General features: G+C 45.7%; 1 protein-coding gene across 4 annotated transcripts; it reads right to left on the reverse strand.

The window, feature by feature from the left end:
- Positions 1-13708: 13708 nt before the first annotated feature.
- On the reverse strand, positions 13709-115852 carry TP63 (tumor protein p63). Of its 4 annotated transcripts, XM_051626697.1 has the most exons (14): positions 115638-115852; positions 95728-95856; positions 94879-95011; positions 61993-62247; positions 34001-34187; positions 32172-32287; positions 31742-31851; positions 31364-31500; positions 30312-30394; positions 29255-29391; positions 17886-18043; positions 16795-16939; positions 15813-15906; positions 13709-14549 (listed from the first exon to the last, which is right to left on the reverse strand). In XM_051626697.1, exons 1-14 carry the CDS (start codon positions 115697-115699, stop codon positions 14253-14255), a joined length of 2043 nt encoding a protein of 680 aa, XP_051482657.1. In that variant the 5' UTR covers positions 115700-115852; the 3' UTR covers positions 13709-14252. The 4 variants fall into 4 exon arrangements, with proteins under 4 accessions (XP_051482657.1, XP_051482658.1, XP_051482659.1 ...); XM_051626698.1 differs by lacking the exons at positions 94879-95011; positions 95728-95856; positions 115638-115852 and adding an exon at positions 80091-80266 and having other exon boundaries at positions 13734-14549; XM_051626699.1 differs by lacking the exons at positions 94879-95011; positions 95728-95856; positions 115638-115852 and adding an exon at positions 80091-80132 and having other exon boundaries at positions 13964-14549; positions 31376-31500.
- Positions 115853-144179: the final 28327 nt, after the last annotated feature.

Here is a 144179-nt window from a genome sequence, read left to right on the forward strand (position 1 = left end):
TCTTTTGTTTCTGCAAGTGCTCCTATGCCCACAGCCCACCAGAAAAGACCCCTTTTCCTGCAGGAAATTTTGCTGCTTGTCTGTGCATCAAGGTGTGACCCTGCCTGGGTCTCACAATGTTGTGCTCTTCCCCAGCTGTGGATAGGCATATATATATATATATATATATGTGTGTGTGTGCTTTTCCTCCCACCATCCCATTTACACAATGGGCACCCAAACCCAGCATATAAGGTGACTTGGTGCCAGCAGCAGCACCAGCATCCCAGAACCAATGGAGTACAGCTATGCACGAGGCCAGATCCTGCACTGTTGTTCACCCCAGGCATGCCCTGCCTTCACTTTGGGCCTGGAGGGCCCACATAAACAGGTGCAATAGATGCCACTAAGAACTGCAGGGCCCCCCCATATCCTCCAAGAGCACAGCGTAGTGTGTGTGGGTCACATGCCCATGCCCCAAGCACACACTGCACCAGCAAACTGCCACCTCCCCAGGTCTAGTAGATGCCACAGCCAGCCCAGCCCTTTTCTCTTGTTTTAAATACATGGCACCAAGTTTGTTTCCTTCTCATTTAGCAAAACATTGTCATGTAAAAAAAAAAAAAAAGCAAAAACCAACCCCCCCCTGCACACACAAAAAACATATATCAACATGTCCCAACCCTTTGGCCACCATCCAACCCTGCCAAAAATAAGTCCAGCACACAATAGGAACTTGAGAAAGCAAAACAGATGATGCAGAGAGCTGCCTGGCCACCCTCACCTTGCTTCTGGGGCAAGGAACAGAGCTGGTGAGCTGCAGGGGAGTGGGGCCCAGTCCAGCTGGGCAACAGCAGCCAGGGAGCATTGGTGCTGACAACCACAGTGTGTGCCATGGCAGGAGCAGGCAACACCAGGGCCCTGTGGGCAAATGGAGCGGGGCTGGCGAGTGGACACACTTGGCAAAGGAGCAAGTCAGTTAATGATAATTTCCAGGGGTGGTTTGGATAATGAGGATGGCAGCTCTAGTAGATATTTCTTGAGCAGGGCAGGGCTGAAGGAATTAATATGAGCTCAGTTGAGCTTCTACTCCTCCTTTATTTGTAATGAGATTATCAGCAGATGTGGCAGTGGCACCACCTGGCTGCTGCCATGATGGGGTGAGATGATAAGCAGCTCTGGCGCTGCCTCACACAGCGAGCCCAAAGGCTCTGGGACATGGGGAAAAACACGGGAAAAAAAACACCCCTTTTATCACACATGGCTTTTTGTTAATAGCCTGAGGGTCCCCAGTCTCAGGGAAACGTGTGGTGGTGGACTAGCATCACCATCCCCTCCTTGCAGTGCTCCTGCACCCAATGCTGGCTGAAACTGCCAGGGCTAAAGGCTGGTCCCTGCCTTGTCAGAGAAATTAGGCCACTGATTCTCACCAGTGTTCTTTGGGCAGCTCCAGTGCAAGAAATGAAAACAGTTGGCTTAACTGCAATGAGGCAGAAGCTGGAAAGAAGTGTGAATGTCCTGCACAGCACCTCCCAGCTGCTCAGTGCTTTAAATGGACCATAGCAAAAGTGGAGAAGAGACTCTCTTATGATCCCTCTCACAGAGGGGAGAATGTGAACTCCCCTGGCAAATTTTTCAAAGATCTTTGTCATGCCTGTGAAGAGCTTGTTCATGGCAAACCTAGAGTCACCTCTACATGTACTTAGCTCTAACAGGGGAGGTTTGGCTAGAAAACCGCTAAAAAAAAATACATAAAAAATATATTTAAAAAAAGCCTTGCTATTTTAAAAGCCTCATATTAGTCACAGTAACTGGACACATATGGGCCAAGCATGCCCATCCAGAGCAGGGGTCCCAGCTGCTGTGGGGCATCTTGGCACCAGGCTCATCCCTGCAGATGTCCCTTCACCAGCTGGGCACAGCCGAGGTGATGCTTGAGCCTGATAATGACTTCACATTGTTGGTCACTGCCCACATCACCCCACACCAGGATACCTACACAAACCATCTGCAGCGATGAGCATTTCTGCATGAAGTCCTTCTCATGGAACGCCATCGTGTGTCCATGGTCCAGGGATGGCCAAGCACCACGGGGGGCAACTGCTCAGTCACAGAGGAATCGCACTGGTCTGGTCCCACAACTGCACAGGAAAAAAAACAAACAACCCACCAGCATCTTAAAACCAGTTTGCTGCCCCCAGGCACCTGGGGGTTGTTTGTTCATCTTTCACTTCGACACCTCGTGTGAGAGGCTGGGAGCTGGCATTCACTGCTCTGGTGCTGCCAGCTCAAGATTATTTTATTTGATTTGCTGGCCAAATTGGGTGGATGGGTGGAGACTGAATTTTCCCTTTTATTTTTGTTTTCAGAAAACCCTTCTGGCCCTGGGTGAGGCAGAAGGATCTGAGTAGTTTCATGTCTATCTTCTCTGTGACAGCTACCTGCCTGCAGCTGCAGAGCCACAGCCCAGCACCTCCAAGCACAAGAATTGGGTGGAGGGGGACAGGCTGGCCAGGTGGGGAAAGCACTCAGACACCTCACACAAAATTTCTGTCATTTCCTCCCCCAGATCTAACACACCAGAAGAAACTCTAGTGTAAGCCCATCCTTCCTTGCCCTGCACAATGGGTCAAATTAAAATGACCCCTTTAATATGGGCAGCCAGTGGCACTGGGAGAGGATGGCACAGGCTGTGAGCTCCTTGGCAGCCCAGAGGTGATCACTGAAAACCCCAGCCTCATTGCCTGGCCTCATTTCACACAGCTGCAGGGAAGGGTTTTGTCATCAAAGGTTCCCAGGGAAAGCCCTGATCCATGTGCGGTTGACACCCTGAGGTGCTCTGAACAAACACTTTCTGACTAAGTGTCCCCACGCCAAAACATGGCCCCGATGGCGACTCTTACAGATGGGGCAAAGTACATGCGGACTTTCTACCAAGTCTAACTGTGCCCTCTGCTTCCCTAGGTGACTGACCCAGCCCTCCACACACCTCTGCAAGCAAAGCAGCTCAGGAGGGTTTTTCCCATCTCACTCATGGCTGTGAAGAGATGGGTGTTCGCATGCAGCTTCCAAAAGTTCAGCCATGAGCTACCAATGTGCCATGCTCTTCCACAACCAGCAAACTTCCAGGTCCACCCTGCCAGTCACAAGCCCACAGTGCTGCCACGAGGCTTTTCTGGCAGCATGGATTTGCCTATCCCTCTGGACCCACCCCAGACACCAGGGGGGGAAAGTAAATATATTCACACCAAAACCACGGAGTGAGAAACCCTGGCTGATGAGCACAGACCCTGCTCTCTCAACCATCACCATGCAGGTTCTTCCCTATTTGCTTGAACATCTGCTCCAGGAGCTGCAGGGCTGACCCTGCTCCCTGTCATTGCCCTGAGAGCAGCCTGACCACAGGGTCTGCATGGTCAAGAGCTGCTTGACCTCCTGCCCTTGGCCGCTGGGACCCATCATGGTGGCTGGAACTGCCGGCATTGCAGCTGAAGAGGAATCAGGCCAAACCCATGAACTGTGTTTGCCTTCAGGACATAACGAATCTCTAGTGGTTCCCCTTGAGGTGGAAGATGCTACATCCTTTTTCCTCTTTCAATATAATTACACTGAAACAAAAGGTGAGATACACCATAACAGGAATGTTACCAAGCCTGCGGGTCCTCCACCCAGTGGGATTAGGTGGGAGCTCCAGATGGCACAAATACAGATGCCGGCAGCTGGCCTCCTGCTCCTCCTGTTCAACTGCTGGCACCACCAGACAAAAGATAACAAACATCTCTCCTGCTCTCTTGATGGACGTAGCAGCAAAAGAAAATTTCCAGGTCAGAAGCTTCTGCTGAGTAGCCCCTGCTCTAGGCTATGAGGAAGATCTCCCACCCCTTAGCACCTCTATGCTCCAGCTGTGAACACCTTGTAGTACTTGCACAGAGGGGAGACCCAAGTGCTGCAAACCCCAGGCACTGCCTTGGGTTCTCTCCTGCTGCCTTCAAACTACACGTCATTTCCAGCACTTCCACTCTTCCCAAAGGATGACATGGCTGCTGCTGATTCTTCCTAAGTATCTTCATATTTTCAGGAACATCCAACAGGAGTCTTTACTTTCCCCTCCTCAGCAACTCTGCAAATCACTAGTCACCATGCTGCCAGGCCTTGATAGTCTGAAGGCAGCTCTGTCTTGCAGACACACTTGGTATAAACAGGGATAAATGCACCAGAGTGGTCCTCCTGTTTTGGGAGGGAAAAAAGTGCAGGGTGCTGCCTGGGAACAGCTTGGGGAGCATCACCCAGAACTTCTCCCTCCCTGTCAAACCTGGCCATCCCAGTCAGCGTTACTTTTCTCCCATCTGCAATAGGGATGCTCACAATGGGCTATAGCCACATGAATAGGAAGAAAATCAGGCTTAGGAAATGTGCCTGTATTAGCATAGATGTCCATCTTGGGCACCCTTTTCTGCAGCCTCACTGGGTTTGATTTGGTTATCTCAACTAGCTGAGAGCCTTCTCAAAGACATTCCAGGTCCCCTGGCCTAACCAGGCATGCAAAGGTTAGCCAGCATGCTCCTTGGACCCAGCATCACTTACCTTCAAATGAAGCAGAAGGAAGGCTCTGCTCTATTCCTCTTGAAGATGCGGAAAAGAGTCAAGCATTACAGTTTGTGCTCCATGTCCTCCCAGCAAGACTCTCTGGCTAGGCTTCATTTCCTGTGAAATACCATAGCAGCTCTGTGCTGCTTCCTGGTCATCAGGGCACCACTACAAAAACAACAGCATAAAAACTTAAAATCAAATTTCAGTCAGCTCCCTCTGCTCCTGAGGCTTCTCCAGACAGCAGCCAGTGACAGCCTGCATGGGATGCAGAGTGCTTTTACCTTCACCTCCTCAGCTGCCCCTCTTCAGCTGCCTGCTGGCATCCCTGGCAGGGCTTTCAGTCATGTCCAACTTCCTCACCTCCAAGGCAAAGCTGAAATGATCTTGAGACAGCTGCTGCCCATGGCCTGACAGTAATGTACTTGCCTTCCTGGTTATTTGCTAATATTTTACCCTTGGGTTAAATGATAATGTTCAGGGCCAAGTGGAACACGTTCAGCCATCCCTTCTTTGGGGCAAGGTGAGTCACTGCCATTAGAGTTGTGCAAAAGGAGTTTGTGTGTGGTTTTGTTGCATGTGTTTTTACCATGAGCCCTTAGCCTTCCATGCACAGCAAAATCCCACCTGCTGATAGCTCCTAAACACTGGCTTCCTTCTGTTCAGGCCACTAACCAAGCAGCAATAAAGATCAGTATATAAACTATAATAGAAGTAACTGTCTTGCTTCCCATAGCACTTAAAACAGGAGGAAAAATAACCTATCAGGAGAGCAAACAGTGGGGTCAGTGTTCTCCAGGTATCACCCTCAGTGGCAGGCAAGTACTACCACAGGCTGCTCCTCTAGAAAAGGGAAGCCTTGCTCAGGACTTTCCAAGGATGCTTTGAGATTGGGGCTCAGGCTAACATGTGCCGGCACTGGGAGCTGAATATTTGCTGAGCACACAGGGCTCTGCATCAGCCTTCAGAGGGCCAAATACTGCCCTGGGGGAAGGTGCTGGGCTCTGCTCTGGGGCCATGAGCATTGCAGCACCTTCCAGGCACCTTGCCTTGTGCTGGAGGTGACCCATTATCTCTTGTTTCTGTGGAAAACACCATCAGGATAACACTTATGTTCAGCTTCATGTTGGCAACTCTCCCCAGGCTTGACTGTGTCCTTGGAACAGGAAATCCATGCATTTATCTTGCATTTCGCTCTGGCACATGGATAATTTTATGCAATTGTGTAGCCACCCATGCCTTTAATTAATCAAAGAGTTCTTCATGCAGCCCTGTGCAATATTTTGTTTCCTAATATCCCTGCTATGGACTGCAAGGATCTGTTGTAATATTTCTTACCCAATTCCAGCACCAAGGGCTACACAGTCAAGAAGAAGATGGATTACATGTGTAGAAATCTTCAGCATTGTCTCCAGAGGCAATTTCCAAGGAATCAGAAGCTGAATTAATCAGAGGCTCACCGAGGGATTTGGGAAAACAAAACTAAAAATGAACCAGCCAATGAACAAAAACAAGCTCAGAAAGAAAATAGAAAAAAGTCAGCAGATTCCCTGGGGTGGAAGCTCAGGAAAACCTGAAAGATATCAGAGGCTCTCCTAGAAAACTAGGAAGCACCTTGCCAGAGTTCACTGCTCCAGGACAGAGATGAAAAATCCCTTCCAAGGGATTCCTTCTTTTAGACCTTTTTTTAGACCTGTTATTCCTTCTTTTAGACCTGTTCCTTCTTTTAGACCTAATATAGTTCCTTCCTTCTTCCTTCTTTTAGACCTGTTCCTGCCCCGCTTCACGTTGCAGCTGTTCATGGCAGGAAGGAAAGTGCAGGAAAAGACTGGAGATGGGAGCAAGAGGCCAGGGCAGAGGTGAGCAATGTGGGCACTTGGGTGCTGAGCCAAGATGCTGGATGGGCAGAGTATGGCTCTGGAGCTTGCACAAGTGCTGCCCAGGACTGTCAGCATGGCATACACCTACCTGCCAGCCAAGGTGGGTACCATCCTCTCCAGTTTCCCCGCTTTCCTTGGGAGCTGCAACCTGCCTCCGTGGCGCTGCCGTGCTCTGCGGTGGATGCCTGCCCAATGCTGGGCGGGGGCTGCTCTCACGTTTGGCCTCCCCTGGAGCAGAACTGCACTTTGGCTAAATGAGCAGGGTGAGCTTTTACAGCGAACCAAGCCTGAGCCAGCTCCCAGCCTCCAGGCAAGCCAACAGCCCGGGGCAGAGCCCCCCTCTGCGTGCAGCACCCCGCAGAGCTGCGCAGGTGCACACTGGGGTGCTGGCTGCCCCAGGCAGGTCAGCCCTGGCCAGGTGCCGGGATCCCCACCCAGACTGGCTGAGCTGGCTGCCGCTGCGGCGTGGGAGCCTGGAACCGGCCGCCGGTGCTCCAGCCAGGTGCTGCTGTGGGAGTTCCTGGCTGTGGAGTGTGCTCCCTGCAAAACACCTGGTGGTATTTTCTCAGCTGGAAGAAGAGATGTGTATCGCTCTGGCAGGGAGGACTTGTGTAGCCAAGGTGCTGTGTGTGTGCATTGAGGGAAGGTGAAACACCTCTCATGCCCTTGGGTAGGGCACGCATGGTGCTGGGAGCTTTGGGTGCTGCTGCAATGCTGGCCATGGCTGCAGGGTGTTGCAGCAAGGGAGTAACAATGCAGAGATGCTTACCTTCAGTCAGCCTCCTTGGGTGGGTAAGGTCCTGGCTCTGGAGACATTGCTGGGCAGAGGTTCACCAGCTGAGGGCATGGCTTCAGGCTTTTTGCCCCCAAGAGGTACTGTGTTGAGAGCAGCCATCTCTCCTGGTTTGGCAGGTGATGTATTTTGGTCTTCATCTTCGGAATTTCTCCTTTGTGCTGATGTTGGTTGCCATGGACAAAACACTGAGCATTCCCTTGGTGCACAGCAAAGGGCAGAAGAACAGTAGCTTTCCCAAGCGGCAGCTACAGCAGAAGTTGCTCTGAAACACCAATAGCTCACTTGCTTATTCCATCCATAAACAAATGAGTTGCTTCTGCAGCTCTTGCATGTGGGATGGAAGGGGAGAGGTGTTGAAAAAGGGAGTTTTATAAAACTTATGGCCGTGCTGTGAGCACAGGAGCCATGTGGGGGGCCGAGGGGAACACCCACAAGCTCAACGATTTGCATTGCACCCACCTGTGCTGGGGAACTCGGGACCACAACAGCAGCAGCAGGAGGGTTGGCATCACGAGCCTTCATCCGCTCCGGCTCCACCAGCCCAGCCACAGCCACCTGGAGCTGCAGCAATCCCTGCACCGCGATTTCATGCTGCGGAGCAGCCCCCGAGCGGGGCCGGGACCCGCTAGAGGGCAGTGGCTCCCCGGGCAGCGCGCTCGGCGCTGCGGGGCTGCCATCGCCTCTGCCCGCCTTGCTTGCATACTTACTATTTTATGGAGACATCATTACAAATCCTCTCGACAGAGAAACCAGTGAGGGTGGGAGATGATGCAATTGGAAGCGCCTTAGCTTATTTTGTTTCAGTTTTTCCCTTTTCTGCACCAGCCTCTTTGCCACACGCAGAGCCCTGCAGGCAGTTACCTGCCGCTGGATTGCACGTGGCTCTGCCATGAGAATGTCTCTCACAGTGCAGCCACAAGCCTTAGCAAAGCTGATTGCTAAGTCAGAACTGTCCTGCTCAATATTAACAAATAAACTTAGTCTTCCCTTGGCCTTGATGCAGGCAATAATGAGACCACATCTTCCTGGGCATGATTCAGAATGGGAAGCTAGTATGCGCTGAATGGCTCCCCAGGGACTTTCTTGCCACTGATGATGCAGGGAGCCTAATCTCCCACCCTAGGCAGTTGGGAGAGACAATGTAAGCATCTCCCTTGCATGCTGTAATGGTTGGTATGAGCCCAGATGCCTGTGAGTAATTGCTGAGCATGCCAGAAGGCACCTACCTCCTGTTGGAGCACGTATCCCCAGTGTCTGGGAAGTGGCACAGCCAGAGAAGCCACTGGCCACCATGCTCATGTTTTCACTGCACTGCAACATCTGTTAAGACACGCCACAGAAAGGTGCACAGAGACCCTCACCAAACACAAATCTTAGATTGAAATCCAGTTGCCCATGGGCCTGTCTGATGTTGCTGTGAGAGCACAGTGAGGTATGCTATGGCTGTGACTGCAGCCACCAAGGCAGAAACACACTGGACACAAGCTGAGGTTACAACCTTCAGCCTTTGGCTTCAGTGCTGCAGGCACAGTCACTGCACTGTCCCCAGAGACAACCCGCGGTACTCGCTCGTTCCCCAGGGCTGCAGCTACAGCCCCTCCATCCCCCTCAAATCCTGCATCTCCCACTGCCCCACTCCCTCATAGCCTTTCCTTTACTCACCAGTGGTCCCAGGCATCTGGCTTGCTTCATGAAGGCAGAGCTGATGAGCAACACATGTGACACTATAGGAGTGTTTACAAAGAAATCAAAGCATTTTAACAAAATTAGCCCATTCCCTCCCTTTCCATCCCAGAAAGGACAGAGGCCAGTTTGAGCCAAGGAAGCACACAGCAACACTCACCTGGCAGCAGGTCACAGCTGCGATGGACAGCTCTGCAAGATCCACAGGCAGAGGGGGCTGAGAGGGGGCTCCATCTCCTCACTGATTGAAAGGCACCTACTAATAGAAATATACACACACACACACACAAACCCCAAACCACCTGTTTCCACAGTGCTGATGGGATGGTATATACAGTTGGAAGGAAATGGGCATTTAAGGAAAAGGGAGCTATCCATGGGAGCCAGATCAGGAGAGCAATTGTTTTATACCTCTGAGTAAAATTTTGGCTCCTTAATCTTAGGGAAGCAAGCTGGGATAAAGCTGCAGCCAGTCCTTGCCAACAGAGCATAAAGTTTAGATTCTTTCCAGTTTATTTGACCTTGACGACCAGCATATGAAACATTAAGATCCAAAACTCCAGCCTCTACCCTTTGCAAGATGCTCCGGAAAAGGATTTACTGCCAAATCTGCCTTGTGAAGGCTCAGCACCAGCACAGCCTACGCCCAGGTGGTCACAAGCCATGCCTGGGTAGGGGCCATGCACTGCCAACCAACAAAAAACAATAACGCAGGGAAACTTTCAAAGCTAAAGCACCAGCCTGTTGGAGTTTCTCCAACTAACCTTCACACAGCAGTTTGTACGAGCTACACGTTCATAGCTCAGCAAATTAGAGGGGCAAATGGCCTAAGTTCCCACTTGGTGCTGGGGCTGGGTTGCCCACACAGTTTTCCTACTAAGGAAAACCTCACTAAGAGACTGAGTTGGAGGCCAGGTCCTGCAATCCTCCTGTTGCAGTGCAGGCGACCACTTTGTTGTCAGGAAGGCAGGGGTTTCTGCAAAGCCACACAGAACAAGAAGAACATGATCAGCAAGACACCCTTGACAGGCTCCACTCAGATGCTTGCCAAGTTTTGTTGTGTCCGGATAAGTTTCATTCCAGGGGACTGCTAGCTTCAGCACACTTAGAAGAGAGCATAGAAGGACATGCACGTTCTCAGAGGTCTACCCAGCCTTGCAAAATACAGCTGGAAGCCAGTGATGGATCCCTGCCCTGAAAACTTCATGCCTGCATATGAAGCATCCCAATATCCAAAGCCAAAATTCCTATGGGTACAGATGGAGGGCAAAAGGGAGAGTGCCAGCTTAGGATTCCTCAGCACTGAAACCCTTGCTGTAACATATGAAACGCAGAAGTTCCTACTCCAGCAGGAGATCACAGCAGTCAGCAATTGCAACCATCAGCAAACGTATTTCAAGCTGACCTGGTTAATGGAAACTGAAATCTTATTTTACCTGATCCAATTTGCTCATCTACAGGCAAGGAGTCCCATCAGCTGAAACAGCAAGTTCTCACAGTCCTTGCAGTAGCACTTCTCTCTTTTAAAAGCAACACACACTAGTTTTTAACACCACATTCCAGCAATCCCTGACTGCCAGAGTGCAAGCAGGGGACTCATGCCTCTGGCTATTTTGAGAGACAACTGCTTTTCCCAATACTTCAGTAAAAGGGAAAAGGAACAGTGACCAGAATCAAAGAAATCAGGCAGGTCTTCCCTACCCTAATGGTAAACATAAAACTAACTCCCAAGGGAAGCCACAGCCTTTTCTTTTTCTGAGATCTTTGCAAGGTTTTTTTTTTTGGACTCTGCCAGTTCCCAAGCATCCTGTCAACTATAACCCAGGAAAACTGTTAGAGACAGATGGACATGAGGCATCACCAGAAACCACTCACAAAGCTGGGCTGTTAATGTGGAGATCCATGGACAGACTGAAGCCACCAGCTGATGAAGGCCACTCCATCACTTTTAGGACAGCCACTCCACTGGCTCCAGGCTGCTGCTCTTCCAAGTCTTTGGAAGAGGAACAGGGATGCAAAGGATGCTTTGGTAAGAGAGAGAATGCATCGGGTGATGCACAAAGCATTTAGGGTAAGTTAAATAAGGAGGACAAACCTCTCCAAGCTCTGAGAAGGATGCTGGAGAAAGCAGTTGCACAAGGCTATTCTGCAAGTGTGGAGGTTGGAAAGGGCAGCTCTGACCCTGCCTGCTCAAAGTGCACGTCCCCTCCCCTTGGCCAGGGCACACAACAGCAATGGCTCCATCGTGTTTGAGCAGGATGTTGAACACAGGTCCTTCCTAGTGCTCTGCTCAGAAAAAGAATTTAAAAAAACTGATGAAAGGGTAAAGAAGAGCTATGCAAATAATGCAAGAGCCAGATGAGTTCACAATTTAGCAAGAGGCTTGCAGGGGATGATCGATCTGATCTGCCAGGAAGGCAGCAGATGGGGGTGTGATGGCAACTTAACAACACACCCTTGTGCCATGGGTGGCATGGGGATTAGAAACCTGCACACAGGGGCAAAAGTGACACTATGCCCTGGCTGCTCAGATGGGGAAGCAGCAACAAAATCTCTGCTCATTTCCAAGAAGGCGCACAGGCAAGAAAAGAAGCTGTTTGGGAATTCGGTGTCATTTTCAGTTTGGCTTTTATTTTCATTGACTTCAACAACAAGGTGTTCCAAAACACACACATGACTTGGTGCAGGCAACACTGTCATTGCTACAAGCATTGGCAGATTCGCAGCCCAATTAACCCATATGCTTTGATGTATCAAAACAAAACAAAAAAATAAAAATCACAGCTCTACAGGGGAGGGTAAAAGCTACAGCAGTTCAAACTCACTTGAGGATTCCAGCTAATAGTGACGTAGGCTCCATAGTGGTGCACAGTAGAAAGAAGGTTTTCACAGCATATATTTTAATCAATAGTGACACAGCAGAAAAGCTCCATCTCACTGCTGAGTTGAAAAGCAGATACTGAAGCTCTTGCACCCAGACGCTGGGCACAGCATTACTGCAGTAACCTTTACAGTCAGAAGCTTCCTAGTTCCTAAAATTAAGGTATTTTTGCATCAATCTTTGTACAATACTGAAGCAGCTCAGAAGGATTATACAATGGAGATGCAACACCTTGGAGGTGAGGACACAACCTAATTCACCTCCAGGAATTTGCAAAGTACCCGCACTAACACTGCCCCCCTGAATTAATTAATGCATCAAGTCAAGAGCAGGATGACTCAATTCCTTTGTGGCATATAGAAAAAAAAAAAAAAACACCAAAACAAAACCAACAAAAAACAACACCAAAAATAGTAAGCTTTCACACTGAGCATTGTTAAATACTTTGAAATCTAGGACGCTGCTCTTTGAAGTGTTACAAAATAAAATGATAAAACAGGCTTTCAGTACCTGCCTCCTCCCTCTTCAAGGCAAAGTAACACAGGAATCTCAGTATGCAAAATACAAACTCAGTTGTCTAGTGTCGAGTCATTCATTACAAGGTACAGTGTAAGCGTGCTGCATAAAAATAATAATTAAAAAAAAACAAACAGAAAAACAAACAACATCTTACTGTGGTTCTGTCAAACCCGATATAGCCCAGGAAGAAATAAAAATTGGCATGTTATGCAGTAGGAAACAAAAATTACACATACAAAAAATATTTATATACACACTTTACAGAGTAACCCTCTCATATTCCTATGTAGAGCTAGTCAAAACAGGGTGCACAGTTACTGAAAGGCAGTCTTTGAATTCGACACAGACCTGGCTACAACAGACAGATGGAGGAGGATTCTAACGATACCAGACTTACATGAAATAGATGGCACATAGCAGGGACCACAGAACAGTCCCTGCCTTGAAACAAGATCATTTGGTTGTAGCAAGGTATGATGACAAGTCATTTAAGCTGCTTTTTTCATTTTTCCCCAAACAAGTGTCAGGCTTACTGTTAAAAAGAGCTAGTCAACTTGGAAGGGGCTGCGCTGAGCCAAGTGGCTCAGTTTAGGTTTGTTCTGTATACTTTAGAGCCTCACTACCTCGACCAATATAAACGTGAAACCATGCACTGTTCAGTTACTTGTCCACAGGGTCCCTGTGGACAGTAAAACGCCAGAGGAAATGCCTCAGAGCACAGCTGCTGTAGAACCAATAAAGATAAAACAGAGAAAAATCAATTTCCCGTGTAAACATGACATTTTGCGGTAGCAACACTCATATCATGAGGAACTGGTCCTTGTTCCCAAGGCAGTTGGAAATTTCTCTTTTCTTACTCTCTGCTTAGTCTATATGCACCAGCAACAAACCACAACAGGCTCCAGCCTACTGTAGATATATCTGAAGCCAGTTCTACTTGTCAGGAAACCAATCTAGCATGGTCTGCCTGTGTTTAGGATAGCTCAAACCCTACAAATCAGTATGCAGCTCTCATTTGGTCCTCTGTGCAACTGGCAGCTAGGCAGGCAAATCCTTATGCTAAACTAACCAGGCTGCATACGTGGCAAAGCCTAATTCACTAGCTTAAATGTCAGTAGTGGTACAGAGTGGCTAAAGGTTGGGTGGACTGGTGGCTGCATTTGCATTTATTCCTGAAAACAAGCAAATGAGGACATACAGAGAAATGTAAATTGAAAACAAGAGACAGCAGGTTTGGTTTTTCCCAGAGAAGGCAAGGGAAAAGGAAAAAGTGGCTTGCAGGTGGCCATAAGCACTGGCCTGCCCAGCAAAGTGCATGTGCTGTCTCCGCTGGAGAATATTACACATGAACAGAGCACTCAGCTCCGTGGGATGAGGCTGTTTAAGTGCAACGTTCAGCAGGCTTATTCCCATTTCTTTTTCAGATGAGCAGCCAGTTCAGGCTTTGGTGGCTTTAGGCTTTTTGCATTTTGTCTTGGGGTTGGGTGGTTTGTTTTTTGGGGTATTTTTTGGCTTTTAAAGAAGTTATTTTAAGCCTGTTTTTCAACGTGGGATCGCTGGATGAGAGAGAGACAAAGTTTGCGGATCAGGACACCCATGAGGCGTATTAGGATTGAGAAGTCAAGAAAAGAAGCCCTCTCCCCAAAGGAAAACATGAAACAAGAACATGCCTTCTCAAGAAGGTCACCAACTTTTAAGGAAATACCACCCGCCTTCCCCCTTCGCTCAGCTCTTCCCCTTGCAAGAGCCGGGGTGGAGGTCACAGTCCAGGAGCATGACCTAGACAGCATCAAGGGCATAACTAGCATAAGTGAACAAGAAGGCTCCCTCCGCCCTTTGTCCAGGGGTGCAGTACCAAGCAGAAGGAAGACAAATGAAGGGCTGAGCAGTTTGTGGCCGAGGCGGGGTGGAGTGGGGTCCACGGAGTTCACTCCCCTTCCTCCTTGATGCGCTGCTGTTTGTTGCGCCGGGCATCCATGTCAAAGTTGAAGTCGTTCCACTCGTCACGGGGCGGGAAGGAAATGGTCTGCCGGAGCGTGAAGCGGACCGCGTCGATCACCCGCTCCCCCCGGGTCTCGCTGGAGCCCACGCTGACGGTGGAGGCGCCGCTGGGGGTGCGCAGGAGGTGGGGAGGGGAGGAGAAGTCATGGAGCTGCCGGTGGTCCAGGATGCCCTTCCAGATGGCATGGCGGAACTGCTCTGGGATCTTGAGGCTCACCAGATCCTGCAAGGAAATGTAGAGGGCTTAACTGGGCAATCCCTGGGCAAGCTGGGCTCTGGGAGTAGAAGCAGCCTCTGGGCCACCCTGTGAATGCCTATGAACCAACAAAGCTGCTAAAATCCAGGTGGCCATGACGCACTGTAGAAGAAAAATCACTAATCCTGAAAGTGGTGGTTTGGTTCTAAACAAGCACACGTAGCCATGAGGCAGCAAGAACTAGTGACACAATGTCTGTTTTGAAGTTACACAAAAACACACATTCATGCGTAAGGTATAGTGACCTAAAGCTAGATGTGTAACTGGACTGCAAGGCCTCCAGGACAAACTCAGGGAGATCTGCTAGTTGTCTGTGATGAGGGATGCTGAGCTGTAGATCAATGGCTTTGAAAACTTCTGTGTTTCTTTCAAAGCCTGCAAAAGGATTTTAAAATCCAGGTCTGATCTCCAGAATGTGAAGCTCTGGAGGAGCTGCCTTAATTACTTAACATAAGCAAAATTTAAGAACAGACACACACAACCTTAGAGAACTTGGACTTTCAGGCCCCATCATCTCTGTTGCAGTACCTGAGGGTAGCATTACCTAAACTCTGGGAAATGTGATAGCGGTTTCTGAAAAAAAAAAAAATAGCAACTAGCTTTGGTTAATTTGGGTCAGATTTTCTAATTAGAGCAACAGCAGAAGGAACACAGCCCACACTAGGAAGCAAAAGCACCACAGCCTTGCAAAGTCTTGGGGCAAAAAAATGGGACAGGCAGCTCTAAAGACAGCAGTGGCACAAGAGAGGAAGCAGCAACCCTGCGGCAAAAGCCATGCAAGATGGAAACAAACCCAGCCAACAGCTGGGCTGAGATGCCAGGGGCAAGGGAAGATTATTAAGGTAAGGCCAGAAAACAGAAGCAGGGAGGGGAAAAATGCGGACCACTTTTGGACAGCCTGCTTGTCTGCAGGCGAGTAAGGTGTTTCAGAGCAGTGTAAACTGAAACCAAGCCTTGCAGAATTAACAGACACATGGGCTGGGGCCACTCAGGGGGCTAAAATGCACAGTGGTGGGGAGAGGGAAACAGTCTTTCTCTGTGCCAGGCAAGGCAGCTACATTGCTGGCCCTGAGTCTAGCCTCTCTTCACCTCACAGTAAGTCTTCTCTGTGTGCAACAGCCTGAAGTCAGACTAATAATATAAAAATAGAAGTCTAGAGTCTGGATTTCTGACCCATTCCTACAGCAGGGCCAAGAGTGCAAACAAAGGAAATGGTGAGGAGTTACTTACATCCATGGAGTAATGCTCAATCTGATAGATGGTGGTCAGCCCCTGGGTCGTGAAATAATCCACACAGGATGAGCAGCCCAACCTCGCTAAGAAGCTGCAGAGGAGGAAGGAAGGAAGGAGAGAGAAAAAAGGATCACCCTGGCTGCAACAGCCCAAACCACAGGAAAACCAAACACTCAGCCAACCTGCAGCAACAGGAAACAAAGCTTTCACCCCTGGCCTGACCTTCTCCAAGACATCCCAGGCCAGCAAGCCACATCAAACAAATGAGGGAATCTATCAGCTTGGCTCCTAGCAGACAACCCTCATGGCAGCACTTTGCCTTAGTCAATAGCCAGTGCTGCACAGCCTGAATCTTGGGGCAGGAAGGCTCCCGTGAACCCTCCTGCCAGGTCACTTCACCCAGAAGGTGTCTGAGCCTGTGGCAGCCTCCTGCACAGCTAGAGGGCTTCAGCAAGGCAGTGGGTCTGGGGCTCAGACATATGTACACAAAGTACTTAAAATCACCACATTCCTCCCTAAGCATAAAGCTGTCCTTTAGGGGCAGCATCTTTCAACCTGCTTGATCTCATGGAGGACAGACGGTCTTCTGACCCCAGGCCATGCCTTTTTGAGTGCAAATGGATGAGTAAAAAAAAACAACCAAACAACAAAAAGAAAAACAAAACAAACAACGACAAAAAAAAGAAAAAAAAAAGGAAAAGGAAACGTTTGCAAGACTGCCTGGTGCCCTCAGCTCCATCAGTCCAACAGATGCTGCATCCCTCAGCTTTCTTGCAGTCCTAATGTCCCTATTTCTCTCAGCTGCTCAGAGGAGGGAGGTTGAGGCTTGGTGCCCAGAGGCTGCTAGCCCCAGGATGGCCAAGACCCACTGGGATCCTATGTTCCAAGAGAACGGGGAGAGGGACCTGGCAGGACCCTGACACATGGCCTCTGATCCCCATGGTGGGAAACGTGTGCTGGGCAGCCTGCTCCTGCTCACCTGACGATGCTGCAGTCTGTGGGGTACGGAGGAGGGGGGGTGCAGTGGGATGTTGAAGGCATGGAGAGGGGAGGAGGCAGCGCCTGCGTAGGGCTGAGGCCATTCATGTCGCTGGTCATGGCCATGTGGGTGCCCATCATGGGAACTGGAGGAGAGAAGGAGGAGCACATGGTTACCCAGACGTCCCTGAACCCCCGCTTCACCCCAGCATGGCTTCAAGGGACAGCACCTGTAGCTGGAGCAGCCTGAAATCCCCTGCAAAGCACCACACAGAGCAAGCTCACAGGGAATTTTCAGCAGGGTCACAATGCCCACACAAGGGCCAGATGACAGACAGTCCTCCAGGAGCTCACCCCTCACCAGAGCAACTGCCGGCAGCACTGCCACCGTGTCACTTTCCCTTGCAAACAGGCTGGGTAGAAACCTGAGCAAACCATGGACCCTCTTGGCTGCTTCTGCTGCAGGACAGGAGCAGGACAGAGCCAGCAGAGTAACCCAATACAGAAGGCAAACAGCTTTGTTTTCAGACACTGAGAGAACCCGAAGGGGATCAGCAACAGGTGTGGGCAAGAGCCCAGTGCTTCTGAAAAAAAACAACCAACCAACAAAACTCAGCCCCCAGAACCATGTCTGTCATCGTGGATTTACAAGGCTGCTGGGCACTCTTCAGCAGCCAGAAGGAAGCAGGTTACAGAGCTGTGAGGTGCAAGCATTTCCTTTGAAACTAAGAGGTGTCTTAATTGAACCCAGGGGGGAAAGTTTGCTAACATTTGCATCTCTTCTGCTGGGAAAGGAAGAGATAAGAAGTCTTGAAAGATAGATGACAGCGCAGCCAGCAAGATCTGCAGCAAGAAGTAGCTCTGTTCACCCCTGTAAAGCTCAGAGCAAGATGCTGAAGCTTGGAGAAAGCAGGTGACTTGCCCCATGGCACAGTAGCCAAGAAATACTTGGCTCTGCAGATTCCAAGCGCTGCTACCACGAATGACTCCAAGCACTCTGGACTAACAGCAGCCACTTGGAGATGCAAAATCTCCTTCCTTATATTAGTGGGACGGGCACACAGAGCAGAAGAAGAAGCAAAGGTTTCTTACTGTTGGTTCCCATGCCGTCAGGGATGGTGGTTGGGGTCAGGGCATTGCGCTGCTGGGGGTTGATGAGCTGGCTGACCGAGGGCAGCTTGTTCATGCTGTTCATTTTGCTGAGTGGTGGAGAGTTGGAGCCATAGGAAGACTGTGACTGCATGGAGGTCCTGCAAACCAAGGAGGTGTTAGGACAGGAATCACAGAAGTTGGTTGCTAAGGGTGCCCATCCAAGGAGCTATGGTTTTTGTCTGAGGCAGCAGTGAGCTACTTCTAGTGAAACAATGGGAGTATTCCAGATAAAGATCACTGGAGACAGAGTCCACAGGAAATAAGTAGTTTCCCAGATATTCTGGGCAATTAAAAAACAAATGGTGAAATACTGACAAAGGGAAACTTTCCAAGGGAACTACCAGTTCAAATTTTTTAATTTAATGAAAAGTTTCTATGCAAGTTTTTCAGTCGAAGAGAACCAAAGCCAGCAAACAGCTGCCAAAACTTGAAAACAGTATTTTTAAGGGAAACACTTATTGTGGTCAAAGGCTTTTTCATAGGAACAAGAACTGATAAAGCTATCTCAAACCATCCTAATCTGACGGCTGAAAGAATTTTCAGGTCAGGTTACACTTATCACCTTGGTTTCTCCAAAATTCCTAGTTATTAATCTAATCAGGTGTATATAGAATAGCTAGAGGCTCTTTGCTCAAGACAGACTCCATACACCTTAGGAACCACTGGTGAGATGGTCAGAGCTGCCTGGAACACTGGCACGCAACTTTTGCTGGTGTAAAGGAGAACCTGGTATCCAGACGCTGCAGGCGGCTTGCAGAGTATCAGATTCCTACTACTATTGGATAACATCAAACCTCCCTCAAGTCCAGACAGTCCTAAACTCCATCTAGCACATCCATGAGCTGGGCCAGAGAAGCTTGCTGGCAAGCTCCCCCTCCCCAGCCCCGAGGGTCCCAGCTGCAATCCTGCCTCGTAAGTGATCTGGAGTGTGAAGACCAGACTGCTTCTGAACAGCAGCCCAGTTCCCAGATCGAGTTACGGCTGTGGCATCCCATCTGGAGTGGGGTCTTAGCTGGGATATGCAGAAAATGATCATTAAAGCAGGCCCAACAGCACAATTGGCACAGCATTGCCATGCCACAGGGGAGCAGGTTTTTCTTTCTCCAACACCAGGGGTGTTTGCAAGAGCAGGCAGAGATGCTGGGGAAGCAGACACTTCCCAAACACGAGGTACCCTGGCAAGCCGTGCTCACCCAGCAGATCAGGTTGCCCAGCTCGCCAGAGCCCGGCACTCCTTTGGCCACATCACGGTGACCCCGTGGTGAACGCGCAAAGGCACATTCCCATCTTACTTCCCTTTGGGAAAACTTGTTTTTCTGGGTATAACTGGTTACACCAATTCCTGGGAACTGGCTTTCCTTCTATGCAAAGAGAAGAGCTATTACTTCAAATAATAAAGAAAAGGCTTATTCCTAGTTAAATTATTAAAACCTTCAGCACTCAAGGTCAAGTTTCATACAATTACACTGTCTCCAGCTTCCTGCACTTTTATGATTTGCAGCACTGGGTGGAGAAAACATCTATGCTAACCTGCTGGAGTATCTAAGGCCCTGAAGAAATGTTACCTAATTACACAATTACAGGAGGTACAGAAGGGTGTGAACTGTCCTTTGGCAGTGAAGATGCAGGACAAGATCCAGCAAACTTCATAGACTCAAGGAAGTGGAAAGCACAAGAAGCTTCACAAATTAATATTAACGATGGCAGCAACTCCCAAGGGGAAGTGAAACCAAGCCATGAAGCTCAGACCCAACTTTTCAGGGAATGATTCAGATCTGAGGTTTCAATTCACCAATTATAAAAGTTGAGGCCAGCCATGAAATTCAAGTCAGGTTGACACCACCCTTAACCTTAGAGCTTTCTGGATTTAGGACCAGAATGAATATTTCTACGTAACAGGTTCAGGCACCTATCCTAACTGAGCTTCAGCTGAAATTAATACACATCCGAGTAGTCTCTTAGTGTAAAATCTGCATGATATGCAAGTGAGGAGGCGACCACACACACAGTGAAATTTCAAATTAAATCAACAAAGACTTTCCAAAAAGGATTTAGTTGCATTGCTTAAGGTTAGGACAGATTTTATTCAGAGAACTCATGACTAGAAGCTTTTTGTTATTGCTATTTTTAAAAGGATGCCTGTTGCTACAAAACCAAGATTCTCCAAGGAGGTCAGTAGTGAGCCTAACTCTGCCCTTTCCACCACCAACAGTGGTCTCAGCAAAGACAGCTAGGAGACTAGAAAATACTTTGAGGATTAAAAAAAAAAAGAAAAAAAGCAAACGCAAGCCAACCCGAAGAACCCTACACGATAGAAAACAAATGCATACTTTAACATATAGCTCAAGGACTCCATTCTTGCCTCATTCATACTCCTAAGAATCAAGATTAAGAAAATCAAGATCAAGTGAATAAAACAACAAAAGCATTTATCTTCATACCCATACTTGTTTCAACTAAACTATTCCATCACGTGAGCAAACATATAAAAGGTCTAGAGAAAGCCAACTAGCCAAAGAAAAGTCCCAAGATAAACCAAGATGCAAAATTTTATTGAAAATTAGTGTCACACATCAATATAGCAACAGCCTCAGAAACACAAGAAAATGTTTTTTGGTATTAAACACACAGACTACATGGTGTTTCAAGATTCATCTAAAATATATTGCTTTTTTCTCATTTTTTTAAACAGGTATTATACGAATGTCATGCACAGTGATTTTCATTAAAATTAGACTGTCTCAAGATAGATTAGAAGTAGGAGCATTAACATCTCTTTGATATCAATGCCAATGAAATGCATTTTAATATCAAGGTATAAGGACTTCAATTAAGAGACTATTATACTTCTTGGAACAGTCTGATACAAAAGGCACTGAGTCGCATTCCGCAACTGATTTTTCTCTCTTCAAGAGGCTACATTATTATTTAGCCAATAGTATTTCAGTTATGCAAGCTCATATGAGGGCAATCGCCTCTCCTGCTTCAAGGCATATACTGATCATCTCAAGAGGTCAGGAAGGAACTTCCTACTTCTCCCACATACAAAGCACAGTTCCGTTCACAAGTTATCTTGTCTAATTCTATGCTTTCCCAGCTCCCTCGTTATCAGCCCTTCACCAGATGTAGGAAACTGCTTGGATAGAACAATTACCTGATTCAGTAGACAAGTCCTAGAGTACTCACTCACATTAGATGAGCACACCGCCATGTAAGCAACCTTAATGCAAATGACATCAAAGGCTCATTAAGTGCAAGAATAGGGCAGCCCAGGCTCAATAAATTTAAGATTTCACCCAAGGCCCTGTGCCCAGTTTGCTATCCCAGGGAGATCCAAGTGGAACCGAAGCTGTCCAGTTCTGGGCCTGCCTTTCCTTACAGTAGCCACAGCAAGTACAAAAAGGATTACATCCCAAGTTCACACACTGGCAGCATGCCCATTAGCAATGTTTTCTTCAGATAAGGTTTCCCAGTAAGGGCTGTGTAACACTGGCTTGTCAGTGATGTAGTCTAGTAAAGGCACACAAGTGACACAGATGCTGCTCAGTAGCACTCATCCACTCTGAAGATCCATGAAGCAGAACACTAAAAAGCACATCTCAACTAGATGCTATTCCAGAGAAAGCAATAGTGCATTTTTTCAACCACACAAGTGGTTTGTAGGCTTGGTAACTAAATGGGATCATGGAAAGGAGAAGTCCTGGTGGTCACTAGGCAGACAGCAACTACAGCACAGGGACAAGGGTGGCAATAATGACTCTCCTTAGATTTCAGATATGGGAATTTCCCAAGGCAGGCAGTGGATGCAATCTCTCCAGGGAATGGAGCTGTAATACAGGGAGTGGATACATATCAACTAGTTGACACAGACTGATAGGACCTGACTGATAAGGCCTAATTATTCTACTTGGTTATTCCTTGGAAGGAAAAGCTTTTTTTCTTCTGAAGCCATCTGAAGATGGCAAAGAAGCAAGGACAGCTGGGAAAAACTTTTCTTTTATCTGCAGAAGACAGACTATGAAGCAACTCCAATTGCTTCCAGTTTCAGGTTATTATCCTAGTATCTGGAGAGAAAATCAAGTCACCATTAATGCCATCTGTATAATCATCATCCTCTTATATGTAAGGAGAACAAATTGGAAAGCCTTTCCAGGGGATAGTGGGATCCAAATAATTTACATTCTGATTTGGTGAAGTCCCAGGTGCTGTATTGCCTATCATGCTACAAGATATTTCCTACAGGTCAGACCAGATGATGAACTGGAGCAGATGATGAACTGGAGCAGGAGTTGGAATCTCCTGTTGCAAGGTGCGTATCATGGAATCATAATAGATCAGTTTGGGTCGGAAGGGATTTTAAAGATCATCTAGTTCCACCCCCCTTGCCATTGGCAAGGACATCTTCCATGTGCCTTCTATCTTCTGGTGGTCTGCCTCCTCAAACATACTGGTGGGCAGGCCCTGGAGCAGAGCTCTAGATACAGGTTAGTGTGTCCTTGTTGCCGTATTTCTGTAGTGCCAGCCACAAGCAGACAAGACCAAGTTACAGGAATAAACCTTCACTGGAAAGACCCACTGACAGTGCCAAGCATAATCCTGCATGTGGGCTGCATTTGCAGTTTAGATTCCTACCTCTCACAGGGACAGTAATGGTATTGCCTTTCTTCTCCCCCAAAAAAGGTACAGAGCAATATTTATCTGCTTTGTGATCTCAAAGTACTTCCTAGAGTTACCAAGCAAAGTAAAGAGGCACTTGATTGTGAACTTTATACAAGGAGTGATGGTAGAGCTGAAACTGAATGAAAGAGTCACTACTAATATTTAATTCATTATTATTTATACTTAATCACAATTTTTCTGACTCCTATTGATCAGCCCTCCCCCACACTGCTATAGCAGAACAAGTCTTGCTAAGACAATGAAGGAGATATCCAGAGATGGGATATGGCTCTCAAAGGAGATGTTAGTACGAGTCATCACCTGCTCAGATCACAGCTCTGCTGCCTGGAAGCAGATAATGTGATGTTCTGATAAGAGTCTTCTCTCACTGCATCAGGCTTTTTTCCTTGGTGGGTGGCCAGGAGGCCCACTCTGCATCTGGGAGGCACTTTCTCTTCCAGCTGTGACTAACCACAAGCGTGTCAGAGCTGGGTAGGCACCTGCTCCAATTAAATCCAGCATGGACTGGACTGAAGGCACACAGGTCCCCACCTGTGTTGATCTAACCCCATGTTTCTCAGGGTCTTGCTGACCACTGGCACTGCAACTGAGCTCTGTTCCTCAGCTGCTCCCTCAGCCCACAGTGAGCACCATTCCTAGTGTACCTTCAGTAACTTCTTCACATCTCTCCTGCAGCTGTCAACATTGGAAGGCTCCTCAGAAGAGATGTCACTTCTTGAGAACATGGGTTGAAGGACGTTTCTTTACCAGCATCAGTGGTTGTTCTTTATGCGAGGATGCTTGGGTACCTCCTCACTGCAGGCATTATGCCCACCCTCAACCTGCTCCTCCCTCATCATCATCATCTGCACCTATGCCACACTCAGCAATGCCAGGTTAATTCTATGGTGTGTTACTTGCCTGTTGGTCGTTCCTCCTTTGTGCTGGTCTGGGCTTGACACTTCATCAACAGATGAAGTTCCAAAGTGTTCAAATTCAGCTTGTCAAGCCCCATACAAATGACCTTCAGAGGTAGAGTTAGATACAAGCAGTGGGAGGATTTCAAGTCGTGGCTAAGAAATGGTCTCCTGCATAGGAATTAAGTCAGGATGCACTTCACAGACATAATAAGCTAAAGCCACTGGTTGCAGGACAAGGTGGGCATTGCCTGAGGCCACTTGGGTGAGTCAGCTGCAAAATATGCTGGCACTGCTTTCTTTTCATCTGTGAGGTTTGTAGTGATGGAGTAAAACACAGTAGGGTTGATTAATACCCTAAAGAAACATCTAACAACTGCTGAACATCTGCAAGGAAAAAGGCAAGCTCCAACCCCCTTTCACAGGGACACTGGACACACACAGATGTCATTACGCAGAAAGACTCCAAACTCGCATTCATCTTGTGCATTTCAGCCCACCAGATGGACTGAACCCACAGAGTCAGAAGGGACTTTTCCAAGTCCAGCTAAGCTGGATTAATGCCAGCAGTGCTGGTGCAAAGTCAAAGTAACCCACTCTTCCCTACAGTTTTTATCTATTTTAGATCAGACCCTTTATGATTACAAGTAAGAGGAAACAATTTGTGATGCCAAAGTAGTGGGCATTTCTACAAGAAAAAAAAAATTCTTACCAGTGCCAATTCATATAATTATTACCTCCCTCTGTCCAGCAGTGTAAATACTTTCTCTAATTCCACCACTACTGCATGACCAGCATTAAAACAAGCCAAATCGATTATCACAGACTGTTTAAGCACACCCAACACTCTTCCATCCCCCCAGCCCACAAACACATTTTTAATTTAAACAAGACAAGAGGCATTTTAGAATTGAGACCTGCTCAGAGAAACCCTGCCGAGTTTCACAAATACAGAAATACCAGGAAAGAGTATCAACAGGTTACAAAACCAGGAAAAAAAAACGTTACACCGAGACAGACGACATTGTGGTTCCTGACCTCCCAATGCTATGAGCTACAGCTAAGAGGTCTGTAGAAGTCTCTGTCATTTCTGCAAAGTTTGAGTCCCTTCAGGAGATTACTCTCACTATTTACTCTGTTGCTATCAGGCTGTGTTTGCCCCACTGTTCCTAGTCCCACCAGCTGGGCAAAGTGACCCCACCAGTTCAGTTATGGATATACTGATGGGTTTGGGGGGCTGGAATGTTTTAGGATGGCATCGGTCTGTTTGGGAGGGTCTCTCCTTGAGTCCGTGAGTTCACTCCTGAAGCAGGCCGAAAGGAGACTGTAGAGAAGGAACCAGAGAAAAGAAAAAGATAAATGTACAGGACCCTTCACCAGCCACCACAAGAGAAACAGTCACTTTCCACCTTCATGATCACAGTATGAGCTCTGAAGGAGGCAAAAGCAGATGTCTTAGCACCGACAGTGAAGGTATGAGACAGGGAGATTTAGAAAGCTGGAAAGTCCCAGGTGCAAGTGAGTGATTGGCAAGGAAAACAACTAGTTGGTAGGGAAATCTGATTTTTGTGTGCCAGTATCATGGGTGCAAATGGTGCTCTGATACTGTTCCCAGTGACAAATATAGGAGAAAAAAAAGCACTTAGCCAAACAGGAAAAGGAGAGAAGCAGCTTACATTGATCCCACTTCAAACTTCAATTACTTAAAAAACAGAAGCTGGCGCTAGGGAGAGACAACGTTGCCTGCTGGGAAAGGGCCATATTAATTACATCTCAAAAAAGCCACGGGACCCTCTGCAACAAAGCTGAGGGGTCCCTGAGGCTGGCAGCTGATGTGGAAGGCACTGCTCTTTCAGAGCCAGCAAACTAAATGCAGCACATCTTCATATACCTAATCCCACGCTTTTTCTTGCTTACTTGCATCTTGGTAATTCTTTAGTGAGAATGCTATCCAAGAGCCTGGAATTCACCACACGTGCAAGCACAGCACTACAAAACCAAACCAAATCCAAGCCATGTGAAAATCTATTAGTTTCCACATCAAATATGAGAAAAAACTTAGGGGAGATATTAAGAATACCTTCCCCACGAGCCCCCTCCCCATCACAGCAAGCGCTGGGATCCTTGCAACTCCCACCTCAGATGGAGCACTCCAGGCACTGGATAGCTCAGCTGTCATATACCTCATTTGCGAGGTTAATTCCCTCTCATCAGGATAACGAGCTGTGCTGCTCACTAGAGTGAAAGACAGGCAGTGGGCTGGTAACTGCAGCCTTGCTGACATGACAAACATTGGCAGGGATATAAGAGCCTGCTGGGACACAGAGCTGTCTTCTTGGTAGCCCCTAGATTTGCTGAAATCTGTTCAATCATGTTATGGCCAATTTGAATAGAGACTGTTCTGAAAACAGTGCTCAACAGGATGAAACCCACCACAGGAGATTTTGTTCAATATGAAAAAGTGTTTTCCAGTGAAATCCTTGGAGACTATGCAGATACTCACTGGGAATTTTGATGGTAAATTTATCTCACGGTACAGTATTGAAGAAACCATGTTTTAAAGAACGGTGACAGACCATGAAAAGGAAGTCTTCTAAACAAACATGTGTGCTGCTGTTCAAATATGGGCCCCAGATTTGGCAGTAAAAAAGGACGAACAAGAACTGTAGCTGAAAAGAACTTCTCACCTATGATCATGAAGGTATTTGGCATAACAGTAAATATAAGAAAAACATGCACAGAGGAACAAACAGAGAGAGGAGATGAGACAGAGAAAGATTGAGGTCTGGCACAATGTGGGACACTGTAGTATTTCTGGTCATCTTGTGGGACACAAAGCTTTCTGCTTGTCACCAGACTTGTCCTGTTATTTGGGAACAGTAAAACAGTTGCATCCGCTGGCCTGCCAAATGCAATGCTGGTCAGTATATGCACAAGAGCAATTATACAGTTGTTTTCCAAAATGACAGATGTACTTTTTTAAAGCTACTTTTCCTCATGATAATCTCATCCTTGCTTTTCCTACTCTTCAAAAATTATGAAGGTTTCTGTGTTGTAGGAAACTTATTCCCCCACACCTAGCTAACTTTCTGTGTTAACCATTGCTCAGAAAAGTAAACTGAAAAACCAAGCAATTCCTCCATCAGGGCTTGACTAAGGAGCACATATGGATGCAGCTCCATTTTGAGAATAAAGAGCCAAAAGCAACTCAAACATTCCAGCCCTGCAAAGCCCTGCTGTGACCTCCAGCTTCCTACATATTTGAACCTGATCACTGCACACGGACTTTTCCAGCTCCCAGTTTTAACATAGACTTTGAATCAAAGCAAGCCAAGACTGACTTTTGAAAGTAGATCCCTACTTAAAAAGTGAAAGGCATCTTCTTTTAAAGACAGAAAGGACCAACAAAGGAGTCCTCATGCTGCTGAGTTTGGCCAAGCTGGAAAGGAAGCAGTGGCAGAACACCTCCTAGCAGTTTGCCGAACTTGCTCACATGCAAGGCTGTTTTCCCCCAAACCAGTTTCTACAAAGTGTCTTCTCTCCCCATTCTCACATTATGACCTGCAGTTCCTTTACAATTCTTTTTTGGGGTGCAATTGTGTCTATTAATCTTATCAGCCTAAATGCTCCCTAGCCCTGAAAACATTCCTTCAAAAATCAAGTCATACCCTGTACTATCAAGTAAAAAGCGCCAGAATCCAAATACACCTAAGCAGCTGTTACTTCAACATATATTTCAGCAGAGAGGACCCTGCTTGATGGCAGGCAGTCAACAGAGACAACTGCAGCAGCTCTGGACAAACCCTGAAAGTTATTTTTCTCCCCACTCCTGGCATCTTTAAAAGCTCTTAATCTTTCTCCCCAGCATCTGAGCACACTCAGCAGCTGAGAAAAATGAGTATATAACTGGACAAGTGCCAGGAGACACGCCAAAAGAAGTTTCATTAAATTAAATGGCTGGACTCATATGCACTGGTCTTAAAGGTAACACAAATACCAACCTCAGTTGCCAGGAACCCATCCTATTGATACAGGAAGAATGAAAACAGTAATTACGGCAAAGCAACTGTCAGCACCAAGTGAAAGCTGTCATCTGCTGCTGTCAATTTCTGCTTACAAAACCATTTCTCAGCTGAAATGGCTATACATCAGATGGAGCTTTGAAGACAGGTGATTGAGCGCACAGAGGCCACAATGCCCAGTGGCTAGTAAATACAAGCTTTAGTATACATAAACAGTGCAGATGACTGATAAAACTCTCATTATTATTATTATTAAATGCCTCAAAAATAAAAGAGTACAGAGTCCCTGGATGCTCCAGCCATTTTGACACCAGGCTTTGCTCACACCTCCACAAGACTCCAGCTGACACTAAAACCACACAGGTCACAATGTGAACATATGCAGAGCTCTGGCAGAAAGCTGGGGTATTGCAGAAGTCCAAAGACAAGGCCAAGGCACTGAAATAAATCCCCACAGGCTCAAGTGGGACTTATGTGGTGCCTTGGCCTCGTGCTAACCTCTGCAGAGGAATGAGTTTTACCCACAGCCTCTTGACGTGTAAGCTTAACCAGCAGGAATGCCTGAGATCCTAAGCACTACCGCCAGTGGCTACCTACAGCCCGGGTGCCTGTTTTCTGTCACCTGATACAGCAGGTGAAGCAATGCCCATGGATGACACTGCTTACAGTCTGTCTGGGAAGTCATTCTCTGACCCAGTCTCTGTAACTGCAGAGCTTCGGGAACAGAGGACAAAATGGAAACCAGACACTTATGTGGCCTTTCCTCTCCACCATCCTCCTGCCACTTAAACCAAAGTAATCCTGATACAGCCCTGCCAGCCAAGGTCAGATAGGGACTATGTCTGCCTGGGTGGAAGGTGTCTCATGAGCAACATGGAGAGCCCATGACAAAGGATGGTTCTTAAAAATATTTTAAAAGTGCACTGCTAGAGTTTCTTTGACGTGCCCAGTGGTCACAAAGCAAACCCACCGTGTTCTATCCTCATCCCCAGATTTCGACCTTCCCTTTCTATAGCTGAGGAACCTTAATACTCCACTGAGACACCAGCCCTCCAACAGCACCAGATACGCACAGCAGAGGTGTCCGACTGCTTAGTCGAGCCAGTGCTCACAGTCCCAGCTCCAAGAGCTCTTGGCAAGATGTTCAGGTGGACACCCTGGAGAAGTTGCAGAGATGGCTCCATGTTCACTGCTGTTCCCAAAGAACAGCCAAAAGAAAAGCACACCCACCCTGTGCTCCACAGCTTGGGCACACACACACAGGATTTCTACCTGCAGGCTGTTACCCAGCACTGCCGTGCTGTGCCTTGAGCTCTAGCTTGAAGTCAGAAATGGGACACCAAGCCTGTTCTCATTCACCCTCCAAAACCAAAAGGTGAATTGTGTGGGATGGGAGACTAGAAAGGGACCTCACAAGCAGTCAGGATATGTGCTTGGTGAAGAAGGACTGCTTTGTACCATTGTGCAGGTCTTGAAATCTGAATCTCAAACTCCTGGCATTAATTTCTACCAGCTCTGACCAGGGGGTTAACAAGAAGCTATACTACTGTTGGAAAGAACTATGCCAATGCAGCACTTTACAAGTGCTTGGTCCTCAGCTGAGCACCATATCCCTACAAACAAGTGTGCAGAAGCTTTCTGTGTCTCTCTCCTCTCTCGCCCTTCACACCACCCTCGCTGCACAGATCACTGCATGCACACTCATACTCACTGCTTCTGGAGCAAGTGCTGGTGCTGCTGCTGCTGTTGCTGCCGGTAGGTCTCAATTGTGTGCTGGGGAAGGTACTGCATAAGTTCCAGGGATTCTTTGATCTTCAGTAGCATTTCATAAGTCTCCCGTCCCCTCACCTGGACCATGGGGAAAAAAAGAGGAAAAGAAAAGTCTTAAAGGACTGCATCTAGAGTGACAGTCACGTTGGCGAATTTTAGATAAAGTACAAGTAAATAACCAGACCAGGATGCAAATACTCTGATCATGCATACACAATAAAACCACTTAGCCTTGTGCTAGAGGTACAGCAGATAATGTTGAAGAGTGATAATCTGACACTGCAGGCTAACGTACATCTTAGGGTTGTCATCTGGGTGGATGTAAATGTATGCCAACCAAAAGCAATATTCTGATCCAATCTGTTAGACAGAAAATGTTGTTACCTGCCTCAGATGTAAGTAGATCTGGTGCTGAATCTTACATGCCTTGAGGAAACAAGAGTACTTGAATTTGGGTGTTGGGTTTGGATTGCCCTTCTCTTCTAAGCACAACTTGGTATGTGATTTATCCAACTAAATGGGCTCAAGGGGAAGCAGTTAAATGGCCAATTACAGATACTTGTTACCCTTTCTGACTGTACACTTAACACAATTTACCTTCTATCACTCCACAACTACTGTAATATATATAAAAGCCAAAGAAACATCCATCTTTGTCAGCAAGACAACACCCATTATCCGTAGAGAAAGCTCAAGCACCACATGCCCAGAAATGACAAAGGAAGAAATCCAGTTAGGTCTCCAAGACAATGTTTTCACCATAAAGACAGATCCCTTGGGATATTCTCATACATCTTGCACAAGCAACTCACAGCAGCTCATGGTATTTTTTAAAATACCATATATTTAAAGTATGTAGCTTTGGGGGGGAAAAAATAAAGTCACATCCCATGCCCGTCCTCAAGTTCTCTCTGAGGACTAGATGAACATCTTACTTGCCTCAAGTCTTTAAGGAAGATATCAAACAAAGGGTAAATCTAAAGATAGAGAGAACTCACCGGCAAGTATAAGAGCTCATCATCTGGGGAACGTCTTTTTTTGATAGATGTCATTTGTATTCCATGAGTTCCTTGTCGAAATGCTAGAAAAGAAATCCAAGAGCATCCCATTAAAAAAACAGGGAAGGAAACAAAGAGACATACAAAAAGGAAACATGAAGTGCATGGCTCGCTCAAATCTGCAGTGCTCTGAAAGGGTCTCTGCCTGAGCTACTCCAGAACTCTGCTTGCAGCTCCTGACTCCATAAGGGAGACATAGGTTTGCAGATGCTGGGAGGCCAGCCTGCCTGGGGAAAACAGCAGTCAAGGAGCACTGGGTTTATGGCAAAACCTCAGCAAGCTGTACCTAGAACAAGCATTGGCTCTTTGCAGGAAGGAGTGCGAGCTTTGGTATTACAGTGCTCAAGAGCTGCTGCTCAATCGGTGAGTCACAAAGGTGAAATGACAGGCAGGAAGCACACACAATCCGCTGTTGAAATGAAGCCCCTCTCCAACTTGCCTCCTGTTAAAACCCACTGCCTTGCTGTGCTGCCTTGTGCCATCACCAAGCATATGTAAGAAACCAAAGGATTAGTACATTGCACTCTCTGGAGCACAGACAGAGGCCACTTGCCAGAGCACCTCCAGTGTAGAGCAGAGTTTATGTGCAGTATTAATCTAGATCCCTGTGGCTGGAAGACACATGCCACAACATGAGACACTGGCTACAAGGAGCCAGGAACAGCAGCCTAGTCCCAAACAAGCCATCAAGGTTCAAAAAGTGGTTACAGAGTCCCAACCATGTACCTTGAGGGTGGCCCCACTGCTGGTGGGGCTAACATAACACAGGCAGCACTGCAAGGGAGCCTGCAAACCAAGATTGTCAAATGCTGTTTTGTGAACTCCAGCTCATTTTTCCGGCTGATTCAGCCTAGGAGAACAGACATCTAATGCCCTCCTGCCTCCAAGCCCGTGCACAGCACCACTCTGTCCCCGCAGCACAAGCACTGGAGTCACCCCTGCACCTGGTGACAGCACGACCTGCAATCTGCCCAGCTCTGCCAGCTACTTACGGCGCTTCGTACCATCACCATTCTTTGTGCTGTCGGAGACTTGCTGCTTGCGGATACTGTCCTCGTCTGCTTTGCGATCTCTGCCCGGGCAAGCGCAAATACGGGCTTCGAAACAGCGGCGGCCCAAGACCTGCCCACTGGGAAGAGAGGTGAAAGAGGACACATCAGCTGGGCAGGTCAGCAGCATCCCCCAACTTCACACAAAGACAGACCTAAACCTCCCATCTCCTAAATGTCAGGCAACTCAAAGATTTCTAAATATCCTCTGGCCCCTTGCATCAAATTGTCCCTAAGGACCTTGCAATGCTGTTCTGAACAGAAGAGGAGACAGAAGGCCACCTCACCAGCAAAGGGCTACACTCGTGATGCACTACTTACTCTCTCGTTTCCAGTGTCACAATAATGAGGATGGGGCGACGGTTCATCCCTCCCACACAGCTACTGTTGCACATGAAGTTGTACAAGACTGTTGTGAACTCTGTACCGACCTGGATGAGACAAAGAGGATAAACAGGAGAGATGGTGGGTGCAAAGCTCTGCTTTTTCCAGACTCTCCTTTTGTACTCCCACAGCTGTGCTCCAGACCAGCATGAAATAGGCTGGACCACAAGGCTTCCTTAAAAGAAATTAAGAAGTCTGTCTCTCAAGGGATAAAGAGCGTATTTAAAAGCTCATTTCTGACAAAGAGGAAGAAGGGATTCATTGTGATGAAGATGGGGAAAGCACAAGATCCCAACTCCTTTGGCTAGAGTTGCAACCCCCACCCCTTTGTGTGCTGGGATGCCACCACCCTGAGCTCAGAACATACCTGGGGCGGCTCATAGGGGACCAGCACACTCTGCCTCCCAGTGATGGGGTCTTCTACATACTGGGCATGGCTGTTCCCTTCCACCCTGATGAGGTGGCTGGGAGGTGCAATCTGCCCTGCAAAGGCAAAACGGCAAAAAACAAGAGACTGTTCAGTGAAACAAGCTCAAAAGCAGGACAGGAACATCTTCCACCAAGGGAAACCCTTGCACCTGGCCCTAGAGGTCTATGAGAGCACACAAGAGCCTCCCAGCCCTTGGAGCATCCCTTCTGCCCACTGCCAGACATGAAAGGCAACGTTCTCAAGTTCACCCTGGACACATGTGAGCGAACTTGAACACAGGCTTCCAAGATCTCAGACTACGCATGCCCCAAGATCAACTGAATGGTAGCTCGCAGCAACTCTTCAAGCAGACAACTCCATGTAGATTTTCACAGCAGCTGGAAGCCTCTCTTTTCCTCCCCCTAATGTGTACATAAAACAAATTAATCAAAGTCTCAATCTCTACTCTTTTCTCCATCAACTGCTAGTCCTCTCCTGTTCTCTCCCATCAGTCTTGATCCTAAGGTGCTAAAAAGGATTCAAGCAGCAGGAAAAATATGCATTTCATTAACAACCTACTTGAAAAATGACACTTGCTTACAGCAGCAGCAGAAGAGAACATGATCCTCTTTGTTTATAGGCCCCCTTCCATTAATATAAAATACAGATTCTTTCCTGCAAATTTTCTTCAGTGTTTCTACAACATACAACTAAACTCTGAGGAGAGAAGCCTGTTCTGGGTTCATCCAAAGATTTTGTTTTGCATTTGAACTGTTCATTTCTTACTTGAAATACAGCATATTCCTAGAAAATAGTTACTTTGAAAGAAGTATTTATAGTTTTAACTTTTTTATTTCTTAAAACTCCCATCACTGAACAGTTATCAAATCTCAAAAATCCAGTTCTGTCAGACAAGTGCTTCTAATATGAAAAATCTATTTCAAAGAACTGTCTCACTCCACTCTGATTTGACACTCCCAAGTCCTTGCTTATTTTTGGGCTTGTCTAGCTGGCTGCATTGTAATGAGCAAAGGGATCCAGGCTCCTAAGACATCCTGCTAACTGACACCAACTGTTTGGGTTTTTTTACAGTAGGAGATAAATAATGCATGTAGAATAAAACAGATGCTCATCTGAACTTGTGTGAACTTAAGCAGCCAAGGCAAAACAGAGCCCAGCCCATGAGTCTGCAAAAAACCCTAGGACATTTTTAAAACAGCTGCTACTTCACTAACATGAGGAGAAGCAAGTAAAAGATTAAAACATTAATAATGAACTGATAGCTTTAAATGTACAGGAAGGTTGCCTCCAGTTGATGCTGGCACTTAGTGTTATCCTGCTAGAGATAAACAGCCCCTCTGTCTTTGAGGTGGGGATTAAGGGCTGGGGATGATATTGCATCCTGTTACTAGATCCCTGTCCCAGCGACGTGGAAACTCATTCCTGAGCAGAAGAACAGCTGCTTCTCGTCACGGGAGCAAAAGCAGAGCAGAGAAAGACTGCCAGAAGGGCAGTGCCCTGCCATGGGGACAGACATCCATCCAACCTGGGCAGGCGTGAGGTTTATTTCAGCACTTTCTCCCCAAGGACGTGCTTGCACGGGGACAGCTAAAGTAGAGTATGAAGCTTCCTGCTAAGCAAGGAAAATAAAATGCTGCACAAGACATGGCAGGGAGGTCTGCTTCCCGTGGGTTTGCTGTGAAGCTGCTGCCAAATCCCAGCACTGGCCACTCATCTGCCAAGCAGCTTTGGAGAGGGACTGTCAGCAAAGCCCTTGTCCTCCTTACCCTCGTTGAATTCCCGGCTCAGCTCATGGTTCGGGCAGCGTTTGACCACTTCGGTGACATGTTCAGCTTTCTTGTAGACTGGCATAGCCCTGATGACAGCTCCCTGAGGTGGCGGGGTCATCACTTTGATCTGGATGGGACATGTCTTGGCGATCTGGCAGTACAGCTTTTTCAGTTCAGTGGAATACTGGATGGAGGAAAAGAGCAAGAGAGAGTCAGGACATTCAGCTAGAGGCGGAGCCATGCCAGAAGGATGGAGATGGGTTTGCACATGCAGCTGAATGCACCAGCTACTGCAACTGCATTGCACTTGTTCATACAACAGCCACACTTCTGGAAAAGTGACAAAAACTCTAGACCTTTCCCTGTTTTAGAACAGCAGAGTACAGATCTAGTTCTTAGCTTTCCCAAAGGCAAAAATCTTAGAAGCATGGAATGGTGTGGGTTCAGTTAAAAAGCACTGCTTTTACACAAACAGTCTTTATTCCTCTTGGGCACACACCCTCTCTTCCAAGGGACACACATTATCCACCTAACAAAACAGACACTATTCTTTTCACAACACCCTGTAATCCTGGAATCACTGGAAACCACACAAGCAAAGCATTTCATCCTGTTTTGTAAGAAGCCCTCCTGCTTTTGCAGAGGGATTAAATAAAAACATGAACCTTGGAAGTGAATGGTACTTGAAAGTAAGTCACTGACCTATTTGGGAGTTGTACCAAATCTGACATTTCAGACATCTTTTCAAGGCATCTCACACCTCTACTGACCACCTCTATACACTCTACACTTCTAGACTCAAAGTGTTATGTTCACAAAAGAGTTTAAAAAATAAAATATTTATTTTTAAAATAATCAAAGGTCAGAAGAGTTGAACAGCCCAAAGACCAGGTTCATGGCAAGATGTAGAGCACAATCCAGCAGCTGGTTCCAAAACAGTGGCTGTGACCATGCAATTAACTCCTGGAGCAGAACAAGATGCTCTTATTCACTGTGCTAATCTGGAGCATATTAGATTCCCTCTTTTAACATGTTTCCCACTAACACTGGTGCAGAGCATTTTCCTGAAGCATGGTCACATTTCAAAACCTATGCTCAGCAAAATATTGAGGCATGGGCTGAAGTTGTTGGTTTCTTTTCAAAAACCCTCACGGAAATCAGGGCATGTGCTAAGCAGGAACTGCTACAAGGAAACTCTTACATGGTTCAGTACAGTGTAACCTGAACGTGTTTTTTCTGGATATCCTCCATGAAGGAGACTCTCCAGGCTCTTCTGCTGTACAAAGTTCTTTCAAAATACAGCAGTTTTCATCAGTATCCCACTCCAGAGGCATTCAGGTTTCTCCTGGTGCTCAGACGTTTGCAAGCACTGGGCTTTCCCAGTGACTCTAACCACCTAACCCACAGGAATTGCTGGCATTTCCCCACTTCCATCTCTTTGGTTCTTGCAGAGAAAGAAAAGTGAAAGCCCCAAGGTGGTTGTTTTCTCAAAAAAAAAACATCTCTAGCAGCCATGGCCAATACAGCCCAGGCCCCAACTGTTCAAACAGAGCACCAACAGGTTCATACAGGTTGACAGCACAACTTAGCCATCCATCCTGCTGGAAGAGCCGGTGCATGCAGGAGTGGGTGGCGGGCAATGTGGCAGCAGAAGGATTAGCTAGTGATATTCAGGGATTATTTGCATTTCGAAGTGTACACATTGCTAACACAGGAAAAACCAAAGCTGGAAGAGAGACACCGGGAAGGAGAGGGGGATTAAAGCTAAGCCAAGCCGGTCCCTTCCCTCCACACACAGTGCTACCCTGCCATGTGGCAGAGAAGATGCTACAGGTATTTAAACTAAAGAAAAAAAAATAAAAAATCTTTAAAATGCAAAGGCCACATTGTGCAATGCATTTTATGTGCCTGCAGGCTAGAGATTAAACCCACAAAGGATTTATCCAGCCCGCGGAAATGGGGAACATGCCAAACAATTACAAAAAAAAGAAGTTGCGAAACAGATCTAGATGGTGATTTATATCATACATCTTTTTAACCTGAAATTCCTTATTGTTTTTTAATTAAAAAGCAATTCCTTACTGAAGGTAAGAGTGAGCTCATTATGTTGTCTTTTCATCTCAAGAATCACTTACATTTGAAAGAGGAAGAAAATTTAGAAAGCATTGTTTCCATCAACAGTTTGCTAATAGCATTGTGAAGGTTTCAAGGACAGAAAGCCTCAAAAATCTCAAAAAGCCAACTAATCGCTTGGATGCCTTAACATCATTGAAGTGTAAAGAAATTGGGCACCCAAAGGCAATGGGCCGAAATGAAAGCATAAATATGGCAGTGAGATGAGGCAGGGAGGGCACAGCACACGCCAGGAGCCAACGTGTCCAGTGTCTGCAGGCATTCAGAGAACTGAAAAATGGAAGGAGATACACGCCCCTCGGTCAGGGATCAGAAGTGTTGGTGTTGACTGTAATTGTGTGTGTAGTATCTTCAAAGCCAGAATGCTGAGGTTACAAGAGGGGAGGCAGGGGGGAAAACTCACTGCTTTCAGGACAGGAGAGGAGCCCAACACCAACAAGAATACCGAGGTTCCACATCAACCAGTGTGTCACCTCTGCCAGCAAAAGAAGGGATCTGCTCCTCAGCCACCCCTCAGCACCCTAACTGCCAGACCCCTTTGGCTACAGCCAGCATGGAAGACATCAGACCTGCAGCTTAAATTCACAGAAAGGAAACATCCAAGGACTAATGGGTTAGGGATGAACAAGCCTGTTCAACAAAGAAATACATGTGTGTGTGTCCTCAAAACACAGGGCAGACTCAATAACTCCAAGCTCTGGCCAACACCTTGAACTTGGCATGTCAGAGAAGGAGGGTGACCAGGAGCCCACCTCTGCTTCAGGACCCAGTCAGGGCACGGGGAGGCAAGCAGCAGCACCCAGCAGGAGGGCTCCCCAGCCTCTGTGTCACCTGATTGCAAGAGTAGGTCAAACCTCATGGGCACTACACAGGGCTTGGGGCCGTGGTGCAGTGCTATGATTTCACATCTACCTCACGCACAGGCACCTGTGTGTGTGCAATCACTGAGTGGCCAGTCATCTAACACCGGTGTAAATCTGTCCACGAGGTACTTGCTGTCAGACAAGCTTGAGTTTCCCACCCTGCCAACTTCGCTGCCATCATGGGTAACCTGATGCCCAGCCATCTACTGGCATAAACAGACACGAACATCTAGGTCACAGTGACTTCGTACTGGATTGGTGATACTCGCCATATCCACAGAGCAAGACAGGATATTATATGTAGATTTCATAGCAAGTAAGCATCAGAAAAAAAGCTGAAGCAGAACCTGGGAGCGTATTAAGAGAGTGCCTGCAAGCAAGCATCGCCTCTCTCAGCACAGGGTCCTCAAATTGCCCCATTTTGCAGAAAATGAGAGCCCTGTTTTGCTATGGGAACTGAGAGACACTCACTGCATGAGGGGTAAGAACGTGAGACCAGCAATTTCCAGAAATCTAGAGCAGGACTACTAATTAACACACTTCCATGCTAGTGTAGGAAAATTAAATTAATTAGGAGGAAAAAACAAAAAATGAGCCTGACCAATCAACAAACCTTGTTGATTTGCTCTTTAGGGAGATGACAGTAGTCATGATCTAGCAGCAGGAACAAAAGCTGAGGCAACTGCCTGAGGAGCGTGAACACCACTTCTACCAGACGTATGGACCAGAAAGTTAAGTAAAACAAAAGAGTGGAGCCTGGCGACGTGTCATCCATTGGAGAGGGAGAGGAAAGAGCTTTGGCTCAGACTTTTCTTTGGGGTTCAAGTGCTGCAAGTCATGCCCAAATAAGCAGATTTCAAGAGATTGCTAAGAACAACAGTGAATTTAGCTTTTTGCTTAATATGTTTTAAAAGGAAAGAAGGAAACATTCCAGTGCCTGCAAGCCCTACTCTCCCCACCTGCCTGTGCAGACATACTGTATTACCCACTCTTGGCACCCTGGCTGGTAATTCAGTATCACAATACACACACGCCAGCTACCATCAGGCAACACCTGTCTGATTTCTCAGCAAACCCCTTCCCTGGAAGGTGTGTCAACAAAGGGTTTAAAAGAGGAAAAAAAACCCACAACCCACCACTTTTCACCTCTTAAATGGAGAATTTTTGCTAGAAAGGACAGAAGTCTTCTGGAAGTAAGTGCTGGCTGCAATACAAGGTGCAACGGCTTTTCATTGAGCATTTAATTCCCCTGCAAAATTCTGATGCAGCAAAATCCCTCAAGCACCACTTTGGAAATGTACCTCCAGTATCAGTCTTACCATATGATCTACCTGAGGGATTATGGCCCCTAAGTCTTTAAAAGGAGCCAGGTTCAGCCAGCTCTGCAAATGCTGATGGATGTCAACTTGAAGGTGATCCCAGAGGCTGGCTTAAGTCGTGACAGCTCCATGAACCCTTTCTGTTCAGATCAACGGGTCTTTAACATCTTTTGCAAACTGTTTTCAAGAAGTCACATTTTAGTTCAACTCAGATAAACACCAGATTCCTTTTACTTGATGTTTTCTAAGCTGTCAGTCAGCTATGCCATTTCCCCAACCAAACTAACTCCAAAAGCGGGAAAAATAATAGGTTAGAAGAGTGCGACAGCAACGTTTTGCTTGTACCAGAGAATTTGCAGATGAGAACAAGGCGTTGAGAAGAAACAGAAAACCATGTGCATGAGGTTTATTAATTTAGGAGAAAAAAAGGCAGTGGGAAGAAAAGAAGTTACCTAAGATTAAAAAATGAGATTTATGCATGCACCTTAAATGTTTTAACTTTTCAATCACACAAAACCGTTGGGGGCACAAGGAGGGCGGCAGATACACGTGTGTGCACATGCACACATGCCCTTAGGGACTGACTTGGACCCAGAGGATGGCCAGTGGAGAAGCCCAAGAAGAGCTTTACCATGAGTGCTGCAGACATGGACATCTCCTGCCAAATTTAACCTTCAGCTCAGCATAATCTTAACCCCTCTGCTTACTGGCTGACTTGTTGCAGCTCCAGTTTGAGGTCCTCTGTCTCAGCAGGCTCCAGAGAAAAGCAGACCACTTGCTGCTAGTGGATGTAGCAGACACCCAAACCACAGGTGCAACAGATGCATCTCAATGTGCCTGCAGATCCACCACGCTTGACAACAACCCCCAGACCCACAGCCCACCGCACCAGCGAGAATCCCCCACCTGCAGGGGAAACCACCAATCGACAGCCAGCGAAGACAGGAGCCGCAGGGGATGCTGATGCAGCCCCACAAGCACTTGCCCGGGGGCAAAGGAAAAAACCGTGTCACCTTCTTTCTCCCCCTTGGGGAAGGGCAGTGATTCACCCAAGGGCGTCCACTGCGGCAAAGACTTCAACTTCGTTTTCCCCTTGAGTTCCTCTGCCCCCTCCCCGTCCCTGTCGCCGGGCGGCCCTTGCCTCGCCAGGCACACACGAGGGGTGCTGATGAGCTGTTAAAATCCTTCCTCCGAGCGCTTCTCCCCAGGAGCCGCAGCCAAAGGCCGCCTGTTGCCACCTGTCAGTCGCAGGGATTAATTACCTGCGCGGGGCTGGGAGCGGCACATTCCTCCCCGGCCTCACCCTCCGAGATGTTGACATCAGGCAGGTGGGCCCCGCGTCCCCCCGGCCGGCAGCGCGGCGGGCACGGCGGAGGGGGGGGACGTGACCCACGAGCTTCGTGGGGACAGGCAGTGCCAGCACCGCGAAAACCACAAGAGAAACGGGAGAAGCGTGGAGGAGCGTGTCGGTGCAGCTCCACGCTGCCCCGGGGCTGGCGACGCTCCCACTGCCGGACCGGAGGCAGCTGGTGCTGAGCCTTGGATACCGCAGTGAAATAAAGGAAAAGGAAAAAAGAAAAAAAAAAAAAAAGTATGTTGACCTGCTTAGGTAAACGGGGAAGGGGAGGGGTGACAGGGAGGAGAATGGAGAAACATAGCCTGCGGACAAGGATTCGGCGCCTGGTGTGCTGGATCCCCTTTCCTCGCATGCAGCCCCCCCTCTCCCCCCGACCGTGGCAAACCGCGGGGCTCAGCCCCCCGCAGGGATTTGGGAGGAGCAGTGCTGCCCCCCCCAAACCGCTGCAAAGGGACCCTCGTGCTGGGCTGAACTGGTGAGGCTCCTGCATTGTGCTGTTGCCTGATGCAAAAGGACACAAAAAGCATTTTTTTTTCCTTCTATTAGACGTGGTGTCCACAACTATATGGTCGCCTTGGAGGGGGGAGCCAGCTCTGTGTGCCCCCTCCACGTACAAACCCCTGTGGTTTCCTCTGCACCGTGCTCCCCACCCAGTCCCTGGCCGCCACCCGCAAATGCCCATGCTCAGCCACGCACCCCACTGCAGAGAACAGTGGAGAAGAGTGTGCAGGGGGACATGCACACATGATGATGGTGTAGGAGACCCCCTAAAATTGCCCAAAATATCGAATTCAAACCAACCACCAGATTGTCATCTTTACAAAAATAAGATTAATTCATTCATGCAACGAGCCATCGCACTTGAGGCTCCCTACAGATTTTTAATTTGAAATTACCTTGATGACAATGCATTATTATCTGCTTTCAGAATAGTCCCTCCTAATATTCCCAGGAAAGCCACAGTGATAGCAGAAGTAATACCGATGCTTTCCCATAACAACTTTTGCACCATGAAACAGATATAAATCTGAAAACTTCGCGTTTGAGAGCTTTTACATTTCAGTTTCGTACCTACAGACTTAGTTCATCAACAAATAAAGACTGCTCAAGGTTTGGCTTGAAGACACTTCTTAAAATTAATAAGAACAACAACAAAAAATTAACTGAAAAGTATCCTGTTTCAAGAGGAAAAAAACCCCACAAACAACCATGACAGAAAACTTCAGAGGCAAGCTGGAAATTATTTTACTCATGCTTTTTGATATAAAGTGATGGCTGCAAAGGAAGGCTTTACTATTTGATTTTCCAAGTTAAATTCTCCTCCTTTGGTAGTCTACTTTAACTTTTCAAAATATTTTTGAAATTAGTGTCCTGCAAAACCAAATTAATAAGACCCCTGTGGTTCAATGACCTCACCTCATGTACACAAGCTCTGCTTGTGTATCATACCCAGTTTCTCTGCTAGTTTCTAGACTGAAATTTTAGCAGTACCAAAATAAGTCTCAGCTGCTAACAACCTCTAGAAATTTGCATTTCTGATAGGCTAGTTCACACAGGAAATGTTGCAAGTGAGGTGAAGATACAAAAAGAGAGTGAACGTGCTGAAAGCCAAAGCTGAGCCAGTGCTGAATGATATGGTGGGTCACAGTAAGCACCCACTGACAGTGGGATCCCATGTTATAAAAGAATGCAGGAATTTTCACTGAATGAAGTAGCTTCTACATGGAATGTTTATTTTATGTTACTGCCCAAGATATGAGGTATGCTCTTTGGTACCTTCTTACAAACACAGCTTTACACATATATACAAAACACTCAAGAATTATCTGGATCGTAGCATGACTCCCTCTGATGCAAAGCAACTGTAACTGGCCAAAGCACATGCATTTTGCAAACATGCTAGAGGCTGGAGTTCAGAAAGGTCTGATTCAACTTATATTTTAAAGGGAACCAGAATTTTCTTATAAAGGAGTCCAGAAATGAACTGCAAAGAACATATTCAGGGTCCTGATAGCAAAACCATCCTACCACATACTGCTCCTGACTCATGTGCCTCAGGTTTTGAGCACCAGAACTTCTCGGGCTCATGGACTGCTTTAAATAAAGTCCAGGTTGACCATTTCAAACCTCCTCCTAGCCTGCCGTGGGCTATTAAACCTTCTTATCATCATCTTACACAGGTTCAGCCAAAAAGGCAGGCTGCTGTTTGCTCCCTATTAGCCTCCCAGACCTCACTTATTTCAAGTCCACATGTTGCAGCATGCTCCATCTCACCAGCCAAACTCCAAAAACTCTTAACCAGCCAGAGAAAACACTGTCTGATGTCATCAGACACCAACTTTTAGTGCATCTCTCAGTCACTTTTGTCCCCTGCAGAAAGTCAAAGGGTGATGAACTCACTCATAAGGAGGGAAGAACCACAGCAGCACACAGAGATTGTCCCTATCAACTATTTCTGTGCATGCTCAATTAAGATAAGTGAATGACAACGCAAAAAACCCTAAAGCTCTCCCAAGTAAGCCTGCTCCCACCAATCCCCTGGTTTCATCAACATGCATCAGCTGTAGGAGTCCAGACAAGCAGATCAAGATTTGCAGCCTGCTACAGGACAGACACAGGCTTTGAGTCCTCAACAATTAGAAATACTGTCAGGTTCAGATAGCTCCACATCAGCTGAAGATCAAGGGGAGAAAGCAGGATACAACGAAATACCAGACCTAAAACCTAAGTCCAAAATGCTTTTTAGTTCCCTCATCTGCAAATAAAGGGATTTTATGGATATCTCAGAGGACAGTAAATCAGTCGTTTGCACAGTACCTGTTACAGCAGATAGCCAAGCTGGACAAGAAAAACAAAACAAAACAAAACAGAACAGAACACAATGAAGTTGTTCTGGCAATGTAGCCTTTTCAATCAGCAACATCTTAAGCCTGCAATTCAGGGGCAGAGTCAGACCTGGAGGTATCAGGCATTCTGCCACAGACTGCACCAGCCATTCAACACCTTGGAAAGTAGAACACTTTGCTAAATGGTGACAGATTTCCACCCAATTTCTGGCTCATGCAAAGAGCTGACCCACTTGCAAAATGCTACAGGGTCAGCATACTGCTGGTAAGAGTACATATAAAATATGGGCCATTTTCCTAGTTGGATCACTGATGGGCTCAAAGGAGATGCAAGCTGGTCATCTTTGCATGCTCTCATTCTAATGGGGATCTACCAGAAAGAAAATTGACATGATTCATAGCTAAAAGGTTAAATGCCTTCTGACCTTTCCCACATAATGCCTTTGTCCAAATACATTTTCTTTCCTGTTCCCTCTTTCTTTACTAACGGTTTACAATCCATGAACTCCACTTAAAGGACAAATAAGCCCTGGAAAAGTTCACATAGCTATTATTTGTTTTTTCCTTGCTTTCCTAAAGTGATACTGAAGACTTAGTTGGACTTCTATTACCTATGAAAGCCTTGTCAGATCTGGCTGTCACAGATCCCTCTTTCATCCCACTGTAACCCATATGGAGGATCAGCTTCCCTATTTGTTGCAGATGGCCCAGCAACAACTCTTCTGCCAGTGACTGTATTACTGACACAAATTACAAGACACCTCCAGACAATGTAGTTCAATGCAAACAAGCAATGCTAGATCTATTTCAAAGGGAACAGTTTTCAGCAACATTCACCCAGAGGGAAAGCTGGCAGGTCTGGTTGAGCATACAGGTCTCCTTAAATGGTGGAACAGATACTTAAGGTCCTGAACATGCGACAGCTCAGATCTCTCTGGCAGCAGCCCTCTCTAGCTCTGTTTAATCCAAAGCTTCCATCCAAAGACACAGGTCAGACAGAACCAGTGTGAAAATTCTGGGACACCACAGCCCAGGTTGGAAAAGAGCAAAACATCTGAGGTCACCCCCTGTGAAACATGGTTTTTATTACCTACACTAAAATCCACCACCAAAGCACATTAGGTCTTTCCTGAACAGAGAACAAGACACTCTGCCTCAACAATGGACTAAGCAGTTTGAGCAGGCTGATGACTGTGTGGGTGCTTTCTCAGCTGGGCACGCCTACTTCCATGTCGTGCTGTGACCAAGTGCAGGACTGCTCCCTCACTGGCCCTTGAGCAGAGAACTGGCCACTGCACCCCATGGAGCAGAGCTGGCAGCTAATTGGGAGGCCAAGGGTCTCAGCTGTGAACTTGAACACTGACAGACTAAGGAGCCACCAGCCAAGCCAGTCAATGAGGGCTCTTCTTTTTTTGTGCTCTCAAAGACTGAATGGTTCTGATGGGAACAGGCAATCCCCTTTCTTTCCTATTCACCTCCCTTACTTGCCCCTCTCCCACCCCAATCATTCCACCTGACGGAATGTACAGACACCTCTCCACTTTCTCAATCTAATAAAGTATTAATCACACCTATGGGAGGTGATGGGAGAAAAGACAAACTATTAAATCTGACAGCCTCTCAATGTGGCAGTGCCAGTGAAATGCATCATTGAGGTGAGTAATTTTCCTGTTTATTTCATAGGCTCTGAGTCCCCTTCTCTTCCTCCCCACCTAAGATGTGGGCACGACCCATCAAGGCAAAGCTTTGGAAGCGAGCAGCAGCGTCCTCAATTTCTACATAAACGCTGCAGGCCAAAGAGCAAAGGCAAGTTCCAACTGAGCCCTTGACAGTAATCAAGCACTGCGGCGCCTCTGGTCTTGTCTTGTGCATACCTTGCAAGTAGCATCATGTCTTCCTGCTGAGATTTCATTGGCAGTGCACACAAGTGCCTTGTTCCTTGGCTTCTATCTCACAAAAAGAAAGTCCTGAACACAAATACACGCACACACCTGCCTTTCTGCTCCGAGGGAGACCATTTCTCTCTAAATCTTCAGCATACTGTGGGCAGCCCTTTCAGAACAGATTCACGAATTTGCAAGAAATCTCTTTTGTTCTGGTGCAAAAAGGTTAGTCCAAATCCCTTGCCAAAAGGGCACTGAGTTTTTTCTATTAACGTCCAGGAAACTTTCCTGAGTCAGATCTTATTACATTTGAAACAACATGCAGGTACCAGCAAGTCTCTTCCATGATAACAGCCAGGGCCTGTCCCATTTCCTGATCACATTACGCTCAATTTCCAGAATTACATCTATGCAAATATTGTTCTCCTGCTTGCAGAGCATTTCATTGATAATTAAAGTGAAATGCCAGCAAAGCTCTTCTGGCCACCACAGACTAGCTGGTGAGAGAGGCAACAAACTAACACCGAGACACTGAGCAGGGACATTCCTTCGTATGAAGACCATCCGATAAGGGCCCTCTCCTCCTCCTCCTCGAGGACAGGGAATCCAAACCAAACAAAACCACTTCTGCAAACATCCCTCTGTTTTCTGCATTTACTGACCCCATAAGGCCATATTCTAGTTCTGAGTCATAGAGAACACATAGGAATTAGGAAAGATAAAAATCACATCTAAATGAGCAAGTGATAGTTTTACCAAGAACGTAAAGATGTAGTAACCCAGACTCAAGCCAGATCAATAAAGCCTGACAGCAGCTCCAGCATACTTAAGATGAATAGTGACTAAGTCAAATCTTTAAACTCTTGAGACAACTAAGCCTTGGGAATGAATGGAGAGAAAGTCAGACACGAACGCTGCCACTATCAGTATTTGCAAGGTTCTGGGATCTGTATTCTACCCAGAACATCCTCTCTCTTCCAGCTCTCTTCTTCCGTCCTCACTGACCTAGCTAAGCACAGTCCTTGAGTCAACTGATGCGGTTTCTCCAGAGCCTCCTTTCAAAGTCAAGACATGATTCAGCAAGGTGTTTAAACAGATGCCTACCTTTGAGGATGGGAACAGCCTTGCTGACTCCAACAGAACCCAATAGATTTCACAGGGAATATTCACGTGCTAGAGGTTATGCACTCGCTGAAGTGCCTTACTGAACTGGGACCTTGATTTTCCTACATCCCGTGGGAAACAGCTTGTCAAGAACTACGCTGAGGAAAGCAGCAGTGTTGGTGCTGCACCCATCAGGCCATCGAGATGTCCCCAGGTCCAGAACACAGCACTTCACCCCCAGGCACCTAGTGAGGTCAATGCTGTGCCATCTTCCCTGCTAGGATAAGAAACAAGCCCAGTCCAGGCTTAGGGTATTGCTCTGTTTTTTCTCAGGCTTGCCAGCAGCCCTGAAGCTACACAACTGTGGTGACTAAGGGAAGCCAGCCATTCTGCAGAGCAACATGTAGAAAAGGAAGAAGGTTTACAGTGTGTTTAGGAAATGTTAGCAGCAGTCCTTCCTATCTCTTTTCTAGAAATCAGAATATTTTGGATTGCATCTCTAACCCCCCCCCCAAAGAGAAGAATGGAAAACCACATCCCAGTGGACATGAAAGCCAAAGGAAGATGTGCAGTAACACCTTGCATGAGAAATGGAAGGCTTGAACACAGCACAGTCCACACCTGGTTTAGCCAATTCTTAGGTTGCTTTATAATTTCAGCAAGAATGCACAAGTGCCTAAAGCAAGCTTGCACAGACCTGGATGCACCATGCAGGCCAATCTACAAGCCTGCTACGTAAACTTATTGGGAATAATTGCCCAAACGCTCCATGACCTAGTTACAGTTCTATAAATTATTGGAAAATGATTACAGGAAGTCTCTCAATACCTAGCAATTGATTTATTTCACTTGGTAACTGAAAGATAATCATGTCATCTGCATGACCTAACTGGAAAAGGAACAGGAATGAAGGTGGATTTAGAGACAAATCCACACAACCACAACCTGAAGATGGCTTTCCAAGAAAAACACCAAATAGCTCTTTCTCTCTGCAGACCTCGCTACATCTGCACCGCTCCATATGCAGACTCCAAGCTCTGAAGACCCCAAGTCATGGATGCTTTGTGAGATCTATGCCAGTCAAAACAAGACTGCTTTTCCAAACGAAAAGCAGTCTTTGTTACTGGATAACAATGAGAACCAGAATAGTTCCTTGGGAAACATAATTCTGAAGTATGATTTCCCAACTAACCACACCCTATTAGTAAGTAATGCCATGTTTTTAAGATATTTCAGAATCCCAGCAGATTTTCCACCAGTATTGAATGTTCTGATTTCCTCAATCTTCCCAACAAAAAAAGTCAGCAAAAAACCCTTTCATAATTTGATGTAGGTTGAAGGTAACCAGAGGCAAGCACCTTCCTTCCTAAAAAGAAATAAAGCAAAATGGAGCAAAATAAGACAGAGTTGCAACATCAGAAGTAGTTATTGGCTCACACTGTCCTGCACTCCTGTCCTCCTTACAGCTCATACATGATGTATCAGAGAAAGGCACAAAGTCTCCATGAACAAAATGTGCCGTTGCCATGCATGACAGCGTGCAGATGAATTCCTGCCCTTGCAAGAAAGCAAGCTCTGTGCTGAGATAACTAGCATGAATCTCATGAGCTTGCAGAACTGCAAGTGCTATCAAGAGTAAGACTTAAAAACAGCCCCTTCGCAGCTCTAAATTTAATATTATCCAAACAGGAACCCAAAGGGGAGGCTGGAGGTGCAGCACTGGGACCAACACTGGCAAGCCATTTGCAAGTGTAGCCTGTTGGAGACAATCAACTGTAGCAAAGCAGGGACTCCAAACCTGCAGAAGCAGATCACTGACAGCTAACCATCCCTCCAGGATTTTATCACTCACCACCATTAAACTATCAGTATAACCCAAAAGACTTTTTCCATCCACAACCTTCATAACTGAACAACAGAAAAGAATCCAAAGGAAACAAATATTTGCAGTTGCTGACTGCAAAGTGCCGGGATGCAGAAAAACCCTGAACAGGATCAGAGATATGACAAAACACAGCACAAGGATGGGATCATGCTACTGCTATGATGGGCAGTGGGCTCATCACCAGGTAAGGCAGCATGCCAGGCTCTACTGTACAAAGCAAGGAGTGAAAGGAAAGAACTACAAAGATTGAAACAATTCAGAGGGAGACACTTGGAAAGCAACAAGCTGGTAAGGGAGGAGAAACCCTAGTCACCAGCTACCTGACCGTGGAGGACAGCAAATGATAGAGGCCCAGGCAGACTGTAACTGTTGCCACATATTTCTTATTTAAATGCAATTTGTTTAATCTCAAGTTGGATTCAACCATCAAAGGCTCTCTTCTGTAGCACACTGACAGTTCACTCTAAATCTCTGCACCTTTAATCCTTTAATTAGCTAAGAAAAATGCAATCTCAACTCTTCCACCAACCTAAGCTAATTTTCTGCATGGAGCTTCCAACTCCTGTAGGTTACAGGTTTTAGCTGCTCATGTAGCCAAGGGGAAAAAACCAAAACAAACCAACACCTCCACCCCATTCCCACACAGGCTGATGTATGCTTCTCCATGCACTACCTCTCCAAAGAGAGAGCTTCTAGAGAAATCCTTGCAAAAGCAAGAGGGACCCATTTTCACATTGCAGTAGCAGACTGGGAGGCACAATAACATCACACAATTGTGAGAAAGAACGAGCAGAGGTTTCAATGTGTGGTACAGGGGTGGCTGGAGGAATCTGGGGACAAGACAATGTTTGCACAAGAGAAGGATCAAAGCAGAGAGTTAAGCCAGTGTTTGAGTGTCATACCCCCCTGTGTAGCTTTGGCCACCCTCCTCGATAATTTTGGGGTACCAGTTTCAAAGCAAGCAAACAAAACCCTGGATAGCCAAAAATGTTGGAAGCTCCCTCCAAAAGATGACTTGTCCAGAGATGAGCTCTGCTATTGCTCAAGAGTGTCACAGCAACACAGCTCTGAAAGCAGGAAAAGATGATGACATGGTCACCAGCACATCAGGACAGAGACCCATTCAGGCAATTTGAATTATACACAGAGCTTTTCACACACTCCAGCACAGCAAACTCGAGGATGGACAGGAGGACAGCCCTCTTGTCTAAAGCCCTAAGCACAGGGAGTGAGGTACAATCTGCACCTGAAGGCAGCCTTGACTGCCTCTCTAGGTCAGGATACTCCTTGCAGGGCAAGGCAAAAGCAACACCTGCTCTTGCTCAAGGCCAGCTAAAGGCATGCCCCCAATACAGATGGAGGGACAGTAGGCTTGCCACATGCTAACCCAGCATGTGACATGCAGGAGAAAGGAGTTCAGACACGGCCAAGCCACGCACAGCCCCTCAGACTGTCATGCTGAAGTTGCAACATGCCAGAGCTAAAGAACCTGACCCATTGCTGCAGCATCGTGCAGACACAGCAGTTCTCTTTCTAGGAGCAGCCTAGCAAGTTCATGCAGTGTGGCATGGGGCCTAAGGCCATCCCTGTCCCTGGCAGGGGTGTCCACCAGCCAAGCACGGACAAGCTGTAGGAGGCCTTCCTGGTAGCTGGCCAGGGATCAGGTGAACAGCACTGAGAGCCACTGGGGCTTTGACAAAAGTATGCAAACACAGGAGGAAGAGTAAACCTCACTCTTACGAGCAAATGCCCACTGGAAGAGCCCTGTCTACATCAAAGGCAGAGGACAGGCATTTATGCATCTTGTAGTTCTTTAATTCGCTTGTGCATTGGGGCCTTGAAGAACATTAGCACATGACCAGGGCTGCCTTGTTTAAGCAAGCACTTTTAGAAATGTCACAGCAGTATTTGGTGCGAGGCAACATAAAATTAAAAAAAAAAAAAAGGTATTATAAATTGTAGCTTGCTGGTTTTAAGTGTGGCAAGATACTACCCAGGTAGTATTGTAACACCATCCACATAGAGCAAGGCACTTTGAATGCATGCTCCTTTCTCCAGCAGGATTTTAGAGGAACTGTGATCACATTTTCTGCCTTATTCAGCTCAAATCAGTTCTCCCCAGCTCCTCAGCAAGGAATCCAGCCCATAAGACAAGGAAAAAGATCTGAACAACATTTACTACACACCACTGACAAAAGATCCCAATCACACAGTCTGTGCATTCAAAAATTACATGTGTTATATGCGCAAACCAAAACCAGAGCTGTATGTGCATCTTGGGGGTCAACTTAAAGAAAAGTAAAACCTGAGTTCAGAATGATGGTAAGAACCATCAGTATGATGATATGAGAAGCTCAGTGTGAGAACCTCTATTACCACTTCACCTGCTCCTGAGTCATAACTGTTCTTCACTGCCACAGGCCTTGAGAAAGGGCAGGCAAACGAGCTCTGCAAACTGCAGTTGCTAGATGTTCATTCTACATTTAGTTCATACAGAATGAAGAGGACGAGAGAAGCTGGCAAGGAGCATTTGACTAGGAAGCTGCATTCTGGTCTTCAGGCAGCCTGGTAACTGAATCGCTGCACAGTCTTTGATCAGTGTATTACAGAACATCCTTCCGCTGACAGTCCTCAGGGTGGGTAAGCAAAGGTAGCAAACGGTTACCAGATTTGCTCCAGGCCAGAAAGCAAGCAAGCTTTGAGTAGAGTTTTTTTTCCCCTCATTTCTCTTAAGGAAAAAAAAAAAAAAAATAAAAAATCTACAGTGCTCTGAAAGCAGCTAATCAAATTATTAAAGTGCTTAAAAGTTTAATGAAGAAATCAAAGCTATTAAGCAAACATTCAGCTTGATGTCTCTTTTCCTTCTTACCCACCCTTCCTCAATACATTCAAAACCTCTCTTTGCTGTGCTACAACATGTTTGAACAGGTACTGAGATACAAACAAGTCTTGGCCCCATCTCATACAGAATGGATTGGTTGCAGATGTTCTCCTGCAAGCTACATCTTGCCTCCTGCAAGAGCATTCATCTCCAAAACACATCATTTCACCTACTTTGCCTGAAGCCAAAACTCAAAGGTTATTTAATTTTTAATTTTTTTTTTTTTTTATTAACTCTAACATACCTACAGCTGTGCAAGCTAAACCCCATCTGGTTTTTCAAGGCTCAAAGAAGTGAACAACTACGTTTAGATAAATGTAACCAAGTTGGGGCACTCATCTTTCTGTTCACCTCTGCAGCAGCCAACAGCAATGTCAGGGGTGCAATAAAACAAAAAGCCTGCTATATTTCAGAGAAGCCTGACATATTTCACTATCTTCCTAGGACAAGTCAGACATGAGCTCATACAGTGGCAGGTGAGTCAGTGACGAGTCAGACAAGAGCTCCTTAATTAAACTTTAGGGGCAGATGATGCCTCGAAGGTGTAATCAGATTGGTATGGCCAGTGGAAAAAAATAAAATACATATATAAATATATTTACACACACACATATATATATATAAAGAAGCTGAGTGAACTGTTACACCCTTGCCAAGCCATGTCAGGCAGGCTGAAGGCAGCATGCTGCACAGAGCCAGAGAGCCTGCTTGCTTAGCCCTGCTTCTCCTGGGAGCAGGGAACTGCTGACTTCCCCAGCCAGCAGGTCATGCTGGGGTCAACACTGCAGATGTGGCGATCTGAGGAGTCCAGGGTAAGGTGCAGCCCAAGAGCTTGACTTTCAGAGGCAAAGGGGTGGTTGGCAACAACTCAGACCTGCATGGCATAGAGAGGGAAGAGCTTACGAGTCAGTCACTCCCAATCACTAACCAACAGAGTCAATCATGTCCACGTGCTTTTTCAACCCTTAAAAGGGTTGAAGAGAAAAGAGAGAAAGACCCCATGAGTTCTGTGTTTTGGAAGCTTCCCTGAAATAAGCTGCAAAACACACATCAGAATATCAGTGTATTGAAACAAAAGAGCCCCATTCCACAGACTGATCAGCAGGGTGACTAACAGCATCAGGGCGCTTTTGTGCTCACAAAGTCCAATGTGCAGCATGGAAATGGTTTCCTTCCAGCATGTGTCCCTGCAAACTCCACCTGAAACTTGGTTCATCCACGGAGCTGCTCTTCCCATTGGCCAGAGCTCCCTCTGCATGCCAGCAGCACCAGAGCAACAACACTGGTCTCCCCAGTCCTGTCTTGCAAAAAGAAGCCAGAAATACAGACTCCAACTTCCGTAGCACTTTAGAGAGGCATGGCAAAGAAAACTGGGAAAAATGATTCAGAGAAGTCAGCGCACAAATGGGATAACAAATCAAGGTCAAATGTATTAATTCCATATAGAAACTACTGCAAAGCAATCAGTCCATGTGCTCTTTGTCTAACTTCAGAGAATTCAGGGCAGCTCTTCTGAAGATTTTTCCTAGGGGCCTCACCACTTCCTTTTTGGGTACCAGGACTGTAAAAGATCGAAGCAGGATATTTAGAAACACACAGATTGTTTTTTGCTGAAGTCCCCTTTGCTCATACACCTACAAGAAAATATTTGCAACAGAAGAAATGGGAGACCAGGAACTCATCACAAAATCAGACACCACCTTGCTGATTAATGAATAGGTGTCACCCACTGCTCAGCCACCCAGCAAACATCTTGCTGGAAGACTTTTCCTCTCTCACCCATGGAGATGCTGACGTTCAAATGCAAAGGGAGCGGGTGTGCTGCCTGCCCTGTGAACACCCTCCAGGCTGGGCACCAAGCCCAGCATCTCTGCTCCCACCCCTTCCCCACGGGAATCCCTTCCAGCCCTGTATTTTCAGGGGAGGGTCCCAGAAGCTCTGCGTGCAGGTTTGATAGCAAACCTGGGCTCACTTGCCTCTCATTGCAAGGTCAGGAGCAAGTCAGCTCCCAGACACAGCTCATGGGGTTGAGCTAATAAGCCCCAACACATGGCCAGACGAGTTTGCCCAGGCTCAGCACTGCAGCCAACCCAGCACCACTGGTGCAGCATCGGGGTCAGGCTACATAACAGCAAGAGGCTTTCCCCTGTGCCCTCAAACAGCCTCTGCATCAGTAATTTTCATACCTGGTGGGCCTGATACTGGTAAAGCTCAAGATCTCAAGCAGGAGAAGCAATAACCCAACCAGCACTCTCAGGCGGTTTCAAGCTCTAGCCTGGAGATATGCTTTGGTTCCTTCAAAAGTTAGTTTGTAAAAAGCCTTTAGTGTCCTGTAAATAAGTAAAAATAAGAGGCCTGAAAGCTAGAGCTAGTGATAGGGGATGCACAGCAAGCAACAGTCCCCAGCTGTCCCCTCAGGCATTTCACATCAGAGGTATAAATGCTTTACAACACGGGATCACAGTGACACAGTCCCAAATTTGAGGGTGGGTGTATGGAAAGGCGGGAAGAGGGGGAATGGAGACAGAGGGAATGACTTGCACAACCTTACCCAGATTACATCTAAACCACAGGGCAGCAGCAGCTCTAGGGTTGGGCACATAGCCAAATCTGCTGCTCCTTGATGCTGCTCCCTAGCAGGGCATCCCTAGGCAGCATAGCTCCTGTCCCCAGGAGGAAAGTGTGGGGCTCCCCAGGGCACACCACAGAGAGGGAGGAGAGCCCTGAGTGGTGGCCCCTGCAGGGATGTTCCTCTCTCTGCCTCTTTCAAAAGGTGCTGTGAGGCACCATGACCATCACAGGGAAAATGACAGAGCCAAAAAATTTACACCCAAGTCCCACCTCATTCATTCAGGAAAGACAGGTCAGCCTTTGAGTGCTGCTTTCCTGTATTTCCTCTAGCACATTTCTCAGCTTTCTGTAAAGCAGAATGTAGATTCATTTCAGCACCTACCATGTGTCAGCAGATCATAAAATACTCTTTTGTTTTTTCTGTCCTTAAAAAAAACATTCTCACAGAATACATCTGAATAAACGAGGGAGAAGTAGCACTCTCCTCCTGCAGCTCCACCAAGTTTTGCTCCAATGTTTTAGTGTTAACTTTAGCAACTGAAAATTATAAAGTTTGCATCAATACTCAGGTCTATATGGGTAGCTGTCCTATTGTGTTTACAATAACAAATATGACACACCTTCACACAGCAAATCCTCATGAAAAGTTTTCCAATGCATAATAAAGTTCATGCTCCTGTACTGAAGCCATCCCTACCCAGGACATTTTTTTTTCTAAACAAAGTAGGACATTTCTTCATATAATAGCATCTGCCAAGCACTGGAGCTGAACCCTCAGCACACAGAGCACCACCAAAGCAGCACACAAAAAATCCTGCTTGCTTCAGCACACAGCTGAACTGCTGCTTGTTCTGTACCAAGTTGGCAGGGAAATAACATGACAACTGAGATACTTCAACTGACCTAAAGAAAGGAACGATCATCCCCAAGGGCAGTCTTTGTCTGCAAGGTGAGTAATACCTCTTGCACCAGCCTACCTGAGAACACTCACTCAAAAGTAACTTATTAAACAGATGCACACAGACACATATATACTTAACACAAACTTCTTTGTGGGATTGAAATAGCTTCTAACAATGCTCAGCTGATGCAGTTTAAGTTATGCAGCTCAATGGTATGGGGAAAACTAGCAACTTTTAGGAAACCCCCCCTGCCCTGGAGCGGGCTGCCTCCCTTCTGGGACAGCTTGCCATGACCTCTGGAAGGGGAAGGATGCCACTTGGCCGATGCCTTGTTTGAGCTCTGCCAGGCTGATTTGCATGCTTAGCACTTGGGAAATTCAGGAGAGCTCAGCAGCTTTCACAAGCCAGCCTAGAGGCAGTCCCCACACTGAACATGACCAAAAAAGTATAAAAAACCCCACTCCAAAAAAACTGCTAGTTGGGAAATTTTTGGCACTTCTGGCACTTCGGTTTCCCTCTCTAAAATGGCGACTACACTCCTGATTTGCCTACCCAGTAAAGGTGTTTGCTGATTAGGGAAGTAATGTTTGTGCAGCACTTTGAAGATTTAAAGTACTACATTAATCCTACATGTTGTTCTTAGTAGAAGCCAATTTTTAACTAAGAGGAGGAAAAAAAAAAAGTTGATTTAAATAGTGACTCTCCCCTACTTCAAGATGTTCACTCATCTCCTAACATCAGCTATTCTTATCTGTAAATGTTTTTTTAACCCTTCCTTCTCATAGTTCTCAGAAACCACAAGTCTCATTCAGCTTTTATTTGAAAAATGGCTTCTTTCCAGGCTGTGGCTGTTTCTTGTAAAGTTAATTCCTTTGGTAATAGTGCTGGAGGCACATTGGTATGTTTGGTGTGTGTGTATATACATATATATTTTCCCCCTTTTCACACGGTGTTGTTTTTATATATGTGTAGTGAAAGATACCTAATCCAGGATTATGATTCTCTTTCTTCCTTTCTCATGAAAGTAGGTGGGGCTTTTCTTGTGCAAGTTGCATTGATGAAAATTATGTTTAATTAACACTTTTTCCTCTCCACATAGCCAAAAAAACTTCTTATTAAGAACCCAAAAGAGTTCCTTGCACTTAATTTTCTCCCTCTGAATTTTTCTCCAAAACCTGCAGACATTTTTTTCTGAAGGGGAACAAAAACAAACAAACAAACAAAAAAAACACCAACCAAAAAAAGGTGTGATGCCAGTACAACTAGAAACTGTGCAAAACAGCAGAGGGATCTTCTGTCCCCATGGAGGACACAACCCCTCATTACTACTTCCTCCAGCTTCTTATGTCTGACACTAGTGTCTCAAGTGTTCTTTACTTGCAGATCCTGGAAAATCTGTAGCGAGCTCTAACTGGTCTCCTGGTGCACTGGGAGGGAATCGACCTCAAACATACTGACCAAGACACGAAATCCTTGTTGAAAGACAAGGATATTCACACCATCTGAAGCCCACTTTCTCCCAGCAGGTTGGGCTTGCTGGGTGCCCAACCCTAACTGTGCTGTTTGGAGAGCAGAGCACATACCACTGCAAGGCATGAGACCCAAATTTCAGACACCAACTCGTATAATCAGGAAATGACTTCCCTTCTCATCCTTCCCAGGCAACACTGGCTGCACAGGGCACAGACTGCTCCTTACAGCATGGTCATCATGGAAAGTGCTGGTCTACTAGAGACCATATAGCATAACTCCTCACTACAAGGACAGCAGTTCACATGGGAAGGCTATATTGCTTTGGTGGGATTTCCAAAACAATAAGGGATACAAAAAGGAAAAGAAAACAAACCAAGATGGCTCATATCGTAAGACAATTTCTGGAAACTATTGCACAGATCTGTACAGCTGCTTGTAAGGAGTAACAGAAGAAGATAACTGCTAATAAAAACAAAATATACATGACAAAGAGATTAGGGAGAAAAAGCACAATCAAATTCTAATGGGAACCTAATGCAGTCAGATCTCATTTTACTCAAGCATAAAAACCCAAACAGAAGCCAGCAGGCCCCTCCTGGCTGGTTCTCACAGGTGAACTGGTTCTTCCCAGCTTTGCTAGCTTGAGAACGCCTCACTGCCGTGAGAAAGGCACCTCCTTCAAAGGCAACAAGCCCGGCTCTTCTCTTTCCAGGTAGATGGCCTAGGACAAGTTGCATATGCCTCAGCAGCCTTAGCATTATGTCCTGTAATATCACACAGAGGGAAGTGCACTTCACAAGATCTTCGAGCAGGGAAGTGTGTACACAACCTCTTCATGCACGGCAACGATGGTGGCAATCAACGCCTGCCCTGCCTCCCCTGTGCCAAGAAGCAGAGCCCACTGGAAGCAGCCTCTTCAGGCAGGCACAGCTGCAGGGAGCTGAAAGAAGCCCATTCTTACCACTTCTCACCTGAGACAAATGCCCAAACATGGAAGCACTCCTGCTCAGCTGAGATCAGTGAAGAGCCAAGCCCTTAGCTCACACCATTGCATCAGCTCTCCCAGCCTCCAGCATCTGCATCTGAAGACTGCAACCCCATCTTGTCCTCCTCTGCCTTCTCCTTCCAGATCACTTCTCTCCCTTTGGATCACAGGCATTGTTTCCCCGTCCTCACTCCTGCTGTAACAAGGGTGGTTATCACCAACAAAATCAAACAGCTGGGCTGAAGCAAAAGCCTACACCAGGAGCCATGAAAGGATTAGCAAACTGGCCGGTGGGTGACCCATTTCAGTAGCTCACAAAGTCTGCAGACTCTCTCCACAAGTAAGTCTCTCTTCTCAACTGCCACATGCAAACAGCTAAAGCCAACACTATTGCCGACTAGGAGCCTCTGAGGACGAGGAAATTAAAAACCCTGTAACAAGACCACTTCCACTCCTGTTTTCCTGGCAGCTTTAAAAGTAATATTAAAAGGTAAAAGTGGAAAGCTCAAATTGCACTGACTAACACATGACAAAGGAATAACAGAGCTAAGTTCTCACATGAACACTTCCCACAGCATCACATGTACGTTCACTGGGAGAGTCACTGACTTTAACAAAAGTTTTCATGTATGATGCAGAGAGATAATCAGCAGCCAGGACAAAACTGGACATTCCCAGTGTTAGTAAAACAACATACTGTTTGAACAGATTATTTAGGAGAACAATGAACACATAATTAAGGACTGTTGAGTCAAAGCTATGTGCACATCTAATTGCCCTCTCACTGCTCCACTCTGCTTGTGCACAGTCCTCCAATTCACTCTATAGAAACTGGGGAAAAAAGTCCCAGTTTTATCAGGTGGTCCAGGACACAGAGTATATCTAAAATGAAAAAGGAATGGAACAATCTGACATAAAGAGACTCAGATAGCCCAGCCAAGGAATCTGTACTCTCAACCACAGAAACCTGTTATTGCTCGTGTGGACTAAGTGCATTCTTTCCACCTTCCTTAAAACACAGCTTTCCCAAATCTACTAACCCCAGCCAGCACAATCCACTTACTTGCTTTCATGCATGTTGCAGAGGCTGTTATGCAGCTTTGCTAGCAAAGAAAGTCTGAAATCTGAACATGCTCTTTCACAGCTGAGTTTATTGAGAACAGGAGAACCAGTGAGCCTGACTGGATCACAGATCGCAGCTTTGCAGAGCTCCATGTTTCATAACAAAGCCCTGCAAGGACCAACCCAGCTCAGCTCCAGCCTACTGCAGGGCATGAGAATAAAGTGCTAAACTCAGGTATTGCCAACACTTGACTTATGCAGGTCTTGCAGGGCCAGGTGTCTGTTTTCAGCAGGAAAAAAAAAAATTGCAAATAATTTTCAGTTTTTATTTAAAAACGCTATTTCAGTTTTTTCCTTAAACCTCACAACTACCAAAAGAAGAGAAGACTTTAAAATATTTAGTAGATGCACCCTAAAGGCTCAAAAACCCAGGGGAGAATAAGAACAACCTGTTTGTCTTTGAAAGGAGTCTCATGACTTACAAGGTGGTATCTTGCTTATGGGGATGGGTGGGTCTGATTCTTTTTTTTTTTTTGATAGCTCATGTTTGGCAGTAATGTTAACTTTTACTTACCTTGACATAGTTTTAATTTTTACTTTCCAACTGCAATCATGCTCTTCCCCATGTAACAGGTTCTGCTAGTGATAGGTGATTGCCAAATCTTTTTTTAGGGGTAAAAGCCACTGCAGTTGTTTATTTATTTATTTGCTCTCAGAGTGGGTGGGGAAGATCAGCACAAAACTTACTTCCACAAAGAAAAAAACCTGAGGTGGCACACTTTTGAAATGCCTTGTTTTCCTCAGCTGCAGAAATGGGAGGAGATATCTCAAGGCACGGGAACATGGGAATTCTCGCAGAGGAAATATCCCACAATAAATGACACTCAGTTCTGGATAAGCTCTTACTTCATCCAACTCACAGGGCTTCTCGCTCAACCTCAACAACCTACTCTCCATCTCAGCATTACAAAATGGTAACTGCTTGTTCCTTCACAGTGTGGTTTTCAAAGTCTTATTGTACCATGAGTAAGTATGTAAGCAACTTTGTTCAATTCAGACTACTAAGGCTTCTGGTTTTAAACACTCGAGTAGTTTCAATTGTTCAGGATTCTCCTTCTGAAAAGACTGATCAACCTGCTCATATTCTTACTTGTGTTCTCAGGTCATTAATTAAAAAAATAATCAAGGATGCTTGTAAAGTCCTCTGCAATCCAATTTCAATTTGTCATCATTAATTAGTTCAACATTGCATACAAATGAAGAGCTAACTTGATTAGACAGCAGGTTTTACTGGAATTCCTACTTAGGGTCATGAAAGACTTCAGAGAGAAAATCTGTAATATTTTCTAAGTGATATGCTCATACATATGAAATCACCCTCTCACCTAACAGCAGCTAGTGTTTCTCTCTGCAATTTTGGTCAGATATTTTTTTTTCTTTTTTTATCCCCTTTAATTAGGAGCCCATTACAAACCTGAGCAGAGAAGCAGTCTCAATGTTACACTTCTCCCCAGCCTAACCTATACAAAATGTGCTGATTCGGCAAAGGGTGCCCACTGCCCTAGGGCCTGCCCCACAGAAAGAATCTGGAGAACTTGAAAAAACAGGGTTTAGGAAAAATATTATTTTAGAGCTGTTTTCAGAGGCATAGCATTTAGGTACCCCACAAGTTGCTCCCCCACCTCCAGAAGTAACCTGGGAATCTACACATTGTTGCAGATTATTGCCTCCAAAGCACGCAGACCGAGAGCCAAACACACAAAGCAACAGAGAAATCTGAAGCATCTTCACAGGTCTCTAATCCTTGCATCAAAGTGGCTCTTGCTTTTTAAAGAAATAACCCAGTCCTCTCACCAAGCCCACAAACTTCACTCCCATGACCTAATCTGACATGACTCAGCCCAGAAGAAGCTCGGAGGAGCTCCAGTGGAGCGTGCTGTCCACCTGGACAGTAGATCCCCTGTCAGTCACCACCATGCCTTCCAGCAGGGCAGGTGGGTCACTCTGGCTCATCCACTCCCAAACAGGGGAAAGTGCAATACAATGGATTTCCTTCCTTAATACTGTTGCCCTGGGGAATGGTAAGAGGGGAAGAAAAGAACTAAGAAAGGAGGCTTTCAAGTTTTGGACTCTTAATAAGGGTGGGGCCATCTAGTAATTAAACTTTTAATAGGTCACTGCAGTGGAAGAAACCCTTCCAGTTGGGTAAGTTCCTAATCCATCATTTAAAAAAAAGAAAAAGACGACAGGCGTTAATCAAAGCATATGAAGTCACATAGAGAGGGGGGATGAGCAACTCCAAGAACTTGCTCTTGCTGAGAGGATGGGGCAATCGCTCCTTCTTTCATCAACATTTCACGCATGTTTCCACATTTCTCAGGACGGCAGAGGGAAAAGGAGCCTCCGTGTCCTTCCCCACCCACCCCACTGATAAAGCTGTCGAATGCATATTACCAACCACTCAAGAGCTCATGTGAAATGAGTTGGTGGATTAATTAGCAGAAGGGCAGAGCTCTGAAGATGGAAAGATGCTCTACTGTGGAAGGTGTATTGACTGACAGTCCCCAGCCACCACCACAAGGCTGTCATCATCCACTGCAAACATACAGCACACTGCCAGCTCCTGCATGAGCTGCTAGATCTAGGTCACTCAGCCCAGCATAGGGACACCTGGACCACACTGGCTCCTCTCTGATGAGAGAGCTGTTTGGAACACCGTTCCTTTCGTAAAAATACATGGACTTATCCCTAGATAGACAGCAACAAGAACAGGGAGCACATCTTCATCTATCATTAGAGTGACCCACATCAAAGCGAAAGAAAAGGAGGGGAAGCTAAACATGCCTGCCCCCAGGCTGCACACATTTGGTGACTGTAGTCACCAAGGAGCAATTTTATTTCTTTTTTTAAAGCTATTATGTCATCTGATCTTTGACAACTACCCAAATCTACATTAAAACTCAGCCTCCACTTCTACTCCAGAAAGCTGCTATCACTACAGTGAAACATCTCAGGTGCTCACTTAACTTAGAGCTTACGAGTAGCTCACTCATCTTCAGCTCTTCTGGAACAGCCCACTACATACATTTAAAACTCATTTCAAAAAACCACTTATTGTAGTTGAAAGGACAGCATCAAATGCTCTGATTCCCTGCAGCTGCAATAGATAATTCTTTGTACTATATGTATCAAAAGAGAGTGTCTTTTCATATCTCCTTCAAAGGACCTTCTCCAGAGCAGTCTGGAAAAACCCAAAGGCAGCATTTTCTTGCTCTGAGAAATGGAAAGTAGAACTGACTGACAATTTCCTTACTTAAAGGGAAGTGAAAATGGATAGTGTGTGTAGTGTAAGTGGAGGAACCTGGACACAGAGCCAAGCAAGAACTACAGCAGGACATCACTCTCAATGCAAATAAGGAAAAGGTGCAATTTCAACCTCACTTAAAAATCCTTCACCCTTTTATGCATAAACAAATAAAAAAATTGGACTTGAGCAGACCTATCACATTCCAATAAATGCAACACAATTTCCTGAACAAAGTTGTTGTCAGTTTTAGACAAATTTTACTGCAAAAGGCTTTTAAAATATAAAGAATGCAAACTTACAGTGATTTATTATCATCTGGCATCTTTTTCCACAGTGGAATATACGGGCTCTGCTGCTTTGCTGGCAGCAGTGTTTGGGAGCTTGTTAGTTGCAATTCCTGCTAGATTGTATTTAATTTGAGATGAAGTAGTTTCTCAGATTAAAAGAAGAAAACCAACTCTCAGATTTTGGTAAAAAGGATATTTTTTTTCTTTTAAGTTAAAAAAATATATTCCCTGCTTTCATTCAGGTAGTGTGACGACATTATTCACCGGACCTACTCCAAGGATCTGAAGGAGAGAAAGGCAAGTATTGAACATCTTTAAGACACTAATATTCTCCACTACAAACATCTCTCTACTTTAGAGCCTTAAAGCGCAACAGGACGTACAGCTCCAGCAGTGCTGAGTCCTTGAACAATCAAAGCAGCAATACTAAAAATCAAGAGCTGTCCTTCGAGTTCCAAGCTCCATACTTGTTGGTTTTGGGTTTTTTTGTTTGTTTGTTTGCTTGTTTTTTTAATAAGAGATTATTCTGACAGCAAGAGCAGAGAATTAAGTAAAAGAAATAAAACCTGAAAAAGGAAAAAAAGAAAATAAAATGCAGACAACCCAGATACCACATGCCTAACCTGAGCTGGTGACACTGGAGTTCCCATACCAGCTGTAAGAGGGGAAGGACATGGAGAATGAGAAAGCCCCATATTCCACAGGTCAGAGCAGAGAGCACCACCTCCATCCTGCTGGCATGGCCAAACCTCTCCCAAACCCATGGATGCTGAAGAAAGCAAAGGGCAGCACTGCAGCCATGCTTATGCCCACCCCATGTTTTACTCCAGCACACCTCCTTGACCCGAACGGAGAGCCACTGTTTCATCACACGCTGCCTTTAGACGATGATCTTTTTGCAAGGCATTTTATTCACCTGGGATTTAGTGATATTGTTGAGGGTTAAATTCCCACCACACCCTCCTAGAGCAGCCAAGATAAATCTCTCCCTTCTGCATGACATATCATGCCCTGAAAAGGACACAGGTCACTCCATTCTTGCACAAGCCTGGATATGTATCACATGAATCATGTCACCAGTGGCAAGAGGACCAGAGCCAGAGAAGAAGCAAAGCGATGCTGTGTCCTTACCGTCCACGTTGCTGACTTTGCGGTGCTGGACTGTTGAAATGATACGTCGAAGCTGTGAGGTCCTGGGTAGTCTGTGTTGGAAGGGATGGCTGGGGAGGGCGAGAGGGCATCAAAAGTTGAGCTGGGCTGGGCGTAAGGCGAGGGGGCCGTGACGCTGTTCTGTGCATGCTCCGTGTTGTAGGGGCTGGTGGAGGATGAGCCATTCTGGATCTGCTGGTCCATGCTGTTCAGGAGCCCCAGGTTCGTGTACTGCGGCTAGAGGCAAGGAGACACACAGAGGCGTTAGAGAAGCACCATCAAACGTGTCACACCAAGAGGAGGGAGATTTGCAAAAGATAGACACCATTTTACAAGAGGGGCTGAAAGAGAAAGAAGTAAACCTTCTCACAGCCACACAGGAGACCAACGGCCCGGAAAAGAGACAACGAGGAGAGAAATGGAACGCAGTGTGACAGAAGTGGATAAATTCCTAAACAATATCAGAAAAAAGCAAACAGGAAATTAATTTACATGCTCTCTTAATAGAGGAGTTGGGGGACAAAAGAACATATTGAGCAGGATTTAGTTTTAAACACACACATAGTGGTTCATCACAAAGACTACAAATAAACATGGATTTTCTGCCACACAAATGCTGCTTATACTAAAAGCCTAACTATGTTCCAAAAGGCACCGGACATTTTCTGCTGCAGAAAAATCCAGCAAAGCATCATAACCAATTATAAAACTCTGAACCACAAACAGTTGGAAGCTGGGAAAGTATTCTGGGGAGAGTGAGTTACACAACTACTGCAATCTTTTGTTCCTCCAAAGGACCCAACCCTGGCCATGGAGACAGGGCAGCAGGCAAACAGTACATGGGGTTCAGCCAGGTACACATAGTTTCATCCCTGTGTGTGTCCAGAGGACACCGTTTGTGCCCAGCTTTGAGGGAGCTGTATCCAAAAGGTTTGTGGTATCCAACACCAGCAGCTCTGAGATCACCCAGGAACATACACACCCTCGGATCTATGGTCAGCAGCTGACTCTGGCTCTTCCCCTTGTTCAGGCATCCAAGCAAGTCATGCCCCTCCCCACCTTACGTCTTCAATCCCCTCCAGAGCCATCAAGCTCATGTATTTCTCAGTACTTCAGCCAGTCTGCTCCAGACTCCCCTCTTCTTTCCAACAGTTGCTCCTTTTCTAGAGACAACTTTGTTTTATCAACCAAGTAACAATGCTTCCCTGAGTCAGAGCACTAACAGCAAAACCTGCAACAAAAAAGTTTCCTGATACTCATCCCTCACCAATCCTAACGAAGCTTCAAGCACATCATCACTCTTACAACGACCTGAAAAGGAATGGCAAAAGATACCTGCTGAGCTTTCCAGAGACCTTGGACAACCCATTTAACACCCAGTTTTCTCCAGTCATTTCAGCTACGGGGGAAAACAGGCTGGTCCCTTTGCAAGGATGATGTGTCCTCCCTACACCCAAACACTTCACACTCCCAGCTGTCCTTCCAGAAGAGGAGGTGGTACAGAAATCTGAGCCACCAAATAGAACCCTTCTTTAGGTTTCTGTCTCTGTCTTTCTGGTAGAGGCTGATGTTTTATGGGGTTTTAATTAAAAGCCCAAGTTGAGCTGTTGAGTCACCAAGGCACATCAGACTTTCCAGAGATTGATCAGCTTGCTAATACAAACCATGATGGGAGGGAGAAGATCTGATGGGAAAACTGAACATGGGACTTGATTTTGGGAGCTGTGATGGTCTGCAGAGAAAAGGGAGAGCTGGTTCCCTCCCTTGCTCTGCCAGTGACACACTGTGTTCTTGGGCAAGCCACCTCACCTCCCCCTCCACCCTACTTCAGGCAACAAAGTCTGCAGGGCAAGGATTGCTCCTCACTATGTAAAAAGCACTCTGCTTAATGGGCCTCCATTTTGTCTGAGGCCTTCAGGCAGAGGAGTAATAAAAGCAATTACATATTGAGTCTTAATCCTGGGTGAACCAGTGACTCTCTGTGTTGCCTCAGGTTAGTCATTTACCCTCCCTGCCTCAGTTTACCCATCTATAGCAGCCGGGATATTATAGATGCCCAGCACCCCTGTTAGATGGGGAAGCCAGTATCTGCAGTTGGACTCAAAGCATGCTAAATAGCTGATACAGGAGAAAGCAATCCAGAGTGGCTGTTCTTCTCCAAAAGGAGATCGCAGCTTTGGCAATGGAGATGACAGTTATGTCTCATCTCCTGCAGGCAATTCAGCCAACCAAGATCTACTTAATGGACGTTCGGTACACGTTTGCCCTTGAGGCTAATTCTGTATGGGAAGAGCCAGAAAGCTGGTGTACTGCAGCAATCTTTTTCCTGCTCAGTAATTTTTGTATTTAGTCAAAAAAACCCCACAAACCTCCCTGCCCTCCTACCCCGGAATATCCTAATAAGACCTGAAGACTTCTAAAAAATACAGAAATATCGCTCAGTTGTTTCATTTCTCATGGAGATTAGCATCAGACACACTCCCTAACCAGCAGGATGATGAAAAGATGGCTGTAATGAAAACAGTCTCCTAAACCAGCTCAGACATACAAACAGCAAAACAATAGTGTTTCAGCTTTCACTTAAAACTATTCCCTCTAATCCCAGGCTTCTTAAAATGATGGAGAAAAACAGCCAAACGGGCAGTTGGCGTTAACAAGACAGCACAGTCTGGAAACACTGAAGGTGCTGCCTCGAAGACAACTTAAAAAAAAAAGTGTCCTATTAAAATTTAAGATATTCTTAAGAGAATCAAAGATTCTTTTCATTCCTTTCAGTCCAGGGACCATCTGTCTAAATGTTACCAGCAGAGCAGCCATTCCACCACATTTATACCCTCGCATGCCACAGCTGAATGCCATGTCCCCATTTGCTCTTTAAATAACTATTAATCTCCTTGCACTTATCCCCGCGCTGACACAAGCAGCTGTTGGACTCCGCTTCTCCCCCTCCAAGTCCCACCAGCCTTTCACCTTCCCTGGCCCCTTGTTCCCCTCCCCAGGCAGGTGCTCCATCCTCGGTGACAAAGCCAGCCGGGTTTGCACACACAGACACGAGCACCAACCCTCGTCTCGCAGCTACGCCCCGAGGCAGGCGGCTTGTTTGCGCTCAAGGGGTCAACATCTGAATTGCTTGCAAGGCTTTTGGAGGAATCAGATAAGGCTTTGGGAGGCACACGCCTTCTGACAACACAACAATTAGAGGGGCAGCAGGCCCCGGGAAGGCACACGCAGGAATTCAGCCCCACAGCAGCTCCGGATGGTCGCAAAAAACCCCTCCCACTCCCACCCCCCCCCCTCCTTGGCCCCACGGGGAGAACAAAGAGTGAGGGGCTGCGGGCACATCTGTGGGGCACTGCCCCCCGGGAGGGTCTGCAGGGTGTGTATCAGCACACACACAGCCTCACTGCACCATTTACGGAACTAAACACAACAGCGTGTAATTCAGAAAGCAATTCTTGCCAGGTTGGAAGCCCAGATTTTCGCACATGCTTGAGTTTTGCTGCAGGGTTGTTTTAAACTGCAGGATCTACTCCCTTCCTGGCAGAAGAAGAATGTTATTTGGTGGAAAGAAGATAAATGCACGCAAAGCTGAAAGAACAGATCATCTAATTTTCAGTGCCTTTGTTCTCTATTTTGTTCCCTCCACGAAGTTTCTGAAACTATTAATATTGCTGAGGCATTACAAAAACCTTCAGGCAACTTTAACTGCAAATAATTAGAGAACTACAATTAGATCTTAGACTATTTTGGAACATTGTTTCAATAATGTATCCTGAACCATCAGTTTCACTTCCTGCATCCCATCAGCTTCACTTTCAGGTTTTCATGCTAACTCACGCTTCGCAATTAGGAAAGCCATGGTTTCAGCAGAGAGGCTGCCGAATGAAAACCTGACTGAAAACTGCAGAACTGTTTAATCATGATTCTGCTGTTGGGAGGACAGATCTTCCTAACAAACACCGTGGACAACTTCAGGCAGGAAGCCACCTGACCCCAGCAGCTCCAGGGCACCTGCCAGCAGAGGGCAATGCACATGCTCCACCAGGCACGGCAGAGCTGATGCGCCGGGGAAGATTGCACAGCCCACCCAAACTGGCCCTTTCTTACCCTGCACTGCATCAAGAACCCACACCCTCTTCTTCAGCCATAGCCTGCTTTTAAGCCCATCATGTTAACTGATAAAGTTACGAGATAGATCTGCAAAGAGACCCCCAGCACAAAGGAAGTAACGTAAGTGAAGAACAGTTCTCAAGGGGACTTCCACACCAGAAATCCCCTAAAATACACAGCTCCAGCTGTTAACTGCCCTAAGTTACAAACATTTCAGAGAAAGTTTTGAGAGTTTCTACACTTGAGAAAATAAAGGAAAAGTTACCATCTTTGGGTGTAGAACATCTAGATGCTTCCACCCCAGCAAAACACTTCTCAGTTATCTCCAAAAAATGTGCATCTATGCTGTGCTCATGTACCAGCAAAGTTTTACTTTTCACCACTGGATTTATATGGCTCAAGAGCATTGTCCAGCTACTCAAAAAGCTTTTCAAAACACCACCACTGGTGTTTATTCTCCTAAGATAGGAGATTATGAAACAAACTACAATGGTTGTTAGCAACAGGAAGATTTTGCAGGGCACTTGGCTAATTTTGTGCTTTGTCCTTCACTGCATCACAACTGATGTACCATTTATAGGACTAGTAAGAACCAGCTTCCAGCAATATTTCAGTGCTGGACCAGGGAAAGATTCAGATTCCTGCTGGAGAACAGTTCTCTTAAGAGCAGTAGGATAAATGTTTTCCAGAGTGCTCGATGCCTGTCCAAATCAGAAGACAGACACTTAAAATGTATCAAGAAAGGTTTAAATCGATCTAGGTTTTCAAATCTTCCTAGCAAAGGATTTCAGTAGGTAGAAATAAAGCATTTAAGCTCAACAAAAGGGCTTCTATCGTAGTTATTAATCAAGATATTGCTGACTACAAGACTCTGAAGCTTTGCCAGTTGCTCAGAAGGCAGCTGATACAATACCCAATGTAGGTGCACTGCCTGTGCCATCACAAAGAAGTGCCAAGAAATAAAGGGCTCCACCCATGCCCCTCAGCTAAGATCAGGGCTGAAGCCGAAAGAGATATCAAACTCACTCATCACCATGAAAGGTGTGATTTGGTTTGCACCTCTAGCCTCTTTTCTCATAGACAAAAAAAAAGACAAAGAAAAAAAGAGGCTGAAAAACTTAATGCGTCAGACTTTCCACTCGGTTCACGTACGTCTAGACTGCGCTCCTTTCAGGAGGAACAAGCTCAGTTTGGACATGGCTCTGGTCCCCTCCACGCCAGGAAGGGAAGAGGTGCACAGTCATTTCAACCCCAGGTCAGGTCCAGGTCCCTGCAGAGCACCAGTAGAAGGTCTCTCAGCCTCTGCACTCCCCAAGCTCTATTTCTAAAATGGAAACAAATCCTGTAGGCCTGTTTTGAAGGGCTTTTTCCCCAGAGCTACTGTGTAGCTAAACACATCAAACCCTGGGAAGCCCACAGATAAAATTATAATGTGCACCATGTACTCAATGTGAAGAGCGAGGGAGCAAATAACTTTGGTTGAACCAAAGGTATCAACAATTACCAAGATAGGTTCCCAGGCACTGTAGCTCCTAAGCTCCTAATTACCATGTGTCATGGCTTTTAATGCTATAACAAATCAATCTGATTTCAGCAATTTTACTGTTGTGTCATTGCTTTTTCACATCTCTGTAGCATCACAGGTTCCCAGTGTAATGGAGTACGTTGGACTGGAAGAGTCTCTGGACTCAGTAACTCCTGTCCTGGTTTTTAGGCCCACTGCCACTCAACCAAACATTTAACACCTCCTCAGCTCAATCCCACCTGGAAGCAGGGAGTAAAAATATTTCTGCATACTGTCTGTATTATTTTGAAAGGGATCTATTTGAGAACTACAGTACTATGCAATAAACATGACCACAGTAATTGTAAGAAATGAAATTAAATAATAATAAGAAAAATGCTCCTCTTCCAAAGTGGGCAAACCTTCTGTAAAAAAAAAAAAAAAAAATTGAAAAAAAAAAGTGTGCATGTGTATACATCTATCTCTCTCTTTGCAATTGTCCTGCACAGGTATTTCATGTTAAGTAGCAAGATAACCCCAGCAGGTTACCTGGACATCTTCCAACACAACCTAAAAACATAAAGCATAACCTAAAGAAAACACAGTCCTTCATTTCACCCAACTGGGGGGAAGGGGCAGGGGAAAAATAATAAGAAAAAGAAACTAAATAAAAACTTCTTTCCATCACCCTTAAAAAAAAACACAGCCCAACGTTAAGTGACAAACTGAAATAATTCCCACCATGTTTAAAGTTCAGATATGTAAGCTTAAAAAACTGCCTGCTCTGCCTACTTCACACAGCATCCCTTTCCTTACAGCAGAGCCGCCCATCAGCCCCAGCCAGCTTGGTAGACCACTCACTGCATGTGCTGAACTGGAGAAATCAGGGCACATCAGTCCCTTGCAAATGCACACCATCACACTTGAAAACACTATGGTTTGTATTCTGGGAGGAAAGTCTGGATGATTTTAACTGGGATTAGCTATTCCAGTCTGCACGTCATGCCACATCTACACCCTTTGGGTTTACACATGCAGCACAATTTTAAGAGCCATACCCAGTAAGGCTGCAGCCCACGTGTTTTCACTGCAACATAGTTCTGTTGAACTCAGCAGAATTTCTTGTTCAAGTTAAAGTCCACAAATGCAGGCAGTTGTAGGCTTGGAGAATAAGACAAATCCATTAAAAGCAGCATGAGGGCAAGTTTCTGTTCACCCATAAAGGCTGTAAGCTTCAGAGTCGTCTTGTCCCCCCCAGCTGTAATTCTGTAATTGTTTTCTTTTTTAGCTAAACTTTGAGTTTTGCCCCTTGGTTAATTCATTTAACTCAGCAAGAGGTATTTTTCAGCCAGAAGCAGGGTGCCTTTTAAAACAAGCACAGCCCAAAGCAGGAATGCCTGTAATTCCTGACTCCTACCACCTGCCACAGGTTCACGTAAAAGAGCTTGTCTAATTCGAGGATTATCAGAGTGACAGTGCATCCCACTTCACACAAATACTAAGTCTGGACACCCTACATTGTGTAAGTATTCCTAAGTATTTTCCAATGTATATTAAAAGATACCATTTACTTCCCTAGAGCTGGAATTTAGGTTTTTAATGAAAATAAATAATTCTGAATTGAGCTCTTGAGGTCTCCCTACATAAAAAAAAAAAAAAAATTATTTTCTGAAAGTCAGTCCATCTTATGCAGGCTTTCATTAGAGTATCTAGGCTATGCTTAGTTATTTTGAAAACTGAGACAGTTTAAAACAGGAAAAGTCCTCAATCCACTCCCCTGCACACAGACAGTCATTTCTTTACTCTGAGTTTGTGCACAGCTCTTATTTGACACGGAACTGGAAAACATAAAAACAGAGAGAAAACAAAAAAAGAAAAAAAAAAGAAAATCATACAATGTCATGAGACATCAGAACTCCATGATCTTAAAGCAAGTTGATTAATAACCTAAACACTCAGCTTCCTAAAACTAAAACAGAGGCCAAGTGTTTTCTGTGTTCTCCTGTTACGAGCTGGACAACACAATGTCAACAAAGATCTGAAGAGCCACAAAGTACTGACGATTTGGAAAGGTAGCCCCTCACACTCCCAAGACATGTAAACACAACTGAAGACAAAGACCTACATCAGGAAAACGAGAAAGAGACTCCAAGACTTCAGCAATTTTGCCTAATTTCAGAAGCTGAGAATAACTGTAGGATCACTGCTCGGCTGAGTGCCCACGATTCTTACGTGTGGAGTTTGTACAGCAATAGTGAGAAGTTGGGTTAAAAAATATAAAATCTTTAAATATAAGAGAAACCAATTAAAATACAAAGAGGGAGGTGGGTGGGAGAAGCAGAGACTGGAGAGGAAAACTCCAGTGGTTGATTAAAGCTGCCTCATTTCTTGAGCTCTTAACTGGATGGTAACCATCGATGGTTATCAGCCACTTCAGACATGCAGCATTTTATTGTGTTGAGAGGGCAGCACTAGGCTGGACAGGATATCTGTGCATCATCCACAGTGAAAGGCTACAGACACTGTAACCACCAAAGTATGGCCACAGGGCACAGAGACAATGAATAATCAGGGTCAGGATAGGACCAGGAGTTGAAGTTAGCTCTCAAATTCATCATTATGCTCAATAAAATAAAACCACGCCAGCATTCAGACACTAAGGTAAAATACTCCAGTTAGGTAGCATTTTAGTGGGAACAAGAAACTCAGATCATCTACAAGTTAAATAAGTCAAGCAGTTAACATACACAAAAAAAAAGAAAAAGAAAAAAAGCCACACACATAAACCCCCCACACCCACTCTTTGAAGCGTGGTGCAACTATGGAATATAAGAATTCATAAGAGTTATAGGAGGGCAAAGGGCAAATTCAAACAAGTCAGAGCAAGCAAAGGAAAAGGATTACATTGCAGCACAAGAGTCCCTATAGATTAAAAGGAAGATCTACTAGGTTTTCTATTGTCTTTGCCCATTTCATCTGTCCAAATCAGGTGAGAAAACTCCTGGATCATGTTCTGAAAAACCTGAGACACCAAACAGCAGACCCAAGCAGCACCATCAACTGAGAAGCTTTCAAGATTAAGTGGGGAGTCAAGATGACTGGCTGCCAAATTCTGATTATGCCCCAACTGCAGAAAACAAAAGAGGCAGGGCTTTGCCTTCCAACACTTCTTTTTGCATATTAAAGGAGCTCCTGACCTGCACCCAAGGTTGCTGGGGTTCAGTACAGCAGCACACACAAAGCCCTGAGACCATCCCAACTACCCTCCCTCTGCAGTACACATCAGAAATACAGCTTCACATTGCTGCTGCAACCTGCGCCCAAGAGAAGAGCTGGAGTTTTACTTGATTTTTTCCAAAGATGCCAGGCTGTGCACGCACCAGACCCAAAAGCTGGTCTTTGAGGGAGGGGTGGGGGCACATGTGTCCATACAGACACAACGTGCATTCAAAGGCACTGCTCCTTCTACAGTGACTTCACTCCATGAGCCTTAAAACCATCGAGAATCTCCCCCAACCATTTTAATCATGTTATCACATATTTGGCACAGCCAGGATTTCCACAAGGCTCTCTGGTACGAGCCCTCCAATGACTAACAGCACAAACAAACCCATTTTCCAGTACCTCACTCCCTATACTGCTGACTTCAGCAAGCACTATGACACATGGTGCCGCTGTCACTTATTACAAGGCACAGCTTTGGAGATCTACATTTGAGGTACTCAGCTGGACAGACCTTTCACTATCCAAATTAAGAAGCTGACAGATGCATTTTTTTATGTAGAATCACTCACACTGTCAGACAGAAACACTGTTTGCTCAAAGAGACCTTCTGTAATTCTAGTGGTTGCTTCTTGCAACAAGCAAGTTAGCTAAGCTAACTGCAAGGAATTTCTAGCCACTTATCCCCACAGTTACCCTGACTGCATGTGATTTCCATAGCCAGAGAGGGGTTCTTACAGATTTTTTGGGTAACATGCCTGCTAATTTCCAGCCAATACCACGTTAAACTCCCTGCCCCTCGAACATGACCATTCACAGTTCCTTTCAGATACACAGCACAGCGGGCAAAGGCTCTTCTCAACAGCTTTCCCAGCTTAATACTCAAGGATTAGTTTCCTCTTTGCAAAATACTAGATCACACCTAGCCAGTGTATGTTCTAGTTGGTTTTTTAAGAAATCCTTGCACACTTACCTACTGCTGAAAGAGAGTGGAGGGAGATTTACTGATCTATTTAGTACTAGTCAGTCACCACCAGTGTTCATGATGGAGTCAATTTGTATGATATGGATAAAACACAGAGTGAAACTGCAGCAGTGAGAAATCACAGTAAAGGCTTGCAGAGGCTATTGAGGATCCAAGATATAAACCTACAGAATCCAAATTTTAGAGAGCAATCAGAATTTTATTATTTTATTTGAGCAATCACACCCCCCAAAAAAATGTTGCGATGCATGAAGATGTCACGATGTTACTTAAACAAAAAACATTCCCAACAAAAACCAAGCAAAAACCACAAGCAAAACCATTAAATACTTTCAGTCATTCCCCATGCAGCAGAAATCCACTTGCTGACTTGACACTGTTGTTGGCAGCATGCTGAAGTCCAACAAAGCTACGGGCTGAGAGAGGGCATCCACCTATTCCTGTTGTTCTGTTCCCTCGGCTCTCAAGGCACCGCGCGCCAGCCCTATGATCAGATCCCTGAGGCAGCCAGAGTCCAGCTCTGCAGCACAGGGATTTCTGCTTCAGCAGCATCACCGAAAAGCCCTAAGCTGCACCTCCTCCCTCTCCCTGTTCCCAGAAGTCGGCAAGATTCTTTGTATTTACTTCCTAGATGTGGATTAAAACGGAAAGATTCGTATCTGCTGAGACACAATCCATCCCTTTCATTCCCAGACACTACCCCACCATAAAATATTTCCCCTTCCCTCCCTGAACTGGGCGTTTCCTCCCACTCTCTTGCCCTTGGTAAAAACATTCATCTTCTTGCCATCTTGAGGAAGTTGGACTCATCTCAAATTTCACCAGGTCCCCTTGTATACCACTTTCCAAAGTCCTTGAGGGGAAGTTTAATCCAGATCCAAACTCTGGAATCCATCCCAAGAGGCTGTTGGGCTCCAATCAATGCATTAATTTTCAAGCACGCTCAGCCTTGCTGTTTGGGTCCACTTCCAAGCAGAGTAGATGACTGAGCACAAGCCCAGAAATACATCACACCTCGAGCCATCTATTCTAGATACTAACATGCACACCCTGGTTCAAACACTGCTCCTCTAGTTGAGCCATTAAAATTTAAGGTGAAACAGCAGTGGCAGGGGATTTGCAAAAATACAAGATAACAGAGTGTTCTTGGATCAACTCCCAAATCACTCAAAACTAGTCCAAATTAAAAAAAAATAAAATTAACAACAAAATGCCACAAACAAACAGAACACCACATATCCCATGTTTTTGTTGCTTGCTTATGCATGGAGTTCATAACAATGGTCAGTAACTTAAATAAAATCATCAAGTTTATATTAAAGTTTCCAAAGAGGACTTAAATTTACTTTGACAACATCAAGCTTTCAGTGCGTTATCTGAGACTTCCTGACCATTCATTTCTAACTGATTTTGCTCCTTGTATTAGAAGCCTTACAGAAATAAATTACATCTCATCTTGCACTATGCGCTTCTTGCACATGGTAATTCCAAGCAGCTAAGCTAAACCTGGAAAGCCTCTCCTAAGCTTTAGAAAAGATTTGGGACTCTTGCCCAGGAGACAGCCTGTTTATAACAGGTTCACCCCTACATTTCCCTGCACTTCCTTCTTGGTAGCTCGCCGACAAATCACAGCCTGCAAACTCTCTGTCCTGGGCTGCTCTACAAAGAATTTATCCCATGGTTTGTCCAAACTGGAAAGCAGGTCTGTAATTTCTTGGACAGTTACAGCATCTTCTCCCCATCAGACTTTGCTGTGCTTAAACCTCTGTCTGGGAGACTGAAACGGGGAGATTTTGCAGAAATCATTTACTACAACTAAAGAAACCAAACCAAAACAGAAAGTTTTTGAAGAAAAGCAAGTTTATTCACTTGGAAAGACCCACCCACCTGCCTAAGCATGGCTAAGGTCACGTATCACTCAAGATCATGGCCTTGGTTAGTTGTCAAGGGACTGCAAGGCACTCATAGCACCGAGACAGCAAAAAATCTAGGAAACACGTAAAAGTGAAAAAAAGTCAAACCCCAACATCCTCGGAGAGAAATAATTTTCCTCTTAATTCCACTTCATACCAGAAGTGATTTGACACTAATCCAGGCCAAGTGGCACCAACAAAGAGCTTGAGCTCACTTCTCTGCTGGAGAGGATGGAGCGGTATGTTGCTGTTGGTATGTGAGAAGCTCCTCTCCTTTCTGATGATTTATGCAACCTCACTTTAAAAGAGTTGCATTCATTTTATTGCCTACTCTGCACATTCTCCAGAGGCGTTGGAGGCAGTGCCAGAAAAATAACAGGGCCCAACAGTGTCTAGCACAAATCCATCGGTGCAAGAGCTTCTTTCTGAAGCGTTTCCAGATTTTTTTTTTCTTCAGTGGGAACATTTTGTAAATAGAATTTAAAATTTGCCTTGAGCCAGACAACACCCGCTTTTATTCAGCCCTTCACGATAATGAAATAAGTAGTTTCTCCACTAGTTATAGCCAACGTCTTCCAGAAAAAAAGAAAAGTGCAAAGCACATGGTTTACACCCTCTCACATCCCACATCCACAGCTTTCCTGTTACAGATGCCATGTCTTCCTCATGGAACTACTGAAGTTTCTGCCTTGCAAAAAAAAGAGCTGCAGCTGGAAACAAACCTTTCCATTAGGCATAACTTGGCAGACACACCCTCAGAGCTCACCACCAGATAGGTGAAAACATAGACAAGGCAGACAAAGCTTCCTTCTGTTAATTCTCTACAACAATCAGGGACAGGGAGAAAAAAAAAAAAAAAAAAAAAAAAAAAGGCAATTTCACTTGACTTAAAACCGCTGCTTTGTTATTAAAAAAGACAAAGTAAAAAGAAAGACAAAGATCTCCTGAAGGAATTACGCAATAATATAACTGGGCTTGTGTCAGAAGAAATCCCAGAATTCAGGTGTTGGTGACATTGTGGAAGATTCAAGCCATTAGACAGGTAAAAATAATCAGTCAAAACAGCAGTTCTTTTATTCCACAAGGAATAATATGAACAGAAAGTAGATGTACATTTTCATCCTGTCTCAACTGAGACCAATTTAAAAAAATGGATTAATAGTTACCACAACTATTTAAAGATGTAAAGCACCCTCACTGCAATGGCAGCTCTTTGCTATCTCTCACAGTAAAAACCTTTTCATTCTAGAAAATACCTAGTATTAGTTTCTTGCCAAATGAAGCAAACAATCTGCCAGCAGCCAAGAAGATCCTCTCTCCCTAATTTCATACTGCTTGTTAAGCCTCATTTGGAGCACAGAAAATTGTAAAACAGCAATGCAATTTCCAGTCTGCTGCCTAGTGTCACTGCACTACTGTGCAAACCACAGGACGTGTATGAGTGACTGAGCAGTAATGACACTTTATGAACAGCCAAACTACCCTGATTTCTGCAGGAAAATTGCACGGTGCACACTGAGAAGTTAAAGCTGTGCAGGCAGACAGAACATCATCAGGTTTCATTTTTAGCTATTAAAAGACACATTCATTCATTCTTTCCACCCACATGCAGGTTACAATCACTTTTTTTCTGGGCTACACCCACAGCCTTAGACTGCTGAGGTCCAGTCCCTAAAGAAAGGGGAGGATTTCTCCAGGTAACATCCTCGACTCACTGCTCAACGTGGGGGTCACATTATCTCTACTATCAATGCTGATACTACCAACATTTTACAGTACCCTATTATGAAACAACAGAAGACCATTCATGACATTACAAATTTGCTCCAACAGGTGGTTAGATCCTTGCTGGAAACACATTCAGCTCTTGCCCTTCCCTACATTTCTCCACCAGAGTGCTCCTCTTGTTCTAACTGGGAGATGGGAGAACATGGCAAGAGGCAGGTCTCAGCTTCCTGCTGCCCATCTCTCTAGACTACTGCAGTCTCTTTAGTGGCAGACCCAAACAGAGCAGTAGCATCCACTTGGTCTCTCCGAACAAAAGATACAGGTGTATCTAACCTTAGGCTCTTCTATCTCTACGTCTGCAACTGGGCTGCAGTTTTAAAGTCTCTCAGAGAAGAAGGTACCTGGCAATACAGAGCCTCTACATCCTTGCAGAAGACCTTTGCAGCCCAAGGATAAGACACATGCCTCACAAGTCTGCACAGAAGACATCACATGACAGAAACTTTGGTCCCTTGAGCACCATTACAGCAAAAATGGAGGACAAGAACTGCAGCTGGACTCTGTCAAGCAACATAATCCCCAATGCATCTCCTTGTTTCTTGCTCCTGATGAGACCATGCCCAAACACGTGGGATGTTGATACCATTTCTATAAACAAAGGTCACTGAAATGCACAATGTTCATACCTGAACCCTGCACACCTCAGAGAGAGGTTTCCTCCTTGGGATCAGGAGTTTCTTGCCTACTTGGAGCCAGTAGAATGCCAAGACACTATCACATAAATGGGAGGAGGAAGGACCAGGAGAGAGCGTCAGGTTTAGCAAAAACTTTCCTTGAGAAACTCATTAGGCTTTGTATAGCAGCTATCCAAGTGCTTTCATCTTGGAGTAGGATGAAATGTGGGGTGCAGAGGGTACTGCACAGTTGAGCCTTTCTCCCTGGTACTTCCAGGCTAGGAAGCGAGCACATGAGCCTCTCCTGGACAGTGACCATGCAGCATCCTTCAGAGACCACTTCCTTTGTCCCAGGCTTGCCCAAGGGCCAGAGAGAAGGGGCAGCAGCAGGGGAAGAGCCTTCACCTGATTCAGCCAGGGAGACCACTGCTACGTGGCCAAACCAGCCAAGGAAAGCAGCACCAGAGTGGTCACGGCTTTGCCCTCTTTTGATGGCTTGCAGCCAAATCCAGGGTGACAGCAAGGATAATAAACCCCAATCACACTTCTACTGCACACCAACAAAGCTGATGCTTAAAACCAAGCTACAGCTCAATTCCCAGATTCCTAAACCTTAAACTCATGTTTGCTGAACCGATGACCCAATTAGATGCAAGAAATATTCTCGCTCCCACAGAACATCCTTCCAGGTCCCCCTAGAGACCCAAATGTCTGCTCCTGCAAAGAAGATGGACTCGCATCCAGGGAATTACAGCTCAAACACATGCATCTGAATTATTATTAAAAAAAAGCTAAGAGGGAAGAGAACAACAAAACCAAAAATGCACCCTTCTGAAGAGGCTATCTAAACCCTCAAAGATATTTGCAGCAACCTGCAGACAGTTTTTCTTAATTTCCAGAGTGAAGGAATGCTGCCAAAAATCATAAAGCAGAGCACAAGATGCTTTAGTATAGAACTAGTTTCCCCCAATCCCCTCCCAAAACTATGATAAAAATCTTAACAGAAAGAGATTCTTTCATTTTTCTCTCTCCCACAAAGAGCAGGAAGATCTTCAGGAAGGCTGAAGGATATAATCAGAAGTCACAGCACACATTTCTTATCAGTGTTTGAATAAGATGTGCTTATTCTTTTGGCAATGCTTTAATTTGATTTTAGCAAACACTCCAAACTCTGCATCATCATGTCAGCCAAACTGCAGAAGAATCCAGAGTCCCCAAAGGGAATCTTTATCGCTCTCATCCTCCCCTCCCAGCACCCACGAAAGTTGGACAAGACTGGACAAACTTGCAGACACCCCCTTCACACCCAACTCTGTGCATGCTCCCCCGCAAACATTTGTGGACAACACCTAAAGCTCCAGATGTGGAGATGAGGCAGGAAGACACAATGAGATCCAAAGGGTTCCTCATCACCCCATTATAACCACCTCAATGTCTCTCTCCTTTTCACATCTCCTACTCATAAACACAAAGGAATGGATCTCCGGGGTCATCAAGTCCAGTGCTCTGCCAACAAACAGCTTAATTGTTCTTATAGTCAAGCCAGATCAAAAGCTGGGTTAGATTAAGCTGGAAAAATGGTTGGGGCAGGTTCCACCTTCAGCCTTCCAGGGCCATGATTCACTTCAACACTGTTCTCCCCTCTCTCAGCTTTTCTCAACCTGATTTTGCTCATTCAGGAGGAACTTCTCATCTCACCGTGGCATCTGGCATCATGTTTGAGGCTACAGGAGCTGTAAGGCCATGGGCAATGGTGCTCGCTCGCTGCCCTGACCACGACACCCGCACAGGGGCTTGCCTAAGGGCTGGTTCCCAGGCTGTGGGATGGGTCTGGAGGGTAGAGTTTAGCATCTGCAAGCAGGCAGCAAGCATTCTGGGGTGCCTGGGCACAGCACACCGAGAAATGGGCTTTGGATGGGAGGGGACTCCACGCTCTCCATTTGAAAATTTTATTTCAGTTGGGGGGGAAAAAAAAATAAACCGCCTCCATTTTGCCTGTTTTTAAATCCAAACTATAGTCTATATTATATTTTTCTAAGTTGGTTTGGGTGCCTTGTACCCAATCCAGCAAAAGCTCTAACTAAAATCTGAACTCCTGCAAGCACCAGTTGCTACTGCTATTTCCATATCGAGAGGTTTTTTGGCTTTTTCCCCCCCTTTTTTTAAAGGAAACCATGCCAAATCCCACATCTTGCCTTCAAACTTAGGACGGGCGAGGTTCATCATCACCAATATATTTTAATTGAGCATTAAAAAAATCTCCATCTCTCAAGAGTCTGCTCTTTCTCAGAAATAAAGCCAAGTCAATGCTAATGGGATTTTCTTTCCCCAGCGTGCAACGCTCTGCTAGATGAACAAAGTCAGTGCACCATGTTAAAATTCTAGAAGGGGAAAGTGGGAGAAGAAAATAAATCAGAGCTCAAGGGTTTGCTTTTTTTAAAAAAAAACCTTCCCCTGACAGCAAGGGTGATGAGCAGCATTTAAGTGGAACGAGAACGCTCCAGAGCGCACCGCTCCTGACAGATGAGCCCAGCAAGTCAACCCCAGGGACTCGGCAGCCCCGCCACTGCTTTTCAGCGAAAGTTGATCAGATAGCAGCAGACAAATACCGCCGAGCAAACACTCCAAGAAGTGATCTCTCCACATTTAAGAGTTTATAATTAACCTAGGAAAAAAAAGAGAGTCACCAATTCGGGTCTTCTGCGTGGCAGCAGCAGTTAGGAACCGAGCGCACGCTGGGTGTTTGCTCTCCCTGCAGAAGTGGGGACAGGGAAAGCACACTGGTTTCAGTTTACCCCTCACTCTCTCCAAGTCACAAACCCACCACCCCAGGTGTGCAAACCCCAAGTGTACTTTTAACAGGCTTTTCCACATCAGCTATTGCATCTCCTAGCTGCGCTCTTGGCCTTGCAATTCCTATTTTGTTTTCTTTTCCAAGTGGCTGAGCTTCTGTCTGCCTCAGGTCTTGTACCCCATGCCCTCCTCCACTTGAAGCATTTTCAGCAGGAACACACACACCCCGCAGAGCTTTTGCTGCACTGCCATTCTGGTGAGTGTCAACACAGCTGCTGTCTCCACTGGAATGTAAACCAAGATTGTCGCTAGATCTCCCTCAACCCCAGGTAACTTCCTCAAAGATCTGCACAGCGTGTGGCAATTCTATCCACTTCCACCTTACAAAGCATCAACCCGACTGGTTAAAAATAATAAAATAAATAATAATAAATCAAAAAAACAAATCAAAACTGCATCTGAACTTTGCATTCCACTTGTGCTCACACAGTGCAAAGGACTGTAGAAAGCAAAATGTATCCGCTGTACACACGTTCATCCTCACGTTGTACACTTAGACAAACACCGTGTATAAAATATCCTGCTGCTGCTGCTGCAAGTCATAAGGCTAGATATTCACAGCACTGAGTAAAAGAGCTATTGGTGTGGACACATCTGCAGCAGAGAACTTTTGTTTTAGTATTATTTTACTTAAAAAGGTAGCCTAAGAAGGGGTTTATAATGCCTTTCTTTTGGTTGTTATTTCCTAGATACCACCCACTTTTAACAACAAGCAGCAATTTTGGCAATAGAAGACTAGTAAAAGAGTTATAATGCAGCCTATACAAACCCTCTTCAGACTGCTCCAGCAACCTGTGTGCATCGCCACAGCACACAACTGCTTTGCCTTGTTTCTCCAATGAAAGAAAATCAAGTTTGGTGGAGCAAGGTCTCCAAAATATATTTGCTGTCCCAAATGTAAAGATTCAAAATTCACTCTCATTCCAGTATCTAATCCAGCAAACTCTGCTTCCCACTATAAAGTGCAAAAGTTTCAAAAAGCAGAACTATATTGCAACCTAACTTCAGGACTAGAGGGGTGAAGAAACTGCATGCGATCACTCAGAATAAAATATATTAAAGACATGATAGCTCAAACCTAGAATCCTTACCTCGCTATACTGGGACTGGGCATTGTTTTCCAGGTACAACATGTTAGCAGTCAAATTGATCAATGCTGCTGTTCTTTCTTCTGGCTCCAGGATTTTGACAAACACCTCCCACCCCCTAGAAGACCCTAAAAATATGTGATGCTACTTGGAAGATAACAGGACTTGGAGTGTGCCTCTCTGCATAATTGAAGTTTCCCTTATATACCTAACTATAGGCAAGGAGGAGGAGGTGGGGCTCTCCTGCCTTACCTGTCCAATCTGTCAAAGTGCCACCTGGAGTCCTCCACTCCAATGGAGAGAGGCCTCTCCCAGCTCATTAAGTAGTTAGAATTCCTTATCACCAATCTCTAAAAAGCAAAGGGAAGGGAAAGAGGCGGGGGGGGGGGGGGGGGGGGGGGAAACAACAACACCATCACAAAAAAATAGGGAAAAAAATATGAAAAAAAAAGAGAGAAAAGAAAGGAAATTATAACTTTCCTCTGTCACTTTTCTGCAAGTTTGGGAACTCAAAATATAGCCATGGAGTTGCTCCAAAGGAGCCGCTCAAAGAAACTTCTGTCTATTTATTTATTTTCTGAGAAGACTCCAAAGTTTTCTTCAGCCATAGGCTTGCTGCTACCAAAGCCCAAAATGTTCAGGAAGGCATCGAGATGCAACGCCAGAGACCAGAGCTACAGCAACAACAGCTGAGCCTCTGGCTGCTGCAGCGTGCAGGTTTTGGACCAAAAAAACCCACAAAACAACACCACCAAAAACCCACAAGAAGCTTTCTGAGAATCAATAACTGTTTCATGCACCGTAATCCAGCTACATGCTCCGTCATCTGTGCTTTCACCCGTGGTCACAGTCTCGTGTTCACAGGACATCACTCCAGCTACGTTGTTCCCCTCTCTCCTTTGCAATTGCTTCTCACTCTCGCCACGGCAATAAGCCTTAAATCATTTCGCCTAAAGCAGGAAATGTTAAAAAATAAAAAAGCAACTTGTGCAAAGGTACTCAGGGTTTTGAGATGTATGGGAGGTGTCTGGTACTACGCAGTAGAAACTGCTTGGACCCTGTGCCCACAGCAACGTCAAGACTGTGAGAAGACAGGTAGGAAAAGCACTCCGCCGAGATGGGATCAGCGGGAGAACAGGCAGAGCACAGCAGCCCCGCTGGGCTTTTACTCTGAACAAGCAAGACAAAATCCCCCGTCCTGCCTCAGTGTCCCGAGCAGAGGTGCCCGGCTGCGGGGTCCGGGCCGCTCCCCCCGAGCCCCTCGGGAAGAGCGGCGGGCAGGGGCGGCTGCCGTCCCACCCAGCGCCCCGCGCCAACAAAAGGCGGCTCGTTCCGCCGGCTCCCGAAGAGCGGGATCCAGCCGCCATCCAGCAAAGGGAAACAAAACACCTTGTTCAAGGGGCGGGGAGGGGGGGGGGGGGAAGAGAGGAAACTAAACATCCCGATCAGAGCGCGGCCGCCTGCCCTCCCAGCCTAATCACAGCACTTCAGACTTGTACGTGCGGCCCCGGCGGGAAGCGGAGCGGTGTCTGACTGCCCAGCGCCCGCAGGAACACCCACCCTCCTGTCGCGGGAGCTGAGCGACCGACCCGCAGGTGTTTTGAGAGGGAGAGGTGTCTCCGGCAGGTCTGAAACCCACCCGCGGCCCCAGCCCCTCCCTGCAGCCCAGCCTGTGCCCAGGAGCTGCTGCCGCTCCCTGCCGTGCCGGCCCCCTCGCCTTTGGGCATCATTTAACCCCAGCTTCTCTGGGCACACGGGGGGGGACTCCAGGTTCACGGGGAGATGGAGGTAAGCAGGCTGTGCTGCTCAAGGTGCTAGCAGCTCTTCAGGCTGCCTTCTCCAGAAGCCACCACTGTCAATGTGGGAATTAAGAGACACTGCAAGCTGGCACCAGTCCTTCTCCAGGCTAGAGACAGGCAGCAGTGCACAAAACTGCCACTAATTAAAAGGGACAAAATCATCTCCAACACGAACTGACACCAGAGCAAACCCAGAGCAGGATATCACAGTGCTCCCCCCACACTGCAACAGCTCTTTGCCATGAGAAGTGGAGTGGGTGTCTCCTTCAGCTCTGCTGAGCACAGCTCGAGGGCTGCAGGGCACAGCTCAACAGAGGCTGCTGGGCACCACAGGGAAAGTTTGCAAGCATTTCCAGAGCACCTTCCCAATTCCTCCTCACTGAGTACAATACAGGGAGGTGCTTCCAAGAACAGGCTGCAGGGAGGAGGAGCACTGAGTCCTCCCCAGCCAAGAGAGGGCCCTACCCACCACCACCAGCAACACCTCAGCTCAGGTTGGGGCCACATACACCTCCAGTGCTCCTGAAGTCCCAGAAAGAGCCTACAGGCCATACAGCAGGTTTCCTACATCACAGGAACAGCTCAATAGACCATTGCCCCAAGCTCCTTCCCCTCCACTCCATCTCTCCTGGCACCACATAACACCAGGGGCCACCCCTGGTGCCCTTACCTGATCTCACCCAAGATCGGTACAAGCCAAAAAGCCACACAAGCACTAATCTGGAGATACTGGCAAGGTTTGCAGGGAGGAGCCTCAGCACCAAATACAGTTTATTTCACAGCACCACTGCAAAACTTGCATGGGGCTGGACATCAAGCTGGAAATCACCTGTGGATTTTCTGCTAATAGTGAAGAAAAGTTCTGCTGTGCTCATACTGTCGAGTTCTTTACATCAGTCCATGAGTTCAAAAGCTACAGAGCTGAAGAAGAGAAGATACAGACACAGATTTCCCAAACTCAGCCAGTCACTGCAGAAACCTCTTTTACTAGCTGTGCTGTAAACCTCAGAAGATCATCCTTTTCCCAGTTATTAATGCAGCACTATTGTGTTTGGTGTCTGCTGTCTTCTGTCCCACAGGTGGCTGGAGGTGGTTGGAGGTGAAGCAACACCCAGATGCACTACACAGAGATATGTGGAAGTTTATCCAAAGAGATCTGCATGTCAAACATGAGGAGAAGTGTATATAGAATGAATAAATTGACATGTCAGGACAAATTCCTGCCCTCTGTACATACAGCCCTGACCTGATTCAGTGTTTCAAAGGAATTTGCTTCTGTGGTCACCTCGAAGGGGATGCTGGACAAGTGACCTTTTGCACATCAGTCATCCAGAAATGACACAAAGGAGGCTGCCATCACCTTGACAGCAGTGGCAGGAGGTGACAGAGCATGCACCAGACACTGCAACCATCAACACTGCTGCAGCTCAGGCACCGACGTACCCCTCTTGTCACCCCAGGGCTCCAAACTGTTTCCCTGGCTTCAGTCTCGAATGCACCTCTTCACAAGATGCCTCCCCCTGTCTCAAGGGCTGGTGTCATACCCTGAATATTCACACAGGCACTAATGGCACAAGAGTAAGGGTTTGATCACTCATCCTTCTACCTTGCCATGAGAAAGAAAAGCTCCTAGAATCTAATTTGATTCTCTCTTTTTGCAGATACAGAAATTTCATGTAGATGGTCTCCAACAGCCTAACAGCAGCAAGACAGCATCTCTTAGGCTATCAGAGGGAAACCTGACTCCCTGAAAGAGTGTATGCTTTAATGGCTGAGTCACAAAACTGAAGGGACATACCCCACCTCCTGAGACTGCACACTCACCCCTCAGCAATGGGACAGTAATAGTGTCACTTCAGTGATCCTTCTGGACAAGTCTCCAAGGGAAGCATTAACATCAGTCCTATTGCAACTGCGATGGTCAAAAGTCATGGCAAGACAATCTTAGTAGACAGAGATTATACCTTATTATACCAGTTAGCCCAGTCAGGAAAAGCAAAAAATTACAGCAAAGACCCTCCTTTCACAAGTTAAAAATAATTATTTCATATTGAGACAAGATGAACAAGGTTTAACTCTATTCATCTAGTCCAACAAGCTCTCCCCCATCACAAACAGGAAAAAAATAAACAAACTAGAAAATAAATAAATTAACCCAAAGCATCAGGAGTTGTACAAAGTCTGGAACTTTGGGCTTCGGAGGTTCAGCTGGATTGAAATTTTAAAAAAACAAAGCAGCTCAGCCTAAGGAAAGTAAACTTCTTGAAAGCAAGTTACCTCTGATACCTTAGGAAACTAAAAATAATAATTGCTAGCTAGATTTAAAAGTTTCAGCTGCAGCCCTCCCAGGTCTGACTCAGATATTCTAGAGACCTTCTGGCAATGCTTTGTGGCTCCTGCTGGTAGGTTGAAAACCAAAAACAATACGCAAACAAGACCCCTAAGTTTCCAAAATGAGGCATCAGCCAAGTCAAACTGCTGATTTAGGTGCTTTGTTTGAACACACTTTCCCCCTGCTGTTACATGGTTCATTCCAGCCTCTCTCACTGGTACCACGCACAAGTTCTCAATAACCGTTCCTGGACACAAGGCAAACAGCACTAAGTCACAACGATTAAAAATGTCATTGCCACAATCGTAGTGTTAATTTGAGATTGTGTAATCTCTCGTCAAAGTGGGGTGTGTGCACACACCTGCCTGCATGTTAGTTGGTTCATGCAGAATTTCCTGCACATCAAAGAAAAAAAAAATCTGCTCAGACCTCTCCACTCTTACAAAAATAGCATCTGGATCAACCGCGTCACCACAGACTGTGACACTCACTCAGCTCAGAAATGTTTACAAATTAAGACTGAGATAACAGAAGGAGGAGGGAAAAAAATGAATGCAGGGTTTGGGTTTTCTTTTGTTTGTTTGCTACATCTGAATAACTGCTGAATGCTCAAAAAGAACAAGCCTCTGCCAATTGGCTTTGGGAAGGAGAGATGGGACAGACTGCAATAGCAGGAGCCACGATAAGGAGCAAAAAGAAAATACTTTCAAAAATGTGAAAGTCACCCTCTCTTCTTGAAAATTCACGCAGAACTGGTGTTCATCACTCAAACCACAAGGAAGAGGGGAAAAAGAACCCAGCACATCCTGAAAGAAGGACTTTCCCCTTTACAAAATGAAAAAAAAAAAGTAATCTATGGCGAGGCAAAACAAAGAGAGATGCTGCTGGAAGGCAGTTTCTTGCCTGCTGTAGACCAGACACAGCCTTGTGTGCATCCCAGGAAGGCTGATCCAGAGCAGTGCTTGGGAGGTGTGGCTCATCCATATGCAGGAGGCACAGGCGCTCCCAGCGTTAACCGCTTTGCTGCGCCCACAAGCAAAGATCTAATGACCTCCCAGCTTCCCCACCACTGACCCAGGGATGGGTCACCACCACCATATGAACCTTCCAGCTAGAAGTACACCCTGACTTCAAGTCCTTAGTGCTCTGAATAAGTCCTTTCCTTTCCTCCAAGGCCTTTTTTTTTTTTTTTTTTTTGGCTCATTTTAAAAGTGCAGTGTAAAGAGATGGACACACTGAAGGCACAAGGAGAGCCCAGCTCCCTGCTTTGACCAGGACACAGGTTAGCTTCTCCTTCCCCCAAGAAGCATGCCCTCCCCAAGGCAGTCGCCTGTCACAACAGCCCTGCCCTCCGACCCCGGGTAAACATCTGCACACGCTGCTTATTTGAGCTCCTACAGCCTTGTTATCTCCCCCAGAACACCCCTAGGGCTAATTAGAGAGTTAATGGCATCATGTCAGGAGATAACACTACATGGAGGGAGCAGGGAGAGGGAAGATGGAAAGGAGTTGTGAAACAAAACCTGTTCCCTTCACAACCGTGGAGCAATATTGGTTTAGGAAAGGTGCACGCAGCCCCCGGGGACTCTGCCCTCTGGCTGCAGAGCTCCACTTAATAAGAGAGATTCAGCTCTCCAGCCAAGATGATGCAAGGTCCCCATGCCTTCCCTAACATCTGCACAACCAAAAACCCTCCAACTCCACCAAGTGAGGTCATTCCCAATAAAGTGCCAGCAGGGACCTGCTTCCTAAAGAGAGGGTACAATGCAGGATGGACACTAAGCATACAGCTGACTCATCATCAAAAAGTGTTGGCTGTTTATTTCTGGTGCTCCTTTTATATATTTTTTCCACTATTTTGTACCCTAGGGACCTTCTTTAAAGAACAATTGTTTTCACTAAAAATGCTTAGAGATAAAGGAAATAATAATCTGGACACAGAGATTGCTTGCAAGGCAGCTCAATCAGCCTGCAAAACCACTGACCTGCAGACGCTTGAGCAGACACTTTTGCACTGATGAGTGAAACACCACAGATGAACAGACAGTTGAGGACCAAGTAGTCCAGGAACATTCAAAATCATTTTTGCCTGGTGAGGACCTTTGGATGCTCAATACATGATGTTTGTCACCACCCCGTTCCCCTCAACATATTTGTAAAATATTTTGTAAAAGTGAGAGAAAATTACAGAATAAAATTCATGGGAATAGCTTCTGAGAAGCATGAACAGCCCCATCCCTTCAGCTGGAGGTGAGACAGGGGCACAAAACTGCATCCCACCACCAGACAGAGTGCTCTAGCCAGGGAAAGAGAAAAGCAGGAGGCAGCAACAGATTAGAGAGTTTTGTTTTCCATTATGAGAGAGGAACAACTGTTGACAGACCAGAGTTGTTCTTGCACAAGCAGCTGAAGGAGAAGTGTTGTTCTTCCCTTATCTTGTATAAACTACAGATTGCTCTCGGGAAACGCACAACTCTTCACAAACGCACAATCACAGCAGCTCTTTCCAAACAGCCTCTGCTTTGCTGCCAAATCCCTCCCACCCAAGCCCTTGTACAGCAATCCAATATTAAAAAAAAAAAAAAAAAGAGTTTATCAGTTTGCAATAATTTCAGAACAAGCTCCCAAACCTTTGGTTAAACCCTGAGCCCCTGCAACCGATGGCCATTAATGCCTCTCATGTGAGTGCATCACTATTATCCTATACTGCCCTGGTGTGTTGAGCCACAACACAGACCCTAAGGCAGCAAGGGAGCCTGTTTTTTTCTGTGTTCCCTATGCAGAAATGCTGAATTTCTCAGTGCTAGTCTTGTCCCCTTGCCCTCTGCCTGCTCTTACTTGCCACATACACCACCAGCACGGCAATAGCCACAGGGTGAACAGCCACAGGATTCAGTTATTTGGCTGGAGACCTTCCCCAGAAGGCTGATCATTTTAGTTTCTGATTTGTCTAATTTTAATCCAGTCTGGACATCACTGTGCGGTTCATCACTCTCACCCATGTCCTCTAAGAGGAAAAAGGGTGCTTCAAGGTATCTTCTTGTGTTTAAGCAGGCTGGAGACAAAAATCCATGTTTTTAGAGCTGACAGTTACATTCATTACTGAAAACTCCTATGATCTTCCATTAATCTCTGCAAATTCAGATGCTGACTAGCAAAAGATTTGTTCAGCAGTGAGCACACAAACCTAGGCCACAAACCACTCCTTAATCTATGCTTCACAGACATTGATTTCATTTTCTGCAACTGCCTGACAATTCACTCCCTCATTAATTTCATCGCTATCAAATTAGCGACAGTGAGATGGAAAGCAGACAGTAAAGACATTCAGATGAAAGCATTACCCTGCCCAAAGTCTCTTTGTGAAATATTGGAATAAAAAATAACACTTATTAACAGAACTGTGGGCAGGATCTGCAGAACCACAAAGCAACACATGTAGAGACTTTGGATGTATAAGGCTTTCTTCAAAGCAAGAATCCAAATTAATACAAGAGAGGACAGAAAAAAACAAAAGCTACACCCCACAGCTCACTGCAGCAGACACTTTGGCCATGTTGGACAAGGAAGAGGAGTAGGAGGCTCCCAGGGCTGTGTTCCAGCTTTGTCTTAGCCTGAAAGGAGCATTCCGTGAGCCTGGCCAACCTTCCTTGGCATGATCAGCACTGCAGCTTGCAACAGGTCTGTGAGGTGCTCTCCATCCATCTCACCCCACAAAAGGGGGGTATCACAAACTCAGCAAGGTTTTGCATTGGCTGGAAATGGTCAGCTTGATTTAACACCCTACTTACAACTACAAAAGAAAGGCCTCATTTCCATGCCACCACCATTTTTTATTTATTTATTAATTTTAAACCAAAAGTCCCTAAGAATGTGAACTTTGGGCACGGCCACTGCACTTCTGTTGGTGTTCCAAATGCACTTCATGGCCTGCTGAAATACCAGCTGCCCAAGAGGTTTACCACTTACAGGCTCTAACCCAGTTAAAGTGATCCCAACAAATATGGGAAGTATGTTTACAGTTTAAGGAAAGAGGATCCTATCAAGCTAGATAGAAACACAGTGAACACACTCTGCTTGCTCCAGAGGCAAAAGTGCCTGCGGTCTGTTGCTCCAAGATCAAGATCCCTTTTAATTAAGTGTTTGTGCAGACCTTTTAAAGATGTAAAGTAAGTGCTAATGCATTATTGCTCCATACTTTAGCAAGAAGCACGTGCAGTACCGTGGAAACCTTTGGAAGCAGGCCTAGCTGCTTGGGGAAGATTTCTTCTGAAGTGACTGCTTCTTTTGTTTGGAGGTTTTTGCATGCAGGCAGATGACAGGACTTAAAATTGCAACACTCTTCCAACTCAAGTATTCATAGGAACATGACCAGAGATTGTAAAGCCAACCCTCCAGAAGAGTCAGGCCGGAATGAACACAGAACACCCTGTCACACATGACTCCTTTCCAATGGGTTTGTGCTTTTCAGCTTAAAATTAGTTCACTCCCTCCCAAGACATATGTAAAGCACCATACTAAAAAGGGCAGAAATATTTAAACAGGCTTCCAAAGTGATCTATAGCACAGCAGACAGATTGCCCATTGGTTTTCTTCAATATCATTGACAAATGAGGAAAGTGGCACTAAAAATAAAACACTTGGTATAACGATACTCATCAGCTGGCTGCATTCCTACAAAAAGAAATGCAGCCAGCCTGGTCTGCAGCCAGAATCAGGGCAAAACAGCACAGGAAAGGGAGCTAATGAAAAATTATTTTTAAAAAACCTAAACATGTCTTTGAAGCCCTACTACTGATAGAAAGAGAGACACCTTGAGGCTTTGGCCAAATTGAAAGCACAAATACATCTTCTATGCAGCTCCTTTATCTGAAAGGACTGACCATTTCTAGATTTGGATCTGCAGTCTCAAATGCTATTAGATCATTTGGAGGAACTCACACTGCAGAGATTAAACATTCAGAAGGACTAGAAAACCAAGCCCAAATGAGCTTACGAGTTCAATGGCAAAGCAAGAGAGGTGCTGGAGGGAAACTTCCAACAGAATAATGCATTTGCTCATTATGGAAATGTCTTTGCATAATCTCAACTTTCTTTGCTCAGCTATGGAACGAACAAATACCCACAAAGAAGAGAAACTTGGCAAGCCTCAAACTCTCTCAAGCACAAACCAGACAGTAACAAAAGCTTTGATCACATCTCTGTGCTGTGCAAAGTCCTTCCTTCCTTTCAATAGTCAATCTGGGAATACTATGCCATGGAAACAGCCACAGAACTCACTTTGCTGTACCTACTTATCAAATCAGCCTTATTCTCCAGATGCAAAACCGTTTCCAAGCAAAATGAAGGTCTGCAGCACCTGCCAGAGCCCTGGGAAGCACTCATCAGGCATCAGCCAGTTCCTGCACTGTGACCCTCCCCCTGAGCCACTCAGCCACCCCGTGTGTGCCCCACCAGCTCCCTGCCCTGCTGTCTGAATGCAGGGATGTCCTCCCTGACCCGCAGTCCCATCACCAGCTTTCAGCTGCTTCCTCAGCCATTACGTTGCAGCAAGTAGTGCTCTCTCCTGACCTAGCAAAATATTTCAGCAAGCAATTAAAGCTAACAGAGATCAGAGCCTGCGCTTTAATATTACAGAACTGGACAGGATGCAACAGACTCCCTTCTGGACAGTGGGTTGTTGGGTTTTTTTTATGTCTGTCCAACATATTCTTGCACACCTGATCTTGACCACAACCAGCAACCTGAACAGGTGACATGCTCCTAGCATCCCAGGAATTCAGTGCACAGCCACCAAATATGAATTGCTGAACTAATTTGCACAGTGCTAAGGCTGCGAGCATGCAGAAGAGATCTACTGGCCACCCTGGGGCAGGGTAACTGCACAGCCCTCAGCCCCACTCCTCTCCAAACTGCTAGGCTGCAGCATGGGAAGGTACCCTGAGCAAGGTGGCTGGGGTGGCTCCACCATGAGACTACAGCAAGTTAAGCCTAGGAAAGGCTTGTTGTTCCCATCAGGAAGGATCAAATACCAACTCCAAGATGTGTCATTAGTGCAAAAAGCTGAAGCCTCAAGCCTCAACACCTGCATGTCCTACACAGACCACATCTCGTCTCTCCCACAGCCCTCTCCTCCACCTCTGTGTACAAAGGAAAACAGCAAAGTTACAGAGCTGAAGCTCTCACTTTTAAAACTATGAAACACGAGTTGAATCTCCAAAATTTCTGTAGCCACCACACTTGGGACACCCGCTGCCCACAAAGCTGAGGACACAAACCCAAAAGGACACAGGTCTGTCTGAATTACCCACACCACCATCCCTAGCGCAGAAACCCACCCCATGGCTCAGCAGTGCCTAACCAAGCCACACACAGTGAATCCTCACGATGATTTGCAGAAGATGGACAAATAAAAAAAAATTAAATAAATAAAAAAGCGCAAGGAATTCTCTCTCCCTTTTGTGGGGAGGCACGGATCCAGGTTAAGAAAACTCTGACCACGGCGACTGTCTGGGAAAAGGCATTCCACTGAACTGGTTAGGCAAGGGGCTGCGGGAGGACGGCTCGGCTCGCTCAGGGGCATGAAAGGAAGGTATGTACAGGGGGAGGGGGACGAGCTGCTCCATCACTCCGGACAGCGCTCCTGCTCCCATCGGCAAAGACCCGGGAGTCCTGTGCATGTTGCTGGGATGGCAGCAGGAGACTTCCAGACTCTGCAAGCCCCTCAAGTAACATTTTTATCAGGATGCTGTCTGCTGAAGACCTTAGCCCAAAGCAGCTTTCTTTGGATCTAGACTAGCACCGCTCAGCACCCGTGAGCAGTTTAAAGAACTTCTGAGGGATGGTGAAGGAGAACAATTCTGCACCTGGTATAGCAGGCTGACAGCATGACATGAGGGCTCCAGGGCAATGGAGGGGTTACTGCACTGTCACTCACTTTTTCCCCAGAGAGAAGTCCCCACACCCATCCTCCCCATTGCTCCAGGGCATTTAATTAGTCAGGAAAAAAAAAAAAAAAATCATAAAACATCACCTGGTTTCTTGTACTGCAGGATACTGCCTTTGAGACCTCTTGTATGCCAGGAGCTGGGAACCATCCCACCACATACCCCATGGCTGCTGGCTACATCCTTGGTCCAGGAAGAGGCTGGGGACCACCTTCTTTGGTGAAGTCTAACAAATACCAGGTGGCCCAAAAGGACACACATTCAACTTACCTTCCTGTCCATCCACAGCTCCTTCCAACACCAGGGCCATGGCAGAGACTAAATGCTCTCTGTACAGAGCCCACCAGCCCCTCACCCTAGCTATACAAAAAAGCAGGTCTCTGCTGGGATTTCCCAGCCTGTCTGTGGTTAACACCATGGGAGAGGAAGGGGCACAGCCTGCAGCCTCACAGACTGGCCACTCAGGACATTGTGAAAGAGCTGGTCACAAGGCACAAAGCCAGGGAAGGCTGCTGACTGTCTAATGTTACACCAGACCCACAAACCCTCTTCCTGTCCCCTCCAGCTCTTTTCATCCCAAGGTTGTGTTGATCACCAATTTCTCCTACCCTTTTCTTACATGGGACACTGGAAGAACCTGAGAACCTGAAGGTCTTGCCTCAGCAAGAGACAGAGCTGTAGCTCAGATGAATGGGGTTTCTTTGTCACCCAACCTTCTCCAGTCTTCTCCCCAGGCAGTCGCATTTTTCAAGGCAATAAATACAACTGATGGGTGGTCAGTAAGGAAGGACTCATTTTCCAGCCCACCAGCGGGACAGTTTCTTCAGGCACTGCTCTAACAGTGTAGCTCCTTCCATGCTACATTGTGAACAAAAAACTGCCTGCCCACAAATTAAATAATAATAAAAAAGAATCATAGGTCTCACCAGCACAGCTCTTGGGACCAAGGATGGACATCCTTCACAGCTGAAAAGTTAAACTTTCAGCCTTAAGTTGCAGGAAACTGTAGAACTTATTTTAAAGGCTGATTAGGATTGCCTTAAAGTACACATAAGGATAATTGCTTTAAATAACCCAGTCTTAATTGCTTTGCACATATTGAAATCTCACATGTAGTACATTTTGGAAAAAAGCTGGCATTGCTCTTCTCCTAAGACAAATCTAATAATAAAAAAAAAAGCATTCTGCCTTGATCTCACTGTTTATCTCCCAGGGCCCCTCTGTTTCTGCTGCATTCCTTTGTGTTTATCTGCCCTCTTCAACTCAGCGCTGCAATCAGCTGCGTGCGGCACCTCGTGTCTAGAAGTGACATGGCTGAGGTTACGGGAGAGACAGGTGCAAGGGGAGCTCTTGCCCTGCAGCTATCCAAAGGAAAAGAGAAGCTGGAGGGGAAGAGGGTTGTAAGGTATTTCAGATTAAAGCCGACAAACAGCAAACACCTTGCCCCGGGCTACACATTCTCTGCCAGTGCAAGCTGCAGCGGCTGCGAGCTCCAGAAACAGCAAAGCAAACAGGGACTTCTCTGCACGGGGGAGTTGTCACCTGTCAGGGATGTTTGCAAATTTATAGGGAGGTGGTGGTGGTGGTAAGGGGAGTAAAAAGAGCTTTCCTCCTTTTAAAAGACAGGCTGTTTGCACAGGTTTGCAATGCATATTTTGCTTTGTAAAGGCTTTTGTGCAGTGCTCAACTGAGAGAAGGCGCTGTCTTCCACCGAAGACAAACTGGAACATTTATTAATGTACATACATTAATGTACTCTGAGCCACTGCCTTACAGTAAGGGTGAGGATGGGATGGAATTTCCCTGCTCCCTCTTTGGCTCGTCATATCTGTGAAAAAAATCTGTTAAAGAAGTCACTGTGTAGCTCAGCCTCTTCAGAAATGCCCCCTGCAAGGCTAGGACCAAACCTGTCATAAACAAGCAAGAAGTAACTGCACAGCAAAGGCTGTCTGCCCTCCCCTCCTAGCCCCAGTGATCACTTCAGCAGTGCTCAGAGAGGACAAGAGGAAGGGATTTTCCACTGGTCTTTCACTGCACCACAGATGGGAGAGGGAGATTCTGAAAAAGGGAGTCAAGTAAGCCTGTTGGCTACCACAGCGCCCTGCAGACAGCTCAGGGGAACTGGAGGAGGGGAGGCTTTGCTGGCACTCAGTGCAGCAAGTCCAGGTTTGGGAATGGAAGGAGCAACGTTTCTGCTGATTACCTTTAAACTGATGGGGATTGTTTTTTTTAAGAGGACATAGTTCAATCAGAACTTTACCACCTGTTTTGAAAAGTAGGAGCCCTTCTAAAGATGGACAATCTTTTGAACTGGCTATTGAAGAGACACCATTTTACTGAAACTGCTACAGTGCTGGAAAAGATGAGAAGTGGCCTTTCAGACCCAGATGCTCACGGAGGGCTTGCACCACCTCCCTGCACCCAACCTGAATGCACAATCAAAGGATAAGCGGAGTTGACATCAGTCACTTCTCGTACACCACAGTAGCCAGGCACATACCTGACCTCACAGTAGCCTTTTTACCCTTCACAGTCTTGCAAGGCAAGAGGAGAGCACTGCAGCCTCCCTGGCCATTAGACCAGAGAAGCAGGAACAGGTCAAACCTTCTGGCACTGGGGACTGCCACCAGCATGACCTGGGAGCTCTTTCCCTGCAGATGTGATCCTCCAGGTGACACACACTGCCAGGATGGAGACCACCAACACGCTGTGGTTAGGCACATCAAAAATAGTGGCTGATTAGCCAGGGGGTTAACCGACACAATTTCTCAGGATGGAAACACAGAGGAACAATATGATTTACAAACACCAACACAAATTTCAAACCGTGCCTGATTTTTTTAGCCCAAATCATCCAGCCCCAGGAAGAAGAGAAACAGGACATGAACATCTTGAACTCCTGAAGTACCTCCTGCTCCAGCCTGCAAAAAACAGCACCTGGCTTCTTCACCAGAGCTATTGCTAAGGAAGAGCTGGTTGGTTTGTGCCAAAGGCAATGAACAAGCAACAACCAGTGTCTCTGCTGCATTCCAGTCTCAAGCCACACTGGTTAGACACCCAGGGCCAAGACTTGTTACACTCTCTAGCTTTGCCTATCTGGAGACATAAGAGAAAAAACCTAACCATGATCTGAAACCAAGATTTCATTCATATCTGACCTTTCAGGGATGAAAAAACCGTGAAGAACCCCTGCCTTTGGTCAGCAAAGTTGCAGCTGTGCCGAGAATACCAACTGAGGTGACATAAATTAGCTCCAAACAAGGGAGCAAGCAAGGACAGTTGAGCAGCCAGGCAAGTGCACGAGACTCTTCAGCTCTTCTGCCTGTTTAGCTGCCTCATCATCCCTTTCTCCTACCATTGCTGCAGAAGGAGAGGAATAGCAGGTAAGGAGTGAGCCTGCTACGCCTCATAGCCCCAGAGAGGCACAGAGGAGCAGTACCTTTCCACACGTCACACAATGTCCAGCTTAACTTCAAGTGCAGCCATGGCTGTTCGCCACCACTGGAGACACTCGGCAGAACCAAGCTCCCAACCAGCTTCTGTGGGTGGGACACAACAGGCTAGGTGAGAAAGAACATCCCCAGTCGGAGGCACCGGCCACAGCTCCTCCACCAAGAAGAGGAAGATGGCCCCAGGGAAATGCAGCAAGAACAGCTCCTGCAAAAATTCCTTGTTTGTCCCCAAAGGTTAAGGAAGTTCTTCTCACTACTCACCCACATTGGGTCATTCAGCTCTGTATCCTGCACCCGGACACAGTCCATGCTAATCTCTATTTTGTTTGTCGAGCCATTTTCAGATGGGCCATCGATGAAGTTCAGATCGATCGGCTGAACTGAGCATATTGGCCTGAAAAGAACAGAGCAATGCAGTTAAAGTGGGCCAAATTCTGTTTTCCTCCCCTCCCTGTTTGCTAGGGTGTCACCCAGGACTTAGGCACGTCCATGAAGCAGTCTTAGAACAAAGTAAATAATTACTGATGAACAACTACTTCATCACCCCCTACAGTAACAGCAGCCCCTGAACAGGACAGGGCCTGGAGGCACATTTCACTTGCCTGACCAAAGAAATGAGTTAGGAGCACAGAAGTTAAACCATGAAGACACAAGTCATGGATGATTTATAGCAGTAACCATCTCAGCATCAGTCATGTGAACAGAGGCACTTTTGTTTCCTTCAACGGCCCTGACTGAGTGAGCTCTGCACCATCTACACTTCCTCTCCCTCCCTGGCATCAGCAAAGGAGGAAAACAGGCAGTCTGGACAGAGCAACAACCCCATTTCCTTAGGGGAAAATGCCAGCTGTCCACCTCAAGTGACCATTTTCTGGGAAGCAGACAGAAGAGAGACAGTGTCACTGGTCATCTCTGCATATGTTCCCCATAGCCTGGATGAAGAGCCTCTTGAGAGCTCAAGAGCTGTCAGTCATTGCAGACTCATACCCACATGTTCTAACCAAGAGCTACAGAAGACTCCAAAACCCCCTGTCCCCTTAGCAACCTAATTACAGAGGCATCCTGTCCCAAAACACCTTCTTCCACAGGCTCCATGTAAGGACTACTTACTGTTCCAGGAAGTCCCAGATATGCTGGAGCACCTCTGGGCTGAGGAATTCCCTGGGCTGTGAGCTCTGGGACATGGCCGATCGGCAGTAACTCTCCTTCCAGGAGAAGTGGCTCGGAGTTTCTACAAACCTTAAAAAACAAAAGCAAAAAAAGAAAAAAAAAGAAAAAAAAAAAAAGGAAAAAAAACCAACACAGACACACAAAGATATGTTGAATGCATGAGCCCAGCTTGATGAAAACCCATAAATAGAAGCTATTGTGTGAAAAGGGAGACACACTGAATGCCTGGAACATTCACAGCTGTACAACACTCATTCCACACTGCTGCAGATGCTGTATTTAGATGGGAGAGAATTTGGCCACCCTTCCCAATAAGTTAAATACCCTGCAGAGTTCACAGGGATGCTGTGTCATAAGAATCCCAGAGGAAAACAAACAAACAAACAAACAGCTTCCATTTTACCCCCAAAGAATAAGCTTCCAGTATAGAGCAGATAGTCTGCAGCAAGTGAAGCACCTAAGCAGTGTGTGACTCCTTTCTCTCTGGCTGGCTGGCTGGCTGCCTCTCTAGATTGCATGCCCTTGGACAATTTAGGTAACTTCTCCTACAAACAGCCACTGCAGCTGAGATCTTGGGTTAAAACAAGTTGTTGGGTTTGTTTTGTTTAAAACAAAAAAACAAACAACAACAAAAATTTATTTAAAAAAATATAACAAAATTGAAAGATAACTTATTTTTGCTTGATTTTCCATGTAACAAAGTTCCATCATACCAGATTGTATCTGCTTGCCTGCTGCCTTCTCACCTCAATTTCTGAGCCTGACCAGTTGATTTCCACCAGATCTGCTAATTACCTTGGCCATTTTTATCCCCTTAAGCTCCCACAAGCCACACAGAAATAGGTGGGCCCAAGAGGAGCAGTGACAAAGCCAGAGCACTCAGGCCTTCCACAGCTGCACATTCTCATCCCACTGGCCAATTTCTAAATTCAAACACAGCAGCTTTTACGCCCCTGTCAAAATACTCAATGGCTGCAGGGATGGAAGGGGGAAGGGGAAGAATTTCAAGAGTATATCTGCAGTTGACAAAAACTCCTGGTTCGACTTGAGCAGAGCAGAAGGCAGGTGACCACCCTTCCTGCTACAAGATTGGGGATTCCCTGCAACATTTTCTTGTAAGAGTGTAGTTTCTGCACAATGCAAGAGAATGGCTGTGCTCCCTGGCAGGGGAATGGCTATGAAGAAGCCAAGACTACAACAGGATTCCAAAAAAGAATTGGACTAACATTTGGTCTGGCACATTTTGGTACTGCTTAACACAATGGTCTAAACAAATTCCATGGAAGACCCTAATTTATCAAGCTGACAAAATTAAGAAAGAGTGTTTCAGAGAAAGGATCACACTACAGTTGATATTCTTCCTGAAGCACCACTTTCTGGCTGCTGTCAGAGAGGGATCCAGCTCTTTACTGAATTTGTATGGCCTCTTAAGTTTTGAGGATGACTCTGGTGTGCAAAAAGCAAGGCTTTTCTCACCTCCACTGCCCACAGAACTGCATGCTCTTTGAAAGGAGAAGTTTTCCTTAGTTAACAGAAAGCAAAGCAGTTTCAGGCCCCCAGAGCCATAGATGAGCATGTTTTAAAATAGATGAAAGTATCTCTTCAGTTGTTCAACCTTTTTGTGATTAAGAAAAAAGCAACACAACCATTATCTTGTCAAAGTTCACGAACAGCCAGGGACAAAAATAAATTTCACAAGTGCCATAGCTAATAGCTCTGTCTCACAGATGTGAGCATAAACCCACACTACGTGTGAATAAAGAGTCACAAATCCTCCGAGAACAGCAGTTATCCCACAAAGTACAAAAAATGACTCCTTTCAAGCTTTCAGTCTGGTAAGGCACTTTGAAGAGTGCCATATTGAAACCCAGTAGAATAGATCTGGTCTAGAGCCTGCTATACAAGGTGGGAACCAAAACTACCACAAGCTTTGAAAGAGAGTAACAGGAAGAGCACAGTTCCCAACTTACTCTGCCACTAAACCCACAGACCCCAGACACTGCTGGATACCCTGCAGCTGTTCAGACCTACCAGGAACGGGCAGAGAAACCCCACAGTGTGTTATACCAAACCACTGAAGCACTCACTTTTAACAGTTATGTGCCCCTTACCACAATAGCCCCTGATTTGACCACTTAAAACCACTTTTTAGTTCAGTGCAAAAGTATCAACAACCACCCCCATCAGCTCATTACTACGTATGCAGGAACCCACTTCACTAAGAAGAGTTACTACAAAACAGACGTTCCTCTCTTCAAAAAGTCGCAGGGCAATGAGGTTCCATGCCATGGCCCAGCTTTGGTTCACAGCTACACAAAGTCCTACCTATGTCTCAATAAATCAAAGCAACCAGCTCAGCCCTGCCTGCTCTGGCCCTTGTGGTCCCACTCAGCAGCAAAGCAGAAGTTGCTTCTCACAAACTTACCCCAACCAAGCACTCTTCACAGTTCCCCACAGCCTGCAGCACATTTTTATCCCTGTACTCCACAAAACTGCTGGCTTAGTGCTTCTAAGAAAAGCATAATCAGATTTTACCTGAGAGCCAAAAACACATGTTCCCCTATAACAGGCAAAAGATGTTCCCTGGTTAATGGTATCACAGAAGCAAAATTTGAGAAACTCTTTCACTGCTCTCTGCAACACCTTAACTACCTGTACAGCTCTATTCCCAACAGGGGCTGCAGGATTCCGTGGCCAATCTTGGCAGGGCTCCTGTGAGAAGGTTGCAGTGTTACATAGGTAGTGAGCATTGACTCTTATCCAAGTTTGGGCCATCCTACTCGCGGGTAGAAAAGAGCTATCAAGCCACAAGAAAACCAAGTTCAGTTCAGCACAAAGCTGCATGCAAACTAAACAGACTTCTTCCTGTGGTCTTAAGCAAATACAAACCTAGCACCACTTTCCTTAACAAACAGCCCTCAAGACAGAGGAGCAGCCTCTATGCATACCTAAGTGCCCGGATTTGCTCTTCTACAAGAAAATACCAGCAAAAGCCTAAGCAAGATCTATGCATGAATTTCACTACTCTAGTAAATTGTCTTTTCCCACATCAGGAAATGCTTAAGGTTCAGTAAAAAAATCCCCGAGTCCCTAAAATTAATCACAAGAGAGCTGGAGTTTGCATTGTTCAAATTTCTCTTACCAGCTGCTTTTTTTGTTAACAGACATTTAAAAACCATCCATTTCACCCACAATCACTCATCCCAAAGCACATCGTAGGAGATAACAATACCAAACATAGCCTGCTATACCAAACCACTGACTGACAGGATAAAGCATCGTAGTAACTCTTGTCAAGCTTACTCCCTGTCTGAAATCTACAAGCTACGTGCTTAATTCCCTGCATTAACTGCTGAAATAGTTGGCAGGCAGCTTGCCACAAGCACTAACTGCACCAGGCTAGAACTACAGGGGGATTTATAGCCCGCATCAAACTTCAAGCTAAGGAGGAGATGGCACCCACAAGCCCCCTCCTTCAAAAACCACCAGGAAATCATTATTAACAGAAAGTTAAATCTCTGAGAAGCAGCACCTCACCAAGAGCACGGGGTTTCCTGGCACAGTGCTAGGAGATTGCTCGGGCAACACTGAATCCCAAGATAGGTTTCAGCCAACAGTGCAGTACCACTCAAGTCCAGCTCAGCTACATCCTATTTAATTTGCTGAAGCACGGGCAGCCCAGACCCCAGGTGAAAGCACTTTGCAGATTCACCAGGCTGAAACCTGGTGCAGGCTGATGATGCCCCAGGAGTGGGGACTGCATCCCAGCTGGGTCAGTTTCCCACCACTCTGACGAGCAAGATGTCTGCAAAATACGGCAACGAGAGCTAGAGTGCCCACCTGAACTACTACTGCCTTTCCCTGGAGCCCAGGGTCCCAACACAGGTTAAAGCAAAGCCCTGACTGCCTCACCCAGCATGACAAAAACTTAGCAAACTGGAGGGAAAACAAGACATTTCTGCTCCCCTGTGGAAAGCACATGCTTTCCACTTCTCACCACGTTTTCCCCCTTCCTACCTTCACATGAAGGACATTAAAGAAAAGCTACAACAACAAAAAAACAACCCCAAACCACTTTCCACACCTTAAAAAAAGGAGAGTAAACTATTAAACTCAACTACTGCAAGACAACAACGCTTCTCACCCAAAATAAAAGCCACCTTTCACTACAACTAATCTGTCTTAGAAGGGGCTAAACCCAAAACACCAAGTCTGACTTACTGCTGGGGAAGACACGAGCAGCTGAGGAAAGCAAGGCCTGAGCTTGGAAGGGAGCATGCACAGCCCCTCCTCTCTGCCTTTAACCTTAAAGGCAGATGGCACCAGCTTTCACTGATAGAGGGTCAGAGTTGATGCAGGGTGCAGTTCAAGCACTGCTACGGAACGTGTGTGAATCCAGCAACCTCCTTCCAAAAATAAAACAGTCACAACTGAGATAACATGGTTTTCTTTGGTTTTTCATTCAAAGTAGGCTTGGGGCCTCAACACTCTGAAGTGCCCCCCAGGTTACAAGTAGAGTTTATGGAGAAAACAAAAATGAGTAAGGTATCTCAGGGAAGCTTCTCGGTTGAGGTTCAAGAGGACCAAGCACTTCCAGCTCTCCTTAGCTTCCCTCAGAAGCTGGAGCTCTGGGGTGGTTGGTGGTTCTCCTGCACAGAGTGCAAACTCTCAGGAACTGTCAGTGTGGTTTACAGATGCCAAACTTTGTGGCTTGATATTGGTGTAAAGCCACAGCAGAGAGAAAAAATCTTTCATGGCAGGGATGAACAAAATGATTTGGAGCACTTTTTCCTGCTTGTTGCCAAAGTTAGAGGAGTTGCTTTCTCCTTCTCACCAAATGTCTATAAATGGTGTACAGTTTTCTGTCACTGGGTCTATAATGAGTGTACAAGCAGATGGGAATCAAAATTATAGAATGCCGGGTTGGAAGGGAACTCAAGGATTATCTGGTCCAACCTTTCCAGGTAATACTATAGTTTATATGAAATGACTCAGCACCCTGTCAAGCTGAGACTTAAAACTGTCCAATGTGGGGGAATCTACCACTTCCCTTGGGAGACAATTTCAATATTTGATTGTGCTCATGGTGAAAAACCTACCTCTTGTGTGCAATGAGACTCCCCCAGGAGCAATTTTTGTTCATTACCCCTTGTTTTTTTTTCATGTGACTCCTTGTAAATAGGGGGAACAAAGAAGTTATTCTTTGTAAGCTACAGATGTTGCTGTTTTTTTCATAAGATAAATTCATCTAAAGGACCTATTAGCAGAGTATTTGGGAAACCTTGATGCAAAGAGAACATCTACTCACATAAAGGAAGCACTTCCACATTATACAAATGAACCCAAAGAATAATTAATAATGTATAAATAATGACATCTAATATGGCTCATTTTATTCATAGCTCTCAAAGTGCTCCACAAAGGGAGACGGTGTCATTACTCCCATATTACCTGTGGGAAAACTGAGGCACTAGGAGGTCATAGAATTACTCATCATTACTCAGCAAGCCAGTTGTGCAGCCAGAAATACAACCTGAGTCCCAGTTTGTAGCTGCTCAAAAAGGAACCAGTGCTAGATAGAGAAATTCAAAAAGGCCTTAATTTCTTCAGGTAGAGTATGCACTGCACTTCCTGGAGAAAAACAAACAAACAAACAAACACAAACAACACAACAATACCCAAACTTCATTTATCTTCAGGGACCAAAACACTGATGGTCAGGAATGAAAAATCAAGCCTGCAGAAAACCAGTGTTGAGCTAAAGTCAGAGTTCAGGGTGGAAACAGAATTCAAACCTAGATGCCCTGACTAAAAACTGCTCTTTCTTCCTGAGTGCTTACAGCAGTTAACCACTTAATGGCTCTTAATTCATGCACAGATTAATATACTAGCCCTCAGCTGTCACAGGGTGTGGGCTGGATACAGAACTAAGTCACAGAGCAGAGAAGTCGGCAGCCTCAGCTCCAGCAATCCCAAGCCACGTGCTTGCCTCTGCTTTCTCTGGTTACACATTGAAGTACATCAGAACGATTTAAAGTTCATTAGCATTACACTCAATTGCCTGAATCTTGGTGTTAGTTGTATTTTTAGCTCTTGAGAGGGGAGGGGGCTCCTGTTCGGACCGCAAGGTTAAAACTCGAGGAACTTGGCAGCCCTCATCCTGCTGGAATTCCCCCCCTGCTCTGCATTTTAACACTGCAGTGATTTGTAGACATTGCTACCTAATGAAGCTCACAGCTGTGCAAGAGAAGAAGGAAGCAGGGTCTGGCAGCATGGGACAAGCGTGTCCCTGGCAGGTGGCGTCATCTGGAATTCCCCGGAGCGTGGAGCTCGCTTGTCCCCCCCAGCCAGCAAATCACACCGTTAGAGACCTTCAGTAACCAAACAGGTTCATTGACATAAACAGGGGGGCAAAAGGAAAGCCCATGGGTATACAGGCAGGGTCTCATCCCTAGCAAAGAGGAGGTTGCTGTTGAATTTCAGGGATCTGCATTGCCTCTCTGTCTATGCCTCTTTCTGTATTTACTTCACCAAGAAGCAGCCTCCCTTCCCTGCATGAACTGCACTGTACTTTGCATTTTCCCATTTCTTTCTCTGCCTTGTGCCGTATTCCAAGGTCTTGGCTCACAATAGCCCAACAGAGACTGACTCCCACTCTGGCAGAGACAGATCCTGCTGAACTGCACTCACAAGTATTTATTCTCCCTTAGATTTCCAGCCCAGCTTTCAGATTTAGCTTTTTAAAATCTAGACTTTCTTAACTTATTTAAATCCTTCAGATTTCCCTCCCATATAACATTGCTCCTATGTATTAGTCCTATAAAATATCTCCAAAAGAGTGATGGATGCATGGATTTGGAAGGGCAAATGCAAGGGATAACAAACACCACTGCATGGAATTTTTTGAAGCCAAAATATAACTTTCACCCATGGTTCAAATGTCCACTCTTCTTTCCCAGATCTTGGATTGTTCAGATGGTTTCCCAGATTTGACCTCCAACCTCTCTGGAAAACCTGTGGACAGCAGGGTGGGCTATGGGGTGGAGCCGGGGGGGGGGAGTGGCAGCTGAGAAAAGTAGTCCAGTGGCATGGACGTATGCATTAGAAAACAAAGTAAGGGAACTGCCTGAAGGGTGAACCCTGATTTCTGAAGTAACCACCAACCAAGAAGATATGGGGAACACAAGAAGGAACAGGGGGTGACAGTGGCACAGGGTTCTGTGACACTGCCTGTGTCCTACAGCACCCATTGAGGACAGCCTAGGGAGGACTGCGAGCTCCTTCCTATTGCTGTGTAGGCAAATGACACTTGTATTGTGCACACCCTGTTTCAGCTGTGAGATATATGATATTTAGAGGAATTTAAGCAATTCTGTCTCAGAGGAATGCTGGTTGCGTGGCTTTTCAACACTGTATTCTGCTACAGTGCACTGTACTGTGACAGTGCCTCCTTGATCTCCCTTGGATTTAATTTTTTGGAAGCCTAAGTGTGTGAGCAGAACGGAAAGGGGTGGGAAGGGATGATTTGCCTTTCTGGTTGCTCTTTAATCGAGCCTTCAGTGCATGGGCAAGACTGACCTATATCAAAGAAAGCGAAACTGGCTGCACAGAATGATCCTCTTAATTCGCTGTGCTGAAAAACACAAGGGGGATTTTTTTCCATTTATCATCTTCTTTCAGTTAGACTCATCTTGAGTAAAACCATGCCCACAGTGAATGCAATGTTTTGCAGCTTTGCGGCAGCCCCTCAAAGCATGTTACATCACCACAGCCCTGGCCCCCTTGCCAGCACCCTGCTCCAGCACTGGCAGCAGAGCTCCCATGGGAGAAAAAGGCTCCCTCTGCATTCCCAGTGCTACTGTTCCGAGGGATTCCCAGCTTGGGCATTGCATGGCCTGCTCCCTGCAAACTGCTGGGAAGGGCTTCTGGAAGCAGAACAGGTTCAGAACACTATTGGCAACCCCCACAGCCCAGGAATCCACCACATCTCCTATCTACATCTCATCACATCTGCTATCTACGTATCATAATTATCAGCCCCAACAACAGTGACAGCTTCTACATAATAGAGGCATTTTTTTTTGTCCTCAGGGTTTCAGACAGCTAATCACTATACCAGCACTAGACACACCATCCCCTGACTGTTGAAATAAAGTCACCCCTAACTTTTTTTCCTCCAAGGATCCCTTCAACACGTTATAAACCCCCATTCAATCTTGGACACTCCCTTCTCCACCCTCCCTTTCTCACCCATCCTTGGAAACTACCTCCTTATCCAGCTGCAGATATTTCCCTCCCCTGTGCTCAGCCCTGAGATTTACTCTCTTTCTCAGCAGGAGCCAAGGTGAAAGCACCTCCACAGTGATTCGTCTCCCTGCCCACCACAACTGGTGTTTTCTGTAATCCAGAGTGCAGAGCCCTCATAATCTCCAGACCACCCAGGAGCCTGAGCAACCTGTGTTGGGAGGCCCAGAGTTAGAGCTCAAGCCTGGAGATCAGGACACCTAGCTCAGCTCCCAGCCTATGTGATCTGTCTATCTATTCCTGAGGTACAGCAGTGCCACCAACTTTGTGAAGCACACAGAGACCTGTTGACCATCACCACATCTCCAGGGAAACATGATCCTGAGAGTTTCCAAATGTAAATAAGAAAATCTAAATCTCCATCCATTAAAACAACAACAAACAAACCACCCCAAACCAATTAAAAAGCAGCTGTAATTGTATTATTTTATAACTCACTTTTCCAGACAATCCCTTCCCCAAACCTACTTGCAGTGATTCAAAGGAGTGCCCATCTGGAGAGGGAGGAGTCAGAGCTGCCAGGCAGAGGTGAGAGCTTTTACAACAGTAAGTGAGAAAGTCTTCTCAAAAGCAACACAAGTGGAAAATCCAGGCCCAGCCCTGAAAATTCTGAGGTATTTTTGAGCCATGTCCAAAAATAAGTATTGTAAGATCAACTTTACAAGTAAACTGTTCAGAAGCCACAAAACATTTTCGAGTCCTTTACAAAAAAACCAACCCCACCTTTGGCCTAATAAGACATAATTTGCTCATTTTAGGTAGCCAGCTAAGGACATACATTTGGGTCACCCTTTCAAAGTCTACACAAGAGTTTTTGCAGCCAGCCAGCCCGTCCTGATAGTTTTGCAGCAGGACAAATAAAGAGATAAGCACAGATCTCTGCAGAGAGGTCTTCTGCTGGGTTGGTGTTGCCTTTAGCCCTGCTGCCACATGCCAAGCTCTGCGGCTCAACTGCACCTACAATTAAAGATAACACAGACCATCTTTTGTGCATCCAAAGGGACTGCCTAACCCAAACCCATGATCCACTTATCCACCATCAGAAATGGTTTGCAGCAGGAGTCTGGAGGCATGTCCACAAGCTGCCACTGAAGGTGACTTGGCAATCTCCACTGCACAGCATGGGGAGATCCCTCATCTTTTCTGGAAGAGAGGGGAAGGCAGATCTTACATGCCCAAAGCAGCCTAAAACAGCTAACAGCATCCTTTCAAATTACCCAGGTCTCTGCAGCATCAGGGAATATTAAAAGAAAGAAACAATCCCAGAAACAAAAGTGGGTGAGGTAATTTTCAAAAGATGACAGTCATGACAAAATACAGCTATTACAGGCCTTCATCCCTACTGCTCTGTAGTGATTTTAGGTGTATAATATGGAAAATTGATTAGTTCTGAAGAAGCAATGGCCAGAAATAAAATTCTTGGTGAATCAAATTCCCCCTTTTGAGCTTTGCTCATCAGTATTTTTCTTGTGAGCACAGCATTTACCCAGTAACACTGTTTACAGCAGCTCATCTCTGCCCCTTTTTTACAGGGATTTCAGTATTCTTCCCACAAGAAATGGAGCTCTTTTGCCTCTTGTCTGCTGAAGTTTTGCAGTGTTGATTGCAACCAGCATCGCTCAAGTTTCATTAGTCTACCTACCAATACATAGACCACAACACAATGAGAAATTGCTTTATTTATTACAGATAGTAGAATAATTCAGCCAAGCACATCAGAGCTTCAGAAAGGCAGTCAGGGTGTCAGGAACTGGCTCTCATTAGATGCTACTCTGAAAGAGGTCAGAGCTAGAAGAAAAAAAAAAGAGAAATCCAAACCCAACAGAAAAGTTCCACTTGCAGCTAGGGTATAGCAGCAAGGAAAGACCACAGCTACATCCACACCGCTGGCCTGGCCCAGGTTCAAGGTCTGGTTTGTGTGTTGCCCCTTATCTACATGCAAGGATGTTTTTCAGCTGTGGCCCTGGCCTGAGCTCTGTGCTGTCTGGAGAGGAAATAGCTGCAAGCACTGTTAAGCCCAACCTCTTGTTCTATGTAGCAAGGACGAGTTAGGCATGGTCTAGGCTGAGCTGCCTATGGTCCAGCCTACCACCAAATGTCCTGAGCTCATCCTTTCCTAAGGACTGTGTGCTATCAGAGCAAGTGCCAGCAGCAGGCAACACGTTGCCAATCAAACCTGAGAGAAAGCCCCAGATCAAGGGGTTGCCACCAGCACAGCCAGTCCCCCAAACCAGGGACACACACTGTGCTGAGGAACTGCCAGGGAGATCTCAGAGTTTCTGACAGGCTTGCTTGTTCTTGCAATAAAAAGGAGATTATGTGGTGCAAAGAGCAACTATTGCAGTCTAGGAAGCAAAGCCAGAGCAGTATTTCCCCCAAAAAATAACAGGGTTAAACAAGACAAGAACAAATCCACACATTAGTTTGTACCTTTTAAAAGACACAGTGGGAACCCAACATCTCATATGCAGGGCTCATGCCTGCAGAGATGAAATTGGTCTCAGTGCTTCTCCCAGGGAGTGCAAGGGTGAAGCATCATCTGAGGAACTCTCACACATGATTTGCATGCTCCAGACCATGGTATACAGATCGGACCCAGCTGGGCAGATAATAGGTCATTTCGAGCACAGTATTCTCTATTTAGTGGCAGATACACAGAGAAGCATCGTGTATGGGAACTGACAGAGTGACTCTGTGGTGCATTTACATGGGGTCCTTCCAAGGCAGCTCCACAGAAGCTGTGAGCACTCAGTGCAGCATGCAGCTGCTCCTGACCATGAGACGTGTGTGCCGCCTTCAGCCTGCTGCTGCAAGGCTTAGTGGAAAAAGAGACTGTTGCAGCATGTGACCTTGGGCTTTGGAATACCAGGTGAGCACAGCTCACATCTCCAGGTGTCTGACCATCCTTCATGTCTCTGGGATGAAGATGCTGGGTGTAGATTTGTGGATCAGGACTGAGGTGCTCAGAGAACTGGGCTCTCAAATCTGGTCTTGGCAATGGGTTAAACAGAGCACCTGTCCTCAGACTCCTGCACCAAACACCAATTCTGCGGTGTTTCCAGCCAGCAGGAGAGAGAGTAAGGGGCTTCTGCCTTTCTTCTCCCCAATAAGGAAGTTTCAATCCCCTCCAAACCTTTTCTGAGCGCTTCCGCCATGCAAAACCCTCTAGAGATAACCAAAATGAGAGCTGCAGGATTCGGCTCCCTCCCACCTCTGCTACAACTGCATCCACTGAACAGAGTGAGATTTCTGGACCAAAACACCAGGAATACCCAGACCCCACAGAATGGCAGAGATGCACACAGCATGGGCTTTTCTGGGTGTGCTTGCAGCTCCAATTCCTCCTGCTAGGGTTGCAGCCCTGCAACGTGCACCAAGCTCTGTGTAAAGCCTGGCATAGGTTTCCCACAAGCAGCCTCTTCCCTAAGAAGAAAATGAGTTTTCTCCCATTGGGAACCAAGACACTGCAGCAGATCACTGTCAGTAGCATTAGGGCCACACAGTCCCCAGGACACTGACATCCTCTGCCAGGAACAGAGTTTCTTTCAAACATGCTGAGATTTGAACCTTTCTGACGTGTAACAGAATCAGTTCCCCTCTCTGCCAGAATAATCCCAACAGCTCCTGGGGTTTGTTTGCCCAAGTGCCTGGTTTGCTGCATCTACAACCCTGGGGAAGGTGCTGGGCACCCCTGCATGGCAAGCAGCAGGCCCAGAGTTACTGCTGTCCTAGTTCATCCAGGACAGTCATCCCCAAATTTAGCCACTGTCAAGAGGCAGCTGGGAGAGGCTGGTGAGGGGACATACCACATGGGTCTCAACATGGCCCCCCACAAGGAGGGAGCAAAGCAAGAGAAATTATGCAGCCCACACTGAGTTTCATCCATGGAATACTATGCATGGCAGGGTATTTAGCCATATAAATATAGTCAGAGAGAAGAGGGAGAGCTTCCCCAGACAGAGAACATGAAATACGTGATTCTTTTTTAGGACAGGAAGGTCTCAGACTGTCTACTGCAAAAGACTCTTGACATTTTGAGTTGAGCCAGGTAAGACTCTTGGCTCCCTAAGGCACCTGCTGTTACGAAAGCTGCTTTAGTTTTTAGTTACACAAATTCTTTTCTCTGTGAACTGCTCAGGGGACCTAAAGTCCCTTTCTCAGCTCTGTATCGAAGGTTGAACTTTACAAAAAACTTAGAAAAAAAACCTACCTCATCAAAATAATACAGAAAGTCCCTAAAACTCTTTAGAAGCAGGCAACTAAACAAAAACATCCTGTGTTTCAGTAAATAATGAAAATTCAAAACAGAAACACCAGCAAAGTAGGTGTTACGTACAGATTCCTGTAATATGAATTTGGTTGAAGTTCCCATTTGCCATCCCCCTCAGCCAACCTGCTAAATCTGATGTGTTTTAGATGATAAACAATAACTTCAATTTCCCACCCCTACCACCAGTGACACTCCTGTGGGAAAATGAAATTTCCTGCCAAATACTGTGCTGACTGTATTTTTCAGCATGTAACAACTCTGTGGCAGGCCAGCTATTGCTACGCCCAAGGGCAGAGAATCCTTCTCTCAAAAATAAAAGCACTTGCAAAAACCTCTCTGTGTCACAAAATAGCTGCAACACAGGGAAGACAAAGGACAAAGAATTAAGAGCAGATTATAGTCTTGGAAGACAGGAAAAAGTGACCTGTTTATCAGAAACACTACTGGTGTGCAAGGGAACACTACCTGAGGTGCTCACAGGATCTTTTCTTTTGCAACTGTGCCTGGTGCTAAGAAATTACAGGGTTAGGTCCCTGTAATTTTATCACTAGAGTGCCACACCTAGTGTGATTTATGATTTTTGCTTGTGATTATCTTAAAGCAATAGCTCCTGGAGTGCTATGAATACATCAGAGTCTCCCATTCCATCAAAAATAGGAACGATCTTTCCAGGCTGTATGTTTTAAGAGGAAAATTCACAAATATGAACAGTCAAATTTGGAAGACTGTGTGAAGGAATTCTGTTGTTTAACTTTCAGGTTTTTAATCCTGTAATATTTGACCACCTTAATGCCCATGTAAACCCTCAGAGCCAGCTGAACTATGATTCCACAGCTGTCACAGACACCTCATAGACCCCATTGACAGCCAGCACAGCAACCCCACTATTTTGTCCCACCAGATCTGCCTTCTACTTCTGAGTTTAGAGGCAGACACTGCTGGCAGTACACAGGGGAGCAGCTGCTGCTTCTTGCAGTGTCCAGCTCACCAGCATATTGCAAGCCTCTTTCCATGCATTTTTTCAGCACGTGTTGACTTAGGTGCACATCAAGATTGCTAAACTAGACAGGCATCCAACCTCCCAGGGCAAGGTTTTGCAAGCAGACTTACTTTTATGTTGCAAAGAGCCTTTTGAACCCAAATCACTTCCTGCAGTGTTTCCCCCTACTCACTCTTGGAGGTGGCTGTTCTCTTTATGGCTCCATGCTTTAACCAAATTCCCCTTGCTTACATACATCACTATTTATCACATCAGACCACCTGTGGCATTCGAGCACCTAATTGGAGATGACTCAGCAGCAAAATCCTATGGGGAGATGGTCTGCTACTCTGTAGTAACTGATTACAAACAGCCACTAAAATCTCCTGAGTAAGCCCTAGGACCAGATACTGATGTATGAAGCCGTCTAAGCAAATGGGAAGATACTGTCTATTATCAGCAGACCGAGTCGAACAGACCCCAGAGATCTTTTATAGTGAAACATTTTCCTTCTGTTTCTTTTTTTCAGTTTGATCATGGGCTACAAAATTTTAAAGTAAACAGTAGTCAAAGTTTGCGTGGCAGCGTAACCACTGGCTCCCACCACAACGCCCATAATCCCACTAAGGTTTTCACATAAATGCAAAACTAGCTTAGAGCCAGACTCCAAACTAAAAACTAAGTTTGCTTGGTTTTGTCCTCATCCAAGATCTTCTTTTCTCCCCCATGCCTTGTGACACCTATGGACTTTTTTTTAATAATGGTTCAATAATTATTTTTCCCAAAATCAAGGCTTATCTCAGTATCAGGCCAGAAGTCCTTTTGTTTGTTGAGAGAAGCCACTGCAAGTTAGCTTGTAGGAGAAGGTACCATTCAAATCATTAGGACGTAACTTCTAACATGTGCTATGAATACCCTGAACAGATGAGCTACTGATAACTTGCTTCTTTAGTATCTTCAGAACTTTGGGGAGTTGAATAAGCTGCTATGAATCAGGTATTCTCTCCTCATAAAAAAAAAAAAAAAAGGACCACATGGAAACCTTCACATACTCTCCTTGCAGTCCTTTGAGAGCTGGGAAAATACAAAAAATGGTCAATTTTGTTCCAATTCAATCTTTTAAGCAGCACTAAAAGGACCTCTAAGCAGACATATATTTTCTTGAGGGACATCTACCATTTTGAAGAGGAAAAGAGAAAAACACTGTCTTTGACTCTGAAGGGGTTGTGACTTCCTCAACACAATGACATCTCTCTGCCATAGAGCAAAGAGGTCCAGTGGGGACAAAACAGGAGGGTAGTGGGGACCAACAGACTGCAGGAGCTCTGCCAGGAAAAAAGAACTGAAGAGGGCTTAATGTGCTGCTCTGGAGTGATGTTTTGCAAAGGTCCTACCTTCTAATCCCGTCTTCTGATGAGACTGCAGCATAAGAACAGGAGAGCAACCAAAGGAGAGACTTCAAAGACAAGACTTCAAAGATGAGATAAATACCCTTCCTGCTACCAGCAGCATACTCCTTTGCAAGGTGCTGGAGGCAGCTTAGAGGTCCCATGCCATGCTGGCAGCATGTCCTCCCTGCAGAGCTGCTCTACAAAGCCATCCCACCCATGAGGCCACCCTGCCATAGCCATGTCTCTGCACGCTGCATGATGCCCTCTTGCATGCATCTGGCTTCAGATGGGGACTTGCCCCCATGAGATTTCTACCAGGGGTGACAGCACAGCCTTGAAGATGACCACCACTTCACCAGAGAGCTCACCAAAGCCAATTAAAAAAGCACTTCCCCAGCTCCTGTCCATCTTTCATTTCTGCACGCAGCCAATGATGCTCTAGAAGTCACTGGCTGCTCCAAGCACACCACAAGCTGCTCAGAACAGTTTCTAGCCCCTCTCTGAGTCTTTGGAAAGTACCTGCTATATCACTGGCTGTTTCTGCAAATAGCTCTATACCAAGTCATGTGGCTTTCCTTACTTGGCATCAGGTCTCTCTGACAACACAGTAAATTTCAGCTCTCAAGAGTGAAGGCAGATGAGTTGTGCACTCTGTCATAGCAGTTCAGGTTTTCTTTGGCAAAGCACAGTACAAGGAAAGAGAAAAAGCATGCAGTTGCCCAAACACAAGGGTTCTGCAGAGCCTGCACATGGGATAATACACTCCTCCAAGACTTAGCCCTATGACACTTTAAGCAAAGCTCTGTCACAACCACCCAGCTAATACATGAGTGAAAGAGCTGGTTACACCAGCACTGCTTCACAGCCATGAAAGGGCACAGCACAGGAGGGTTATCTTGCACATTTTGCCCAGTTGTGCCCCCTCCCAACCCAAAGGGAGGAAACCTGATGCTTCATTACTGCCTGTTAGTAGTGATGAGCACTGGGTGCAGTGAGTTTGTTCACCTTTGTGCTGCAGTGCAAGCATCACCATTGGCGAGGCTGCTGCCTGGTACCTGCAGTCCTTTCACCAGCCCTGTTTGATGGGTGTGGGAACCAATAAAGAAAGGTAAAACTACACGTGCAATGCTCCCCATGAAACATCCCTTTGAACCCAGGAGCCCTGCTTGGCTGGAACTAGATCCTGATCACCAAAATCCATCTACATGTGGCACCCAATAGATGCTGCTGCCATGGCCCATACCCTACCCTTCTTTCCATGCCCCAACCAATTTCTGACAGCTTCCCTCATCCTCTTCTAAAAAATATATATTTTTTTCCTACTATCTAGTTGGGGGAGGGATTGTCAGATTTTTTTTTTCCTTTGGCAACCTCCTCAAAACCCAGGACTGAGTCTGAGAAACCAAGTTTCCAGTCCAGATGCTGCAGAGACCAGAGGATTTCAGAGTTGTTCCTCAAGCCTCTATCAGTTAGTGAGATTTGGGAGCCTGGGCCATACCACGTTGTATGGAGAATACAAAGCCAGAAATGAAAGAGGAAAGAGCAGCTTGTGTGAGAGGCCTTTCATTCAAAAGGGAGGAGCAAGCCACAGTGAACACCTTCAACACACCAGCAATGCTAAATCCTAAGGTCACCAATTAGCCTGGGTGAAGGAAAAAGGACGAGCAGACCAGGTAGGACCGCAGTCTGGGGCACTAGCAGGTGCATTCCAAACAGCTCCAAAAGAAGAGAGCTGCTGGGTAAAACACAGCCTAATGACCATTATTTCCAAGAACACAAGCAACTTATCTGTAAACATCACTCCCCCAACCAGGCATTAGCTGAAAAAACAGTGGCTTTAGAGAGAGAGACTAATTACATGGCTCTCAACAGCTGGACTTTGATCATAATTACAGTGCCTTCTTCATCTTGCATTAGTGGCTTTCAGCTGCAGATAGGTGGGCACTTCTTGGAAGGTGAAAATCCTGCCTGTTTCAGATAGTTCACTTTATGACTCAGAGCTAACTTGGGGTTTCTAGAGCTCCCACGGTACCATCCAAACAAGTAATTCATGGGGATCAGTGACCTGTCCCTTCAATGCAGGTGCTTCTGTCCTTACAGCAGCACCTGCCCAGGCCCAGGAGCCAGAGCACCAAGCCTGCTTTATCATTGATTTCAAGCATTTCAGGCAAATCCCTTTAAAAGGGAAGCAGAAATTGAAAAACAGTGAGGTTTTTGTTCAATTCTGCTGTTGCTGAATTTTAGCATCTCTTAGTTCTTTCTCTTTAGAAGAAGGTAGATGAGCCAAATCAGTCTTCCTTCAGACATTCACATGCTACATTTACATACCTCACTTCTGCATGTCCCTATCAGTGCCCAGTGCCCCTCTCCTCCTCTCTCAGGCTGGGCTGCAGCTCCAGCACTGAACTCCTGTATCCACAGTAACAAGTGGGGCTTATGAAGGAGGAGAAGGTGGCTGCTGTCCTGTGTCCCAGCTGAGACATTTGTACTTTCCTGTGATGCAGGGGGTGCTTTTGTTTTAATGCCCAGATGAAAACATTAAAAAGTACATAAATAGCTTAAATGAGAGAACTGGGCTGTTGAGACAGAGGCTGAAGTAGCCTGAACAATAACACAAAGCACTGGCAGCCTCGGCACCCAGCTATTTTGTCTCATCTGTGGCACTGAATTACTGTGTTGTTTGGATATGCCAAAGCAGCAGCACATAGTTGCACTGCTGTGAGATGACAGGCAGTAAGTATACAAGCATTATAATGGCATATTACTTAAGGCTCATAAGTATTATCTATGTTCACCTCTTGACAGAGGAAATGTTTTAGCTGGCTCCCACGCTGTCTGCCTGCGAACATCCCCAAAGTGTAGAGATTAATAGATGAAGCAACAGCAGAAGGTAAATCTAAGCCACTAATCTTAGAGTTAACTGGGATTTATAACTGCTTCCCCCTCCACACTGATCTACAGGGAAATATGTGCAACCCACCATGCATATTAACAGGATTTCAAACTCTTTTCACTATTGCAATATTGCTGGCGTGCCTCAGCTGAACATTATCAGTTTGCTTATGATCAGTTTAAATTATTACTAGATATAAAGTTAAAAAGGAGTACACTGGTGTTAAATAAATAAAGCATTTTGACCACATCAAAGCAGGAGTGTTTCAAACTGTGTAAAAGAAATACAATTATGAAACTGTTCGATTTTGTTAAATCAGTCAGACAAATGTCACTGAGCACATCAGGAAAGATATTCTATCAATGGAGCTTAAAGCTTAAGACCATTTGTATCTTCAGACTGAGAAAAGTATCTCTGGAACAGCTTTCAGCTGATTTTGACCCCTGGCAGAACACAGCAACTAGTAACTGGACAAGTGCCACTCTCAGCTCATGTAAACAGACATGCATAACAGCTGAGACATGTTGTTACTCTAAGCTACATCTCGATCAGGTTTTTTGACTGAGGGGTGTCACAAACTTTATCTGTCCCAAGCTGTCCTGAAGCTTCCCACAGCCCAATGATCACTTAAAAACTCATCGGGCTGCTACGGCGTGTGGCAAGGAGCAGCATTTCCAGTGAAAGGCCTCACTTGCTGGAAGATGCAAGTTTGAAGGTGAGACTGGGCAGCCTCATGGCTCATGTTATGGAAGGTCTTGCCGGGGAAACCAATACCCCCGGCTTCGTTCCACATTCCTCTGCCACGGCAGCACAGCCAAGGAGCGTCTGCTATTTCCCAGCTCCCCTCCTCTCCTTCCCCTCCCCTGGCCCCAAACGTGGCCCCTCCTCACTGCCAGGTCTCCAACACTCCTCCCCAAGACCCTCGCACAGCAGTGGCACTGAGCACCCGGCAGATTAAAGGGAGATCAAACCCCCACAGACGTTACAACAAATCATGATAGTGGAGGAAAAAAAAAAAAAGAGGGATCTCAAGGCTGCCTGTAGTGCCACTGGCTGGGAGATGGTGGCCAAGCCCCTTCTTCAGCAGACAGCTATGCAACACAAACAGCCTTCCCCAGCACCGTGCAGAGGGTGCCGAGTTAATAGTTAACCCTTCTGGGGACTGAACGCCTTGGTGAGACATCAGCCAGGGCTTTTTCAAAATGCAGCCAGAAACTAGCCTTAAAGTTGCTTGACAAGTGTCTGGGCTCAGAGGATTTCACCTCTCCGAACTTTATGACTGGAAAAATACCATCTACTTGTCATTTACATGCTTAAATATAGTATCTTCTATTGGGAGAAACAAACAAACTGACAATGTGATACTGTGATACCTCATGCTGACTCTCTCTTTTATCTGATGGAAAGTTAGAAAACTCAGCGTAACAACAAAGCTAAAATAAGAGTGGTTGTCAGGCTCTGATGTTGGCTGTTAAACAGAAAGAAAAAATAGTATTGGAAAAGTGCTCTTTCTTAGAAGGCAGTTTTTGGTTCCTGGTTTGTTTTGTTTTTCCTCTGGATCTTTAAAATTATTTATTTATCCTTTAAGTTCTAAAATCTCCAAGCTTAATGGTTAAGCTCATATTCTTTCCAGGAGCTTTTTCACTTAAACGAGCAAATAAACACACTGTAGGAAGCTACAGAAATTCTTGCACTACTCAAAGCAGAGCAAACCGTCAGCTCCAAAACACATGGAAAAAGATACTATCAGCTTTCATGTTATTTATCATCTTTTGTTTTTCTCCAATGCTAAAGAGGAGAAGGGAGATATCTTAAACGGATGCCTATAATTAAACAGTGACCTGTTAGAAAGCCAAAAATAATAATAAGCTTCACTGAGCGTGAAGAGAGCAGCACATTTTTTCGGCGTGCAGCCCAGCTGCCACCGGCCGGCAGCAGAAAAGTGAACAATTACACATGACACTCAGATCAAACCTGCGATAGGAGGGAGTTACGTCACGCTCAGAGACTCACCGCTGGATGCAGGGATCAGGGTAGTACTGCAAGGTGGTGAAAGGTGCTGCTTCAAAATTCATCTCCTTCCAGCCCCTCTTTGGGTATAAACCAAAAGAAAATAAATAAATAGATATAAACCAGCGAGCTAACAGCAATAAGGTCAAGTGGTACACGAGGTACAACTTTAGAGATTTATTTTACACTTGCGAATGGGTGGGATCTCCCGGGGACTTGGCCAATGGGATTCATCAAGTGACCTGAGCATCACCACCAGTCCCTCCTCGCCAGCTGGGCATCTTCTGCATAGATATTCTCCCCTCCTCTCAACATCCTTAATAAACTTTGGTGTACGTCGGCCACATTTGTTGTTGGGAGCTCATCTGGGGCATCTCTGAACTTCTGATCTCGCCGGTCATTGGTTGCCTTCCAGCCTGACTTCACAGTTTAATTTTGGCAGCTTTGCAATTTTGCACACTTCTGTGGCCACTGGTCATCCTCCTCTGCGGATGGTCAGACTTTCCTGTGCTGGGTGCACTGCCCTTGCTGAAATCTGTTGCATTTGAAAAGCTTTCCTCGTCAACTCTGTAGCTAATACCTGCGTTCAGTTGCCTGGGGAAGTTTTCAGTCTCTCTCGCGCCACAGTTCAAACAGCCTGTTGTGGTCACAGTTTCAAAAGCTGAATGACAAAATATGGGGAAATTCCTCAATTAAAATTAACTCTGAACTTTTGCTCCTCTGCTTCCTGCCCCTCCTCCCCCCAAGAAAACTATCAGACATAATTGTTAATGTTTCCCTCTATATCTTTTGATCTTTTTTGCAAACAGAATTGAGATTATATAGAAATATTTCACTGGTTTAGTGTGTGATAAATAATGTATACTTTTTTTTTTTTCCACATGAAAAACAACAATAGTTTCAAATATCTGGAGGAGAAAGGAAAAAAAAACAGAAGTCAAATTTTTCAGGCCACTAAAGCTTAAAGAAACAAGAGTGAAGTCCACCAAAACCAGCTACTAAAGATGAAAAGCAGATTTGATTTTCCTGAAGGAAAAGAAAAACCAGGAAGGAACTTTATTCATCCTCCCCACCCCTTCCTTTTTTCTTTTTTTAATTCACACATAAAATAATTCAGGAAAGCAACCTGTTTTGTTCCCCTGTTTTTCCCCCTCCATGGCTCATCCAAATAGTACAGGCTGTAAACCTATCCTGGTTTTGTGGTTTTGGAGAATGAATGAAATATGAATCAGGAGCTAAATTAAAATGGATTCCAGCAGGAAAAAATAGCGTCCATGTATCTATGCACCAGTGGGATTGCATCTTCAAGCAGACATCCACTTCTGTGTATAGGAAGAGGGGAAGGAGCTGCTCTACAGCTCACCTACAGTGCATCTTTTGTGCTGATGGCAGCACAAATACCAACTTCCCAAGCAAAAGCCAGGAGTCTTCTGAGACACCAGTGATTGCCTCTATTTTTCCTCTCTGTGTTTTCATTGCAGGAGATTTTGGTTTGAAGAATGTCATGTGGAAACATTTTCATTGCTGCCTGTGCCAGGGTGGCAGGGGAGCTATTTCAGACGTGACATTCTCCACCCACACTCAGCCTGATAGTTTCTAACATCTGTGAATTGTGAATCCTGTAAACTTGTAGGGCTGATCCCTGGCCAAGTCCAAGAAGTTTTCATTACGATAAGCAGCACTTGCCAAGGAAGAGAGACTGGAAATGAAGGATGTATTTATTAACTGAAGTTAAGGGCTCCCTTGCTGCTGGACCCTGCTTCCCCTGCCTGACCCATGGAGGAGCAGTAATTCAAAATACCTTTACCCCACCTTATGCCAAGCCCTGGAGTAAACACCAATCATCATAGCCTGGATCAGTGGGGAAGAAGTGTGGAAATGTCCAAATCAGGCTCTGCTGGGGAAGTGAAAGGAAAAATCACACCAGGGCTTATGTGCACATGATGCAGCCCATGGCTGCAGAGCTGCTGTATCCCCTTCTGCTGCTGAGGTCAGGATGTGCTCACCCCAGTGCAGCAGTTTCTCCTTAGGCAGCAAATACCTCCAGGAAATGGAAGAGGAGGGCCAAGGCAAATTTGTGATTCCCACTGATAGCCTGGGTCTGGTCTAGGCTTTTAACATCCACACTTAACCAGCCAGGTCCTCTTCCTGCACAATCCATTTGAGCAAGAAGTTGGGATTGTGCTCTCATGCTCCAGGTCTGTGTTCCAGTCTGCATCTATGGGCATGGATATGGATAACCAGTCTGGCTGTGGAGGTGCATGGAGACACCAGATTGGGCCATGGGTACTCTGTAGGGTCCTCCTGTGCTTGCTCCTAGAGACAGACCAGAAGTTTGTTTGATTTCTTCTACGGTACCTGTGCTGGGACTAGCTGTTAACCTCTGCAGACCTGTCTTTTTACAAGAGCAGCCATGTGTTGTGTGATCTCCCAACAGCCTGAAAGGGTTTCTTTTCAGCTAGATTTCAGTCTAAAAGGCATAAACCTCATGCAAAAGAAATACTGCATGAAAACAGCTGTTCTCATGAAATCCTGCTCTACCTACTTCTCCAAGGAAGCAGGAGCAGAGTTTTTCCCAGCATGGCCTGGGCACCAGGGACAGCACATCAGGAGTGGGGCAAGGCCAGACAATTCCCACCAGGAGACTCAGACCAGCTCTTCTGGTTTTGGCCAGTCTCCTCATCTGGCATGTGGCCAGGTAAGGCTCTGTGGCCAGATCCCACACCCCAAGGGCTCTGTGAAGTACAACAGGCAGCTCCTGGAATCAACACTGCAGGGCTGCCTCTGCCTCCAAGGGTGAATGTGACCCCTGGTTTTACACTAACATAGCTCTGCAGAGGTCCCTTGGTACCTCGGACACATTAAGGACAAATCTGCTACAGCCCAAATTACTGAGCCTATGACTCCTACTTTTAGTGTTGAACATGTCTAGCAGCACCACAGTTAAGAAGCAGCAGTTAGTCTCCAGCTTGCAATTCACACCAAAAGAATAACTTCTTCAGAAAAGCCATAATTAATTTTAAAAAGAAGCACCACATAATTGTAATGAGTAGTAGTAGTTTGGAGCTGGGCTCTCTTCTCACTCACAAGGCACTGATGGGAGTAAGTGTCTAGCAAGGACATTTCCATAAAAGCTTCAAAAGAGTCCATCAACTGCCCAAGGTCCTTACCAGCCCTTATGCCTAGGGCTGGGCAAATGCAAATGGCTCACGACTGGGCTCCTTTTGGCAGTGCACACAGCACCTGGCTGCTTTTCCCAGAGAGCTGGTTGTTTTCAGCCTCACACAGATATCTGGATTTGTTTTGAACTAAGTCCAGAAGGTCTATCTTTTGCTTTTTTGCACCTGGAAAATGGAGCCATGGATACCACTGGTGACAATGCACAAAAACCACCTGCAAAATCCAGCAAGTCTCCTGATTTCTCACCCCGAGCCTCAGCTTCCTTCCTCCCCTCCTGCTCACAGCCAAAATTGAGCTGTGGGTTGATTCACCATGAATTTAGGTGGATAAATCTACCATTGCTGTTTGGCTGCATCAAACTCTGCTCAGCTGCAGGGCACTCCTTTGCATAGCACAGTCTGCAGTGCCTGCAGGCCACAGGGTGTGTATTGCCAGTACCCCATGCATAGCTGGGAGGCTCTTTAGGCTCAGTGGTATTTGGCCAACTCCATTTGCACTGCCTTAAAGAAAATCTACTGGGAGATGAAGCTCAGACCTCTCAAGAGCTGAAGATTTCAGCGAGGGTACATGAGAACTAGCAAAATTCATTGCAGCAGCCTGGGAGGACAGGCATAGAGAACTTTTTGCAAGAGCGACCTCAAAGGTAGTAAACATAAGAAGAAAAGAGGGTCATAATATCCTCAGCGTTCACTACCCTTCCTAGAAAGTTTCCTTGGTGTTAGCCAGGGCAGCAGACACGCGTCCCACAGGAGCAGTGTGGAAGCTGGGGTGTCAGGGCTCTGTCTGGCCAGTGGATTTACAACCCAGCCTCCTGGGCTGGCAGGAAGCAGGGAGCACAGGGATCCAGAGAAATGTGGAGGAAGCATGTGTGTAGGTGGGCAAGAATGCAGGGCATCGCTCCGTCACTGCTGCTTCCACGTCTGGGAGAGAAAAACAGCCAGAGAAACAGCTGTGGGCTACTCTCCCATTACCCCTCTGTGCACCCTCTCTAGGGCTTCAATTTAAGCTGTCACTGAAATGACCAGATTGTTTTAGCAGAGGCAAACATTTATATCCTTAGGATGAGACTGCTGGGGATTTATAATCGTCTCACCACAACCACCCAAACTCAGGGCCAGGATGCCTGTGTGCTAGTCCCACTCCTCAGAGGGAGCTTCCTGACATCTCTGTGGCTCCTGTCCTGATCTATGGGTCTGAGGATCTCTGAATAGCTTGGAGTTAATGAAGAAAGGGAGATGCCAGCTTTGCTCTGAGCCACCATTGCAAGTGCTGGCTTCAGGATTTGCCTGGAATCAGCCCCACCCTTTACAACAGGGGATAAAACATTTCATGCGCAGCTTGGGGTTTCCAGGGGAGTGGTTGTGGTCGTTTTGGTTTTGCTTTTTGGGTTTGCTGGTGTTTTGGGTTTTTTTGTTTTTGTTTTTTTTTTTTTTAAGTTAAAATGGATTTCTTTTAAGAGTGAGAAGGCTGTGGGATATTTGGGGATTTTTTTATTAGAAGAAGTCAAAGAGAGGGAAAGAATTCTCTCCCATCAGCAATAAAATATCTTTAGCTTGGCTATCCAAGGGAACAAAAATGTATTATGTCAGTGGCCCTTTGGAGCACATGTTCCAATTTCAACTAAATATTACAGACGTTTAAAGGTCTCAAAGGTATTGAGGTTTTAGGAGTTTCATGAACAGAAGCAAGCAAAGACAACTTTTCAGTAACTCCAGTAAACTAGAAGAGGCAACAGGGATATGACCTGCACAAGACTTTGGAGGATCTACCTGAATGCTGCAATGGTGGGAAAAGCTTTCATAACAATTCACATTTTGCCTACAGCCAAGAGGGATCTGTGAACCCACTGCTCCAGAAATGTCAGATTTCTGGCTTTTGGCTCATGCAAGCCTTCCCCCCCACCCTCCATACTGAGAGACAAGGGACAGGGAGAACAGCAGACTTAAAAAAACAAATTAATAAATAAAAATACTACTATTCTACACACAATCTTCCCCATTTCCCCTGCACCTTTTGCCCCTAGTGAAGCCTTTCCATGCCCCTAGTGCAGTACCCTGCCTGGATACCCCAGACCTGTTGGTGGGGACATGATAGGACACTGACCCCAGGCAGCAGCTCCAGGACAGTTCTATGTGGATCCAGCTTCAATGTCCACAGTCCAGGGCACACTTTGTCACCAGCATCCAAGTGTGGGCCCAGGACTGGTTGAGGGAGAAGTTCAGCACAACCCTGAGCACATCCAAGAAGCAGCTGATAAAGGTGTCTTAATGTACCACTCCCCACATACACCTCCTCCAGCTAAATCTGAACATACCAGTACTAACAACTGGGGAGTTTAAAAGACACAACATCTTCAAGCTACTGCCTGCATGTGACACAAAGCTAGAAAGAAACAAAGGAGATGGCCCTGACAATGTGAAGTGAACTACTGTCAGAGCTGTCTGGTTGCCTTTGGTGTCTCCTCTGCCTCATCTGTAGTGTCAGAGCATCATCCACTCACAGTAACAGACAGTATAGTTTGGTGCTTTCTTTTGCAGGGATAACAAATGGTTTCATCAGGTACAAATGACTTGTTGAATGTTTGTCCCAGAATCTTGTCTCAGCAGGATCTCAGATGACAGGGACTCTAAGACTGACTACCCAACAATGGAAGTCTTCCATGCTGTTCCCCCTTACCATCACCTACTTTGTCCACTCTTCTGGAGACATTCCCACCACTGAAGGACACAGTGGGGTTGTTGTTGTTGGTTTTTTCCAGAAGTGGAAGCAGTGGGAAGTTTTGCCCCTTGTTTTCACATAGCTGGAAGGATATGGTGTGAAAGCAGGCTTGAAGCTAAACGAGCATTTTGGAAGCCACAGTCTCCATTTTCTCACCACTGAGAAAGAGTCACCCAACTGTAAAGGTGCAACATCAGTGAAAGAACAGATGTAATGCTAGGAGGTTTCTCTTAGCAGTTTCTAAACACCAGGGCTCTTCCATCTATGAAGCCAGAACCAAAGAAACCAGGTCTGAGACCAACGCTAGGACATCAACACCCCAAAGTGGCATTTTGGTCCATCTCCCTGGCAAAGAAAAGAAAAACCCAAGCCTTATGGTATCCATGCCCATGTGAAGAAAATAAGACACATAGAGGAATGACTACAGTGATAAACCAGAATCAAGGCCTAAAGGAGGCTCTCAGCCCGCAGCCAGCTCCCCAGCAGCACTCTGGTCCCATGAGAGCCTGCTCTGTCCTCGAGAGCTGGCAGGACACCATGCAACTCCCACGGGAAACTCCAGCCACCCGAGGCGGGGAGTGACAGACCTGCTGGGCAGAGGGAAATTCCCTCCCTGACGTCAGAGCAGTGCACCATTGTCTCCGGGCGTTCCCGAGACATAGCGGGGCCACAGCCCGGACTAAAGCTGGGCTGGAGACTGGAGTGCCTCAGGACAGGTGGCAACACCCCGCTGTGGGGTCTGGATTGCATATCAAAAGGGTGGCAGGAGCTGTGTAGGTGGAAGGCTTGGCCTCCCTGTTCAGCTGCCACGCGACATGTCTGGCATTCTGGTGAGAACCGCACCACAAATACACACAGCGTCATCGCGCCCTGTGGGGTCAAGCCCAGGTTGGGGACAGAAACCCTGGTGACTGCATCCTTATTGTTGAAGGCTTGCCCTGGCTCTGCTGTGCAGTGGGGTGGGAGGCAGAGGAGGGCAGGACCAGGAGCTCCCTGCAGTTTCCCTTTCATTTTCTAGAACATCCTCACTGCAGACACATGCCAGAGTTTTCTCATGCTCTACTCCCATCTTCCAGGCTTTCGCATCAGAAGCCAGAAGCTGGTGGATGCGTGAGGAGATTATCAGCTTCTGAAGCGCTGGCAAGACCAGAAGCAAATTAAAGAGGTTTACTTCACTCAAAGCAAAGCAAAAGCTTTCAGCAAGTTGTCTGTGTGGAGAGATTTACTCAGAAGGAAAGTCACTAGCAAGGATGGCATTTACTCTCAGCCTTGATGGAGCACACAGACATGCAGTAGACTGAATACTGCTGCATCACTCATCTTTCACTCCCTGTGATATCTCTTTGTTGTTGCTACCATCCCCTGCTGTTTTCCATCTCCTGCATACTCCAGACAAGCAGAAACCTCTCTGTCCATTTGGCAACTTCAGAAAATAAATATTCCATGCAAAAGCATCAGCCTCAGAAGAATTTCTCATTTTCAAACAGGATACACCAAAAACTTGCTGCTTGGCTGGCAGAGCTCTAGTTCCCAGCATTAAGGCTATGTCTCTCTTGCAATCCAAAGTGCAAGCACAGCTCCTCCAGGCATACCCAAACTAATGGGATTAAAGCCAGTTCAAGAACCAGTAGCAATTAAAAGAAAAATCCCCGAAGCATTAACCACTAGTGATGGAAGCCCTGGTTGCAAACCTGCACATCCTCTGCTGAAGCCTGCACTTCCACACCTCCCCAGCCAGCAGTACCCAGCTTGCCCAGATTACCATTACCCTGGGTGTGTTCACACACACAGTTGCTCTCCTGACTGTGCTGGATACAGCCCGAGAACATCTGCGTTTAGGGATACAGGGGTCCTTTTCCAGGCTTACAGTTTGAAAACCAGTAAGGACAGGACATGCTCAGCACTGACTGTCAGTCTGAGCACAAAACCCACTTGATCGGTGAGAGAAAAGTACACGAGCTTAAATAAGGGTTTGCTGCCACTTATCTAACATGTGAAAGTTAATAAAACTATTTTCCCCTCTCCAAGCAAAGCTCAAGAAAGCTGAAGAACCAGTGTTTCATGTCTTTATGGAGAAGATAATGACGTAAGGAGAGTCTCCAGCATTACCCCCATCCTTGCACTTTGATGTTAATAGCCCATGTACGCATCCTCGAAAAGCAACAAACCTCATACGTGATATGATCTAAACTTTGCACCTCACTTTTTCCAAAGTGAAACAATTTCTGCTCTGACTCAGCCCGAGTACGTCAGACGTTACACTCTTGAAGCAGGCAAAAGATTAACTCTCTGTCTCAAGCTCTCAACCCAGCCTTCAGCTTTTCAAACCAGAGTAACTTCCCCTTTGCTCCTCACTGGGAAGAAGTGAAAAACCATGTGAGAAACACCAGCTAAGCAAGAGGTACCTGACACACAGATGATCCGAGTTTTAGAAACCCAGTCTCTCCCTCTAGGGGATCAGACCTTCCCAGACAGCAATGCTGGTACGAGGTGCAGCGCACAGAGGGCAGGTTGACAACCGACAGTGGATTTCCACGAATCAACCTGCTCCAAACCTCAGCGTTAACTCGTCTGGAAGCAGCGCACATTGTCCGCAGAGGAAAGCGAGTGACGGCGGGTGCGCGGAACAGTGCCACCTGGTGCTGCCTGCCATGGCCCGGGACAGCCGCCCAAACCTCCCGGTACTCGTGGGACTGGCTCCGAAGTGCTCGACGGACACTCCTTTGCAAAGCCCTGCCGCCGTCGTCTCCCGGGGCAGCAGATCAGAAATACTCAATGTGGAAGCCCTGAAAGGATGAGGTTGGTGAAGCTGAGCTAGGTCGCTCCATTACCCACCTTATAACCATCCATGAAAAGGATGAGCAAGCCAAATCCTCCCTTTCATGGTGTCCATGCAGTCCCCTGACCTCCCACACCCTTTTCCAGATTCACTTAGAGACTGTGGTCTCTGTGGGTGCAAAAGCAGAGGTCAGCTCTGTCCTGTACTAGTTCTGGAAAAAGAGTATGTTACTCCCTAGCCCCACACTTGAGACAAAGGCAGAGCTGGGAAGCATTCTTGTCTTTTTTTTTTTTTTAGTCACCCTTCTTAAGGGTCAGGCTCCAGAGCATGGTACAAGTTGCTCAAACAGCATCAGTTGAGAAGACTTAACACTGCCTGTCTCCTGCTCAAGGATTCCCAGACAGCATCCACAGTCTGCATTAACTCTGCTGAAATCAGCAGCATTTACAAGGCCTGTGGAGCCCACCTGCCTTACTCCTGCACCTTGCAGGAGTAGACGCATTGCAGCTTGAGACAACACCAGAGGGACAACCAAAATGCATGGGATGCTGTAACACAGTAGCCACTGAGCAGTTATGGGCTGCCTGAATGCCTGTAATCTACAATAAACATCCCTTAATTGGAATTCTCTTTATGCTCACTACACAAGAGATGCCACCCAAGTCATCCTGGGGCAGGTCCTGGAAGAGCAGTGGCACCCAAGGTTTATCTCAGTTTTGAGGAAAACCTGGCACTTAACACAGCTCTTTCCAGCCTGCTGGATGGGAAGGAGGGGACACCTTCAAAACCTCTCAGGCCATGGTAGCCCTGGCAAGTGGACCACTAATCTACTTAATGGCTGTCCCAATATCTCAAATAGATACAGGTGAATATTTTCAGTAAGTCATCTGAGAATATGGGAAAGGAGAATGCTCACAATAGCCTTTTGGGGGGGGTGGGGGTGGGGTTGGCGGTGTCTTCTCAGTCTCCAGAAGTGGTCCAGAACTGAGCTTGTTCTTCTGAAACAGCTGATATCTCATACCTTTGGCAGGTTGTATTACAGATCTCCCTCTGTACTAAATAAGAGCAAAAAGTAGTCCAAAACATAAATCCAACTTCCACAGTATGCAAATCCCACAGTAATACCTCTCCTGATGCTAACTCCTAGTCCTGTCTCCCAGAAAATTAAGAGCTTATTCAATTGCTTCCAGTTCTAATGTCATGAGATCTCTAATGATCCATGCTTGAAAGTGGTGTTAAATATGGATGAAATATTACTGAAAACACCATTTAACCAGCTTTATAAATGTGTTCCTGTCTAAAAGCACCTAATTACTGCTTTTTTCTAAATAACTTATCCTAAAGCATTAGCAATCAATTACTAGGCAGACAGGCTTTAAGAAAGTTTCTTCTAAAACAGATTGCAACATGTAGACAGTGTTGTTAAAACAATTCACATGCCTTTTTCACACATGATTTCAAGTTACTAAGGTAAGCAAGACCACACAATACAACTTAATACATAGCAATCAAAAATTTCCACACAATCCTTTAATATAGAGCCATGTCCCTATGTAACAAATGATGCAAGAGACTTTCCCTGAAATTCCTGTAATTGAAGCTTAAGCCCAGCAAAGAAAGAATTAGAAATACTTTGGTTGCTGCTGAATCACTGGCTGCATTGGGTTATTTTACTGTGCGTTAGGCTTTAATTATAACTAAGCCCTAACCGTCTGTTCTACTCCCTAATTAGAGATGCAACAAATATTTCACAATTCCAGCTGTTAAAGAGATCTGATAGAGCTCAGTCTGGTGTGCAAAGCTGGCTTCATTAGGACCCTCTGCACTCTTGTTTAAAAGTGCTGGGAAGGAGGAAAGAATACCCTATGTATGAAGCACACTCTTGTTATTAATCCCAGGAGGCCTTTGCTACATCCTCTTTCACATGTCTTGGAAGGGCTGCAAACTTCCCCTTGCCAGGGCACAGAAGGCCACACTAGTGCTACCTGCTGGTGGTCTCTAACCCAGATGTTGCTGGTACCATAAGAGCTTGAGAGAGGGATGAGCAACTTGGATCAGCTGTTGAAGGCTCATACCCTGGAGCATCAGCAGTTACAGCGTTTGGAAAGGACTCTGGCAGATAAATTCTAGACTTTTTTGCTGTGAAGGCTAAAGGTGCTTCAAACCCCTAACTGTCCACCTGGCTCCTCTGGCTGTGGTTGTTATCACAGCACATGCATCCTACTAGGATGAGTCCCTGCAAGTGCTTCAGCTTTATCACTTCATGGACCAGTGTCTCATCAACACAGAAAGATGGGAAAGTCTTTAGCTGTCATATTGTGAAGAGCAGCAGCTGTAGACAAAAGCCCCATCCTGTTCTCTCCATGCCTGCTGCAGCAATAATAATCTCAGCATGGTGGCCAGACAGGGAAAAGGATTGGATGCAGGTGTGACAGCATACTAACTGACTAGAGATACCATGCTTACTGTGCTCTCTGTTACCACCTCTCCCTGCAGTGCCAGGCCTGGCTGCCCTTGCCTGTAGGCTGGTGGGTAGCTCAGGAGGAGAAACTTGCTGCAGACTCTGGAGCCCCTCAGTAACCTTCCCAACAGCTCTGCCCACTGTCACGAGAAAGAGCTGCAGCTGCCTGACTGTGCCACCACCTTCTTCCTCCCCTGTCCACAGCATTGCCCAGACCAGAGCTTCAAGCATACTTATAGCTATAGGGTGTGCTTGTTCCTACACAAACCACCTGGACAACTGCCCAGTGTTTTGTAATTACACACACCACCGCTGACCTAGGCAATCCCTTGGCCAGTAATAAATAGTCAGATGCTCAGTGAGCTCCAGAGCAGTTATTCATCACACAAAGACTTTGTTTTGCAGCAGCTGTCTGCAACAGCGTTTGTACCCAGATGAAGAGAGGAAGGTACCACCTTCTCAGGTACATACATGGGCTACTTTTTGTTTGTGTGTCTGGGAAAAGCATGAAGAAAGTGGACAGGTGAAGAAAACACTGCATTCGCAGAGCTGAGGACTGAATTTTATACTTGTTAATGTACCAGGAAAATAGAGCTTTGTAGACAAAAAAGAAAGCCAAGAAAGGGTAGGGTAACCCAGAAGCACATACACAGTTTTCATGGTGGGATTTCACATAATTATATTTTAAATTATCTTCTGCATCCACAGTAAGTTTTCAGATGTAATCCAGTGGTTTCTCACCACAATGACACGTAAGACCCTCTTTACGTTTCAGTCCATTTAGGTATATGCCCAGACTTTAACTCTGAATGTAATGTTAAAATGAATTCAGAGAAAATAAATAACCAACGCTTTTCTGTTGTGCTTTGACAAGGACCCAAAACCACCACGTCTCTTGTGGTTTTCTTCTAAAATCATTATGACAGGGTTGAGTGGAATCACGAGGCAGGTTTACTGAGTGGTTTGGTTCTGAGGATATAATAAGAGTCCAGAGTCAAAGTGTTCATCTCTGGCATCAGGGCAAGGGATCACAACATTTCTGTGGGTACTCATAACCATGTGCTTGCATGTCCTAGCCTCTGGGTGTTTATATATCACACAAGGTGATAACACACACACTGAGAATAACTGTAGGAGACATCATGCTTGGAAAGAAGTGACTCTCCATGATTTTCTTGAACTTACGCCCAGAACTAAACCCAGAAAGTCCTGCTCTGTCATTCTAGTTCAACTTTAACCCCCATAAGGAAAGCAACAGCAGAATAGTATCAGTTGTTTCTACCTCAAGAAAGAAACGGACCAAAGTCTTGCATTTTCCAAAGGCTTTCTAAAGCTTTACAGAGCTGTATGCAGAGTTCCCCCTGCCCTCAGGCAAGCCACTGTCTTACTTATCTCTGCAAAAGTCTTGAAAACTGGTGGCTTCCTTTTCTGCCACAGATGCCTGTTTGGTTTAGATTTTGATATTGCCTTCAGTAACCATCCTAGAGATGACCAGAGAAAATTCCCACAAGGGCAGCCCATGGGTGAGAGCACAGCCTTAAGATCAAAGCCCAAATATAAGCAGAGGTTCAAATGGAACAAAAGCAGTATTTTGACATTTGAAAGGACACATGGGATCTACATCTGGGCTGAAACTGTCCTTGTTCAAGTCACAACAGAACACTCACAAACTTATGTAAGATTTTTCCACTGGGATATTCTTCATAGTTTAATTAACAGGCTACAGCTACATCTTTCCCCTTTTCGGTACTTTTCCATTTTTTATGCCCTGGGGAGTACTCAGCAACAAGCAGCCTGGGGAGCAGCAGAAATCCCTCTTAGCTCAGGAGTCAGCATTGTGAACCACTTTCCCTGTGCTAAGAGGCTGACATAGATACTGTGACCAAATGCCTGTGAGGAAGCTAGACTAGGGGATCTGCTTAAGGAGATTAAATAATTCACCGTGACATTTTTCAAGAGCTAAGTTAAAAGGGAAACAACATCTTCATTTGAATTATTCCCCCTCCTTACATTTAAGGATAAAAACCTGTGGTTTTTGTTTTGTTTTGTTTTGTTTTCCCTCACCAATGACCAATTTTATTCAATAGTTACTGTGTTTCTGCTCTCCTTGTTTGACACCCAGTCAGATTCTGCACCCACCCAGAACCAGCCAGATCCATACTGTAAGTGCAGACTAAGGAGGAAAGCAGCACAGTGAGAGACTGCAGTCCATATGGGAGCTGTTTGCTTTGAGTCAGCACCTCAGTTGTGTGTTTTTACTCACAGATGCAGTATAAATTCTGAATCAAAAGCCAGGATTTTCCCCACCCACTGCTCTATATTCACTGAGCATTGCCAAGCAATAAATTCAACACATTGCACTGGGAGATTAAATTATGCTCCCTGCATAGCAAGGACAGCTGCACTGCACTGAGGATTGACTAACAATGTAGAACTTTATTGATTTTGGCTGATCTCAAGACCGTTGACCTCAGGACATGTGATGCTAGATGACGATTAATGGTGAAGAATCTGGATGGGATCAACTACTAGTTTTCTGTAGACACATTTGGCATGTCTGTGGGTTAAGTATGTTGAGTTGCTCTGCCCTGCTCTTCTAGGAAGGCACAGAGTGAGCTCTGCCCTAACCAGATAAGAATCAACTCAGGACCAAAATCCATGCAGTTACATGAGCCTGGATGAAAGCCCAAGCCAATATACTCAGCACCAAAACAGCCAAGGCCACATGGCTTGGACCAGCACTGGCTTTTGTGCAGACCAGACAGGGCTTACACCTGTCTGCAGACCTGCATGGCTGTCCTCTCTATCCAGTAAGGTCTAGTCCTGCAAGGCTCTGTGCTCATGGTATGCCTCATCCCTCATCATGCATCCATCATCATCTCAGGTCAGACCATCCATGAACTGCAGGAGAACCTCTCGCATTTCACAGTGACCAAGAACTGTGCAGTCCAGACTGGGGAAGGCATTCAGCAGATTCAGGCTGTCCTTAGATGATGCAGCTGACCTCAAGCAAGTGGATTTGCAGGTGACTGGATAGTAGTAAACAAGTCATCCTGCCTGCAGGAGCAGAAAGCATCACAAATATGCAAGTTACGGTAAGTTTGCAGAAAAAGAGAGGGAGGAATAAGTGGAGACCTGCTTTGAGATGAGTAACTAGGTAGAGTCATCTGCCCTAACTGCAGCGCACCTGCTTTCAGGTTCACTTGCTCCAGCCCTCGGCACCCTCACCTCACTTTCCCCCTGCCACATCAAGGTGAACACAAAGCACCTCTCCGTGCCTGAGGCAGCTCAAGAATTCCCAGCAGTGCAGGAGCATGAGTAGGGAAAGAAGCAGAGCTGGGACAGGACGCTGGGAAAGGTAAGAGAAAGGGCAAAGAGTCCTGTGGTTGCTGCTTTAATGCCACATGGAAAGGATCAAAAGGAGCAACAGGCCCTTTCTGAAAACATCCCCTGCTCAGCAAGAGCCATATGGGCCAAGGTTTCCCCCCAGCAGGCACACAACTGATGCAGCCACCAGCAGGGCTTTCCAGGGCTCTAGTCACAAAGAAATGGAGAACAAATCTTGCTAGGGCTGCCTTGCCATTTTGGCAGCCAGCTAACACAGGGAGCTGCCTGTGGTTAGAGAGAGCCCTAGAGGTAAGAACACCAGAATACCTCTTGTTAGGAGTTTCTGAAAAAGAATAATAAAACAAAATCTAAGGGGTTTTGAATATCTGAAAGGTCTAGAAAGAGATGTGTAAGAGTAGGAAAAAGGTAATGACTCTGTCAGGGAATAGGAAAGCAGTTCTGAAGAAATTAAAGGTAGGGAAGCATGATTATAGCAGAGACTGCATCCAGCACAGACATCAGCAGAGAGGACAGGATGGAGTCTCAGAGTTAGGGCTGTAGGAACTCTCTGAAGACATGTTTCAGCACAAGTATCCTCCAAGGCTGAATATGTAGATGTAGAAACTGGGACTGGCAGAAATGGATGGACAGCACATTCCCTGTTTGTGCAACAGGTCTGAAATATGCACCATTCTGTAAAAGCCCTCTGAAACAGGGTTTTGCTGTCATCTCAGAAAGACGTTGGAACATGAGAATGAATCTCCAAAGATAAGGATGGGAGAAGGAAAAAAAAATCAATAATAATTTTTAAAAAATCAATCTAAGGATGTGGCAGGGAGGTGTCCTGATAGGGACACACTACTGTAATTGTCCTGGCTTCTTCTTTTGGATTAATGGGTCATGCAAGGTAAAACAAGTGCGGTTGTGTAGAAGTTTTAGCTCATATGGTATATCAATGACTTAAAATTGGTTATACAACCATGATCAACCCAAAGCCTTCAAAGAGTGAGCTTTTGCAACAGGCTTCACCACAGAAAGGCATATGCACACGGATGAAAGTCTTGTGAATGCCATGTTTCCTTACAGACTCACACGATGTACATTAGTGTGTAGTGAGGGAGCACTCAGGAAGGTCCTGAGAAAAATAATGGAGAAAGTTCTTCCCATCTGTGTGCCAACTCACATGCTGGGAACCGTGAAGCTCTCTGTATTGAACTTTGCAAATGAAAAGGATTCATCAAGAATATCCTAAGAAATACAGGGCTCAAACACCAAGTTTGCTTTCTAATGGAAATTATCTTCTAGATATTGAGCATTGTGGGTTCAATGGTGGTGCCAATGAGGAATGAGTCACACAAGACTACTGCAGAAACATCAGAACTCAAATAATAATCCATTGCTTGCAAATTAATGTCATGCCAATTAATGTGATGCTGACTTGCGTTTGCAAACGTTGAAGCCGCAAGGCTTTCATGGAAGTGAGGAACAAACAGCCAAGCTGTTCTGATTTTGTGCAGCCTAATGGTGCACACAGGGCCACTACAGAATAAAAGCTAACAAAAACCCTCCTTGCCAGGGACAGGCAGCTAAACATTGTGGTGACCCCACACTGCTCTGGCAGAATAAGTTGAGGATAAGTCACATGAAAGCTCACTTGTCTACACTGGAAAACCAACTGGAGCTGGTATTGTGAAATGCTGTCACCTGCCACTGCAGTGCCTCCCACTTGGCCAGTCTGTTCCTGAGCAGAAGTAGCCTTAGCTCAGAGCAATTCAAAGACAGCTCATCATCCCCGGGCAGATCGTCTTGTGTTTTGTACCTGCAATCTCATCACGGAGCAATTCTGGTCTGGTTAGTGTCCTCGGGTAGACAAAGCCCTGGTACTTGGAGGAAGCCTGCTTTCTAAAGCAAGTTAATTATGCCCAACATCATTAGCAAAAAAACCCAATTAATTTCTAATTCCAAAGTGCTTATACAAATAAGATAGAGATAAGAAAGAGAACAAACCCTTTGCAAAGGCAGCAGAGCACAGGGTGTCTGCATACATCTCACTTAATTACCTATTCAAAAGGAATAAAGCATCTTTTGTACTGTGACTCTAAAAATTAATTAGTCTCAGTTCTCATTAAATAATGATCCAGTTCAGCTCTAATTAAATTAGGCTGTCTCTGACAATCTGCTGCAGTCTAGCTATTGAAGATAACTAGCTCCTTTTCCATGCATCTCTCCCAAGGGACAGCAGAGGCAGGGATGCTGGCAGCCTCCTGCAGCCCTGGCTCAGCCACCGAGCATGGCACATCACCAGGATGCCCACAGGCCCTGGGAGCTGCCAGCATGCAGGAAACCTCCTGGACTTCAGACCTCCTGTTGCCAGAACTAATGCCTCTGGGAGAGCTGACTTCTCTGCAGCAAGACTACATACATGCATTCAGCATTACATTTTGGCATTAGCTGCTTTTTGTCAATGCTGTGTTCAGCCCCAGAAGTTCCACATACCCTTGCAAACTCCCTTTCTGTGCCTGCCAAGAAGACTCAACCTGGCTTAGCATTTAGCCTCTTTAGGGGTTTCCCAAAGACAAACAAGAAACCTCATGCTCTGGGCTTCAGCTAGAGGACAAAGGACATGGAGGTTCTGCCCAGTCAGATACAGCTTCCTTAAAAAGAAGGAAAGGGAAAGAAGTTTGTGACATCACTCTATCACCTCTAATGCTGCCCAAAAAAATCTGCCCTGTGAGGGCTCTCCTCAGCCTCCAACACAGGCTCCCTTCTGCATGGCCACTCAAGGATAACGTGATATCAATCAAAGCAGTATCTTTCTTGCTGAGCTGGAGCCTTGTGACTCTTATTACACTGTAGGTTGTAACAGAACAATTAATCTCCCACATTTCCTGCTCTTCTGTCTGACCCTGAACAGAAGCTGAAGGGAGAGGGACCAAGCACACCCTTGGGTTAGAGGAGTGGGCTACATCACATCAGGTTCACCATATCCCTGCCTGAAGCATGTCACCAGTCCTCAATGTTTTCCAGCTCTGGCAGACCCCAAGCCAGAGATGTTTGTGTTGCATTTAATAGTACAGTTACTTACATTTCAATAGTTTTTAATTTTAAACTGGAAGAAGCTTTTTGTACCCATAGCTTCCTCTGGTAACAAGTTACAGTATAATTGTTCAGTGTGCCAAGAGAGCAACTCAGATAAGGGGAAAGAACATGCACATCTGCAAGTTTCAGATGCTGTCTCCTTTGAGTTGCTCTGCATTTAGCAGCCACCAATCTAGTTTTATACTCCAGCTCCTGAGAGTAAGTGAGCATGAAGGCTCTAGGGAACCTTCTCCAGGTCACTCATTTGTTAGTTGACTCTTAAAATACTTCAACTCACTTTTTTGAGGCTGAAGTTTTCACCTGTTTAGCTGTTTCTTTTGTCAAAAGTGCTTCATATTTTTGCTCGTTCATGTATTCTTTTGAAGTTTCACCTCATTACCAGAGACCAAAACATTTTCCCCCAAAAATCACAAGGCAATACAGTGCACAAGGTACTTGTAGTGGGGAACCACCACACCAAAATAGCTTTTTCTCCTGTATTATTTTACAAATCCCATTAGAAGGAAAAGGTATAGAGGCTGGGACATTATAACTGTTTATAAGTCAGCAGTATTAAACCACAGTTAAGCATTTCAGAGAGTTTGCATAATAATCTGTCAATGTGCTACCAATAAAACATGACTGAATAGTAACCTTGTAAAATGAAGTCCAACTGTCCAGCAAATAACTACATCAGCTGTCACAGGTAGAATCACTATTCAGTCCAATTTGAAATGTTACCTTTGCAAACAAGCACATGCCCATCACCCTGGCACACTTGTACCGTTTTCTCCAAGGTGACTATTACGTGCCAAACAATGTCCTTGTTAATTCAATAAATGCTTGCTCTACAAAGAAGGTAAATGGACCTGCTGCCTCCCTCACTACTCATTTTCCAGGCAAGTTCTGCAGCTCCAAACCCCACCAAACCTCAGTGCTCAGATCTGTGGAAACTTGTAGTGTCCCAACAAGTTAAAATTACCCTGAACTCCCTGCAATCTGAGAGCTTCCAAAGTGCCCCCACATTAAGGAGATTATACAAAAAATGTGAAATGTTCAAGCCATTTGAAATTGCCATGTGATCAGCAGAGAGTGAAGGGGCATTACTGGACTGCTTTGCATGGTTCTGTAAAGCCTGATAGCTTGGGATTCAAGCAGCACTGGGAGATGTACACACACCCCTGAAGAGGGGTCAGACTGAGATGGAAAGGGGCAAAGAATGAGTGTAACAAGGAGACACTCCTGGGCTTAGCTAAGGTCTGTATGCCAAGAACATCCAGATGCTGCAGCTCTTCTTGCTTGTTAAGACCTTCTGGAAATGAGTGAATGAAAGGCATTCTGTGCAAGATACATATATGGTGATGCTAGTTAGGAATGTGTGAACATGGGGAACCGGACAGGAAGTGTCAGCCACTAAAGAGAGACAGACCTGCAAGAACTGAGCCATTTTCTCAATCACAAGTAACGTGTTCCCACTTGCATCACCATAGCACACATACAGAAACCTCCAGAGAGCTGCTAAGCTGCCTATCCTTGGGGTCTGGTTCATGGTAACACTGCCTGAATGCTGTGCTCCATCTCTCCTTTCAAAGGCTTCAACAGGAGGTGTTACTGTCTTTGCAAGAAAGCTTTTAAGATTTTGGTAGCATGATTTTCCTCCTCTCCCTCTACAACATCTGTGCTTTCCTTGCTTTTGGAACTGGCCAATTTCCAGCATTGCTGACAGATGCTCAGAAAAATACTCAATTCCTACAATTTTTTTGCTGCCTAGTGGCCAGGCAGGTAGAAGACACAAGTGCCCTACACTCTTTGAAGGAAAGACTGCAAGAAGTGGTCCAGCTTTCACCAGATTTGAGATAATATTAATGAGAACATTTATAAAACTAGGATGTAGGAAAAGTACCAATAGGGGAGACTATTGTAGGAGACAGCAGGGCATCCATTCCTCCATCAGGGCATCTCTTTGCTATGGATTTATAATGCTTATTATTACATTGCAGCCTCAATATAATGCAGTAGGGGAAAAAGTTCTGGCAAAACAAAACAAAACAACAACAACCCCAACAACACCAGACTCTGCATTAACCACAAGTCAAAGCCCTAGGAAATCTGACTTCACTGTCTGTCTGTTTTTGAAATGGAAAAAATTTGTGATCCATGCCATCTGGGAAGGAAGAGAGCCTGGGAACACACTCATTTTACAAGCTTTTCTTTCCCACTGGTACTAGAGAGAAATGCTGCTGGTGGTTTTGCTGCAGAAGGAAGCAACTCTGAGCTCATACCCAGAGCCCATGCTGCAAGGAAAGAGCAGGCCTGCTGACACACAAAGCAGATGTGCAGATTCAAGGGAAGCCCCACAAAACCCAAGTGACACGAGGTGGTTTTTAGGTGCTCTACAGCTCTGATTGCGACAACTTCTGCATTACTGCAATGAAACTACCTACCAGAGCTGGCCTTCCGGACGAACGCACATCTGAATAGGAGCTGAACATTGGACTTCAGGGAATAGCCACAAAGATGCACACACCTTGTCACTGAAAAAAGTAATCCGTGGGCTGTGGGATTAGTTAGACATAAATTTGGATGAACTAAAGTATGGGTAGGTTATTTTGGATGCCAAGTATCTTTTTTAATTAGTTTAATTTTTTAGTGTTGCATTAAGGGAAGAGAAGGCAGGGGAAGGAGGGGACTGAATTCCAGAGCTGAAGTAGAAATAGAGCTTCTCAAGAAGCAAAATGAAGGAGTGTGCAGCAAGCAGATCTCAAATTCAAAGTGGGTTGAGAGGAGCATTATTTGACATTGAAGGTTCCTGTTGGAGTGGAGTGGGAGATGCACAGTGGATTTCTGTCTTAGCCCATGAGTCAGAGAAAGCCATGTCGCTGAGTAAACCAGCACTCAGCAGAAGCCTTTTTTTTTTTTTTTTTTCCTTAGGAGCAATGCTTGGATCCAAAGCCTTTTCAAAGCCAGAAAAAGAGGAACCCAGAGCTCACATTTATGCAGCGATGACAAGCTGCAAGAGAAGGATTCCACTTCTTACATTGTACATGAGAGGATTTCAAGGGCTTTTGACTTCGCTTAATCAAAAGACATTTTCAACACTCAAAGACTTTGTGTGAAATCAAGATTAGTTTCTTTGCCAAGTTTTCTCTGGGTAAACTATTGCTCATCATGTGCCAAGTTAAGTAAAAGGAAAGTAACAAGTTTTAACATTTTTCTCTGCTATTAGTCAGAGAGAAGAGTTAAACTGCTGAGACTTAAGGTTTCCATGAGAAGTCAGACTAATCAAGAAAAAAAATGTATAGAAAATTTTACCAGGGTGCCTGAAAACATGGACAGAAGATAGAAAATCTAAGAGAATTAGGCCAAATCAGGATCCTCAATTGAGGTGTGGATTTTGCAAAATTCAGTCTGAACTGCAGACTTCACTGAGTTCCTACACAGTAGAAATAAAAACAAGAATCTCTCTGCATGTGAACATTTCTCCAAGGCCATGCCTCACCCAGTTCTTAACAGGAAGCTTCCCATTAACAGTAAGAGAAGGATGACAAATGAATGCTTAAACACTCTCCAAACCCATTCACTTCTAATTGTTTTATGATATAAACCATGCTAGTCACATAAGTGTTTTAGAGAACTCGTTTTCTCTATTTTCAAAACAAACCAAAATGGTTCATTTTTTGTATTTGTGGCAATTCTTTCCCCTGCACTGTACTCTCTGCTGCACAAACTTATTTGCAGATAGTCTTGAGATGCTGCTCTGGCTGGGTATTACAAGCAGCACACACAGGCACTGCAGAAACTAGAAGCAGATCTGCATCCCATAGCCCCCCTTCTCACATAGCTGTGTCAAGTATTGATAGGAGTTGGGGGGAGCAAGTAATCAGTCTTCTGTTTTGTAGAGATGAACACAAAGTCTCATCTGATATGCTGTGACTAGCCCCAAGAGCAACTCTATACTGAGGAGCTTGTAGGAATTTCCCACTGACCACCTGCTCTTGAAACTGCAGGGGGAAATCCCACACCCTCTGGGATGAAGGGAGTTCAGTTAAAAACAACCCTTGACAATTACAGCTGCAGGTTATTTTTAATTGAATTCAGATGATGAATGTGAAATAGATGATTTCAAGTGAGATAAGCAGGGAGATTCTTACTCTTGTCAGGAAGATACAGAGCACACGCACTCTCCCCAGCCAGCCTAGAGAGGAACTTTTTAATCACTGAAAAGAAATTATGGGTCCAGACTATCAAGATTTTCAGTGCTCAAAATAGCCTTAGGGTGAGTCAGCAGGAGGTTCTGCTTCTTGTCCCTGGACAAACCTAGAGATCCCTGAGAAGCTTCTCTTTTCAAGCACTGACCACAGAGCTGGTGTGCAGCTCTCCCTGCCACATCAGCACCACGGCTGTCCTCAGCCCTGCAGAGGGGAGAGGGGGGATGTTCCCTAATTTACTGCACTGCAGGTCAGAGGTGGCTGCTGATTCCTCACACAACCTCAGAGGTATTGCTGAAACTGGCTGGGCAATAGTTTCCCTACTAGAAAAACAAGGACGAAATTTCCTTTCTCCCAATCTTTTCATTGTCCATCTAGATGATAAGTTCTTTTACATGTGAAAGATGCTGTTAAAAAGCAAGGCAGACAGAGTTTTTTATAATCTGTGGGTACCAGTAGCTAAACTATGGCTTTGGTCCTGCAGTACGGCCAGCTGCTTTTCACTTACCACTCTGCATGTGGGTGGGTAATTGGATGCTGAAACAAAAGCTTTGTGGGCACAGTGGATGCCCCTTGGCATTGACAGAGTAAGAATAGATTTGGTAAGTTTGGGTTTTTTTCCATGGGAGCTGAAAAAAAAAACCAACATTAAACTAGAGACACTGTGTGTCTGGCTGAAAACTAACCAAGTGATGTGGATACGTGCACAAACTACTGAGATGGATCTCCCCACATCACAATTTATTTTATTTAGATTCTGAGCTCATTTTATCCATGCACGTGGTAGAACTGTAAAAAAAACCACACTATTTTTTAAAGTCTTTTTTAGGCTATTGTTACATGGAAATACAAGTAAATTTACTCCAGTGGAACTTGATCAACACTCATTTCTAATATAACAGAAAGAGCACACATGCAGCTCCTCCTTTTCCTTCAACCCCAGACCTTTGCAGGATATATTTCCATTACGAAAAAAATGAACTGTACATGCATGTGTGCAAAAGAAAGGAATGAGCATGGCTGGGGGAAAAAAAATAAAACAAATCAACATGCCTAAAAGCATAGCGTTTCACAAGATAATTGCAGAAAAAACAGAAAGCAGAGCTGAGCCAGATAAACCCAGAAAGCCTGCATTACATTCTCATAACCATCTCAAGAACATTTCAAAGCAAAGGGAAATGGAGTAGATAGATTTTTACTAAGCCATTTCCTGGTATCTCAAAGATGACTAAAATAAAAATCAGAGTAGAAGCACTACTGAGTAGGTACAGGTCTTGCACAAACTGTGCACATTCAGTGTTAGTTCCTATATGCTCGAAGCAAGGCACAACTCCACACAAGATGGAACCAGCCTGTTTCTTAAATGGACTCCACAGCTGCCACATGGCAAAAAACCATCCAGTTATGACTCAGGTGGGATTTAGGCTGGCAAGCCTTCTGCAGACACTTTCACAAACCTTCCCTATAGCCTACCCTGTGATTCTTTCTGTATCAAGAGATCCAAGTTAGCTGGGTAAGCTTTGTAAAATCACACTAAGAGGAGGAGAGGAAATCCAGCACCTACCTGCCACAATTTAAATGCAAAGCAAATTTCAGGAAGCTACTATCCAGAAAACCAGAGAAAAAAAGACATCCCAAAGAAGTGCATCCCATGGAAAGTCCTCCCCCAGCCTATCTTATCTGTTGGGCAGGTGAACCTCCTGCCCAAAGGGACATCACTGTGCTCCACCCTGACTTAGCCCTGGGCTCCAAGCACCTGATCACTGTTGGCTTCCCAGGTCCCTTTCAGAAGTAGCAGGCACTGCACTTCTACCTGGAGCGTAGGCTGATTTGTTAACTGGCTATTGAAATTAGTAATCCTCAGTTGAGTCAACAGTTAGGCAATTGCTTATATCTCCTTACAAGGAAAAAAATATTGACACTCTTATACTGTCAACAGATCTAGAAGTAGGCAAATATAGACAGAGATAGAGTATTCAGATAACCTGCCAGCCCCTGCCCATGGCAAGGAATAATATAAACAGAAGGCTTTCTGCTGTATGAAGATTTTCAACAGGGCAGCAGTTGTGAGAAGCCCTAGAAGCATCTTTTGAGCGGATTTTCAGGCCAGAAGAGCATTTATTTGCTATCTCAGGGATTTTTCTTGCTCAGAAGAGCTGCTGAAATCATGAGCAACTGGAAAGAGGTGCCTCTATCCACTTTGGCAGAAGGAGCAGGAATTTACAGATACAGCTGCAGTTGTCAGATAAAGCAGTAGTACTAGAGCAGTCTGATTTTGAGCCATTAAAATCCAACCCTCTAATTTGATATGAACAAATCTTGATGTTATCATGCTAAGTTGTGGCTTACTGACAAAATGGACTTAGCTATCCTTGCTCTAGACACCATCCCAGTTTTCAGGGATATAGCACATATCCCTGCTCTTCATCACTCACCATTTTCACCCAAAGGAGATAAACATCAGAAGATACTGCACCAGCAAACGCCTTAGGTTGTCCTGCCTGCAGCTTCTTCTCTCATGTATGGCTTCTCCTATTGCTCCTGTAGCTCTTCTTTTCACATGTATCCTAGAAGTCGTCCTTCAGCTGCTTCCCAAGAGGGTCTTTTTCTTGGCTCTTTATGTATCACTAGGGCCATCCTTTGCTCCCCATATCTCATGACCTGGGAGGGTCTGATGCTTTAACAAGTATCTCCTGTGGAAGTACCTCTCATTTCCCTAAAAGGCCAAATGCCCTTTTACAAAATCAGACTAATTGTTCTGCCTCCAAGAGCAGCTGGGACAAGGGCTGGGTGAGCAGCTGGTACACCTTTCAGCACTGAGATACGGCTAATACAACTGAAAATGGTAGAGTGCCTTTGTCAAACAAAGACCTATTCTTTATGGAGGCATAAATGCCAAGATTGACTTAAGGGCAAAAAGAAACCCCTCCATCTCTACACTCAGCCCCTTGCTCTGTTTTTTTTCTGAATCAACTCAGAAGACTATTCAATCCCTTTCCTCATAAAAACCACACAGACTCTCCAACAATGACAAGTGGCTGCTTGGGCTAACCACATGCATCCCCACACCCCCTGCTTTCTAACACACTCTTGGCAAAGCCAAAGGGACATGCTGGTTTGTGGTCCTGTGGGGAGTAAATCTCTAATGGAGGCCTGAAGCCCACACCAGCCTGGGATTAGTGCACATAGAGTAAATGCTGGCTGATTTTCAACTAATGAACTTCAAGGGAGAGCTGAGGTGAAGGCATACAGGAGAGAGATTTTAAGATATCAGCCATACTTTTCACAAAGTCTATGAAGGTTCACAGGCATGTTCCAGGTTTAAGTTTGTGAAGTAAAAGAAGACGTAAGAAAAAAAACAAAGAAATGGGTAAAGGTTCAGTCTGAGCTGCAATTTCTTCTACCTGAACCAGTTTACCCAACCCCAGAGATGCTACTCAAGATACTGGCTTTGCTGAGGTTCCCACCTGATATCTTTCAAGGAGGGCAGAAGGGCTCAGAGAACTCCAACTCCACCTTGGCTTATAAACCTGCCAAACATGTTTCCTGGCAAGGTAGTAGAGTCATTTCCCCAAAGGCATGATGGTTTTGTTTTGTTTTTACCAGACTCTAGCCCTCTGGTGCTAGCAGTTGTCACTGGGAGACAATCCTAAACCAAAAATGCAAAGCAGAAAATAAATAATTAAATGATTAACCAACAGAAATGTTAAGACCACAACTACACACAAGAAGGACATGTTGTTGAGCAGACAAAAAACAAGATGGATGAATAAAAAAAAAAAAACATCTTTTCAAAAGTTTTTTGCTTGTTCCAAAGTAAAAACAAATGGTGGAATAAGTCATTTCCATTGTGTTTAGCTGTTCTCTGTGGTTTTTACCAGTAGCCACAATTGTTTGTGTTGACTTAAATATTATTTATAAGGTACAAGGAATGAATTGTAGAAAAGTCAACCAGGGACTCTACAAACTGCAAGAAGGAGCTTGGAAGTTTTCCTGGTCTTTACTGTGCCTGACACTCACCACCACTGGCCTCTTCCTGTCTCTCTCCCTTTTCTGCCCTTGATAACAGAATTTTGCTATTTCTCCCTCTTCTGTGTTCCAGGCTGAGAATACCTTTGCAGGAATGCATCCATCAGCAGCAGTGACAAGCTCTTTCAGCAACAAAAAAGGAAAAAGCTGGCACCTCATTTGAGAAAACATCGGAAGTGGAAGAGGAAAGCAGATTGGTTGATTCTCAAGGAGGACACTCGCAACTGTGAAGGTTGCAATGAGATTGTCATTCCCACAAAACAATAGATACAGAGATGTGTCAGTGCAAAAGGTGCAGAGATGCCCAAGCAGGCTCTGCACACGGTAGCCTTGGCTTGCCAAGACAGATGAAGAGAGCACAGATACTTCTGTGCTGATGGCACACAAAGCAGTTGGAGGCTGGAAATGACCTGACCACATTTCCAGGCTCTGTTCTGCAAACCCAATCAATTTGTTTCTGGACAGTAACATGCTGGAATGGCACTTTTCTAGCCTGTACTCACTTACTGACTCATATTTTCAATTGACAGATCCCCATTTTGTGCTCTACCATGGCAAAACCACCTAGTTCCTCCCATGACAATACCAGCTGGTCCTTCTCTCCTCTCTTGTATTCTTGCCTGACTTGGTCATATGTAATTTGAATTGAAACTTCTAAGCAAACAAAAATAAACCAACTTTTAAGAACTACTACAGAGTATTTAATACCTCTAGATGCAGAAAAACATTTCAATCAAATATTCTACAGAAGCTTTACTTGGTATTTCCAGGTCAATGTACTATCTTTGGTTGCAAAAAACCCTGGTTATTTCCTGAAGATCTTGATACTATTTCTCCATCTTAGGATGAATGCAAACACATTTTAAAGTTTCCCAAAGGACAGAAATGTTCATTCCTTTACAGTTCTACCCTGTTGGACACCTGAATACACTGGCTGCATATTGGGCCCTGAAGCTGACTATTTGCTGGGAAAGTGGACACCTCTGTTAAAAGGTGCTACTCATTAAAAATAACAATAAGGCAATCTGGAGTGAGAACAGAGGAATCCAGTCAATGCCCTCTATAAACAAGTGCTCTCAACCTAGCAGAACATCACAGGCTTGCAGAGTTTGTAGGAACCTTCTCTGATTTTGATTAGCACAAAGCACCCCAGCTGCTTCCCTTGACTCACCTCTTAATATATCGATTTAAGTCTCAAATTGGGGCAGAAGTCAAACACAGAGCATGATTCATGTACCTCTCACTTCAATACACCTTCTTGGAAAGGTATTCATGTACCTCTCACTTCTTCTTCTTGGAAAATGAATTGCCATTTGCTTTGAAGTTATATTTCTCTCATTTTGAGTTTTATAGGAATTGCAACCTGCTCCCTGAGTTGTTTTGGCATAAATTGTTCTGTTCCTGTGGCGATCTCACTGCAGAAAGCAGCAGGGTGGTGACAAGAAGAGCTTTCCTGCAGCAGGGCTGTGTGGTTCTTGTGCGTTCAACTCAATTAGGTTTGATTTGTACACACCACTGCAGCTCTATTGGCACATGAGCAGAGCCAGAATAGGACCCCCAGCTCTGGGAAACTTAACATATGCAGCCTTGTCTGCTGTAGAATGGTCAATTCTAGACATCCTAAGTCAAGGCTAAAGGCACTGCCATCTTGAATAACCTCAGAGTGATCCTTACCCTGTGTAAGAACCATACAGAATCTTGTCTATTGTCAATTAAAACAAATAAAAGTAGTCCAGCTCTCAAGCCAAGGATATCTGGACTAGTTAAACACAGCAACTTCATTTTCTTTGCAACTTGTGTCCATACCGATCCTCTTCTAAGTTATCTTGGTGAGACTTCTCCAAGCCCAATTTTAAGTATGTACTTCACTAGTCTCTCTTTCTAAAGCAAGATATCCTGCCCCAGGCTACCAGCCTCTTTGGTTTGTACCGGTTCCTCATCAGAATCTAGTGAACTGTCATCAAATTACCTGGCTCCCTGAAGCCAGCCCTGGGCATTGTAAATCTTGGACTTTTTGAAACTGCATATGAAATCTTCATTGGCTCAGCCATTCTTAAGCCATGATTAATAATCAAAATAATACAATGTAAAAAGAAAAGTTAATTACACCCATGCTGGTAACTGAAGTGAGTAGATCTCTTGCACACAAAACAAATCCCTGTACATTGACTTCCTCTGAGTCACGCCCCAATACACCCACGCCTCGCCTCTCTAAGGTATTTCTCATGTCATCGTAGCCTAAAGCAAACACCTACACTCTCCCGAGCCTGAAGAAGATAGAACCCAACCTTGCAGCATTGGGATCAAAGGTGCAAACGCCACCACCTTCCCCAGGATGTCCTGCAATTAGCAGGTGATAACAGGGAGATGGTGGCTTGGCCTGAGGTCATTTTTCTCAAGGGAGAAGGTGTGTGATGGCAATGGATGTAGCAATAAGCTCCAGACATTGGGCCAGATGCAACAAAGGAGGACCCAGCTCTACTGGCCTCGTTCAGTGTGGCCCCTCTGAGGACCATAGTTTCGATGGAGTGACATGAGGCCCTTGCCCAGTGTGCCTAACTTCAGACTGGAGATTGTAGAGATTCTTGGACAAATGTGCAAAGTTCTGCATTTAGAAAGGAGTGAAAGAGAGACAGAGATTGAGAAATGGAAGAGATGATAGATGCAGTGGTAAGAGAGGAACAAGGGAGAAGAAAAAAAAGAACAAAAAAAAATAATGAAGACTGAAGTCTTGGAAAAGCTTTCAAGAAAACACAGTCTCTTAC

This window comes from Apus apus, chromosome 8, assembly GCF_020740795.1.
Source record: "Apus apus isolate bApuApu2 chromosome 8, bApuApu2.pri.cur, whole genome shotgun sequence".
Classification (NCBI taxonomy): Eukaryota; Metazoa; Chordata; class Aves; order Apodiformes; family Apodidae; genus Apus; species Apus apus.

What these genes read in the sequence shown, in the direction of transcription:
- TP63 (XM_051626697.1), bottom strand. Translation starts at nt 115,699, where the DNA reads ATGAATTTTGAAGCAGCACCTTTCACCACCTTGCAGTACTACCCTGAT. An exon ending in GTGACACTGGAAACGAGAGA is followed by an intron (nt 31,501 to 31,741) that starts GTAAGTAGTGCA and finishes CTCTCTTCCCAG; the next exon opens with TGGGCAGGTCTTGGGCCGCC. An exon ending in TTGAGCATTACTCCATGGAT is followed by an intron (nt 14,550 to 15,812) that starts GTAAGTAACTCC and finishes ATTTCCTTGCAG; the next exon opens with GATCTGGTGAGCCTCAAGAT.